General features: G+C 38.1%; 10 protein-coding genes and 1 pseudogene across 14 annotated transcripts in view; 2 read left to right on the top strand and 9 right to left on the bottom strand.

Annotated features, from left to right (window-relative positions):
• Window positions 1–4,362, bottom strand: part of LOC109830119 (dynamin-related protein 3A-like) — an 18,254-nt gene extending 13,892 nt beyond the window's left edge. The window contains exons 1-4 of one of the 2 annotated variants that reach the window (XM_020397276.1): window positions 3,713–4,362; window positions 2,324–2,606; window positions 2,216–2,244; window positions 2,038–2,139 (exon numbers count right to left, since the gene is read on the bottom strand). In XM_020397276.1, coding sequence (XP_020252865.1) covers window positions 2,038–2,139; window positions 2,216–2,244; window positions 2,324–2,438 — 246 coding nt within the window. In that variant the 5' untranslated portion in view covers window positions 2,439–2,606; window positions 3,713–4,362. The other variant, XM_020397277.1, reaches the window with a different exon arrangement.
• Window positions 20,429–21,606, bottom strand: LOC109830120 (probable signal peptidase complex subunit 1). Of its 2 annotated transcripts, none has more exons than XM_020397279.1 (2): window positions 21,470–21,606; window positions 20,429–20,941 (listed from the first exon to the last, which is right to left on the bottom strand). In XM_020397279.1, exon 2 carries the CDS (start codon window positions 20,939–20,941, stop codon window positions 20,657–20,659), a length of 285 nt encoding a protein of 94 aa, XP_020252868.1. In that variant the 5' UTR covers window positions 21,470–21,606; the 3' UTR covers window positions 20,429–20,656. The 2 variants fall into 2 exon arrangements, with proteins under 2 accessions (XP_020252868.1, XP_020252867.1); XM_020397278.1 differs by lacking the exon at window positions 21,470–21,606 and adding an exon at window positions 21,109–21,234.
• Window positions 27,320–28,261, bottom strand: LOC109830774 (transcription factor FER-LIKE IRON DEFICIENCY-INDUCED TRANSCRIPTION FACTOR-like). The gene is made up of 2 exons (XM_020398142.1): window positions 27,899–28,261; window positions 27,320–27,553 (listed from the first exon to the last, which is right to left on the bottom strand). Exons 1-2 carry the CDS (start codon window positions 28,259–28,261, stop codon window positions 27,320–27,322), a joined length of 597 nt encoding a protein of 198 aa, XP_020253731.1.
• On the top strand, window positions 31,785–33,771 carry LOC109829383 (transcription factor FER-LIKE IRON DEFICIENCY-INDUCED TRANSCRIPTION FACTOR-like). Its single transcript, XM_020396509.1, has 3 exons — window positions 31,785–32,174; window positions 32,603–32,995; window positions 33,363–33,771. Exons 1-3 carry the CDS (start codon window positions 31,800–31,802, stop codon window positions 33,468–33,470), a joined length of 876 nt encoding a protein of 291 aa, XP_020252098.1. The 5' UTR covers window positions 31,785–31,799; the 3' UTR covers window positions 33,471–33,771.
• LOC109830122 (60S ribosomal protein L17) lies at window positions 45,280–48,912 on the bottom strand. The gene is made up of 7 exons (XM_020397280.1): window positions 48,829–48,912; window positions 48,676–48,712; window positions 48,553–48,593; window positions 46,323–46,553; window positions 45,953–46,055; window positions 45,805–45,872; window positions 45,280–45,600 (listed from the first exon to the last, which is right to left on the bottom strand). Exons 1-7 carry the CDS (start codon window positions 48,829–48,831, stop codon window positions 45,532–45,534), a joined length of 552 nt encoding a protein of 183 aa, XP_020252869.1. The 5' UTR covers window positions 48,832–48,912; the 3' UTR covers window positions 45,280–45,531.
• On the top strand, window positions 49,805–52,780 carry LOC109830775 (SWI/SNF complex component SNF12 homolog). Its single transcript, XM_020398143.1, is given in 6 exon segments — window positions 49,805–49,978; window positions 50,064–50,339; window positions 50,341–50,376; window positions 50,378–51,250; window positions 51,252–51,322; window positions 52,342–52,780. Coding segments are annotated over 6 exon segments (1,503 nt in total). The 3' UTR covers window positions 52,415–52,780.
• LOC109830123 (caffeoyl-CoA O-methyltransferase-like) lies at window positions 55,295–58,852 on the bottom strand. Its single transcript, XM_020397281.1, has 5 exons — window positions 58,777–58,852; window positions 58,612–58,691; window positions 58,093–58,246; window positions 57,136–57,267; window positions 55,295–55,809 (listed from the first exon to the last, which is right to left on the bottom strand). The coding sequence occupies exons 1-5, from the start codon at window positions 58,840–58,842 to the stop codon at window positions 55,498–55,500; spliced, it is 744 nt and encodes a 247-aa protein (XP_020252870.1). The 5' UTR covers window positions 58,843–58,852; the 3' UTR covers window positions 55,295–55,497.
• Window positions 68,393–70,766, bottom strand: LOC109830124 (caffeoyl-CoA O-methyltransferase-like). Of its 2 annotated transcripts, XM_020397282.1 has the most exons (5): window positions 70,585–70,766; window positions 70,404–70,486; window positions 70,092–70,236; window positions 69,838–69,969; window positions 68,393–68,828 (listed from the first exon to the last, which is right to left on the bottom strand). In XM_020397282.1, exons 1-5 carry the CDS (start codon window positions 70,648–70,650, stop codon window positions 68,535–68,537), a joined length of 720 nt encoding a protein of 239 aa, XP_020252871.1. In that variant the 5' UTR covers window positions 70,651–70,766; the 3' UTR covers window positions 68,393–68,534. The 2 variants fall into 2 exon arrangements, with proteins under 2 accessions (XP_020252871.1, XP_020252873.1); XM_020397284.1 differs by lacking the exons at window positions 70,404–70,486; window positions 70,585–70,766 and adding an exon at window positions 70,339–70,403.
• On the bottom strand, window positions 72,998–75,837 carry LOC109830125 (flavonoid 3',5'-methyltransferase-like). Its single transcript, XM_020397285.1, has 5 exons — window positions 75,708–75,837; window positions 75,528–75,607; window positions 75,268–75,412; window positions 74,750–74,881; window positions 72,998–73,456 (listed from the first exon to the last, which is right to left on the bottom strand). The coding sequence occupies exons 1-5, from the start codon at window positions 75,780–75,782 to the stop codon at window positions 73,157–73,159; spliced, it is 732 nt and encodes a 243-aa protein (XP_020252874.1). The 5' UTR covers window positions 75,783–75,837; the 3' UTR covers window positions 72,998–73,156.
• Window positions 76,951–92,246, bottom strand: LOC109830126 (annotated as a pseudogene).
• Window positions 107,876–111,887, bottom strand: LOC109830127 (flavonoid 3',5'-methyltransferase-like). 2 transcript variants are annotated; one of them, XM_020397286.1, is made up of 5 exons: window positions 111,773–111,887; window positions 111,578–111,660; window positions 111,306–111,450; window positions 110,325–110,456; window positions 107,876–108,361 (listed from the first exon to the last, which is right to left on the bottom strand). In XM_020397286.1, the coding sequence occupies exons 1-5, from the start codon at window positions 111,845–111,847 to the stop codon at window positions 108,062–108,064; spliced, it is 735 nt and encodes a 244-aa protein (XP_020252875.1). In that variant the 5' UTR covers window positions 111,848–111,887; the 3' UTR covers window positions 107,876–108,061. The 2 variants fall into 2 exon arrangements, with proteins under 2 accessions (XP_020252875.1, XP_020252876.1); XM_020397287.1 differs by lacking the exon at window positions 110,325–110,456.

A 124,053-nucleotide genomic window follows, 5' to 3' on the forward strand; every position in this document is an offset into this window, starting at 1 on the left:
AGAGATTTTGAAGAAGATGAGTGTGCTAAATTGGGGTTTGGGAAGCAAAGGGAGTAGCGCATAAAACTAAATTTCTCCCACTATCACCATTGATACGATAGAGAGATGGTCGTTGTTTAGAAGAAGAAAGGAAAGAGCTATTTTGGATTTTTTTTTTTGAGAGATACAATATAAAGTTTGAGGGCATACTATAGATTGGATTTAAAAATAAGTTAGATGAGATACTTTGGGTGTATGTTCGTTTATGGAAGTGTGTGAGTTTTTAAATGAGCGTAAAACACTAAAACTTTGGGTTAAAAGACAAACATATGTATGTATGTGTGTGTGTATACATGTGTGTGTGTGTGTGTATATATACATACATATATATGTATACATACATGTATGTGCATATATGTATGTACATGTGTATATCTATCTATCTATCTATCTATGTACACACACACACACACACACACACACACACATATGTATACATGTATGTATACATATATATATATGTATCTATACATATATACATGTATATATACACATATGTATAGATATGCACACACACACACACACACACACACACACACACACACATGTATATATATATACACACACACACACACACACATATGTAAAGATACATACACACACACACACATGTATATATATATATACACACACACACACACACACATATGTAAAGATACATATGTGTGTGTGTGTGTATATATACACACACACATATGTATATATATATATATATATACACACACACACACACACACACACATATGTAAAGATACATATGTGTGTGTGTGTATATATATATATATATATATATGTATATATATATATATATATACACACACACACACACACACACACATATGTAAAGATACATATGTGTGTGTGTGGACTTTAAATAAAAGCAAAGACCAAAATGACAAAAAGGCTTAATTTGACTCCCTTGGATAGGCATTTTCCAAGGGATATTATTGTATGTGACTATGTGCTCAAGCATTGACAAACGTAATTTCTGTATGTGCTCTGGTATTGTTCTAAGCGGCTTCATATATTATTGTGTTAGGTCAAGTTTTAAACCTTAAATCCAACTCGTTTTACTTAATGTCTCTTCTCTTTTACAATTATCCATCAGTTTATCTCATCTCTTAAAACTTATATTATCTTTACAAATTAAATGCTCTATAAGTTGGTTATTTAATCAAATTTCTTATTTGGCTTTACACAGATTGTGGGGTAGGTAAATTAGCTATTTTTATTATGACCATCAAGGAAAAGTACAGTGTCGAATACAATTTCCTTTTATCTGATTACTCACATTTAACAACTTACGGGTGATTGTCTGGGATGTGCACATGGCAACTGTGATGTTGAAAATCAATTTACAACAGCTTATAAGTCCATTGTCTAATAACAAAAGTAAAATAACCCTACAAAAAAAGGAAATTTCCCCTTTTGCCTAAACTGAAGTCTGGATATCTTCTAGGTCACTTCATAACCATAAAAACCTGTAATTAAAAAAGTAGGACTAGTAGCACAATTTTATGACAAATGCAGCAAGATCAGGGAGAACCAAAAGCAGATTTAGTTTCTGAAGGTAAGGAAGAAAATTCAGGGGCACACATTATCATATGACTTTGGGATATTTAATGTTTTCTCGATATGAATTCTTTGACTTTACATAAGTAATAAGCCGGACTTGTAAACTTGACATTAGTTAGCTTAGGAACTTGTAGCCTATGTATATGACATGTGAATCTCTTAACCAGTATAATTTGAGACCAAGAATGCAAGAATTATGAAAAACAAGTAAGCAAGCACCAAGACCATGTAAAAATCGGGAACTCTAGCTCTCTCTTCAAGAAATATTTAAGTAAATAAACTTAAGAATTCGTCATATGCAATGAAAGATGACTTCTCAGTGGTTTCCATATTATCCATATGAGAAGAATATCAGAAACCATCATTATCAAGAAGCAAAAAAAAGGTGTTCACTTGAAATGTATTGTTTGAGAAAGGAGATACCTCTTGACTACGATTCACAATCCCAACATATCCAAGCCTAAGAGGGATGACATTCCCCAGTAAGAAGTTACGTGCATCTGTACCTTTGTCCATGATATCCAACTGAGACAATAAAAAAGAAACTTAGCATTCACATTTAGTATAGCTAAAACACATCAAGAGTGAAGAAATGACAAACCTTTGTGATGACACCAATTGTACGAGAACCTATAGATAAAATGAAAGACAAAGAACTATTAGACAAAAGCCTCAATTCATAAACTCACAAAGAGCTTTTGATTATTACCATCTGGATCAGCAACCCTTGCCATTTGAAGCGCATCAGAATTTGCTAAATCTGCATTTGCAGGAGAGACTGCTAAAATAATGCAAGTCTCATGTTTAATATATGATAAAATCATTGTTCGGATTCTTGCTTCGATGTCATTTGGTTGGTCTCCAACTGGCACTTTTGTTATTCCAGGCAAATCAACCAAAGTGATATTAAGAACATTAGGAGAAAATATCTTCAGACGAATTTGCTTATCTGAAATGCCCTTGTTCCATCCAGCTTCCTTATCCGTTTCAGCCTACAATAAGGAAAATAATGTTCATGATTTGAATATCAAATCTAGTCGGTATTGCAAATAGACAGAGTGTCATAACAGTATAGCTCATACAATAGAACAAAACAAGATTATACAATACAATATGGAAGAAATAGTAACATTTTAATCTAAAACAGTTTTTTACCAATCCACTTCCCAATACCTAGGTTAAATATTTCAATAGAAATTGAGGAAGCTAAAATAAATAAATAAATAAAAGGGAAAAAAAGAAACCTTAAGAAACTAAAACAAATAAAGTACAAACCTTAATAGAACTAAAAAAAAGTTACATATACTACTGATATAAGAAACAATTTCCAATTCAAAATCTTTTGAACAAACCCACTTCCATTGACCCAAAATACAAATGTATCAATCTTGCAATTCCCTATGTACAGAATAAACAAAACCCTCAGGAACAAAACATACACAGAGTACAAGAACACATTTAACATTTTTAATAGCAAGTGTAAGTGTCAGAAATATTAACAAGTCAACAAATTCATGCAAACAGTAAAATTGAAATCCTAATCGTTAGTCTAAAGTAACTTGAACAAAGGTGTAACAGACACAAATATTAAGCCAAAGGGTTTTTTCACGTATCGATCTCCCAAACTTATGTTGTTTCAAATCAGTCCCACAAAATCATAATATGAGAAAAGTCCCCCAACATTCATTATTATTAAAAAAAATCGTGAAATCACTGAAGTTTAAATCTAATTAACCCCAAAACGACTAAAAATAACTATTTTTTTGTTTGTTTGTTTTTTCCTCATTATATACCCTCTTCTTTCTCCACCCACCTTAACACAAATATTCTTAAACCTCGAAGGATATGACCATTTAATGAAGAAAAGTGAGTTTCTTAAAGATTGTGATTTTTGGGAGAGATACTAGAATATTAACGTTATGGTCTATTGAGGACCAATGCCTCAAATCTCCTAATCTAAAACCTTTCAAACATGACAAATTACAGCCAAGTGCAAGATATTTCAGGCAAGATCGAACCTTTCACCACGAATCAGACAAACACAACTTCAATCAATCTAGCAATTCTCAATAGCAATGCAAACCAAAACCCTAGTCACCTGGATCTCGCGCCTGATCTCATTGAAATCAAAGAACCTCTTCCCGGGCACGTGCAAGAACTCCCCCCACTCATTCCCCTCCGCGGCCTCCGGCCGCTTCGGGCAGTGAACAAGCTGAAGAACCAGCGGCCTCCTCGTGCAGATATCCGAGCCCCTCGGCAAGAAATCTCGGCCCACGAGCGCCTCCAGCACGCTCGATTTCCCGCTGCTCTGGCTCCCGACGACGGCAACTTGAGGGAGATCGATCGTCGATGAGCTCCCGAGCTGAGCGAAGATGTCCTGGAGCTTGTTCACGATAGGGATCACCGAGCTCCCGATCGACCCCGGCGCGACGCGGGGCTGCGGCGACTTGGAATGTCCGCCATCGGCCGAGACGAAACCCTAGGTTAGAGGGAGATTTCGGAGGTTGAGAGGTTTGGAGACGATGATGACGGAAGAAATGCTTTGAGCTCTGGACATGGAAGTTTTGTGGAATCAAGGGCAAAATGGGAATTTAGTTACTTCTGAGCACCTAGAAGTTGGGAATTCGAGGGTAAAAGGGTAATTGGTGGATGACTCGGGAGGAGACGGGTACGGAACGGGGACGTGCTCCGCGAGAATTGGGTTGGCCGGCGGGTAATAATGGCGTCATCGATGGGGGAGAGTCGGCGGGGGTGCTCCGCGAGAATTGGGTTGGCCGGCGGGTAATAATGGCGTCATCGATGGGGGAGAGTCGGCGGGGGTGCCACGTGACGGGCGAGTGTTTAAAGTGGGTCCCATATGTCAGTGGGAGGGTAGTTTTCATCGCCTCTGGGGTCCACGATAGAAAGGGAAGGCATATATCCCGGGAGTGTGGGAACATTTTGATCTCTACCATACGTGTTGGTGGGAAGTATTTTGATGGGTTCTACACTACGGCTGTGATGGATTCCATGGACCATGCGTGAATACCAAAAAAAATAAAAAATAAAGGAAAAATTGCTTCTAGGCCTCAAATTTATATTTTCAATGTGCTCCAGCCTCTCCTATTTTTTTTAATGTTCTTTAGCCCCTCCTTTTTAAAAAAAATGTGTCCAAACCCCTCCATCATGATTCCGGCTCATTTCAGCAGTTGATTAGACATGTCAGCTCATGATTAGACATATCAGCTAACTTAAATCCCGAATTTATCATCCTCTTTCTCATGTCAGTGGATGTTAACTCTTTTCTGTAACATGTTAACTCTTTTCTGTAACATGTTAACTTTTTTTTTGTAACATGTTAATTCTTTTCTGTAAAATGTTAACTTTTTTTCTGTAACATGTTAACTCTTACAGATAACATGTTAATTCTTACAGCTAACATATTAACTCTTACAGCTAACATGTTAACTCTTACAGGTAACATGTTAGCTGTAAGAGTTAACATGTTACATAAAAGAGTTAACATTTTACAGAAAAAAGTTAACATGTTACAAAAAAGAGTTAACATTAATGTGCCCACACGAAGTTCTTCGGGACGACGCCAGCGACGGAGCGGGGAAGGGGGCAAAAGGGAACCGAAGGAGGAGGAGGGAGGTGCAGCGGGGGAGGGAGACGGGGGGAGGGAGGCAGATGAGAAGGTGAGGAGGCGGAGCCTTGTCAGGGGAGGAGGAGGGGGGAGAGGAGGAGGTGTAGGGGAGGGCAGGGGGGGAGGAGGAGGTGATACGGGGCAGAGGGGGAACGGAGCGAGAAGGGGCGGCGTGTAGGGAGGTAACAATAGGGATTGTGATAGGAGTTTGATGAACTTGGGAGAGGGGTTTTTAATAATTTTTTCAATAGAGGCGGCTGCAGCACATATTTGAGCTTGGGGGGGGGGGGTGGGGGGTTAGGGCACTTAAAATATGGATTTGGGGTCTTGAAACAATTTTTCCAATAAAAATAAAAGAAAATAAAGAAAAAGAAAGGGAGAATGATGATGAACCATTATGTTAATATTAGATTGGTACATATCAAATTGGTATTTCTTTAAAAAAATCAAATTTCTAAATAAATTATATTCGAATAATTCCTTTAGGCACAAATTTGAGACCCTTATGCAGACGTGAGTTCGCATATTCCAACCTCGCAATAAAGAAACTAAATATGGGCAGTTTTGATAAATGTAGGGAGCGTTTGGAAAACCCCATCCTAATCTGGTCAAGTTAACCATATTAGAATTGATCCAGATAAAAGGTGGTCCGATCCTAACCTAGTTAAGGGGAGAGATTTGAACTAAAAAATCGGGCCACAATTGGCCTAATTGTTTGCGAAACATAATCTATGTCGCTTATCCAAGTTAGAAGCTACTAATCTAGTTAAGATGAGGTCTTCAATTCAGATTCTCTCTAACTAGTCGGTAATCGAAAAATCTCCAATTTCTCTAATTATTTATCGTACATTTCAAATTGAAGAGACGAGATTACGCAGAGAGAAAAATCCACTATGATCTTGAAAATCACTATTTTTTAAAAAACCACTATAATCTTGAAAGTCACAATTTTTCGAAAACCGCTAATCTTTAAAAACCACTATCACAATAGTGAAATCCTAGGTTGCCTATCTCGACCATTAAATCCGGAATTGGATCACTGATTGGAGGCATATGAAGGCTCATTAATTACCATCTCCCTTCATCTTCCTCATCAAATTTTGCCGTCTCATGTAACGAGAGCCATTAAATTTACGACCAAATTAACAGCACCTTCTTCTATGAAGAACCAATACTAAGACCAATGAAATTCATGTCCATACTGAGCCACGAGGATCAAATTAAAAGTATCACAAGTGCCGTCAAATTTGGTAAAAAATTTTGAGTCGGGGGAGGAGCCATCAATGATATAAACAAGTTCGCAAGCAGCTGACGGTATCAAACTGGAGCTCAAGATGGTGCCCGGTGACGGCAAAAGTGCTTTGGATCCTCTCCTTTTTTTTTATGATAGTAAAGTTTTGTGGAAAGAGATCATAAATTACAGATACTGTTTGAGGAAAATTTTTCTAAAATATAATGGGGTTACATCTTATTTCTAAAGAAATATTAGTTCTCTTCGTGATAGCTTTTTATGTAGTTCTCGATTAACTTTGGGGATGACTAGGTAACTCTTTTTGGCTTGATAAATGGGTTTCCTCCTCTTCTTAGCCTCTGTTTTCCCTGATATATTTGCAATAACAGTCAACCGTTTTTTTTTTTTTTTTACAAAGGAAACCTGGTCAGTCATTCAGCGTCCTCCCTTGGGGTCTGACGGAGACCACGGTTCGAATCTCCCCGATCCCCCCACAGCTGAGGGAGCCATCTCCTTGCTACCAGGGGGCCCAATTCCACGTAGGTGGTCACTCAGCGTGTGGACCATAACAGACTCAAACGGGTCCCTAATCTATCAGGCTGATTAGCTGAACAGTAAAACCCCGAGTCTCCGTCCCCACCCTTAAATCAAGGGAGACCAGTTGAATACGACAGCTGAGATTCGAAGCCCTGGCCAACAGGGCACGTGCCTAGAGAGCGAGTCCTCCCTCATGGAGCTGCTGACCAAGAATCACACCTTTTTGCTTCCGTTAGTAGTATTAGGAAATGGGGTGTCAGGGGGCTTCAATGGGATATAAAGTTTCAAAGACAAACGTATTGGCCATTTAGTTCTTCAATATTTTGATCTCCTTCATATGATTAACTCTATTATTATTATATCTAAGAGGAAAGATAATAGAAAATGGTTATGAGATGCGTCTGGTAATTTTTCTGTTCATTCTTATTATAATTTAGCCCCTCGATAAATTACAATTACAACCTGGTATCTGCACATATAACCCCATGACTTATTTAAATACTAAATTAACCCAACTTAATTGATCACTTTAGTGGGTTATCCTGAAAGATAGCAATACACATTGATTAATCATATGTGCCCACAAATAGATTTATTAGATTAAATCCAACAATCTCCCACTTGGGCACCATATGATTCCTTAAATTGTGTATAACCTTATGAGTTAAAAAAAATGATTAATCAATTAGATTGTTGGATTTAATCTAATAAATCTATTTGTGGGCACATATGATTAATCAATGTGTATTGCTATCTTTCAGGATAACCCACTAAAGTGATCAATTAAGTTGGGTTAATTTGGTATTTAAATAAGTCATGGGGTTATATGTGCAGATACCAGGTTGTAATTGTAATTTATTGAGGGGCTAAATTATAAAAGTACAACATCTATAAATAAAGGGTTATGGTCCCTAACCTAGGGTTACATTCTCTAATTCTCTTCACCCCCATCTAAGAGAGAAATTCGGCTAAGGAGAAAACCCTAAGGTTAGAAGATCCAAAACCCAAAATCAAGATCAATCTATGGATTCAGGTATAAGCTTCCGCTCATTTATGATTCTTGTTAATCTCTTTGAATTAATCATGGCTATATGGTTTTAGATCTCAAGTTTTGATTTAGATCTAACAGACAAAGCTTTCAGTTTAGAGATAAAATTTTAAAAATTGAGTGAGTTTAAAAAGAAATAAAGCAAAAAAAAAAAACAAAAAACAAAAACACACATTTGTAGTTCACTATGTCGCGACATTAATATGGGGAAAAAGCTCAAATATAGTGGTTAAAACATTTGGTTATATAGTACACCGAACCATTTGGGAAAAAAACTATGAATATGAGTGTGCTCAAAAAATGGAGGGGAACTTTGGGCTTAGAGGCAAAAACCAAAAAAATTTATGTATTAAATATTTAGTTAAAAAATACACCGTAGCTGGCCAATTAAAATAAAAATATAATGGCTGACAATGTATTCCAAATCATAGAAATACAAAATAGATTTAAAAATAATGTTGACTAATTTTTGTTTAAGAGTAGCTTTGGAAATTAGTGGGTTTAAAAATACATAGTATGACTTTTGATTTTGAAGGAAAATGTACAAGGTTATAACAAAATATAGAAACTCACATGTGATGAGCTCGTGAAAATATAAAGTGAGTTTAAGATTTGTGCGAATGAGTATTTTGGATTTCAGAGAGTGATCTTGAAGGTGAGTGACTTTAATAATAAATGAATGTAAGATTTTGGACGTATACACAAGAACTCCTATTTGGAAGAGAGTAAGTTTAAAAAGCAGCGGGCTAAAAGTTTGAGTTTACACAGAAAAAATTTCCAATGCCACCTCATTAGCATGGAAAAAATAAACATTGCTAAGTATTTGATTTATGAAACACATGGTATATCAAAACAATAAGATTTCTATGAAAATCACCTATATAAAAGCGGGGTGGTTCACACCATTAATAGAATAACCATAATTCGTAACCATTTAACCATCCATGAGTACTATAGATTACCCTAGTAGATGGAGTGTTCTGATAGAATCCCTACTCTACCTAACCACTTAGAACAAAATTTTACATGTTAAAATAAAATATAACAACTTACATGTATATAAAACTGCCAGAATACTTATGATTAGAAAAAAAAAAATATTCACAAAGTGGGTGAATTTAATAATAAATGAGCATAAAACCTTGAACTTATAAGAAAAAACTCATCTACCATTTGCAACATTGCAACAATGTGAAAACCCCCCCTAAAATAGTGCTTAAGCATTTGGTCTAAAACACTGTACACCTAGGCCTCGTTTGGTAGGCGGGAATGAGGTGGAATGAAATAACATTCTCACTTCCCATTCCAAGTGAGAATATAGGGAATGATCATTCTCATTCAAAGGAGAATCAAATCAGTTAGGTATTTTTCAATTATACCCCTATTAATAATAAGTTAATTTATACCCCTATTCAAGGGAGAAGATAGGTATTTTTCAATTACACCCCTATTTTTCAATTATACCCCTATTATGATATGGGTGATTTTGATACTTTATCAAATGAGTTAATTTATATATCTAGAACTGTGGATATCATTCTTTATATTTTTTTTGGACCTATGAAAAATGCGATAATCTTTTATTTATTTTTCTTTATTTTTTAAGACTAAGAAATAGCGAGTATTGTTTAAAAAATATAAACAGAACATACACTTGAGAGATAACATGCGCATTAGTATAACATGCACCAAAATTAATATAACTTATGCATAAATAAAATTATTTAGTTATTATCATTAATGTTTATTTTTATCTTATTAAAAATATATGTTGTCGTAAGGACATTATTAGAAAATGTGATTCCATTCTTACTTGTGAACTAGTGATACCAAACATGAGAATGAGAATGAGATTTTCATTCTAGCTTCATTTTACATACGTACCCAAACATGAGAATGGGAATGACCATTCCATTCCCACATACAATCCATTACATTCCTTCTTCTATTCCATTCTCATTTCTGTCCATTCCCGCGTATCAAACGAGGCACTAAATTCTTAGAAAAGAAATATACCAAGTCAAAGTAGAATATAACAACTTAAGCCATATGTACAAACCATCACAAATTGATTTTAAAAATAGGTTGATGTAGTTTTTTGAGATTTTTGAGGTGTGTAGTTTAAAAATAAATAGATCTAATACTTTAGATTTATAATAAAAAAATCATTGTGATGCGTAGGTTTTGAAAATAAATAAGAATAATATTTATAGCTAAATATGCAAATTATGATATAAAAAATTTATGAAATATAAATAAATTTAAAAGTAATTCATTAGAGTATTTTAGGTCAAAAACTGATTATGAAGAGAGTGAATTTAAAATAAATTAGGGAATTTCTGGCTTATAGTAAATAAAAAAATTTCTTTATATAGTCCTTCATTATATTATTATATTATATTATTAGAGTTGATGGAGTATTTTAGGTTTATGATTACTTTTTTAAGTGGGTGGGCTTAAAAGTAAATTGGGTTAGCTTAGATAAAAATTTTATTTATTTATCATTACTTTTAACTATATTGAATTGATGTTGTGACGCTGAAAAAAGTTTGAAACCCGCGAAACATTATGTACTTAAGATGGATTTTTGAAGTCGAGGACTTATAAGCAAATTGTGTTGAACATTGTGTTTGTAAACAAAAATTACTTATTGTCTCTTTTAACAATAAGCTATTGGGGTGTACTGTAGGATGAATAGTATCAAGCTACAGTACTAAGCTCAATAGCTTTAATACATAGATAAAAAAAATGGGGAAAAAACTCATGCGTAACAAGTTGTCTCTCTCTTCTTTCTCTTAATGATATGTCCATTTACATGTTTGACAAGTAGTTATATATGAATTCCCACTGTGGTTTTGTTGAGGCTAAGTAAATCTTAGTAGACTGAGTCTATAAGATTAGAATTGTCGAAAAGCGCCTCTTCGTCAACGTAGATGGCTAGAGAGGATTCTGATGTTGAGATCTGCTCAAGATTGCTGGGCCTGTGATACACAAAAAAGTGTAAAATTGACGATGTTGGGCTGTCCGCCGATCCCTCTACCATGACTAAGTCAGACTTTTGCTGAAAGAGATCAAAGGATAGGTATTAGGCTAAGAGTTTTAGAGGAAAATAATCATTAATCAAGGTCGGCGGTAGCAAGCCAAAGTATTGATCCGATCTTGTCTTACTTTATGTAGGAGGGGTATTTATACTAATTGCTTAGGGCAGATCAACATCTATACATGTCACCATCCTGACAAGTGAGGTTGTTACGGTATATATTTGTTTCTTAAGTTATTTACTTAGCCTGCAAAGTATTAACTTGGGCAGCAAGTGTGATCATGTGGCAGTACCTCATTGTCGTAGGATGGTGCAGCTGACATATGTGTAGATTATGTAGTTATGGAAGTTGGCAATTAGAGACTGGATATTCGATTGATATCTCCTAACTTAATATGTTGAGGATATGATACAATTTGAATTAAATATCTCCAATTAGGGCAGTCCAGGTTGGGATAAGACATGATAACTGACCTGTTGAAACTGGTTATCATGAACCTATATCGTTAGGGCTTTTAGGTCAGGTCCATGGGTCGTGACCGAGTTATAGATTAAGTGCGAGTGTCCCATACTGCAATGAGTTAAAGTGCATACCTAGTTGACCAAGTCAACATTCTGCCATGGTCTTGTTAACCCAAATGTCAAATCTGAGTTATATGCACAATAGGTTTGAATAAAATGATCGCAGTGAAACTTAAAATCGTTAAGGGATTTATTTGATAATATTAACGTTATTCATGCGACCTCTTTCAAATTAGGGATCCATGTCTTGAAATCCTGTAGAGAAAAAGGTAGCTCTTTAATATGCAGAGTTTAAGTTCCTGGTGTTGTAGTTTTCCAACTCAGGTTCAACTCATGTATTGTGTATGAGTTTCAAAAAGGAGGAGCCAAAACTTTTTCCACTCCGAATCAAATAAAGCAATGCGGTTGGCAATATTTCAAAATACTTCACCAGAAACTTAAGAACTAAGAGGAACATGCTAAAAATCTGAGTTGGATCATGTCCTTGCTCATTACTGCATCTGTACACATCTTTTTAAAGAAATTTATAGCCTCTTCCTTGGCTTCCAGTGTGTAACCAACTATATTATTTTGTTGCAGCAAAGCCAGATCTTTTTCTGACTCAATGAGACAAGCCATGAACATCACGTAGACCGTGATCGTACTCTTTTCCTTTGAGGTGAAGAAGTGCTGCTCGAAAGCAATCATATTCCTGAAAAAGGAATTACTACAGCTATGGAGCTGCACAGGTGAGATCTCCATTATGTTGTGCTTGAAAGATTCGCTCGACAAGTTATTTCTTCTTTTTTTCACTCCTATTCGAGAAGCCACTAGATCGGTGATGCTCAGAATCACCGTCATCTCTTCAGCATCTGACAGTGCATCCGTGATGTGCGGAGCCATCAATTTGGATATGAAACAGCATTCGCGTCCCACAGCACTACCGATTTCTTTCTTGGGCGCCCTCAAGAGATGCTCGCAGGGAATACACGAGTGGTATAGATGACGGATCTCTTATAGAGTTGTTGATAAGCAGAGTCTCAAATGTCAACCTAGCATTCCACTGCATCGAGTCGTCGACCTATATTTCATATGGCTAGGCACAATGTCGATGTCTTTCAAGCAAAACAAGAATGTAAAAGATGAGGACGATGGTAGAACTCGTGTCAGGTAGCAATAAACATTGCCTTTTGCTCATTTTGATTCTCTTGGGTAGCAACTTCTACAGTCCATTTACAAACTGTAGGTAGTGTGAACGCATGAAATGATAGCGACGTCTCATGAAGAGATATTTTGAGTGGGGCCCACGTTGTGAAAGCCATGTGCTGACTTCCTGCGTGAGGAGATGAAAACTGGCCCACCCATGTGCTGCTGCAAGCAAAACCGCGTGAAGAAATGCGGTTGAGTTCGAAAGGCCTACCCGATAGCTTTTGCTGCAACTATATATATCTCTTGTAATCAGTCATCTAGGGTTGGGTGAAAAGTGCAAGTGTGCGGAGGCTGAAGGGAAATCAAAACCGGCGGCTTGAAGACAGAACTGTGCAAAGGCGGCTTGGGTTTCGTGCAGGAATTGAAGGAGAAAAACAAAGGCTGCAGAGAGCAGGTGCGCAGCACAGGAGAAAGAAGAAAAAGCCAGCGGCTTTTGAGAGAGGAAGAAAGAGATTAGATTGAGGGTTTAATTGTGAGAGTTGTAAACCTATTTGTATTCTTTTTCTTTCTAATAGTAGATCTCCCCCTCCTTGCCCCGTGGACGTAGGCAGTTTGCCGAACCACGTAAAATTGATTGTTTGAGTTTGTGGCCATTGTAATAGTTTTTAGGATCTCTCGACAGGTCAGTCCTAGAACTGATGAGAGGAAGAGCCGATATCTCACTTGGTTGAGATACCCGCTTCAGATTCTTGTTTCCTTGGTGAGACGAGAATTCTTATCGATCTTTCTCTCTAATTGTGCACCAGAAACTCTGCCGAAATTTCCGCTGCGCACAACAAGTGGTATCAGAGCCCAGGTTCCAGATCTAGGGTTTGGTTGGAGGAGTAGATCAATTTGGAGGCTCGTTTAGGGCTTCGTTGGTGATAAAGGTGGGATCTTTTTTGGTAAAGACTCTCTTTCAGTTTTGGATCTATTCTTTGTTCGTTGGTGCGTAAGATGTCGGGGAAAGAAGGTGCTTCGGGTGTCGAGGGTGGTGCTTCTGGCGCGAAGACCATTCAGAGTTTGAATATCCACTCTATGAAGATAGATGTGGAGAAATTTAATGGCACAAACAACTTTGGATTATGGAGATGCGAGGTTTTGGATGCGCTGAACGCGCAAAATTTGGAGGATACATTGGAGTTAGATGGCAAGCCAGATGAGATTGAAGAGAAGGTTTGGAAAAAGATGAATCGAACGGCGTGTGGTGTGATTAGGTCTTGTTTGACTCAAGATCTAAAATATGATGTGATGAATGAGACTTCTGCGAAGAAGATTTGGGAGATTCTCGAAAAGAAGTATTTGACCAAGAGTGTGGAAAATCGCTTGCATTTGAAGAGGAGACTTTATCGTTTCCAGTTGAAGAAGGGAACCTCCATTAGAGATCACATGAACCACTACACAAAGCTTCTTGCGGATTTGGCGAATGTGGATGTCAAGATTGAAGATGAGGACAAGGCGTTGCTGTTGTTGAGTTCCTTGCCCGACGAGGAATATGAGACCTTCGTTCTTACTCTGATTAATGGGAAGGCATCACTTTCGTATAGTGAGGTCACTGCTGCACTTGTGAATTATCAGCTTCAAAAGAAGGATAAGGAGGCTTCAGTTGAGCCGGTAGCAGAGGCGTTGGTCGCAAGAGGGAAGAATCCGAACCGGAAGAATTGGAAGTCACAGTCTAGAGTAGGGCATCCTACAATTGGAAAAGATCAGTGTGCTTGGTGCAAGGAGACTGGTCATTGGAAGAAAGACTGCCCAAAGCTCGACGAATGGATGAAGAATAAGCAGAAGGGAAAAGGGAAGCAACCATCATCAGAAGCAAACATCGTATCGGATGGTAATAATTCTGACTCTTCTATTTATTCGCTTTCTATCAGTCCTACAGATAGCTATTCAGAGGAATCTGAATGGATGTTGGATAGTGGTGCGACCTATCATGTGTGTCCTAGAAGGGAATGGTTCTCCAGTTTTGAGAAGCTGGTGGATAGTGGTGTGGTGTACATGGCTGATAACCGTGCATGCCAGATCCTTAGGATAGGAAGAATTCGCATAAAGGTGTTTGACGGGACTGTTAGAGAGTTAAATGATGTGAGATATGTTCCTTCTTTGAGGAAGAACTTGATCTCGATTGGAGCTTTGGTTGGAGAGGGTCTGAAGGTTCGTGTTGAGGACATGGTTCTCGAGATTGCGAGAGACTCTCGTATTTTGATAAAGGACGTCAGGAGGAATAACCTGTATTACTTGACTGGAGGTATAGTGGCAGGGGGGGGGGTGAGGACTTCTGTTGATTCGACTAGACTGCGGCATTTGGGGCTTGGCCATTCCAGTATTGATTCCTCGCATAGATTGAAAGAGGGTGCAAAGACCTGCAGTTTGAAGTCCAGTGAACATGTTGATGTGAGCAAGAAGACCGAGGTGAAGTGTGGCACCTCTATTCACCGTGCTAAGGGTCGTTCTGGAGGAGTTCACGTGGATGTTTGGGGGCCTTCCAAGGGGGCATCATTGGGAGGTAATAGGCGTTTGGTTTCCTTTGTTGGTGACTGTTCTAGGCGTGTTTGGGTTGCAACCAAATCCCCATTGGAGAAAGTCCTATTAGTCTCTAACAAATTGAAGAAGTGTGATATTGGCAGAAAGGTGAAGGTACTCCATTCTGGTCGGAGGTACAAGATGGACCTGTTTCTGCATTGGAGCCGAGCTCACGGCATTGCGAGACACTTCGTTGGAAAGGAAATCGTGGGGCAACTAGATAGAGTGACAAATTTGGAGAACCGTGCCTTGCTGGAGGAGGATCGGTGTTTGTTGTCAAGTAATGGTCTGCAGAAGAGGTTCTGGACAAAGGCTTCGACATATTTGGGTCATCCTATTAAAGAGTTGTCAACTGTTGCGATTGGAGGTAAAACTCCTTTGGAAGATAGGTCTGGTAGTGTCACTTTGGTTGAGGCTTCGATGAGGAAGCCAATTGACTCTCAGCAGGTGGAGAGTTTTGTACAGACCTTAGAGGTATCGCAGCGGGTGGAGAGTGATGCTGCTCCACATTGGGTAAAGATTACTCCAGATCATACTGCATTATTTGGGATTCCAGCTTATGTGACACGGCTTGGAGATCATTTGGTTTCGGATGCAGATGATGAGTTGGGTTTTGATTCGAGTGCAGTTGATAGATACAGTTTGGATATGACCATTGGCTCACCTCAGGTGGAGGTGTTTGAGGCCATTGGAGGTGCTATCAGCCGCAGAGTTGATGATATTGGAAAAGGGTTGCGAACTCTTCTAGTGAATTGAGGCCTTTAGAGGCCATTTGGGTGAACTACGTTCGGCTTGATTCCTTGGGCAAGAGGATACGTAGGCAGTCTTTATGATGCAGCCGAGTTTGGATTTTGATGGGGGTGAGATCGATTTGGTGAGTTAATACTGACATTTGGAGAGTGTTTGCATTCTCATTTGGGTTCTCGACTTGTTATGGATTGAGTCTATTGTCGTGAATTGTTTCACTTCGTACTGGACACAACAAGTGAGATATTTAGTTTGGTTGGTGTCGGCTCAGTTTTGAGAAAACTTCGCCGAGGTGGAGAATTGTGAACGCATGAAATGAGCAGGAATTGAAGGAGAAAAACAAAGGCTGCAGAGAGCAGGTGCGCAGCACAGGAGAAAGAAGAAAAAGTCAGCGGCTTTTGAGAGAGGAAGAAAGAGATTAGATTGAGGGTTTAATTGTGAGAGTTGTAAACCTATTTGTATTCTTTTTCTTTCTAATAGTAGATCTCCCCCTCCTTGCCCCGTGGACGTAGGCAGTTTGCCGAACCACGTAAAATTGATTGTTTGAGTTTGTGGCCATTATAATAGTTTTTAGGATCCCTCGACAAGTCAGTCCTAGAACTGATGAGAGGAAGAGCCGATATCTCACTTGGTTGAGATATCCGCTTCAGATTCTTGTTTCCTTGGTGAGACGGGAATTCTTATCGATCTTTCTCTCTAATTGTGCACCAGAAACTCTGCCGAAATTTCCGCTGCGCACAACATGTAGTCCTCCAACAAAACCAAGGACTGTGATCAATGGTTCTTTTGAAGTAGAGCCATTCGACCTCATCCCTAGCTTGGAGCTGCGAACTGGGGGTGTCGATACAGGCTAACAGAGATGAATTTAGGCCGGTAAGCTAGCCCTCGGATTAATCCCTCTTATTATTAAAGTTTCGACACTCTAAAAATGCCTGTATCAGGCCCGGATAAGCTGGCATACTCAATAGTCTTCTCTTTCCAAGAACTCATTCATAGCTCGTCTAAATCGTTCGCAAAGTTGTCTAATGAGTTTTCCAAGAACTCACCCTAATCCTTGACGAGCTATGAAATCATCTAGAACGACCTTAAACTGGGATAACACTGCGATCATTAACCTCTTGTACAGGTCTTGGTTAACTGCGTTCCTAATTGGCATGTGGATGATTTTTCAACCAGGCCTTCATCTGTATATTCAACCAAATAACATTCCTCAAAGAAGGAAACAAGAGGCAATGGGGATCCCAAAGGGCACTGAGAAAATTTTGGATGAGCAGCGGGTGAGCTCTTGGAAGGAGAAGCTCGAAAGCTCCTCCGGCCATCTTGGTCACGTTGCCAGCACCATTTTCAAAGTCCCTGAATTCATCAGGGAGACTAATCCAAGTGCCTATGAGCCTAAGTTCATCTCCATCGGTCCTCATCACCATTTTCAAATTCACGAATCAACTCAGACTGTTCTGTTTCAAAAGAATCCCCGACAGCCTGCTCTCGAAGTTGGTGTATGGGGGAGCTCAACATGAGCGATAGGGATTTTGTTGATATGATGTGTATTGATGGATGTTTCATCGTCAAACTCTTGTTGCTTGCAAAATATAATAGTGGAGTTGCAGATCCAATTTTAGGTTGCCTGTCGACTAGAGCACTTGTAGAGTATGATATGCTAATGCTCGAGAACCACATTCCTTTCTTTTACCATTTCTTTCATCTCTTCCATTCCTGTATCATTGGAGAGCATTTCACGGTGGCCAAGAATGGAATTGATAGTGTTACGGGTCAAATGATGTACAAGTTGAAGACTTGATGCAGCTTCGTACCGAAGTTAATGAATACACATATCAACGGTGCATCGCCATAAGCTGGAGAGATGATGATGATTCCAAGCACCTCCAACTTAAGGAAGTGTGAAATGATAACAAAAAAGAAAGGGAACTTGCGGAACGTATATTTTAAGAACATAACGGGTAACATAAAGGGAACTTGTGCAGCTCCATAGCAACAGTAGTTCCTTCTTCTTTGAAAAACATGATTGCTTTTGCTCAACATTTCTTCTTCTCCAAGGTAAAGAGTAAGATCACAGCCTATGTGATGCTCACGTCTTGTCTCATTGAGCCAGAAGGAGATTTAACCTTGCTGCAACAAAGAGTTGGCTACGCACTGGAATCTAAGGAAGAAGCTGTTCGTTTCTTAGAAAGTTTTGCCAAGATGCAATAGTGAATTATAACAAGGAAGAAGCCGCCAACCTCAAGGACATCACCATGGAGATCCGTAAGTTTTATTATAATAGGTGGAACCAATGGAAACTAAATCTTAGAACCCTTTATTTCTCGAATCCGGAAACAGCTATAAATTTAATTTATGGGGTTATTTTAGTCTTCATATTTACTGCGATACAGAGAGTGTTTGATGTGTTAAACTATTACCAGCCCGAGAAATAGCATGTCAAGCTATGGCAAGCACAGCTTCCCACTCTTCCTGCAATCGCATTATGGACTAGAATACTCAGTTTCATTGATGTAATTTTACATGCATTCCATCTTTAATTAAGGTATTGCAGACGAATTTTAGCATGTCTTTATTGTACTTAACTTTAAGTTGATAAGTATTATGTAATTTGTCAGTTGTATTGCTATATTTGGAACTAAGAAGGTATCACTCATCTGTTTGAATCTCATACGCTATATGATCTGCATATGATCAGTTGGAAAACTACAGTACACAGGTCTTAAACTCTGCTATATATTAGATACTTAATCCTTTCTTCTAAGGATTCCATACTCTCATTTTCTTCATGATTAAAGATGGATATCTTCATGGGTTCACAGTTGACAACTACTATGGACATTTCTCATTTCCTGAGCTGAAAAAGGCAATAATTATGGAATTGAAGTGTCAGTTGTATTCAATTTGAATCACCCCAAACTCGAAAGATTGTGATTTATGCAGATTCTTTCCTGAGAGATAAAAGAAAACTTTGCAATTACTCAAAATGTAGCTAAAAGAACTGGATTTGAGACACCCTAGTATCTGCCAAATAAGAGGTAATGGAAAAGTGATTGAAAACATATCCGATATAGACGCACTCAAGGAAAGAATTAAAAAAACTCTCTCTAATAATCTTCCCAGAGAAAGAACAAACATAAAAGGTGAGAAGCAAGATCACAAGATTTTACCTCAAGTTATCATTTGAGTAGATGTAACTTGCTGTCAAACAAACTTGAAAACACAATTATCTTACCCAATATCAACAATGAACAAAAAATAGTAAATCGCACAGAAAAACCATACCCTACTACTTGAACAGGATGTCATTCTACAAATCAAACAGGCAACGCCAAAGTAGTAGCAGTCCAAGATTCTAATATAGAAATCCACAGAAAACTAATATCTAAATTTAATGACTAATGGGCTTCATGCCCAACTTGCCCCCTAACTATCAAATTTGTATTTTCTTACCTCCAGAACTACTTTTAGTCTCTAGACGCCATAGAAATCCACACAAAACTAATATCTAAATTTAATGACTAATGGGCTTCATGCCCAATTGCCTCCTAACTACTAAATTTGTACTTTCTTACCTCCTTTCTCACCTCATGAACTACTTTTAGTCTCTAGATGCCCCCATAAACTAATGGATTTGTTCCCTGCTTACCCCCTAAACTATCAATTCAGCACCTATTTACGACCTCTCATTTTATTACTTTACAGGTCTTTTAAATGGATTTCTGAGAGAAAAAGTGAAAGTTCAAGGGGTAAGGTGGGGCTGAAAATATTTCAGGAGTAAGGAAGGACTTATTTAAAAGTTCGGGGGGGGCAAAGTAAGACCAAAATTAGTTCAGGGGTTAATAAGGGATAAATTTTATAGTGTAGGGGGCAAGTACGGACTAAAGCCTAACTAATAACCAATATTTTATTCAACACTAGCAGGTATACATTGCTCATCAAAGAAGTTGTATTTCTACACTTCCATGATCAAACTTGGTAAGTCTTGTAACTCATAAAACTACATCAAGCATAAATAATAGCCATAATTAGGCTTGTGTAATTTGCATGGAAACTATTGATTGTCCTGCCTTTCTCACCCGACGATACATATAAGAATTATATAACTTGAGAGTTCAATGCAGCATCAATGAGCATAAGGACTATGAAGCCACATGATGAACCATGGGTCAATGTGCTCAACTCTTATACAAAAGTGTGTAGGAGGCTCATAGGCTTATAGTTTTTTATCACATGCAAACAAACACGGAAATCGAAGAGCGAATACATGAATGCAACTGGCCTTGTGAAACAAAACTATGGCATTCGACAGAAGTATGACCATTAGACACAAAAAGTAACTTTGCATAAACACCATATCCTATCAAATGGAAAACATATGATGACCATGCTAAACTAAATTCCTGAGCTTCAAAGCATATTCAACACAAGCAGAAGATAGAAAAACAAATATGTCAAAGCAACATGCAATCTATGTAAAGTTTAGAATTCAATTGGCAACACAGAACAATATCAATCCATAAGAATCCACTAAGAGAAGCATTCAACTGGATCAGTCATTTTCTCATCAACAAATCTTTTCAAGTCTAACCTGCAACATGAACCCTACTTCTGATGGTTCTTGGATCCCTTCTTCTTTGAGGGTGCAACCACCTGCGGTTTCGGGTGGCGCTCCGCCTCACTCGGGTCCAACCAATTCAGAGGGTGGCGATTAAAGAACGGCCAATTGGGAATGGTGATCAATGCAGTCAAGAGAACTCCGCCGGCATAAATAAAAAGCATCATTTGGAATGACCCAATAGTATACCCAACAATGAAGGAGACAACAGAGAATATGACGAGCATTATCTCCATCATCTTCTCTGAGAGCTTCTGGCCTTGCCAATCCATCTATAAATCCAAAAGAAAAGTAAACACTGGTTCAAGATTCCAACTTTTGCACTAAACAACCAATAATAAGGGTAAAATTTTCAGCTTTATACTCTTACTACAAAGAAATGACAATTTTAAACCGGAATTATGCCAAAAACAGTGAATAAATTCCCCTAAAAAAGAACCTTTATTGGCATCACATCCAAGACACTGAAACTCTTGCAAAAAGATAGTAATTCTAACAGGATCCGGTCCAAGATTCAATTTTAGCACAGAACCTCAAAAATCCCAAACCTAGATCGAAAAATAACCGATTAATCCAAAATTCTACAAGATTTCAATCAAATAGAAAAAAAAATCAACCCAACAATAAGACATGATTCTCGATCTACCCGGAACAAAACCCTCATCAGACACAAATCAGCAAATTAAACTGAGATTAAAGCCCTAAACCCTTAGAATCGCCAAAACTAATCGAAGAAATTGGTAAAAATATAGAAATCAAATGACTCTCTAACTCTAACCCTAAACCCAATTGATTCTTACCGGGGCCGAGGAGATCGCGAGTACGGAGAGTGCGGAGGCGGCTTCACGAACAAAATGCTCGAAACTAAACGAGAGCGGACAGTAATTAAGCCATTGAAAGACCGTAAAGTCCCTCCTAAAAAGAGATTTTGCAGATATTGAATGTAATATTACCAAAACAGTAAAGTCCCTCACAAAAAGAGATTTTGCAGATATTGAATGTAATATTACCAGAACAGACCCTTAAAATAACGATATTTATACTTAAATTCTTCTGGTTGGGCTGCAGGTGATGGAAGAAAGCGACAGGCCCTGGCCCAGTCCATGAAGGGTCGATTGAAGCCCGTATAGGGATAGACGGTCTATCCATGTTCTACAGCCTTCTTCCATTCATAATTTATAGGGTTTTTCTCCTCTAGAAAACCCCCTTTAAAATAGGATAATTATATGAAAATTATCATTTAATTTTAATTTTATAATTAAATGTATGCTTTGAAGTAAAAATTTTAGAGTTTAATCTTTTCAGAGCTTATCATGTCAGTTCTTCTCTTCTCAAATTTTTTTTGTCACGTGTACATTTATTTAGCTGTCCATCTTTACTGAATTATTACCTTACCCTTCCATATCAATCTTAACCGTCCATCTTTATTAAAATGTCTAATTTTTTGATAATTAATTGCCTAAATTTTCAGTTACAAAAAAAAATCAAAGGATTTTGGATTTTAAAAAAAAAATAAAGGGAAAGGATATCTCAGGTAAGTTATCACTACTTTGTTATTTGGTGAACATATTTCAATACACTAAATTTCAAATAGATTTGAGTAACTATAAAATATCATATCCCAAATTGGTTATAATTTATAATATCGGTTAACTAATATATACGAGTTTTACGGGTCTATTTACAGAAATCTGTTTGCATGTTTATGCCTTGATATAATGTTAGTTCTTTGTTGAGTTAAGTAATTGTAATATATTTTTACGCTTGAGAAAAATTATTGGTTTTTACAAAGAGTAAAAATTGGTGTTGGTAAGCTTTATCTCAAATATGATTTGTACCAATGTATTCCCTAACTATTTCCGTATTAGATCATAATAACAAATTTTCTGCGCAAACAATGCACAAAGTAAAGATTATGAAATTTAGCCTACAAAATCTAACATTGAATATATTATATTTTTTCAAACCAATAATGGACAAGGATAATAACATGAAATGAGAAAAAATGAATTCAACACCAAACATAAAAATAAAAAAGGACACACAATACCGAAAATGATATGTTTATGAATCTTAGAGACTAAATTATGTAGTCGTATACACGAACAAAGCCCAAAAGTATAATTTGTGAGAATTATGGTGCCTGATTATGGCACGAGTAAATAATACAAGTGAATAATGAATAATAAGAAAAAAATTATATTTTTTGATAATAATTTGCATCAAGTCTTATGCAATTATTAATTTTTAGAATTAGAATAAATTTTAAAGTACAACCTAAAGTTAAGCCAAATATGAAATGGAATTAAAACGTTGAGATTTTATAACAATAATTATTTCTTTGATATTCTTGGATATATTGTGTTTATACATGCTCACAAATATGGGTTTTTGTTGCAATTAATCAATCACCTCTCGCTTAAAGTTTCGCTGAAAAAATTAAAAATATACTTAAAGAAATTCAAGTCCAAAATACGTGCCTCCTCGTATCCTAAAAAGACTTAAAAAAAGAAAAATAGCCACGTGCCTTGAATGTAAGTATTTTAAGGGTAATTTTGATTTTTTACTGAAAATTTGAGTGAGAGGTGGTTGATTGCAATAAAAACCCACTTTAAATATGGTTTTCGTATAAATTAAAATTGAAAGGTGTTTATGTATAATTACCTTATTTTAAAGATGATTTCTAAGGGGGAAAAAATCTCAATGTTTAAGCGCTCGTTTCTATTTGCCCTTTAAGCTGTTAGATTAGATTTGTCCTTTTCATATCTCCTAAGCTTTTTTTAGTGCTACATACTCCCGCGAACTATTGAATTTATCATCTGCCTAACCTTAAACTATATTTGGTCCGACATTACCTCCTAAGATATCACTTCCTTTCACCAAGTTTATTTAAGACACTATCAAAGTAACAAATTAAAGGTAGTAACTAAGCATTAAGTCACTTAACTCTTTGTTACTTGTAAGCTAGCAATATTTTAGGGTTTTTTTTTTCATATTAGTCACTTAACTCTTTCACATTGAGAATTACTTTCTCAAATCATTGAAAGTGCTATTTTTATTTATTAAGTTAGTTTGAAATTAATCCCTCAAATAGGAGGTAGAATTAGCAAATGGAGGGATAAATTTGAAACAACTTATAGGAGTTGACATGCCACATAGTAATCTCCATGATTTGATAGACTAATTTTAAAATAATTTAAAAATTGAGGGATCTAAATGACAATTTCAATGATTTTGATTGAAAGACTAATTTCAAGATGAAAAATCAATGTGAGGTTAGTTATCGCTAATATTTAACTTATTGGATGTGTAGAGGTTGGCCTTTTATTTCGCTTATGTTTAGATAGCCTCTAGCTTAGATCCAACCTCCCCTCGTTGTTTATGTTCTACATACTCAAAAGTCAAAACTTAGTTTTTGAGAAAATTTTAGATTTGTTTACTCAATAACAACAAGTTAATAATTGGTTGGAAGGTTCCACTAAGGTCTTGGTGTAGATTAGACCAAACTACTCTCATGAATTTTCAGTGTTTTGCGGTAAACCCTATGAACTTTCAAAATTATACTAAGGTTTAGTTTGGTAGGGGGAGAGGTGATGTAGAGAAAGGAACAAAAGTAAAAATTCTTACTTGTATGGGAGTTTTAGAAAGGAATGGAATTATGAGGTGGAGTGAAGTGAGAGAAATACAAAAATGAACTAGAGAGCGCAGAGGTAGAAAATCCCTTCGATTTGGACGGACAAAGTGAATAGAGAAAAAATTCTTTCTTGCCCTCCTTATACTTCATTGTTGTTCATCTCCCCAAAGGCTCGACTTCTAAACTTATACATGATTTATTCCCAATTCACTAAACTTTCTTTAGTCATGTTAAATGGAATGTAGGTGATGGTAAAACATGTAGATTTTGGCAAGATAGATGAACAAGTGTGAACTCTCTTAGCAGTCTATTCCTAAGAGCTCATCATTTAGCCTTCTCTCACTTCTGCTCCACCTACTCTCAAGGTATTATGATGCGCAACTCTTGGAATTGACATTCAATTCTCAGAAGAGGGATCACTCTAGAGGATAGAACTGAAAGCTTAGCTCTTCTCTCCCATCTGGAACCTTTCATACTAGCAGGAAGCTCCAACCAGGATAGCCTTTGGTGGCCTCACCACTCAGTCCAATCCTTCTACTCTATCACCAACTCCGGAGGAACCTCATCCTACCTCTTCAATTTTATTTGAAAATCTCCAATCCCTCCGAAGGTTAAAATATTTTTTTGGATCCTCAACGAACAAAAGTTACAAACCAAATATAATATTGTAACTAAAGGTTAGACAAGTGACCCATGTTGCCCTCTATGCAATTAGGGCATAGAGTCTCAGGACCATCTGTTCATCAGATGTTCATTTTCTTCCTCAACATGGTCTACTCTTGTACCTCATATATCCTTCGAGTGTTGGCCCCAGGACATAAGTTCCTTGATCTCTATCAAAAGAAACCCCATGTTCAACCATGACCTTAAAGTTCTATGGAAAATAATGCTGCCATGCATGCTTCTGTTGGTGGATATGGAACAGCCGCAACAATCTTATTTTTAATGATATTCAAGCTAATCCTCAGCAAACAGCCTCTAATGTTGCTAGATACACCTTATTCTGGATAGGAACAATAACAAATAAACTATCAAGCAAACTACTCAAGGCGGCCACTAACCTGAGACTGAAGGAGCTAGCTAAAACAAATGCGGACGATGCAGTTGGTGACAACTTCTCGGCAGATAACTGACTCAGAAGCTCTTCACTCCAGTAATCAGTTATAAACTCAGTTTTATATGGTTATGTTTCTGTTGTTCTCTTCGCTTTGTGTTGGTTTATTTTGTTACTGACAGTTGAGCAGAGACTATATTAGTATTTGGGTTCGGAAGCTTGGTTGCTGCCTTTTGCAATGGGGGTTGGGATAGTCATGATAATCCTCTCTTCTCCATTTGCAGGGTCTGCCACTAAGCTCTCCTAGTATTGTACATTCTCATTATCGTAGTAATATTACATATGAACAGGGTAACTCACCCTGTTTTTCTCTTTCAAAAAAATTGTGATTATTACTTCTTTCTGCCCTGTAAGCTGAGTCTTCCATTGCCCAAGAAAAAATAGCTATTTCTTGCATTTTCAAGAAACTTTACAGTTGTAGAAAGATTCATATAGATCTCTTTTGCTTTATGAAATCGACAACTTCCTCCTCTAAAGTACAACAGAGTACAACAAGCTTCTCATCAAATTCTCAGATTTCCTCTCGTAAAACTCTCTACTCCTCTCAGTTGTTAAGGAAGAAACAAATTAGAGTTGTTCAAGGGCCTACAACATTGCAAGTGCACGCTTGCTCGACGATCACTGAATTCTGGAGGGTAGGCCGCCAATAACCTGTTTCACCGAGAGATAATCTCATAGAGGCTAAATCTACTCTTACGGACATTGCTTCCGCACACCTCTATCACACTAAGAGAAGTTCCCTTCCATCTTCAAAGCTTGTTTTTTTTAGTTTTATAGTAGTATTTTTAGCTAATATACCAACAATAAGAAGATGGAACTAAGTACTAAAGTCAGCTATAATTAATACGTTCTGCCGCATATCAAACCCGAACCCCTCCTTAACGAGAGCACTCATCACCCATGACTTCATCGAAGAAGCACTCAACATCATCTCTCCTACTCCTTTAACCTGTATATTTCAAATACAAACCAATCAGCCAAGAAGAAATTTACGGATACAATTCATGTGCTTTGAGATGTGGCTACTTGTTCCCTTTGATTTTGATGGTTGAGGGGCGTTAATGCTGTCTTTCCTGGTCATGTTATACTTGAGGGTGTTACTTTAGGGGGTTAAAGTGAAAAATTTTAAGGGGTTTTAGTGGAATAAAAAGAAGTCCATGGGGGCTATGTGCAAAAGCGCTTAAAGATCAAAGTGGTCTTGTGGAATTAAAATAGTGAGGGGGCCTTATCTGCAAAACCCCCAAAGTTAGATGTTTCCAAAATCAACCCTCAATTTTATTATCTTGTACATACTTTTACCCCTGTGAGGGTGTATTTTCTTTATCAGTATTTATATTTTGTTAAAATCACGTGTTTGTTCTGAGTTAGACATTTGTCAAGAACATTTTGAGGTGACTCCCATAACCCGGTGTTGTATTTTTTTTAAGAACAATAAGCAGGGTGAGATACCCTACTCCTGGATATGAATATATATAGAAAAAGAGAAACATGTTTCTATTACAGACTGACAATCTAACAAAATTAGGAAGTGTAAAGAGATCAGAGGAAGATAATGAGAATGAGGAGCGGACCTTGTCGTCACCCACTCACCAATAGCTTCCACGATATCTAAAAACTCCCAGATCCACCCAAAAAATCACTAAGCTAGCTAAAAATCCCGGTGCTGTATATGTTCAACCATTAGCTATAGATAAATATATAAATAATCGAAAAATCCCTGTAAAGGGTTGAGAACTCACATGATCAAGGGTCAGTGACAGCACAAATCTATCAGAGTTGAGCGAAAGGTCAGAGCTCTCTATATGAAAGCATTCAAAGGACTCAACGGCACTATAAAGAGCCGATACAACTCCATCCCTCTTATTGCAATCCACCCTCAAACAGAATCTCCCTTGACCAACTTCATGAGCCATCACATTCAGTATATATTTTCCCCCCACATTGCTTCTTCTTGTAGTGATACTGTTCAGTTTGCTTAACCCCCATATTATCAATTGGGACTCTGAGGAATATTTGGTCATCTTTAGATGTTGGTGATGACTCAAGAATTGATATATCGTCCGATAGCTTCTTAGCTTCGTCTTTGAGGCTCTGCACATAAACTATTGCGTCGCCGATGATCGAGGCTTTATCCATCTGCATAATACAATTACAAATGTGAGTATACATGTAGGCATTATCCATTCTCACGCAGACCATTATTTGAAAATGCATGTCATGTACTATAAGGATATTAGCTATTTATCACAAATTTTCTGTTTTATTAGCATATATATATATACTCCCTTATCCTCATGATATTAGGATTTTCCCTTAAAATTTAGCTCACATGGTAATGTTCGTGGAAAATATCTAACTCTGACCATCACATGATTCCCAAAGAAGTTTAAATACCGAGGGATTGAAAAACGTGTATGATAGGAATTTGGGGTGTTCACGCTAATAGATTTTTTTTTGGGGGGTGATGAGAAAGAATATAGCCTTGGTTATGTTAGGAACTAATGATCTCAAAGCATAGAGCTTATCCTTCATTCTACTCCTCCTCCTTTCAGCCACCAAAGTCTTTGAACGATCTCTCTTACACTTCATCCTTTTCCTTGAGGAATTGCCTTCATCATAATTTTGCTTGCAACCCTCCTCCTCTAAGCTCAAGTCAAAGCTTGGGGATTCCCCTATTGTGTCTATTGGCAAGCCAATGCCAAAATCAAACGCATCATCAACAACACTAGCATTAGAAAACATGAAACCATCAAAATCTTGATCGATGCTCCCAATAGTTGAATCGAATTCATCATTGGAGTCGAAGTAAGTTCGAGTTGAGAAGAAAAGTTGTTGGTGGTCCATCTTTTAGCTAGCTAGTAGCTATTCAATCAAGTTATGATTTCATTGCATGGGCACCAGTTAGTTTATATAGGAACATGAGTACAGAATCTGAAAGGAATCAACATTTTGGGACATGGCTTTTTCTCTAGTGTGGAGGGAATCGAGAGGTTGATGAGTTGTTAGTACTAGTGTTAAACAACATTTTTAAGGGTTAATCAGGGTGAATATAAAGATTTAAAAAATTAATAACGTGATGACTATTTCCGTAATAGTTGGAACATGTGCTAGCCCGTTCTTGCACGTGAATGTGGGGGTATGGGCACGTGTAAACCACAACCCTCTAGAGCTACGTTTGATGAGTTTTTACTTTTATGTATTTATATTTGCATCTGTATCTTATCCAAATGTTATTTAGAAGGCACGCGATTCAAGTATAATGTAATTCTTCATCATTATTGGTTTTCTAATTTACGAGTATTTATGGAGGCTGATCCACAATGAAAAGCAACTCATAGAATTCATTTTAGTTTGTATCCTTATTTTTTATCACTGATTTCTTTTTTCTTAAATATGTGTGGTAATAGAGTTCAAAGCACATATATAGCTCTTTTTTTGTTTTCTCAATCTAAGGTTATAATTTTCTGCAAGCCAAACAACTTTGAAATATAACTCGATCTTACCTAAATCAGAAACGAACAAGACAGACCAGAGTTAGCGCTTGGATATATAATATACATAGAAAATTACATAATGAGTAATTTATGCTTTGGAATATGATGATAGCAGCAAAACTCAGACAACGACCTCTGATTAAAAAAAATAAGAAATAAAAAATAAAACATATAAAAATTAGATAATGGGCATCACTTCTAATGTTCATGATTTATAATTCTTTAGTAGTCAACTTATGTGTCGCGTTTTCATATAACCCCCAGGCCAGATATCACCTTCCCGTGTTGCTAACCCAAAAACTTTTTTTATAGCAAAATATATAGTGTTTGGCAATTCTTTAAAACTGAGCTAGAATCAGTTCTGGTCTAGCCTTGATACTTTTTTGTATTTATCTAAAACAGGGTTAGATTTCGCCCATTTCTTTTTAAGTTAAAATTTAGGTTTAAAACAAGTTCTTTTACAAATCACCCCCATATGGATCAAACACAACCCAATTTAGCCGAAAATTAGGCCAGAATTAATCATGGCCCCGTTTTAAGCATATTTCCAAACAAGTATTTTACAAATCAAGCGTAGCTTTAATATTTAACTTACAAAATTATTTCTTTTTCTAGACCATTCTTTTCATTTTGTTTGATAACCCGGCTCGGAATCGAACATAAGACCATGAGAGTCATATTAGAACCTCCTAACTGTTTTGATCAGCCGCAGCAAATGACGATTCTATGCATTATTTTAGATGGAGTTAGTCCTAGGTATCTGGAGATTATACTCTCTAATTAAAATTTTGGAATAAACATTAATTCATTAGTTAGTTAAGAGATTATTTTCAAAATCCTAGATTCCGAACGTTTATAAAAGCATTGTATTCAAAGAGTAGTTATTCAAAGTATTTTTGGTTTTTTTTAATAAAGAATTGAGGTTTGTAGGGCTTGATTCCTTGAACGTGACAATAATCACTTAAAAACTATATGGAGGCAGTGAGGAGAGTAATTAATTAAAAGTATGCTTTATATGGCGATATAATAAGAACTCAAAGTTTATCATATCTTCAATAAATTTGATATTGGATGACATTTTCTCATTTATCTTTTCATCATTTTCTTATATTGTTCTACCATATAAAAATGCACCGTGACGTTCACTTTCACTCTCGCGTCCACCCAAAGAACAATCAATCAAGGGACCAAAATTGACAACATATATAAAAAAAATCACTAATTTATGCTTGAAATGTGGTGATTGGATAAAAAAAACTTTATATTTATTAATTATTGTGAACCAGTCAGCTTATCTACCGTTTTGCTTATAATTCAGATAATTCCTGCCTCAGATCCACCCTCCCCATGTTTGCTTAGTTGCTACGTGTCAAAAACATAGGTTTTTTTAGCAACTTGAAGGTTTATTTACTCAATAACAATGTGTTAGGAGAGCTCCTCTAAAGCGTTGGTGTAGCTAAGGCAGAATATTACTCATTAAATGATTGTTAATTAAGAATTTGGCCTGTAACTGCACTTTTAATTACTGTATGATGGCAAAAATGTAAAATACATGTACTAATAGTATTTAATATTTTTCTTTATGACATATAAGTGCAGATTAATTAGTCATCAACACATGAACACACAAGTGAAAGTAATAAATTCCACGTATAAAAGATAAGGTGCTTGACATGTAGTCATCACCAATGGCTATATATCAAGAACCTAAACTCATAAATCCCAATCTTTGGATCAAAGTTTAAATATAATATCTTTTTGCATATGAATAAGGATATATATCATCTAAAAATTTCAGATTATTTTTTGAAAACCCCCTCAACTATAGAGTTGTCTCAAAAAAACCCCTCAATTATTTTCACTCTAGCAAATCCCTAGGCCTCCTCAACTTTTTTCACTTATCCACCCCACCCCCCCACCCCCCCACCCCAACCCCTGCCAAAAAAAAACCCAAATTAAATCTAACAAAACACTTGACGATCACATAGTTTAAAATGAGCATACCACCCCTAAGAAATTAAGAATTTATAATCTTATTCTCTCTTAATTTTTTTTTTTTGTTAAAGTACCTCCCTTTAGTATTTTCCCCTCTTCTTCTTCCTCTAGAGTCAGTGCTACGTCCAGATCTAAACCAAAATTATTTTTTTCTTCTTTTGAAAATTTAAATTTCTTTTGTTTTGTATCTATTCATGCTTCTAATGTTTGAAAAAAAAATAAAAAAATTGGGGTTTGTTTTCATGATGGTGTTTCCCTCATCAAAACACATTGAATTCAAGACTAATAGTTGTGGGTTCTTCTGTAAAATAAAAATTTGTAGGTTCTTTTAATTTTGTTTTTTTTCCATATCAGTTAATTTCTTTTCAAACAAAGCTCTTTTAGTCATTACAGTTTTTAATTTAATAATGCTAGTGGCTTATTTGAGAAAACTATGAAAATAAAGTGCGAGACACCTCATAGCAGAAGGGGTTCAAGTCATATTTTAAAAGTTAAGGGAAATAGTTAAAATAGTTGCGAAGGGTTTTATGAGATAACCCCCTAGTTGAGGGTTTTTTTTAAAATTGGTGAGGGTTGTGGCTAGCACGCGTCCTTACCCCACATCCACGTGCAGCAACGGACTAGTAAGCGTTCCAACTATCAGGGACACCGTAACTACTTATCTTATTGTTTTAATCTCAAGCTTAACCCTGATTAACTTTTAAAAAGGTTATTTAACACTAACAATACTAAACACTCATCAACCTCTTGATTCCGTTCACACTAGGAGAAGCATACATCCCAATCATCGATTCCTTCCACATTTTGTACCCGTTCCCTATATAAGCTTAACGTGTGTCCACGCAACGAGAACTCATAACCCGATTGTGTAGCTATTATCTATACTTAAGAAAATGGACCACCCACAACTTTTCTTCTCAACTCAAACTTACTTGCACTCAAATGATGGGTTTGATCCAATAATTTGGAATACTAATCAAGGTTTTGGTGGCTTCGAGCTCCCTGAAACTAGTGTTCTTGACAATGTGCTTGATTTTGGCATTGATTTGCCAACAGATGCAATGGGAGAATCTCCTGCTAGCTACAACTTGAGCCTAGAGGAGGAGGAGGAGGATCGCAAGCAAAATTATGATGAAGGCAGTTCTTCAAGGAAAAGGATGAAGTGTAAGAGGGACCGCTCAAAGACTCTGGTGGCCGAGAGGAGTAGGAGGAGTAGGATGAAGGAGAAGCTCTATGCTTTGAGATCATTAGTCCCTAACATAACCAAGGTTATCATCTTTCTCATTTTCATTTTATTTTGTTAATTACAATATGCATCTCTTCTTTAACTACTAAAGAGATATACCTATTTATCGTTCATGTTCGGTATTATTTGCACATATCCACCCGGTTGTGGTTTTCTTGTTATTTTTTAAATTTGCTCTCCAAATCACGTATGTGATGGTCAGAGTTAGACATTTTCCGAGAACATTAATTACCACTAGATTTCAATATGAGTTTAAAAACTAATGGAAAAAATAACATCTTCCAGGAATCTAAGAAATATATATGTTGTAAATAAAATAGAACACAAATGGCAATTAGCTACATTATCATATATATAGTAGATATGGTGCATTTGTAAATAACCTTTTGACCGATATTTTTCTTCTCCTCAACATTCATACATCCTCAAACTTGTAATTGTATTTTCTAGATGGACAAAGCCTCAATCATTGGCGACGCGATAGTTTATGTGCAGAGCCTCAAAGATCAAGCTAAGAAGTTAGCAGATGAGATATCATTTCTTGGATCATCACCAACATCAAGAGAGGACCAAATGTTCTTCAGAGTTCCAATTGATAATTTGAGGGCTAAGCAAACTGAAGAGTGTTACGACAAAAAGAAGAAGCAATTTGGGGGGGAAATGCTGAATGTGATGGCTCATGAAGTTGGTGAAGGAACATTCTATTTAAGGATGGATTGCAATAAGAGAGATGGAGCTGTATCAGCTCTGTACAGTGCCATTGAGTCCTTTGAATGCTTCCATGTACAGAACTCTGACCTCTCGTTCCACTGTGATAGATTCATGCTAACACTAACCTTGGATGTAAGTTCTCATTATTTTCTCATAGATATAGAGAAGTAGTTGCTTATGGTTCATGATCTATTTTATTAGCACGCGCTATTTGATTTTAATTATGAGTGCATTTTATTGTTAGTCTTTTTTTTAACTCAAATGGGAATTATCTGAGAACGGTCTTGATAAATGTCTAGTTTCTCATGTGATTCTCACAAACATTTAAAAACTAATGGAAATGTGTTGATAAAATATAACATGTGAATGATAAATACATAGCTATACTAGCTCCCATGATATGAGTGATGAATCGCAGATAATCCTTGATTTTTTACTCTTCTCAAATTGGCTCTATGGAATTAATGAAATTGGTTGGTTTGTTTTTTGAAATATACAGGTAAAAGGAACAGAAAAGATGATGATGAGTGCTTCTTCACTGAAGTTATGGGTGATTAGTGCTCTTGTTAAGGAGGGATTTGGGTTTGAGATGCATCAGAGTATCTAATTTTTGCGAACTCTCCTCTCATCATTCCATATCAATGCCAATACGGCAAAGGAGAAGACGAAGAAAGAGATCCGGGAAAATTTTGTTAATTGTATTTGATGAGTGTTGACATTAGATGTACATCGACTCAGGATATCATATATAACATATGCATAACATTATAAAATGTTTGTGCTTGAGTGTAGATGTTAGATGTACATCGTCTCAGGATATCATATATAAACATATGCATAACATTATAAAATGTTTGTGCTTGAGTGTAGATATTAGATGTACATCGTCTCAGGATATCATATATAAACATATGCATAACATTATAAAATGTTTGTCCTTCTTTGTGTGGGTAAATAGGAGCTAACATTGTATGCGTAACATTATAAAATGTTTGTCCTCCTTTGTGTGGGTAAATAGGAGCTAAGATTTTGTGTCAAGATTTGAACTTGACTTTGAAATTAAAGATAAAATAAAAAAAAGTAAATAATTACATAATAAGTTTTAATATCAGTGAATAATAAAAATAGTCGTAACTGTGAGTTGTAAACGACCTTGGACAGATTTTTAAAATTGAACCAAACAACCACAACTATAACACTACGCAACAACACCGTTGCAATATTGGGAATGTTCATATATTTAACCTTTTGCCAAACATGGCAGTTACACTTGGAATATTCTTAGGAATCAGGACAAACTCTCGCCAACAAATTAAGTGCATTTACATAACAAGTATTAAAGAAATAAAAATTTATAGATTAATCCATCTTAGCTACATCATACCTTTTATTTAACACTAGAACTACTCGTGATTCCCGTAAACAAATCTAAGTATTGCTCAAAAACTAAGTTTTAGCAGTAGCAACACGGGGAGGTTGTATCTGAGATAGGGGCTATCTAAATGTAAGCACCACTAATGATAGATAAGCTGACTACACTTAAAGTATCATTTTTTTTTTATTTTTTTGATAGTGTCATCATAATTTCGAATATAAATTACTGATTATTTTATACAATGTCGTCTTTGGTCCCTCAGTTTGTCAGTCCTCTAATATAGATTTTTATACGGATGCAAAACATAAGAAAGCGCAAAGGAAAAAAAAAAGGAAAAATTGCTTCAAGGCCCCAAAATCCAAAAAGTCATATGACCCAGCCCCTCATACTTTTGGTTATGTGCTGCAGCCCCAAAAATGAAAATTCTATGTGATTCAGTCCTTATTACAATTTCCAAGAAAATAAATCCCCAAACTACCCCTCTTCTTCTTTTCTAGATCTTCTTCTTCTCCAGATCTTCTCCTTCTTCCTCCTCTTGCTCCGCTCTTCTTCGTCTCGTCCAACTCCACTCCCTCTCTCTCAAACTCCAGCGCCGCCTCATAAGGTGTTATCACCTCCCTCAACGCCGCAGCCGCCGCCGTCGCCGCTCCAGCACCCGTCGTGCCCCTCCTCAACATTTCGGGTCATCCTCCACAGCCTCCTCAACTCCGCCACCACCACCACATCGGCCACCCTCATCTTGTCGGGTTCAGTTCTTCGTCTAATTTCATGTTTTTTTTGGTTTAATTAGTTGAGTTAGAGAAGGAGATCTCGTGTTATGTCCTGTTATCCAACAAAACCCATGACTGCATTGCCTTCAAGGTATTTCTCATTGATTTTCCAGTTAAATTCAATAAATAAATAAATATTAAAAAGAGGGGAAAAGATTGATTGTTTTGGGTTTTTTTGGCTTGTTTTAGGTTATGGCATCCACCTGGAATTGCACAATGTGGCCCAACAGAGAGATCCTCTTGCCACAATCCACATCCTCCCCAGACTTCAGATTAGTTGCATCAAGATGAAAATGAGTATCAGTGTATTGTGAAGTTATGAATTATTACACTAATGTAATTCCATCTGGGCCTTTTCCTTAATCTGGTGCCTCAGTAGGCACAATGTTATTTGGCTTTCATCTTGCCTTAAACGTAGATGTAATAGCTAAATATTTTTGTATGTATGTAGTAACTGTGTATATGAACTGAAATACTTTTGTAGGGATGTGAACTATAATGAAAATGTGATATAAAATTGATGCACAAATTTGTCCTATTAACTATTTAAATACTTATATAAGTCATTAACTATTGAAATACTTTTGTTAGCTTGTTAAGTTACTCTGTTAGATTGTTAAGTTACACAGGTAACATGTTAACTTTTTTTGGTAGCTTGTTAAGTTACACAGATAACATGTTAACTTTCACAGGTAGATTGTTAAGTTACACATGTAACATGTTAATTTTTATTGGTAGCTTGTTAAGTTACACAGATAACATGTTAAAGCTTCAGGCTTCCTTTCAACGGATAAAGCATCACAAAGAGCTTGCTTTGCCATTTAGATGTCAGTTTGAAGTCTCCTCTCCCATTGGCATGAACCTGAATATAGTTAACAAGCACCGTAAAATAGTTAACATGAACCTGAATATAGTTAACAAGCACCTTAAAATAGTTAACATGAACCTTAATATAGTTAACAAGCACCCTCAAATAGTTAACATGAACCTGCATATAGTTAACAAGCACCGTAAAATAGTTAACATTAACCTGAATATAGTTAACAAGCACCTTAAAATAGTTAACATGAACCTGAATATAGTTAACAAGCACCGTAAAATAGTTAACATGAACCTGAATATAGTTAACAAGCACCTTAAATAATTAACATGAACCTGAATATAGTTAACAAGCACCTTAAAATAGTTAACATGAACCTGAATATAGTTAACAAACACCCTCAAATAGTTAACATGAACCTGAATATAGTTAACAAGCACCGTAAAATAGTTAACATGAACCTGAATATAGTTAACAAAGCACCTTAAAATAGTTAACATGAACCTGAATATAGTTAACAATCACCTTAAAATAGTTAACATGAACCTGAATATAGTTAACAAGCACCTTAAAATAGTTAATATGAACCTGAATATAGTTAATAAGCACCCTTAAATAGTTAACATGAACCTGAATATAGTTAACAAGCACCTTAAAATAGTTAATATGAACCTGAATATAGTTAATAAGCACCCTTAAATAGTTAACATGAACCTGAATATAGTTAACAAGAACCCTCAAATAGTTAACATGAACCTGAATATAGTTAACAAGCACTGTAAAATAGTTAACATTTTAAGAGCCTTCTCGCCTTCTTCTTTTCTTGCATATCTAGCAATTAGAGCATTCCATGGGATTTCGTTCTTGGAATCCAACCGATCAAACACAAAACAAGGCTCATCCATCTTCCCAAAACGTGCATACATATCCAACAATGAACCCCCAACAAACACATTCAAGTTGCAAGAATATTTAACACTTAAAGCATGAAATTGTTCCCCTAATTCCAACACTTGCAGCAGAACCAGTGGCCTTCAAAAGGCTCGCAAAAGTAAACTCGTTAGTTTTCAATCCAAGTACGAGCATTTTAGGAAGCAACTCCAATGCCTCTTTAGGATGATCATTCTGTGAGTAACCAGTTATAAGCGCAGCCGTGTTGACCACATCTTTAACAAGCATTTCATCAAACGCTTTGTGGGCATTGATCAAGCACCCACATTTGTAGTACATATTAATGACTAAAATTTGGAAGAAAGGGTTGCCTTGAATCTAGAACTCATGACCTGTAGTTGCTCAGTCTGTGCTCGCCTCCCACGATCCTAAAACTCATGACCTTCTTCTTGTCGTCGAAGATTTCGAGGCGCTTGGTGCTGCTGACGGCGGGAATGCTGGAGATGAGGCGGACCTCGCGGAAGCAGTCGGCGACGAGGGAGGAGGAGTCGCCGTCGAGGAGGCGGAAGGACTTGACGAAGCGCTTGTAGGACTGGGGGGGAGTCGAAGCGGCGGAGGAATAGGACTGGGGGGGAGTCGAAGCGGCGGAGGAAGGAGACAGAGGAGGGAGGAAGGAGATGGGGAAGGAAGAGGAGGAAGAAGTGTGATTTTGGGGGGAAGATGACAGTGATTTTGGGAGGGGTAAAATTGGGTTTTTTAGGAAAACATGAGCTGGAGTCATGATAGAGGGGTTTGGGCAAAAAAAATTCAAAATTTTGGGGCTGCAGCACATAACCAAAAGTATGAGGGGCTGGGTCACATGACTTTTTGGATTTTGGGGCCTTGAAGCAATTTTTCCCCTTAAAATAGTTAGCATGAACCTGAATATAGTTAACAAGCACCGTAAAATAGTTAACATGAACCTGAATATAGTTAACAAGCACCGTAAAATAGTTAACATGAACCTGAATATAGTTAACAAGCACCGTAAAATAGTTAACATGAACCTGAATATAGTTAACAAGCACCGTAAAATAGTTAACATGAACCTGAATATAGTTAACAAGCACCTTAAAATAGTTAACATGAACCTTAATATAGTTAACAAGCACCCTCAAATAGTTAACATGAACCTGAATATAGTTAACAAGCACCTTAAAATAGTTAGCATGAACCTGAATATAGTTAACAAGCACCGTAAAATAGTTAACATGAACCTGAATATAGTTAACAAGCACCTTAAAATAGTTAGCATGAACCTGAATATAGTTAACAAGCACCGTAAAATAGTTAACATGAACCTGAATATAGTTAACAAGCACCGTAAAATAGTTAACATGAACCTGAATATAGTTAACAAGCACCGTAAAATAGTTAACATGAACCTGAATATAGTTAACAAGCACCGTAAAATAGTTAACATGAACCTGAATATAGTTAACAAGCACCTTAAAATAGTTAACATGAACCTGAATATAGTTAACAAGCACCTTAAAATAGTTAACATGAACCTGAATATAGTTAACAAGCACCGTAAAATAGTTAACATGAACCTGAATATAGTTAACAAGCACCGTAAAATAGTTAACATGAACCTGAATATAGTTAACAAGCACCTCAAATAGTTAACATGAACCTGAATATAGTTAACAAGCACCTCAAATAGTTAACATGAACCTGAATATAGTTAACAAGCACCTCAAATAGTTAACATGAACCTGAATATAGTTAACAAGCACCTTAAAATAGTTAACATGAACCTGAATATAGTTAACAAGCACCTTAAAATAGTTAACATGAACCTGAATATAGTTAACAAGCACCTTAAAATAGTTAACATGAACCTGAATATAGTTAACAAAGCACCTTAAAATAGTTAACATGAACCTGAATATAGTTAACAAAGCACCTTAAAATAGTTAACATGAACCTGAATATAGTTAACAAGCACCTTAAAATAGTTAACATGAACCTGAATATAGTTAACAAGCACCTTAAAATAGTTAATATGAACCTGAATATAGTTAATAAGCACCCTCAAATAGTTAACATGAACCTGAATATAGTTAACAAGAACCCTCAAATAGTTAACATGAACCTGAATATAGTTAACAAGCACTGTAAAATAGTTAACATTTTAAGAGCCTTCTCGCCTTCTTCTTTTCTTGCATATCTAGCAATTAGAGCATTCCATGGGATTTCGTTCTTGGAATCCAACCGATCAAACACAAAACAAGGCTCATCCATCTTCCCAAAACGTGCATACATATCCAACAATGAACTCCCAACAAACACATTCAAGTTGCAAGAATATTTAACACTTAAAGCATGAAATTGTTCCCCCAATTCCAACACTTGCAGCAGAACCAGTGGCCTTCAAAAGGCTCGCAAAAGTAAACTCGTTAGGTTTCAATCCAAGTACGAGCATTTTAGGAAGCAACTCCAATGCCTCTTTAGGATGATCATTCTGTGAGTAACCAGTTATAAGCGCAGCCGTGTTGACCACATCTTTAACAAGCATTTCATCAAACGCTTTGTGGGCATTGATCAAGCACCCACATTTGCAGTACATATTGATGACTGAAATTTGGAAGAAAGGGTTGCCTTGAATCTAGAACTCATGACCTGTAGTTGCTCAGTCTGTGCTTGCCTCCCACGATCCTAAAACTCATGACCTTCTTCTTGTCGTCGAAGATTTCGAGGCGCTTGGTGCTGCTGACGGCGGGAATGCTGGAGATGAGGCGGACCTCGCGGAAGCAGTCGGCGACGAGGGAGGAGGAGTCGCCGTCGAGGAGGCGGAAGGACTTGACAAAGCGCTTGTAGGACTGGGGGAGTCGAAGCGGCGGAGGAAGGAGACAGAGGAGGGAGGAAGGAGATGGGGAAGGAAGAGGAGGAAGAAGTGTGATTTTGGGGGGAAGATGACAGTGATTTTGGGAGGGGTAAAATTGGGTTTTTTAGGAAAACATGAGCTGGAGTCATGATAGAGGGGTTTGGGCAAAAAAAATTCAAAATTTTGGGGCTGCAGCACATAACCAAAAGTATGAGGGGCTGGGTCACATGACTTTTTGGATTTTGGGGCCTTGAAGCAATTTTTCCAAAAAAAAATCATGAAAAGTGACTATATTATGATATAATACATACTATTTTTAACAATTTTATTTGAGATATACTTTTCTAACAGAGCTCCCGTCAACTAATATATATAATAATAACAACCCAACACAAACAATAGTCTTAAGGGAAAATTGCTTTGAGGAACCAAAAAAAAGTTGGTGCAATCATCCTCCTCCCCAGCCCAAAAACCATAACCAAAAAGCCCCAAAATTAAAAAAGAAATGCAAACAAGCCCTAAAACCCACTGTCCAAGAAAATATTCCTAAATTACCCTTCTTCTTCCCTATTTAAAAACCCAATCCCTTTCCTCCTCCTAATATGGCCCAAGATCTCCCCTTTAAAAAACCCAATCCCATTTAAAAAAGTTGGTTATATATATATTATTGGTGTCTGATATCAAACAGTCAAATGGAAGGATTGATTAAGTTGACGGAGATTCTTTAACCCTTCGAATGTGGAGTAAACTGTTCTTCCCTGTATAAGTAGCAAATCGTAAGAGGGCGGGGTTGGGTTTCCCGGTTGTTCCTCCGACGATCAAGTCATTGGTTTGCTTGAGTGGAGAGGTGAAATAAACTATAGTAACTCTTAAGCCCAGTGAGTAGTGGTAAAGATCTTACCTTGTTATTAAAAATAGTATTCCTATATACTCTTCTATACTTATAGCAGGATCCGAATAATCATTGTTCATGCTATAGTAAATACTATAGCAAATTACTGTAGCATAAACAGTAAGGCAGATCCGCAGTCGAAGTTACTGTTTATGCTACAATAATTTACTATAGCATAAACAATAAATTAGATCTGAGCCTCTATGCTTGAAACTACTATTCACTCTATAGTAATTTATTATATTATAAATAGTAAAGCAAATTAAATATATTAAAACGTCGATTCTCCTTCAAGTATACATGAGTAGATATGATTTCTAAATCACATGTATTAAAACTTAGATTATTCTTTAAGGCCCCGTTTGGCAAAGGGTTAATGAAGAGGGGTTAAAGAGAATGATTAATGTACTTAGCCCATTGGGTTAATGAAGAGGGGTTAAAGAGAATGATTAATGTACTTAGCCCATTTGATAATCCGAAGGACTAAATTATTAACCCGTTAAATAAGTTTTATTTTAGCCCTTATGATCAGTTTTAGTGTTTGAGAATAACAATGATTTTGACTATTTTCTTTATAATTAGAAGGGTTAACTCTTATTCCATCTAAATAGGAGTATTAGTAAACCCCTCATTTTGAGGGGTTAACTCATTTTAACCTCTCTAGAGCGGTTAACTTAATCCTTCTATATTTTTTATGTTTGGCAAATTATGGAGGGTTAACTCACTTTAACCCTTATATAGATTTGTTGTGTTTGACAGGTTAAGAAGGGTTAAGTCTCCTTAACCCCTCTCTTAACCCTTTGCCAAACGGTACCCAAGTATTTAGGAGTAGATATGATTTCTACTTTTAAGCGTACAATAATTAATCAAATGTGTTAAAACTTAGAGAAAAATAAGTTCAAAATGTGATGCTTAAAAAAAGGGAATCGTGCTTTGCACGAGGTGCACACTAGTTTATAGTGGTGGTAGAATGGTAGAATGGTAATTTCGACTGAATATGGGATGATGGTCACTTCAGTCTTTGCTTTACATGTGTCGGCCGACGAGTGGAGGAGGTATCACTTCAGTATTTAATGCGAAGTGATTGGGGGTGTCTGGTGCCGACGTGGTCCGATGTGTCATAAAGACTATTGAGGGCAGATGAATGATGACACCCATAATGCATTTAATAGCATTTGTTGCGAGGTGATTGGTTGCCAGTGCATGGGAGGGGGATGGAGGCATTTCGTCGCCTTTTTACTCGCCCGGTGGTCGAGAAATATCACCTTTTGCGTCGCCTCTGTAAGATGTCGGCCTACTAGTCGGTCAAGTGGGGCGATTAAACAGTCGACTCAGCTTGGGGCCGACACGTGACGCCTTTTGAGTCATCTTCACAAGATGTCAGTGTGTCGACTCAACCGGATTGGGCCTTTGGTTATCTTAAAGAGCTGGCTCGATTACGCATAATGTGGGACACTTATCCGCCATTGATTGGAAATTATTTTTCATCACTAAAATAACTATATAACACACACATATATATAGATGGTCATCTTTTAAACAAATAGTTCTTAATTGCTTCCAAATAAATTTGTTTAGACATACCTCGACATTGAATATAATATTTTTGCCCTCTCAAATGTTGCCTTTCTTGGTCTTGGTTAAGGTGTTTAAACTATCTCAAATAAATTTTTTCTCAGGAAACAGGAACATACTGCATAAAATAGATTGCATAAGTTTGAAAGATTAGAACTTGCTCACAATTTCTAGGAAACTGTCCTCAACCAAATTTTTGTAATGAACTTGACTTGAGGAGGTTCAAGAGGATAGCGATAAGCAGATAGTGTATATATACGCATATCACAGTTAAACAATTTCAAAAGAATAAGCAAAAATAAACATGACGAATTTAGCTTAAAAATATTAATAAATAAAAAAATTTGTATTATTTACTTTAACATAGATAAGTCATTTACTGCCTACGATATCGTAGACGTATCGTTCTGTACAGAATAGACTATCCTAAAAAGCCAAAAGACAATTCATCTTAACAATATGATAGTTGAAATGTAACAGAACAATATGATGGGTTGAAAATTTACAAAAATAAAGCATTTAGCATAAATTATTAGCTTAACAAAAACCATCAATTGGCTAGAATGAAACACAGTGCGTGTAATTATTCTTGTTAATAGCTAGGCCAAATGGAAATTTCTATAACTTCACATTCTCCCATCAATGATTAACTAGTTTGCGGTCCGTGCAAAGCATGACGATAAATTTTTTCATGCTACAGCAATCATGTTTCTAAGATACTAAGATTTTGAATTGCTACAGTATCTTACATTTAAAAAATGCTACAGTGTTCCCGTGTGCTACAGTAATAACGTTACTGTTCATAAAAGCAATCATAAGCCCAAGTATTGCTATAGAATCTCGCATTTTTTTGAAATTGCTACAGTATCCCAGTGTGTTACAGTAATAATAGTACTGTTCTTACTATATTGATTATTATATTGTTGAATTTACTGTAGCATGAATAGGAATTTTCTGATCCTCCTATTTGTATAAAGGAATATACGTGAACTGTCAAGATCCTTAAGCTACGACATAATAAAGAATGCACATAAACAAAAGAACAATTTTTCACTGTAGACCCAAACAGATTTTTTATTACCAAAATCGACCGAATTTTTTTTTAATTACCAAAATCGACCCGTTTTATGCCACATAAGCGTAATCCCATTTCCTAATTAGTCGGGGTTGCCAACCCCGACTGTTTAGGAGTTGTTAAACCCCAATTAGAAGCCTTAAACCTGATTTAATTAGGGTTTAACAACTCCTAAACAGTCGGGGTTGGCAACCCCGACTAATTAGGAAATGGGATTACGCTTATGTGGCATAAAACGGGTCGATTTTGGTAATTAAAAAAAAAATCGGTCGATTTTGATAATAAAAACTCAGTTTGGGTCTACAGTGAAAAATTGTTCTAAACAAAACTATGTATATAGAAAGCGCCAATGATACTGTGATCAGCTATGTCCATCATCACAAAGATACGTGATTAGTAACTCATTCTGATTGCTAACCATCATAAAATTAACCACCCTACGAAATTAACCATATTGCAACTTCAAAAACTCTCGTCCAAAACTATGCAACTAATACGAGTTATGACTTGAAAAGAATATTCCAAAAAGAAATCCAAGAATTTGGTGCCTTTTGCATGTTATATACAATAAAGAATACTAACGGTTAAAACTTACTATAACTTCAGAATTTGAATACAGGCTCTAAAGGGATTCGGATCCTCTCCACTAAAAAAACAGTGGAGAGACAACTACTCTATCGTAATTATCGATATCTATTTAATGGTTAAGATTATTTCTTTGAGTGCAAATTAAGAATGAGTACAATTCATGAAGTATGATGAGTGCTAGATTTAGAAAAATATCAAATATGCACTAGATGATCAATGGTTATTATAAAAAATAGTGGCTCTCGACAACTTTCTGAAAGTGGAGAGAATCCAAATCCGCCCTAAAGTTCATGTGTTTCATTTTACGAAGCCCAATCATCGTAAATATTCACACATATATTCAAAATTTTGGTACAAGGGAAGAGATCTTAAGACGACAGAACTTACATGGAAGCCTAATATAGAGCTCGAAAACCCCACCCTCGTGCAGAGTGCTAGTGCAGCCCACGATGGTGCCCGTGAGGCGGGAGAGATGATCATCGCCTTCCCCGTGATGCCTCAACCCGACGGCGAGAATGAAAGACTCCAGTTCTCCCTGAATATTCCTCTGAAGCTAAGAGTACAGGGAAGTTGTATATGTAGGCGCTTCTAATTATTATTCATCTTCTAGTTCAAGTTTACTAAAAGAAGGGGAAATGTAGCAAATTAATGCTCTTCTTGGTTTACCTTTTCACGTTATAGGAAATTTTGAGCTTGTAAGCAAGAGGGTAGGTAAGCATACAACTATGAATACAAGGGTGCATGCACTGTAAAGGACAATAACGATTCATGTAAGATCCAAGTAAAATGTGTCACAGTATCAAAAAAGCACTAGCGCACAGAGTTATTCGCAATTGTGTCACAGTATCAATTCCCGGCCAAAATAAATAACTGAGGAAACAGATGTCATGAATTGCATATCTATCTATGCTTCTCACCCAAAGATAAACATATGAATGTTATAATGCAACAATCAACTCCTCTATACAAATGGGAGAACCAAGGTTCACAATTCATGATACAGTAAATACTACAGTAACATTGACCGTGGCATTACGAAGCTGGACAGTGATTCCTTTGGAAAAATATTACTGTAGCACACGGGATACTGTAGCAAACAGGCTACCGTAACAAATTTAAAAAATTTAAGAAAACTACGGCAGTTAAACCGAGATTAGTGTAGCGGAAAAAAAAATGCCGTGCATAGCGTTCACTAGTATATTTAATAGGAATGAAAAATTGTTTCAGCATCATTAATATAAGAAGTTAAATTGCCAGATAGAGCACCTGTAATATAGCTGTTTCGAACTCACCAGCTATATTTTTATTGTTGCAAGTAGACACCATGAGTGAATTTTTTTTCTCCCACAGAAGAAATAGAAATTTGTTTTTCAACAAATAGACCCTTAATAAGAGGATATGAGAGTCATAAAAATCGCTCAGGGAATGTACCTGCAACAATAACACTAGATGGGTAATAAATTAAAAAGAACAATAGCACAGAGGGATCTATACTTGATTCAAAAGGCTTGTTATGGATCTTTAATTTGCTAAAAACGGTCATTTTTGTAGCCTCAGGATCTAGATCAAAATCAGGGTTTTCCTGATGGCACATAATAGGATTTCAACAGTAAATAACCATAACCAAGACATGAATTGCCAGGGGTCTACAGGAGGCACAAATTGCAGTTTGATAAGATAAAAATCCTGCAAATTATAGAATTGATGGGAATATAATCTCAGGAAAAAAAACTAAGAATCCCATAACCGAGTCCAAAATCTCTGTAACAGAAGAAACAAATTTCCTATCTGATAAAGCTCTTGGTGCTGCGACTTAAGAAGAATCACCACTGCGCAATGCCTGACCTTTATTTGGTTTCCTTGTAGCCAATTGAGTTTCAGCCTGCATAATCGATACCCAATAAGAATAGTTGACATATGAGCAACATACAGTTGAAAGTCAAGGCACTAATATTCAATGTTACTGTTATCATATAAAATGGCTTTAGAATTTAAGTCAATATGAAACATTTCCTTAAAATTTTCGCACCTTGGTAACAAACTAGGATAAAGCATTCACATAAAAGTAGGGATACAAACAAATTACCTCTTTCTTAACTGGTTCTTCCTTCTCTGACAAAATCAGCTCAATGTGACAGGGTGACGACATGTAAGCTGTCATGTTATAACTTATCTTTAGCCTTTAATAGATACACCAAAAACCATAAATTCAGGTAAAAGGACGTTAGACATACGATTGATCCTTCCATGAGCTCGGTAAGTTCTGCGCCTCTGTTTCTGGGCTTGGTTCACCTGAATGTGGGAGACAAATAGTGCATCCACATCTAGACCTTTCACCTAAAGCATGAGTACAAGGTAAAAATCCATATTAAATATAGGCTTAGCTGCGGATTGACCACCTGTACTACTGCCAAATCTTTTTGACTCTAACCCTCATGAGTTGTGTTTGTCAAAGAGCAATTATCTCTCTGAGGGTAAAAGAGACAAAAAATCGCACAGGGAGTCTATCTGCAACAATAGAACTACGAGGGGATCTATCTTCACTTGGGTAATAGTAAGGGTATACGCAATGAACACTTAAGGGATAGAAAATAGCTAACATACATCTGCATTGCTCTCAGCATTCTTAAGCAAGTCAAGAATGAACCGAGCAGATTTCATTGGCCAACGCCCTTGACCGTTTGAGTGACGATTCTTAGCTTGGGCGGTACGACCAACACCACCACAATACCTTCGGAAGGGGATAGCTTGCTTGTGAGCAATAACATCCTCGAGATACCTTTTAGCCTTGGTCAAAGGCATCTTCCTTAGTGCAAAAGCAGTTTCCCTAGTGTTCTGCACAAAGGAAAGCAAGTGTAAATGAGCACATGAGAACAAGCAAAAACCGTAGACTTAAGAATCTAGAATATACTTGTAGAGTCCTTATGTTAATCAATGAACTACTGAGAGAAACCACAAACATTTTATAGCAATAGCAAGTTTAAGTTCATTACTTTTCACACTGCAATTACAACTAGCAGACTGCAACACAATGGCTATGTACTATGTGAGATGGTATTTCTGCAAACTCTGAATGCATAATTGACCGTAGTTCTTCATCACTACCTAATATATAATTGACCACAGTTCTTCATGCACTCCTAATTATATAAAGAGAATAATGGTATTCATATGACATATGAGGAGATTCTCTCATAAACAGCGATGTGGCTGAATCTCAGTCAAGTGAATAAAGTGAAGTTTTTTTTCGATTACTTAACCCACGCCAGATCACTTGGTTGAGATTCAACACATATCAATGTATATGAACGCATATGTCATATGTTACTCACTATTCTCCTACACAAGCTATATCTACAATTAATATTTCTAAAGATCACAAAGAGCTTATTGACATGCATAACCCCTTGTTTTCCTTTTCAAGTTATCTAATGTAATTTTGATCTAAGGTTCAGCACAATGCACTGCTGTCATAAGCATATTAGGTTTTCCAAGACGATTTATCAAAAGCATATTTGGTTTTCCAAGATGATTTATTGGAAAAAGCTCCTCACTGATATTATCCCCCAATGAGCATATTGTGTTTAAATATCGCAATCTCTCACTTCCCTTGATCATATTTGTTTGATGCTAAATCAAACTAAAAACATTAAGAGTCACAAGTCACATATAATTTGTTTGGTCCTCTAGAAATAGAGAATAATGGTTAAAGAAAACGCGATAGCTAGGAGAAAAAAATGGAGAATGAATGTGAAAAGATGACAAAATAAAAGTCCAACAGTTAATTTTGACCAGATTGTAGACGAAAAGTAAACAAAAAAATGAAGCACAAACAAAAGTCACCAAATTAATCATGGTTCAGCAAGCTGCTGGCATCAACATGGCACAGAACACTAGTTCCATTCTAATAAAAAGAGAGAGCTCATGTTAAAAAAAAGGAGCTGAGATACAGAGAGAAAGCCGTGTAACGTAACACATAACTCACAAAGCATCATAAACATCTAATGTAACAATAAGCTCAGTACTCCTATAAACTAGAGTATGGTAACTCTACCTGACAATCTACAATGAACTATCCTAGTCATGAATCCACTAAAAATAAGTATTGCGAGCCTCAACCATAATTTCTCAATCACGAATACACATCTGATATATTAAAGGCTAGTAATAAATGTTAGGATGCGTGAAACATGTGTTGCCCACAAATTCAGTAAGACTGGTCTAATCTGGCACCATTCTTCCACTAGAGCATCTTTCTTTAAAATGTAATATAGATTATCAAAGGCAACATCCCTCGTTTTATTTTCTGAGGTAAATAGATGTGAACATGCTTGTAACTAGACACAAGAGAGGCTAACAAATTTTCACATCAAGTGCATACCAAACTAAATGGACAAATTTCCATAAATACCACAATGATAATATCATACACAGCTAGCAGATGCAGCATGCCACCAACGAAAGACACTGAAGCGGGCATACATAGATTTCTAGGACTCTAAATTTCTCCCGAGGAACCAAGTAATCAGCTAAATAAAAGACTCCAAATACCGTGGCTACGAAATTCATTTTACATCTACTCTAGACTTAGCATTTGTCATGGAGAAAGGGCTTCCTACCAAGGAGAATTCAAATTTTAATCTTTAGTACAGTTTATGCTACAAACTCAAATAAAAAAACCCACAAAAAAAAAAGATTTTGCACGTCCTTAACTCCATGTATTAGCAAAATACTTTCTTATTAGATTACAATTCTATGCTTTAATGAAATGAAACTGATGCTAAAAATAATTCCCGACCCTAAATGAACCATAAAATGCTTTTTTTAAATCTACCTTGAAATGGACCCTCAAGTCCCGACCCATTGCCTTGGATGCTGCAAACGAAAAATTAAATCATTAAAAAAAATTAAAATTAAATACGGGGGCAAATTTTAAGGATTTAGCTCAAGATCTTACACTTAGTAGGATTGTTGGGTTCTGTTGAGTACTTCACCTGAAGATGAAAATCAAGCAGAAGAGAGAAAATATATTAGGATCTAATCATAAAGAAATGCAATCAAAGATGAGATTTTTAAAAGAAAAAAAAAAATAAAAACTTAAAACTTTTACCATTGTTGCCGGAGATTTTAGGTACCCAACGAGGAGAGCCGCCCAGTGAAACAAACGAGAGGGATTTATATCTAAAACCCTAGCTCTTAATGGGCCGGAATTTGGGAAGCGTCAGCCCATTAGTTGAATAAGTCAAACCTGGGGGACCCCACGTCAGCCTTTAATATTTTGAAATTAGTCCCTTTGAATCATTAAAATTGTTAGGCCCCCCAATTCTTGCATCTTAACAATTAGTCTCTGACCGAAGGGATTAATTTTGAGACAAAGTATAATAATTGAGGAACCATGTGGCAATTTCAATGATTTGAGGGACTAATTTTTAACTACTTATAAGGGCAGGTTCGAGGTAGTAGTTCTAAAAAGAAGATTGCACTTATACACCCTAATGTTTTACAATTTTACACTTAAATACCTTTAATTATTCTAATATTATAATTTACACGTAGTCACATGATAGTTTTATAACTTTTTAATCCTTGATTTTCGTTAATTTACTGTTAAAAGTATCGTATTATATTTTAAGCCTACCCTAATAGAATAACCAAATAAAACTCTGGTAGTTTTAACATTAAATTTAACAAAAAAAATTTAAGAGGTGAAAAGTTCTAAATTTAGCATGTGATCACTGCATGATAATTTTCAAAAAAAAAAGTTCTCACATTTTCATAACAATTGAGGTTGTATAAGTAACAGAGTAAGGGGAAGATACAGGGTATTTAAGTGCAATTAAGTCTAAAAGCATCCGCCTTCTCACTAATAAAGAGGCTTGCCGTATGGGCTCGGCCCAAAACAGGCCTTCATTCGACCCCCACTCCCCGAATCAGCCTCGTCTCTCTACTCGAAAACCAAAAAAAAAAAAAAAAGTCCCAACTTTTCCACCCCCAAATTAATTACCTCCAAAGCCCTAATGTCCTCCAATTAGACACCTGGCTCCGTCGCTCCCACCGATCTAGGGTTAGGGTTTCAGTCCCCGGCCATGGCGTCCAGCAACAACAACAGCACCAACACCCCCACAAACCCTAACCAGCACCAGCTCCGAACCCTAGCCAACTCCCGCCTCGGGAACCCTAAGCTTCCCTCCCCTCCCTCAGCCCAACTCTCTCACCTCCGCCCCCCCTCAGCCGCGAGTCGCCTCCGCTTTCCAGACCCTGTTCCAGCAAACCCAGGTCCCAGTTCCAGTCCCCGATCGCCCAAACAACCCTTCGTCCTAAACCCTAACAAGCGCTTGCGCCCAGAAGCCCCCCCGGCCCGCCCGCAGCCCTCCCAGTCCACCCGGCCTCCCGGCCGCCGACGCAGCCTCCTCCTCTTCAAGGCCGCAAGAGCTCACCCGCTCCGCCGGCGCCCGCGCAAGAAGGCGGAAGGCTGCCCCGAGAAGGCAGATCCGCCGACCGGGTTCGCCCACGCCTCCTGCCCGAATCCGGCATCTCTACCCAGCTTCTTCGAGTTCGCAGTCCCGGTCGACGGCCGCCTTGGCGAGGAAGAAGATCCGATACTACAGGAGTTCGCTGAAGAACCCCGCCGACGCTGCAGAGACCGCTGAGGGGTTTTTACGGTGTTGCGAAACACGTTCGTGAATCAGGGAGAAGGGCGGTGGCCGGAGGCGGAAGGCAACGCGGAGCCGCCGTCTTGGTCGTTGAAGATCATTGGCCGGATTTTGGAGGACGGGGTTGACAGTGATCCGGCGACTGCAGTGCCTAAACCTAACCCGATGTATCCGAAGTTCTCGTCTTTTTTCAGAAGAGTTACGATCTCGCTGGACCCAGCGCTTTATCCGGAGAACCCGACTATAATTTGGGAGAATTCGAGGTCTCCTGCTCCGTTGGAGGGGTTTGAGATCAAGAGGAAAGGAGATAAAGAGTTTAGTGTGGGCATAAAGTTGGAAATGAACTATAATCCAGAGAAATTTAAGTTGTCTACGGCGTTAATGGAGCTTTTAGGGATTGAAGTTGATACTAGAGCTAGAATCATTGCAGGGATTTGGCATTATGTTAAGGCGAAGAAGCTGCAGAATCCAAGCGACCCAACTTTTTTCGCTTGTGACCCTCCTTTGAAAAAGGTGTTTGGAGATGATAAAATGAAGTTCTCGTTGGTTTCGCAAAAGATTTCGCAGCATTTGACGCCGCCACAGCCGATATTGTTGGAGCATAGGATTAGGCTAACGGGCAATGGGGCAGTTGGAAATGCTTGTTATGATGTACTTGTTGATGTTCCTTTCCCGTTACAGAAAGAGATGGCGATGTTTCTTTCTAATACCGAGAAGCACAAGGATATTGAGGCTTGTGATGAGGTCATATGTGCTTCGATTAAGAAGATTCATGAGCATCGGAGGAGGAGGGCGTTCTTTCTAGGGTTCAGTCAGTCGCCCGTTGAGTTTATAAATGCTTTGATCGCTTCCCAGAGTAAGGATTTGAAAAGCTTGGGGGTTGCTAGGGGAGGCAAGCGGCAATGGCTGAAAAGGAAGGGGGCGCGGTCTGATTTTCTATAACCAACCTTGGTATTTTCTCAATCACAACCTTTGCATGTTTTGTGTTGAGTTTTGGCTTATTTTCTTTACTTTGGGGGCTGTTTGGTTGAGTGGTTTTATAGAAAACTTTATAGAAAATGGCTGATAGTGGTAGTTTTGTAAATAAAACTTTTCTAGAGATTTCTATAAACTTTGTTTGGTTTAAAAAATTACATAACTATGAAGTACAGAAAAGTACTTCATCTTATAGAAATCAATTTTCGCTCAAAATGTGTAGAAACCACCCAGAAATCAGACGCATATATTAAAAATTAAAAAATTAATTAAGTACATCAGTACTCTTCCATGGGTATTGTTAGTAAGCTATTTTCTATAAAGTGACATCCAACCAAACAAAAGAAAAAGAAAACAACATATTTTCTATGAAGTTAGAAATTTTTTCATACTTTGAACCGAACAAAGAAATAGCAAAATATAAGAAATATGGTACTCTTTTGAGCTCTATAAATTTTTCCTACAAATTTTATAGAAATACAAGAAAATCAAATTTTGAGTACTTTTCTTTTTCCTCTTTTTTATAGAAATTGAACCAAACAGCCCCTTGGTCTTCCAAAGTTTACCCATTTTTTTACTTTGATACCAGTGTATTTTTTTAACACTCTGATAACTGAAGTTTCAATTCTATTTTACTTTGATACCCCCAACCAGATTTTGTAAGGTTTTCTATAAAACTTGTATTACAGTTAGGCCATTTATTACTCAGTTGCTAGGGATCCAATCAACCAAATGTCCCCATTAATAGTTGATGGGGGTATCAGGTGCTACGCACATGATATAAATTCAACAGAAAAATCTAAACAAATCTGGTTGGTAACAATTGTGAAATGATATTGAAACTTTTGGGGGGTATAAAGGAGCTTCTTAAATAAAAAATACTTTCAGGTATCAAAGTGAATTATAGGTAAAATTTGGGACTACCGAAGTGAATATAAGCCTTGAGTTTTGCTTGCATTTTAATAATGAAATGTTTTATTAATGGAAATGTACAGGGTTGAGGATGCTGTTATCCGTTACCTAAACCGTAAACCAGCAGGGGCTGCTGATGCACCTGGCAGCACATGAGTAGGATTTCTGTTGATCTTTTAGAAGCAGTAAAGTTTCGATGTTTATTTCCTCGTTGAGTTCCAGAAAAGGTGAATTAATTATCCATTGTTCTTCGTTATATATTTAGAACTTTTTTTTGGGCTTTTAGATGTAGTCAATGTAACTGTCAGCTATCTGCATCTCAAATGCTTGCAAATCTGTTTTCTAGATTTGCATTTGTTGTAACCAGATATGTTTTCATCTTTTTGCTTAACTATTGGGTGAACTGTGAGACAGCCATGTCTCATGATCTTTTCTATGGAAATTGAATGTATGCAAATAGCGAAGGATATGGCATGTAATGAACATAAATTTCATTGTTGTGAAATGTGTTTTACTTTTATACTATTAGAATAAAAACTTTGAGAATAACTCTAAAAGACGTGCAATTTGCATTGAATATTGCAGCACTTCTTGATCCTTAAATGTTTGTATGACAGTTTTTTCTTGGTGTTATAACGGCGTAACGTGGCTAATAATGTTCATATATTTTTTTCGTTTTAATACATCTCAATCACCAGACAATTGCCCCCTCTAATTTCACCTCATTTTTCGGTGCGTATGTCCGTCACAATTCTTAGTGCTTGTTATTCTGTTCTTTTGCCATTCAAGAATTTTATATTTAATTTGATTCCAGCAGTGTTGTTGCACCAATTTGTTTGGCTGTCATTCCGTTTTCTTTTCTTTTTATTATTGCAAAGTATCTCTTATGCAGTTTATTGGCAATAGGAAGCTAATATTGATTCAAAACTAGGGCCTAGCTGCAAAGCTGCCTATGTACCGAAAGTGACTATAGTATCCTGCGCCAGTGGGTGTTGCATTTGAAGGCACCAAAGGAGTAAGCAAAGGAGAAGGAAAGGGAAAAAAGAAAAAAGAAGGGATGAGGTTCTAAAAAAAGGGACTGGTAATGTAATGAAAAGAAAATAATTTTGACCAAGGTCTTAGTGGACAGCAAACAGCTTGTTTCAAGTTCTTGACCTGACCACAATCAACTTCACACTTGTAAGTAAAATAGATTTGGGTTTTTAATTCAAGTTACGCTTTGGTTTGTGGTACGTATAAATACTATCTATATTTCTTTGACTGGTATGTAGGGAATATGCTTGATCAGCATGGTACTTGCATGCTTGGTATCAACATATGCACCTAAGATTGTCCCCTAATTAAGTACACATTATTTGTATGCATGTTGACAAATAATGGACTTAAACATCTGATTAAACTAAACAAGCAAAAGTTCAAATTCCTAAATTTAAGCCTGTAATATTGTCCCAGAAACCAGAAAAGTCTACTGAAAATGTTAACAAGTAGCTACATCAAAAGAGAGCTCATTGAACCAATTTACGGTATTATTACTTTCTTTTAATTCTTGGATCATTTGTGAATCAGAACTGCACCATGAATGCACAAATTGCATTATACTTGTGAGATATGTCTCCTTAATTTTTTTTTTCTATTTATTAACTGGTTATTAGAGGATTATGAATCAGACATAAGCTCCGTGCACGCCCAAGTTGTACCAAAAATATGCTTTTATTTGGGATAGTATATGCTTATTTCGATTTGCAACTTTTTAAACTACCTTTTGATTTGGATGATTACAATTTTGCTTCGAATGATTTTTATAGCCGTTCCTAATGATCAATTTGTGAGATGATTTATACTCTTTGTCTAATGATTATTGAACATGTGGTTATATTCTGCTATCAAGTCCGAAAGTCTTTTGTAGAATTATCATATGAAATAAAATATAAGAGAGGTTATTAGTGTGTCAATTTTGCTACCAAGAGACGCACATAAAGAGTATCCAAATATTGATTTGATGAAGGGAATATGTTTTACTCTTTATATCAGAGGTAGGATGGTTCATGGTTGTCTCTGTGACTATGTTTTTTCTTTATGGTTTTATTGTGAAAGAGGAGGGGATTTGCTCAGTCCCAACTCCTAAGACATGACATGAGCACTCTCGTTGTAGGTATACGCTTTTAAGTTAGCAGTGTTCAACTTTGGGGCACTTATTGGAGGATACTTTTATGGACTTGGGAAACTTATATGACATTTGGAGGATTTATTTGAAAATAGAGTAATGTTTCGGCGGGCATGACTACGAGCATGAGATAGCATTGTACTCGGGTTGTCTAGAAAATGGACATTTTGTTTAAGTTTTTTATTTTTTATTTCCCATTGTTAGGAACTTAGGATCAATTTTTTTTTTCCAATGGCGGTTTCTCAGGTGGGAGGGTATTTTTGGAATTCTAAAATGAAGCCCACGGGATGAAAAGTTTATCTTTCATTAAATTGTGGTATATAGATAGATAGTTTATATTTGAAGTTAATGAGTGCATTCTAGATAGTTTGTGGGACGGTAGTTTGCCTAGTTCTTATTTTTGTAAAATCTTTTGTAATTGTTGATTCATGTGTAGAAGGTCATAGTTTCACTAATTGTTGTCCTTCTTAGTTCTGGTTTCCAAAAGTTTTTAATATAAATCATATTATATCATATCATATCATATCATATCATACTATTTTTAAAAGTACGAGTTTGCAAAAATCTTTTCATGGTCAATATTACGTTTATAACTTTTTTTGAATATTACATTGTTATCCTAATCTATTCTAATTATTCTATCTTCTTTGAATGGGTAATTAAATTATTTATTCTATTCATAATTAAACTTAACATGTTATTGGATAAAGTAGATACGTTTGGTATAATTCAATTTACAAAACTCGAGGCTTCTAAAATGTAAAAGTGCCAAGCATCAAACAAGTCACTTGCAAAGAAACCGAGAGAAGGATAGAGATAAGAATCTCCTATTTCTCTCCTATCACAGAAAAATAATATATTGAGAAGCAAAATATGTAAATTAAGCATGTTTATTCTAAATATATAGAGTCTTGTCAACGACCTTAAGAACAAGCAAACACACTGAGAAACTGCCACAGGCTCATAAGTCCGAACATGACCAACCTAAAAACAAACACAACCGAAGCATAAATTATTTCCATAACCATCTAGTCACTAAACACAAACAGAGCCACACGATCGACCGTTCTCGAGATCAATACAGGCGCCTGCAGATGGTGAGCCCATCGCCTACCGAGACCTGCGACATCTCGATGCGAGGATCACCTGCCAAGAACTTGTTGAGCTCGACCAAGGCCTCCCTGTCGAGCTTCTCCTGCGGAGAAAGGGGATCATCTTCATCCTCGTCCTCCTCCGTTGCTGCCACCGTCCCCATCCAGAGGGTGTTGTCGTACGCGATTGCTCCTCCGACCCTGACGAGCTTCAGCAGTCTCTCGTGGTACTCGCCGTAGTTTGGCTTGTCGGCGTCGACGAATGCAAAGTCATAGAGATCCTCGTCCTTCGGCTCCTGCATTATTGGATTAAGATTGCGAATGAATAAGGGTTAGTCGCGCATAGAGTTTCTGCAGTATCACCGTTTTGATCCTTTCTACCCTTTTAATTAGTTTCATTTTCTTTTTTTTTTGGCAGAAATACACTTCCGGTTTAATTTTTTTTTGACTCTTTTATTCTGGGTGAAGTTTTGATAGATACCCACTAGCTCTTAGAAATTAGCGAGTCCATGTGGGGGTAAAAAAGTAAACAATATTTAACGCAAGGGGTCTATATGCAAAAAAATGAAACCACATAAATTGTAAGCTCAACAAAACTATGCATTATGCAAGCAAATTCCTTTTAAGAATGGGAAAGTAAATAAAAAGTAAAAAGAGAAGAGAGAGTAATCGGTCACGATTTTGAAGAGAAAGTAGTTCGTCACGATTTTCTGTGTGTAAATCAAATGACGGAAAACGAGAAAAAAAGGAAAAGTTGAGATTACGGTTGTTGTGATCGATCAGTTTTCTTTATTTTTACCGTTTGATTGTCAAAAAAGTACTTAAAAAAAAGGAAAGGGTAGAAACAAAAATAAAAGGTAGTTTTATCTGTTATTTCAATTCACTTTTCATCCACTTTCTTCAAAATTTTAAGAATTGTAAAAAGTGATAAGAACCTACCGTGGAAAAAAAAATAGTGAAGCCACTTTTCAATTTCGACAAGGTTGTAAAATACATCAAAATCTCAACAAACTCATTTGGTCGGCTTTTTAATAATTCTAAGTGTGTCAAAAAAAAAAAAAAACCAAATTGTTCTTATATTTGGGTTGAAGAGCCTTACAACTGCAAGAATTGAAACTATATGATGGATGTGTTTTTTTTTGAACTGAAAAACAGGGTGAGATACTCTGTTCATAAGATATATTATATAAAGATATTTAAAAGAAGTCTAATACAAAAACGAAAACCAACAACAAAGCTGAGAGGTAAGAACACAGTAGGGAAGTTGGTAAGAAGCGGACCTAGTCGTCACCTACCGAACTAACACTAACAGTGTTCGCACCCAAGGCCAAAAGAAAAACACACTAGATACTATGTAGCATGATGGATGTGATAGGTCATCAATTGAAGAAAAACATCAAATCTTGTCTGTGTTAAGTCATCAATTGGGAAAAAAACATCAAATTCTGTCTTTTGCCCCGAAGATAGAGGCCCATTAATTTCAGATTTCTTTGACCCTGTAACCTTCATCATGTTATCTATTAGTAAGTTCGTCAAAGGGAAACTTTACGCACCAAGAAATTTAATGATTTTGCACAATTTCAACCACAAAATTTAGAGAGAGAGAGAGCATATCTTATTACCTCTTGAAGCATTTTATCAAGAACAGGCAGAGCTTCTGACTCGATGAAATCGATTTTATGCTCAACACCTGCTTTCTCAATGAACGGCAATCCTATCTCGTAGGTTGACTTATCACAATCAATGGCCGTTATCTACATTAAAAAAAAGGGGTTTTTGCTTTTAGACCCATTTGTTTACTCCCATTTATTTTTAAACCCAAGTACTATTATTTGTATCTTTAAGCCCAATTCACCTTTTGTATTTATCTTTAAACCCAAAACCACTTATTTTTATATTTTGAAGATTGGGTTTAAAAATAAATACAAAATGTGAATTGGGCTTAAAGATACAAATAATAGTACATGGGTTTAAAAATAAATGGGAGTAAACAAATGGGTCTAAAAGCAAAAACCCCTAAAAAAAATGTTACCAATATCAAACAAATTGTTACAGAAGTATCTTATGCATTAGGCTAATTAATCTAATGACAACATGTTCCTTGTATAGTCTATGGATTGAAATTATTAAGTGTGATTATTTGTTTTATAATATTAATCGTTATGTATTTGATTGTGTTCCTAGTTATGAGATTATACAGATTTTTTCAAATATGAAAATTTTCTGTGATAATTGTAAATTAGTTATTAATTATATAGTCACGTGGCTTTCCAAATAGCCTCTAGGTAAGTCATTGATTAAAGAGTAGTGCTAGGGGGACCCTAAATATGGGACATGGGGAGGAGACAGGTGAGGTGTTCCCTCCCCACTGATCGGGACACCTCATCATGCAGTGGAGAGGGGACACCTCACCTGTCCCCTTCCTCTATCTCATATTTAGGGTCCCCTAGCATTTCCCTTGATCAAAGGGATAAAAAATTGGAACCCGACCAATAAAATAAAAATCAATGGACGGAGCACTCAGTCCACTTAAAGTCATAGGACTTCTACTCTTAAAAAAAAAAAGTAAATTCATGCACCTGCCCATCCTTTGGCAAGGCCAAAGCAGTGGCGAGAAGAGAATAGCCAGTGAAAACCCCGATCTCTATTGTTTTCTTCGCATTCATGAGCTTCAGTAGCACAGAGAGGAGCTGGCCTTCTTCAGGGGGCACGCTCATCGCAGGATTCAAAGCCCTGCGAACTCAATATATAAGAGCCAAGAATAATTCTACATCTCTTATAAAATACGAATTTGGATCATCTCCACTATAAAAAAAATAAATAAATAGTGAAGATCGTTGATTACTTAATATGCGGTTATGATACAATCCAAATCTAACACTTTTCATACCCCGTGTATTGCGCTCATTAATTCCTAATTTGCACTAAAAGAAAAAAATTATAACCACCAACTAGATAATCAATGGTTGTGATTATGTAGTGGTCCCTCAATTACTTTTTAGATAGTGGAGAGTATCCGAATCCATAAAATACAGTCAAATTCAACAAGGAAGAAATAACATTAAGCATCTACAAAAACACCAAAAAAAAAATCTTGCCTGGAGTTCTTCATGGTCTCCTCTCTCAACTCCCTGAGTTGCTCGTGCTCTCTTGGGTACACACTTGTCTTCAGTATGTACTACAAAAAATTAGGGGGAAATAACAAATAATTTCATTATATTTGCAAATTGCACTATAAGAATAATTGAATAGAGAGGACTGACCTCATAGAGAGCATCACTTTGGAGGAGGTTCTTAGGGAAATACGCGCAATCTATCGAAGAACCCATTGAATAGAGAATCTCGATTCAATTGGTGAACCTCTGTTCTAGCTACCTTCTCTATTTATACTCTCACTGGATACGATATAATAAACTAGGTATTTTTTTTGCCACGTGGCAAAAATATATAACCAATAACAATAATAATTACTAATTAATAATCGATTTTCCTTTGGCAACACCTCACCTAAAACATTAACCGTTATCTAGTCAACTTTTCCACCGCTTTTCCTCCTCCGCTCTGTCTCCCCCTCCCATGCAAGAAACCGACACTTGCAATTCATTATTATTTATCCGCTCTAGAATTTTTGGTTGGCACTTTTAGCAAGATTTGCGACATTTGACTTCTTAAATCCAGTAGGTTAAATATATGCTTTGCTTGGGAAAAGAGATTTGGGCTTGAAGAGTAGATTTGAAATCAAAGAATTTTATGAATTTTATAAATCATTTGTTTGGGTACTTGCAATTGATCGAGTGGCACTAGGGGCACAATTCCAACCATAACTCCAACCACATCCTCTCTCTTTTGCTACAGTTCACCAGGCCCTACATGAGATTTTAAAAATTTAAAATATCATGTTAAGGGCCCGGTGAACTGTAGCAAAAGAGAGAGAGTGTGTGGTTAGAGTTGTGGTTGGGGGTCTGCCCCTATCATTTTCCCTTGCAATTTATTTCAAATATATGGTTTGGATTGTAGAAAAATAAAAGAATATTTCATGTAATCTATTTTCTCTTTCTCTATCCCGTTCCTCATCTTGTTGATTGCAATGAATTTCCACATTATAAGTTTTCTCAATTATTATTTTAATAATATTTTCAATTTGTAAATAACTGGGGGCAATAGCTAAGTACCCTTTAATGTTTTTTATATTGTTTATTTTTTTTTGTAATTCAAAAAATGATATTTCAAATTCAAGAAAAGTATAAAGGGTAAAAAGTTATGATAGATGGTATATTTTGATAGCATATTTGGATAACTTTTTGGTTTGAGGGAAAAGAGATAGACTATAAAAAGTCATGAAAAAGGTAAAAAAACACGATCATATCATCGATTTGTTAAATATTACTGTGAACTCACAAAACAACCATATTGAACCCATAAATATAGATTTAGAGATGTTGTACCCTAAAAATTGCTAAGTATACTAAACCTCCCTAAGGCTGACATGTGTCATGTTTAGCTGGTCTATCTCACCCTAGTCAGGGAACATGACCCAGACTTGCACACGACTGACCCAATTTTAGAAACAGATCCGAGACGAAAGGCGTTTTTGTTGGGGAATTTCACTCTCCCCGCCTACTACAATATGCGCAACTCTGAAGCCAACCCACAATCAACAAGATATAAAACGAACACAATCAAGAAAAGAAGAACATCGGGATTTACGTGGTTCGATCGACCAACTTTGACATACGTCCACGGGGCAACAATACGAGAAATTCACTATGTATCAGGGAGAACTACAATAGGAACCACTCAACTCTAGTCTCTCAATCTCTCAATCTCACATGCATAATCAACTCTCATATTCTCTCCAAAGTATTCTCCTTACAATCTTTTGCATGGACAAAGACTACGAAACCCTCACCTCTCACACAATATTCTTGAATCAGGCCACACCCTTTGCTAACCCTAGATTATAAGAATATTGACTCTCTCTCTCTCTACTACATCTTCTCTCTACTCTCTTCTTCTTAGTTTTTCCTCCAACATAAGAAGAATATATATGGGAAAACCAAAACTCTATCTCTAGCCTAACTTTCTAATTATAATAGGATTCAAACTCCTAATCATGATGGAACCCAAACTTCTAATCATGATAGATCTCTAACCCTATCTAATTCTCATAAAGTTCTATAAAGAATCAAAGACACAATCCCAACAATCTCCACATTGGATTTGATTCCCAAACTCCCTTGAAGATATATCATCATCGTCTTGAAATTTTACCTTTTCCGCTAGAGTCTTCTATTTCTTTCGCACTTCAAATTGAAGCAACCACACTTCTAATCAGAACACCTGCACTCCAACTGGTTGTCTCGTGTCCCTCACTATCATCTGCTTCACCATGGCGCCTCCACCTCTCTTGTGTGCACCAAGAGATCTTCGCCACCTCTGACAATAAAATCAAATCAATCATGCTTGTCCTCCTAACTTGAGCCTGGCAATAGTCTCCCCTTACTTGTTGTCCTTGTGCTCCACCTGCATCACTCGTCTCGAATCATATCAGTGAACCTCTCCTACTCCACACTACGAGCCGGATGCCTCTATCTCCTCTATCACTTGGCTTAGACCGAATATGAGCGCTCATCATCTTCAATTCCAATACCACCATCTCCATTACCCTGTGTGTCACTCAGTCATGCCAGCTTGAAAGCTCCATTTAATTTGGAACTGTCCTCCTCGAGTCTACACACCAACCAACTATTGCTCCCGCGATGACTTTGAATAATTATATGCTGACAACTCTACTGCTAGAATTACATTTGATTCTCTACGCTATTCTCATTTGTCACATACTCATTTGCCCTATCTGCCATCAGATCTGTCTTGCCATTGAATAGCGGAATATCGAACTTCGGACCCGAAGAAGTTATCATTCTCTAACAACGATCAAAATTAAAATCAGTCACTGTATAGATTGAATTTGATAAAACCAACACCAAAAATGAACTCAACATGTCGAAAAACCCTAGGAACGACTCCTGAATCACCAAAATCCGCCTTCAAATCCTTGATCAAAAGACAAATCAATCTCGACCGTTGGATCTGTGTGAACAATACCCACCGTGCCGCTACAGTATTCCTACTACAGTATCCAGCTACAGCTCTTGCCTGCTATAGTATGCCACTACTACAATAATTTTTTCCTTTTTCTTTTTCTTTTCATCTTGATTATTATAACATTGATCTTCAATCTTTACTTTTGTATGACGTCTATCTTGCAAACTCGCTCCCGGATCCATCATCATGGCTCTGATACCACTTGTTGGGGAATTTTACTCTCCCCGCCTACTATAATATGCGTAACTCCGAAGCCAATCCACAATCAACAAGATATAAAACGACCACAATCAAGAAAAAAGAATATCGGGATTTATGTGGTTCGGTCGACCAATTTTGACCTACGTCCACGGGGCAACAATACGAGAAATTCACTATGTATCAGAGAGAACTACAATAGGAACCACTCAACTCTCGTCTCTCAATCTCTCAATCTCACATACATAATCAACTCTCATATTCTCTCCAAAGCTTTCTCCTTACAGTTTTTTGCACGGACAAAGACTGTGAAACCCTCTCCCAATGATATAATCTTTTGCACGGACAAAGACCACAAAACTCTCGCCTCTCACACAATATTCTTGAATCAGGCTACGCCCTATGCTAACCCTAGATTACAAGAATATTGGTTCTCTCTCTTCTACATCTTTTCTCTACTCTCTTCTTCTTAGTTTTTCCTCCAACAATAGAAGACTATATATGGGGAAACCAAAACACTACCTTTAGCCTAACTTCCTAATTATAATAGGATTCGAACTCCTAATCATGATGGAACCAAAACTTCTAATCATGATAGATTTCTAACCCTATCTAATTCTCATGAAGTTCTACAAATAATCAAAGACACAATCCCAACAGTTTTCAGGTCGGTCTTCCAACTCGGTCCCAAGAAGAATAACGCTTCCAGGCTTGGATCAGCGGAATGTGTCCGAAAATTCTGAGATGAATGATGTTCCTCCCTCGGCTTCATTATGGAATGTATCGAAGGACGAGCTGACATGTCAGCTTCGTCAAGCCTAGCTACATAATCCTATCACCATCGCATTTAATATATGGCCAGAATCATTATTATCCCCCGCCGAAGTCATAATGACTCCTCGGACGACGCCAACACTTCAACTTTCCTATCATTGTCGCATTAAACGCAAGGGTGACTTGCCTGCTTTGTGACCGACACATGTAAAGAGCCACCTGATCAAACAACCCGTACCGACCCTGTCAAATTGCGAAATAGCTGCTCACATATTCTTATAAATAGGGCCGGGTCGATTCTTCTACATGAAGGTATGAACAATTTGAACTGGAGAATCTACTCAATGTATATATCTAACTTGAGCGTCGGAGGACCTATCTGAGAATCCAACTCTGATCCTTTAATGGTGTTACTATGTGTAGGAATCTTTGTTCACAGTTATAACCGGCCATCAAAAGGAATAAAGAGGCAGTAAACTCCCTCCTAGTCATAATTTATCTCCTAATTAGTTGACCGGCATCAGCAAGAGAGAACATATGTTGATAAATTCATACTTTAGGAAGGAAGTTAAGAGTTTACTAATACTTTTAGAGTGAAAGCAAACTATGTGTACTTCATAAATTTGTTGTATATGTTGTTTTTGATATATATGTCGCACCTTGGTGTATTCAAGTTTGAAGAAACTTAGAAAATGAACTTAATCATATATAATCAGGATTAATATGTTTACAATTATTAGTATTTCAATGAAATTAACACACTTGATATGTTGACGTTAGTACAACTTCAAAATTTTGATTCTGCAGCTTCTACTTAGATTATGCATCACATCCCTAGGATTCTGAGTTACAAACCATGAGGAAAATTCGAAATGAAATGAGGCTAAGCGACATCAAAAGTCTTGTATAAAAGCTTATTTATGCAAAAATGAGGAGATTGATCCAAAGCATTAAAACGAAGATAAATTTCACAAAGCGCTCAACACATGGGGGCATTAATTCCAAAAACTGAAAAGTAACTATACACTATCCAATTCTTTTTCTCCCTGCTTGGCGATTGACGAGCGAATGTAAATTAATTGAAATAAAAGGTATCATACTATCATATATGCATTAGTCATTAATTTTCACTTTCTCAAAAAAATTAAGAAATTGACGGAAAAAAGAGAGACAGCAGAATAGACAAATTAGACTTTTTTTTTAATCTTTCACGTATTAGTTTAGTTTTAACTGTCCATTTTATTACTTTTTATATATAAAATCCAATAAGATTTTGCTAACATATAAAGTGATAAAAAAATACTTTGCTGTGAAAGTACCTGTTTTTAAAACTTTCTATTTACTTTTATTCTTATCTGTAAGAGTAAAATTTTCTTCGATAGGATGTGGACTATCATGTATATTGGATTTCAATCATCATCTTCTTCTTCCATGTTATTGGAGTCACAATTCCATGATATTGCTAACATGACGACCTCATGGGAGGAGGGGAAAAAGAAATCATTTAATGGTTGCTTAAAATAGTTCAGTAAAATTTTTAGTAATATCTCTTAACAGGTATGATAACTTTGGTATATATATATATTTTTGTTTATTAGAATTTAGTTATATCTGCGGGATACTTTTTAGCAATCAGTTCTTTTAATATTGTTTAAAATTGATTAGTTATCCTAATGGGTGGTAAGGATGCATGTGCTCAAATTTTTGATGTGTTCTTATTTAATTTGGAAATTTGTCTAAATAGTTGCTCTCAACATGTTTGATATTTTGCTTCTTTACACAGGTTTAAGATTCATTTTTGTTAAAAAAAAAATCAGGAGTTAAATATTTGGATTTGTAAATTTTTATGTTTAATAAAGATAGCAATTGCTTTGTTTTATTTTTTTTTATTTTTTGGGGGCAAGGTATCTGACGTTTTTTTGCTTTATTAATGTTAATATAATTCCGGATATTTGGGAATGGGTACTACAAAACCTTGAGAAATTTCCAAAATCTTTTTTTTTAAATATTCGTCTGATTTTAATATTTAAGTTACCAAGGGAAAATTTCATATGAACAATTTCTGAATTAGTCGTAGTTTCATCTGCTATAAAATTTAATTTTATGGCACTTTTAATTTTAGAATTATTATGAGATGAGGGAGGCCTTTGGCCTCCCCCTCATTATCTCTCCATTCACACCCCATTATGGTGGTGTAACACCCCACTAAGTGGGGGTGACTCTTGGGTACTCAACCTATTCACATTGACTAGTATAAATATATATCATAGGCCTTTGGCCTATGGACGGGTTTCAAACACGTTATCGGCACGAAGTGTTTTTGAATCCCTGAGCCATAAAAAAAACTCTATAATAAGATACCTTGAACCCCAGACGGGTGACGCATTTAAGGCACGTCTTGATGATTGTGAATTTGTTGAGGATTCATTTCCTAAACTTGGCACACAGTCCAGGAAGCCTGACGCTTCTAAGACCATTTCTTGGAACACCAAGACTTTGTCTCATTATGATCCGCGTACTAGTCAATGTGAAGATGAGATCCTGAAGATTCTTCATCTTCAGAATACAGTACATTTACTTCCGGATAAATTCACTGATAACCAGAAGATTGTCAGATCACACGTCCTTGCTGTCAACACGCCAGCTAGGATTGACATCCCCAAAGATGGATGCAATCCGCCGGCAGTAGAAACGGCTGTACCTCAATTGAAAATAGGACGCCCACCAGGTTCGAAGGACAAAGTCCCTCGTAAAAGAAAAAATCCTGGAGAAATAAAGATGAACCCAACACAGGATACTGAGCTCAGACCAGCTTCCTCTCCCCTCCTAGATTCCCCTGAAGAGGAACAAATAGGAGAAACATCATTAAATTTTGTACGTACTGAGGAGGTACTGGACAGAAAAAACACAGTCATCGACGACGACTTTGCGTTCGATATTGCCGTTCACATCACTGAATACGACGATGACATCAAACCACAGTCTCTAGCGGAATGTAAACGCAGAGACGATTGGCCAAAGTGGAACGAGGCAATAGGAGTAGAGCTGGACTCACTCTTGAAACGCGAAGTCTTTGGACCAGTAGTCCAAACACCTGAAGGTGTAAAACCTGTGGGATATAAGTGGGTCTTCATCAGAAAAAGAAATGAACACAACGAGGTTGTGCGCTACAAAGCACGGCTTGTAGCACAAGGTTTTTCCCAAAGACCGGGAATAGACTATGAAAAAACATATTCTCCGGTTATGGATGCGAATACCTTCCGATTCCTAATAAGCCTCTCATCTCTGGAAGGCCTAGAAATGCAGCTCATGGACGTTGTGACTGCATATCTATATGGAAATATAGATAAAGATATCTATATGAAACTCCCTGAAGGATATAAAATTCCACCAGAGATAGCAGATAGACCTCAGGACGTCTATTTTGTTAGGCTTCAAAGATCATTATATGGTCTTAAGCAATCGAGGAAAATGTGGTATAACAGACTAAGTGAGTTCCTTGCTACGCAAGGATTCACAAATGATAAAGTCTGCCCGTGTATCTTTATAAAAAGATCGGGAACATGATTCATTATAGTCGCCGTCTATGTCGACGACTTAAATCTCATTGGATCTCCTGCAGAGATAGCTGGGATATCTGAAAGCCTTAAGAATACTTTTGAAATGAAAGACCTAGGCAAAACAAAGTATTGTCTTGGCTTACAGATCGAACACCTTAAGGGTGGTATCCTGTTACACCAATCCACATATACACGGAAATTACTTAAAAATTTCTGAATGGATAAATGTCATCCTCTTAGTACACCAATGGTTGTTCGATCATTGGATGTAAATAACGACCCCTTCCGTCCGCTGGAAGAGGGGGAGGAAATGCTAGGTCCTGAAGTACCTTACCTCAGTGCCATTGGAGCACTATTATATCTGGCTAACTGTACGCGTCCCAATATAGCGTTTTCAGTTAACCTACTAGCCAGATACAGTGCAGCGCCCACAAAGCACCACTGGAATGGAGTTAAGCATCTTCTGCGCTACCTCCAAGGATCTATAGACCTGGGATTATATTTCCCGAAGGGTGGGTCTCCCACCTTAATTGGTTATTCAGATGCAGGTTACAGGTCTGATCCCCACACCGAAAAATCACAAACCAGATTTGTGTTTATATTCGGTGGTACGGCCATCTCCTGGAGGTCTGTCAAGCAAACCACTGTAGCAATCTCATCCAACCATTCTGAACTCCTCGCGACCCATGAAACCAGCAAAGAATGTGTTTGGCTTCGTTCTGTCATTCAACACATCTTAGTGTCTACTGGCCTGAAGACTGGTGACCTTGAGCCAACTACTATATTTGAAGACAATGCAGCCTGCGTTGCTCAACTTCAGTCTGGCTTCATCAAGGGTGACAAGACGAAGCACATATCTCCTAAGTTTTTTTGGACGCACGATCTTCAAGAGGAGGAGCAAGTTAAAGTACAGCAGATCCAATCATGTAATAATTTATCTGACTTGTTCACTAAGGCTCTGCCTAGATGTACTTTTGTAAAACTTGTAAAAGGAATATGGATGAGACATCTGAAAGACCTACAAGCCTGAAGCTTGTATGGTTCAGGGGGAGTAACCTATGGGTTGTACTCTTTTTCCTTAGGTTGATGGTTTTTTTCCCACTGGGTTTTCCACAGCTAATGTTTTAACGAGGCAAACAAGTTTACTCTGGATCCAGAAGTATCCACCCCATTAGCTTTACGAACCCTGAAGTGTTCATAAGCTAAACCCAAGGTAATGGATGGATAAGGGGGAGTATTATGAGATGAGGGAGGCCTTTGGCCTCCCCCTCATTATCCCTCCATTCACACCCCATTATGGTGGTGTAACACCCCACTAAGTGGGGGTGACTCTTGGGTACTCAACCTATTCACATTGACTAGTATAAATATATATCATAGGCCTTTGGCCTATGGATGAGTTTCAAACAAGAATTCATATTAATGTGAATATATTTTTTCAATTATTGAAGGAATTGTTTATCATTTGTAAAATTAAGGTGTATGACGTCAAAAGCATCGGGGAGTGCCACAGCTATATTGATAAGTACAAAACGTAACACGCTTAGCACGGGTAAAATATTAGTATTGACTAATAAGAAAATACTTTGCTGTGAAAGTTCCTTCACTATTTTTAAATACTTTCTATTTACTTTAAACTTTCCAAACAATTTAGAAGAACAAAATTTTCTTGATCTATAAGGGTAAAATGTTTGGGTTTTTTTAAATATCAGTCCATTAATCTTAAAATGTTTGGGGAAAATGTAGTCTCTCAAGTCTTTGAATTACTCGTATATTTCTCTAATCTCTTGCAAATTAGTCTCTCAAATATCAAAATATCAATAAAAAAGCAAGGAGGGGGGAAAAACCAACCCTCTGCGTTCACATGAACAGGCTGTGGGATATATTTGCAAATGACCACAATGCAAACCTTCACAATTTGAGTGCATTAGCAATCCCGAACTTTTGTGGAACTAATATGTAATTATGCAATATTTGAGGGACTAATATCTAAAAAACTTTTAAGTAATGAGAATAGGGTTTTTCTAATGGTACCGATGGGCACTCGTTAGGAGATGAGAGAGACACAAAGAAATGAATAGCAAATAGGCTCCCTGACCTGCATAAATTTCTCTCCTTAATTACCTCTTCTCTCGCTCTCTCGTCTCTTAATGAGTGCCCAAGGGCACCCGTTAGACAAACCCATAAGAATAGAAGGTTAAACACAGACAAAATTCAAAATTCAAATTGATAGATCTCAAAGTTTAAAGAGAAATAATGGCAATTTTCACATTCAATTCACAAACTAGCGTAAGCTGACATCAAGCAAGAAATCACTCCAAACAAATTTGAAGTACATACGTACATACATATAACTCTTAGTGAACAAAGGACAACAGCACGGATCAACAAACGCGCCTGCAGACGGTGAGCCCGTCGGCTATCGGCACCTGCGATATCTCGATGCGGTGGTCAGCTGCCAAGAACTGGTTCAGCGCGATTGTTGCGTCCCTGCCGAGCCTTAAACGCAGAGGAAGGGACTCGTCCCCCGGTATTGCCACGGTCCCCATCCAGAGCGTGTTGTCGTAGGCGATCGCCCCTCCGACCCTGACGAGCTTCAGTAGTCGCTCGTGGTACTCGGCGTAGTTTGGCTTGTCGGCGTCGACAAATGCAAAGTCGTAGAGTTCTTCTTCTTTCATCTGCGGCGTAAATTTCAGCATCTAAAGCATTGTTCGGTTCACTGCTAACGTAATACAAAGTCGTAGGGATCTTCTCTCTTTAAGGACATTATTTTCGAATCAGTACCCCAAATCTTAGTATTGTGGAATTAATCTTTCGCCTCGTTTAGCAAATGGTTAAATGAAGGGCCAATGAGAGTTAACCCCTCCTCAGCTTGCCCAACACAAGATTTTGGCTATAAATTGAGTGAACCCCTCATAATTTGCCAAACACAAAAAATGGCAGAAATGTTTACAAATCCATCTAGAGGGATTAAGAGATAACTCATCTCTTTATAAAGAAAGCGGTAGCTATCTCTTTTATTCCCAAACAAAAAAAAATGACCACAAGAGTTAAAATAAACTAACTCAACGAATTAAAAAACTTGACCTTTCAGCTTAACTAATAAGCTAACTATGTTAACACATCTCCTTAATCCCTTATCTTCAACCCTTTGCCAAACGGGGCGACACTTTGAATTAATTCTCCAAATCTTCATACATGTTTTGAGATTAGTCCCGCACCCAGATCTGTCCAACATTTTGAAATTAGTTTCCCTAATATATTTACCTGATGCTAACTAAACGGACTAATTTGAAAAGACTTAAAAAGATTTGAAGGGCTAGTTCAAAATGTTTGAATTTCAAAATAGTTAAAGGATTTGCGGGACTACATGCAAAATATGTATATTTGGGGGACTGATTCAAAATATAAAAGATTAGGGGACTAATGTTGAAAACCCAATATTTTTACATAAACTAGCACCAACAATAGTCTTGTTGATGATGATAAGCACCGAGGTGACCCAACTCTATCTTTCATCATGGAAGGGCTTGAAATAAGTCAAGAGTTAGATTCATTGATTTGTTTCAAATAATTAGATTTTCTCCATTTCTACATTAAATATTATTGTGAAGGAAAAAATAAGCACCAACTAATTTCATTATAAAACAATTTCAACCAATAGAAATTTATCAAGAACATGCTTACCTCCTGAGTCATTTCGTCAAGAACGGGAAGAGCTTCAGACTCAATGAAATTGATCTTGTGCTCAACTCCTGCTCTCTGAATAAAGGGTAATCCTATCTCATAAGCCGACCTATCAGGATCAATCGCCGTTATCTAAAATGAAACAAAATGAGTCAATAAAAACATTACTAGCTACTACAAACTTACAAACCAATTATTTCTGTGAAAAATACCCTTCTAATATTGAAGGAATTCAATAAAATTTTTTTTTGCACCTTTCCATCCTCTGGCAAAGCCAAAGCAGTAGCGAGAAGAGAATAGCCAGTGAAAACCCCGATCTCTATTGTTTTCTTCGCACTCATAAGCTTCAGTAGCATAGAAATGAGAAGCCCCTCTTCAGGGGGCACGCTCATCCCAGCCCTGCGATTCGAAATTACAGAGCTAAGAATAACATTTTTTAATTATATGATTAATCTTACATGAGTGATATTAAGAATCCATCAGTTTCCTAATTCATGGTACTTCGAAGAAACATGGGTGGGTTCATCAAAGAAGAACATCTGAAGCAAAAACATCAAGATTCTTGCCTCTCGTGTACTTTGATAGTCTCCTCTCTCAATCCCTTGAGTTGTTCATGCTCTCTTGGGTATACACTCGTCTTCAATATGTACTGCAATACGCACAAAATCATGATCATCATCAGTAATAGTATTATTATTATTATTATTATTATTATTATTAAGAAGAAGAAGAATATTGAAGAATAACCTCGTGAAGAGCATCACTTTGGAGGAGATTCTTTTGAAGAGATGAACGATCCTTTGAGGTCTCCATTGAGGAGAAGCTTTCGGTGTGTATCAATGAAGATGACGAACCTACCTTATTTATTATGTGACAAAAAAATAAGGGCTTCTTCCTTGACTCATATTTATTTGTTTCTAACCTCGAGATGATCGAACCATTAGGATAAGGACGACCAGGTGATGGTTTATACCCAATTGAGGGTGGACTCCGCTTAGGGGTGCGCGTGTGTCAGACTAGTGTCGGATCTGGCCCAGGCCCGATCGGATCATAGTGGGCTAGTCCTGTTTCCCTGATCTTAGGCCAGGGGCTGGACCCAGCCTGACCCATGACCCATCTAAGATTGGGCCGGGCCTGAACCAGCTGAGGGCCCGTGGGTCATGGGTAGCTGGGCTAAAAACAAGGATATGTCGAGTCGGGCTAGGCTTACTTGGGTTGAGCTTTACACGGGTCGGGCCTAACCCGGGCTCGGTCAAACCGCTTGGTACCGAGTTTAGGCCTTGACCCACCCCAGCACATGGCTCCAGTGAATATCGGGCGAGGTTGGGCTTGGCCTTGTTCGGGCCTGTTCATGGTAGAATACATGTTGGACCTCGTTGCCCCACGGTTCAGCCCAGCCCTTGCCCCACTAACAATCCATCGTGCTCTCACTCTTAAGGTTTGGTTTGGTAGGAGGGAAGTTAGAGTAAGGTGAGAAACAAAGTTAAAAAAACTTCTTTGGTAGAGACTTCTTAGATGGTAAGGTGAAGTAGAGTAAAATAAGGGAGATGATGCAAAATAAATTAGAAAGTAAAGAAAGATAAAATCCCTCCAATTTGAGAGGGCACAATAAGGAGAGAAAAGATGCAAAATGAACTAAAAAGCCATGTACCTCCCCTTACCTCATCTGCAACCAAATAAGAACTACGAAACATATGTCCCCCTTTGCACCTCATTGAACTTTAACTCACATTACATTCCCTCTTTATGCATCCTACCAAACCAAGACAGGGTTATGGGTGGGCGTGGACCAAATAGGCCCGCGGGTCGACTCGACACAACTTGTGATGGGCAACAAACTCTTCCCAGCCCATAATGGCCCGACCCGAGTTATAGCCAGGCCCTGGGTCAGGCTTGATCTAGGCCTCAACCCAGGACCAGAGGACTTGGTCGGGCCCATATATGATCCAACATGGCCTGGCCCTAGGCAGGGCCAGGCCCTAACGTAACATTTTTTGGTCTTTTATGATGTATCAGTGTAATTAGTTTACTAATATGAATGATGTTGCTGCCAAAAATAAATGGTCAATCGAAACGGGTTTACATGGTGTTTGTGAGAATTCCTCAAAGAAACAGAGTTCATATTTGTTTCTGTGGTGTGGTTCACAATGATGTCAGTAAACTATTTTTAGAGTGCCTCAATGAAACAGAGGTCAAGTACCTGTAACAAATCTTGTAATTGTAGTTCATGTTGGAGGTAACGTGTTTGTGTAAATGCCTCAACCACACAGAGAGACATTGTATTGTGGGTTGGAAATTGCAATGTTAAAATCTTGGGTCGACTCTCAACCTGTACCTGTGCCGGCCAAGTTAGACCCGGCCCGGACTAACCCAAGTCGTGGCTAGGCTGGGCACAGAGCCATACCTAATTAATACGTAATTACCAAGTCTAATGATCCAACGGCTATGCACATTTAATGCTACGAATAGCCAAATCAGATCCCTTGAATACTTTCTCCTGCTTAATTAAATGAAATTATTTGATGATCTATGGGCATGGATCACTAGGGAATTTCGGAACTCTTGGCTTATTAGATAGAAAACTTTTCAATAGATTGGATCCGTTGAATACATGATAGATTAAAAGGACACTTATGGGCAGTGGCGTAGCCAGAGCTTGCTTGCCCTAGGCAACCACCCAGGGCAAGAAACTCCGCCTCTCCCACGACCTCTCCCTCCTCCCCTCGCTTCCCCTCCTCTCCCGCCACTTCACCTCCCTCTCCCGCAGATCCAACCTCCTTTCCCTCCTCTCTCCCGCAGATCCAACCTCCTCTCCCTCCTCTTCCAGGACCTACATCTCAACAATCCCCAGCCCTCCTCCCTCTCCCGTGCCTCCATCCTCTCCCTCACGACATACTCGTAGATCACCTTTGTTTTTTGCCCAGGGAAAAAAATAATCCTGGCTACGCCACTGCTTCTGGGTCAGCACACTTATCATGAAAATCACACGTTTTGCACCAATCTGATAGTTCTCATTTGAAACAATTAGAAGATATCATGTCATTTGATGTCTTTAATATAAAATATAAATTCGATGCATTTAGTATAGTCAAGTGTCAATATTTCCCTTCTTATTAGCGGTTTTTTTATATATATTCTGCAATGTATATAAGTATGTGGGGATTCAAATCCTTTTCCAATAGTCGGTAAGTGGAGAGGATAAAATGTTTAATTCAATACATAGATAAAACTGTAGATGTTTTGAGAGAATTAACAAGCACGAATCCAAACTTCAAGCCACATGTAGCTCTGATTGCACAAACAACAACAGTAACAGAGATCAGTACAGGCGCCTGCAGATGGTGAGGCCGTCACCGACTGGGACCTGCGAAATCTCGATGCGAGGATCGGCAGCCAAGGATTTGTTCAGCTCGACCAACGGAACCCTGTACAGCTTTAACGCCGGATGGAGGGACTCGCTCTCCTCCTCTGACGCTGCTACGGTCCCCAACCAGAGAGTGTTGTCGTACGCTATCACTCCTCCGACCTTGACAAGCTTCAGCAGTCGCTCGTGGTACTCGCTGTAATTGTGCTTGTCGGCGTCGACAAATGCAAAGTCGTAGAGTTCTTCTTCTTTCATCTGTTGTATTGACAGATATAGAGCTCAAAATATGGGAAAAGACGTACCAATTTAGAGCTCTCTATGGAAAATTAGGAAACTGCACATGTATGATCACTGTCAAGTATCGACCCAATTATAATTGTATTGATGCAATGGATTTTCAAATGTTACTGAATTTCAATTTGGAAATACATTTCCTATAATAATAAGTACCATATCGAAGCGGCAAGTGTGAGGTGGCTTTCTTGTAACAGATGATGCATGAAATATTCGTTGCATTTATAATTGTAGGACACTAAAAATAACCCCTGAAGCGTTATGCAGGGAGAGGAGATAAGTGTTCTCGGAGTACAATGTAGGTTTTTTTTTATAGTCGAGATCGAACCAAACAGAGACACAACGCTCTCACTTAGGGCCCGTTTGGTTGGTTTATTTTGAAGGGGAAAGCTGCTACAGATGTCCCATCTGTGGCAGCTTTCAGCAACTTTCCCCCTCAAAAACAGGCAACCAAACGGGCCTTTACATTCAAACATTTTAAGATTTAAGATGATCTGACACTTTTAACACCCTCTGCTCTAGTATCAGTTGTACTTTGGTTCTCATGTGTTTCCATTCATATTAAATTCCAACACAATTGTTTTCTCATACGTTCTTGCAAACTCAAAAAACTTGATTGACAAACAAAATATGAAAGTAGGGGTGATATCTTCGCACTCGTAATAAGGCTTGGATTCTTGTGCACTCTCAAAGAGCAGGGCAGAGATCACAACTCCAATCATAATTATGCACTGATATTCAGTAAACTTTCTTAACTGTTAGCATCATGATCACCCAACTAAACAAAACTATATGGAGTTGATTTGACATGTCAATGCCGAGGCCTAATGAGTCAAAATAATCTTTTTTTCCGCTGGCCAACTTTTTTGAGATATAAGCCCAATTATATATAACGTAGTCCAGTTTAGTGAATATGTCCTTAGGACCCCTCGGCGAATACTACCCCCAGCCCCCCCGCCCCCGGCCGCCCCCCAAAAAAAAAGGACATCTCTGATTAGATATATTTGATCATGACAAGCACCAAACTGTGTGCCGTTCGCTAATTCTACAACTTTCATGGCTAAAGTCATCCTTGAAAGAAGTCACAGAATTTGTATCGAATTTAACGAATATCTGTCTTTTCAGTGAATGAAACTTGATGGGTGACATTAGCAGGTGCATGGAAACTGCAGGCAAAATTAATTAAGAACCTATTAGTTTAATTATTAAATGATTTAAAATATAGAAATTTAGAGACATTATGCGCTAAATTACCTCGTGAAGCATTTTATCAAGAACATGAAAAGCTTCTGATTCAATGTATTCGATCTTATGTTCCACCCCTGCTTTTTGAATAAAAGGTAATCCCATCTCGTAGGCTTTTCTATCAGGATCAATAGCAGTTATCTACAAAAAATTGTTAAATGCATATTAAACAAAGTATCAAAAGCACAAAATATTTCTCCCTCTAAAACTACATGTAATCTAATTACTTTCGGGTTAATTGCAAACTATTAAATGAGATGTAGCCACTTCTACTCCATAAACTATTTTATAAGCAGTTACACCCTCTAAACGCATGATGCTATTTCTCCATTCAATTGAGATATCACGTAAGAATCATGTAACAACAACTAAATTTTATCCTCAATTTAGGGAAAGTTAGATATTTCAGCTTAAATAGAGAACAAAGAATAATTTCTTAAAAAATGGCTACAATCTCCAGGTTTAACCATCTATTTTTCTTCTTAAAAAGATAAATTAGAAAAAGGTAAAATAAGAAAACTTTGCACCTTTCCATCCTCTGGCAAAGCCAAAGCAGTAGTGAGGAGGGAATACCCAGTGTAAACCCCAATCTCTATTGTTTTCTTTGCATTCATAAGCTTCAGTAGCATAGAAATGAGAAGCCCCTCTTCAGGGGGTACGCTCATGAAAGACCTGCAAACTCGATATGAATCAAGAACATTTTTTAATTTTATATAATTAATATATAGTCCAACTAAGCGAGGAAAAATGTTCTCTCCAAAAAAAAAAGGAACCGAAAAGTCCTTGCCATGGGTGTTTCTTGTTCTCCTCTCTCAATCCCTTGAGTAGTTTGTGCTCTCTTGGGTACACACTTGTCTTCAGTATGTACTGTAAAATAAAAAAAAAGGAGAAAGAGGGGGGGAAAAACAAATAATGCATTATCATTACCAGAAAATTAAAGAAGAAAAATGAATGAATGAAGACTAACCTCATGAAGGGCATCACTTTGGAGGAGGTTCTTTTGTACGGAAGAAAGTTCGCTTGGGAGTTGAGGTTGCTCCATTGATGAGAGAATATCAATTGGATTGATGATCCTCTGGCCTCTAATATTTGGATATATAAGTTAGGCAAGAAGATCTTTAAAAAGTTCATAAAACAAAGGATTTTTTAACTATATACCCTCCAATTATATATTATTTACAGACTTACTTTACAATTCTGAATATTTGTTGATTAGTGGCAATGATTTAAAATACCTCTCCAGTATGTTTCTTTGCACCGAAGTAATTACTGGCAATGATTTAAACCTATAAGAACTTTGAAATTTTAGAAAACCCCCAAAATATTTTTATTTTTTGCAATTAGACCCCCCAACCCCTAATGACCTCAACACGTATTTTGAGCTCCTAAGCAGAGAATATCACATAAAGTAGTCATTGGAGGTTAAGTGAAAATAATCAAAACACATGGGAGGATTTCTGAAATTCCCAAAATTATTGTGGTTTGGTAAGTTTTTCAAAGTTTTTGTCTGGTTAAGTGCCCGACGCCATAACTTATTGGGGGGGATTTAGCGAAATTTAACCTCAAATTTAACTTCAAATTTCATCTTCAATTGTTTCTTAGCTCTCCTATTGTCCTTCTCTCTTCTTCCTCGATCATTCTCTTTATGTGTATCCTGCATCTATTTCCATGTTAATTTTATTGTAATTGAAAACATAGGTAACTCTTTTTTAACCTTCTTTTAATAAGTCAATCTCCATGCATTCTATATATAGGATTGATGATTGTAAATTTTTAAAGATTTACAGGACTAATATGGAATTATTGTAGATTCGAGGGACAAATATCTAGAAATCCAACTTCATGAAGTAAGGGCAATAATGTCATTTCACTCCTAAGTAAGAGACGACGGATGAAAACGAAAGCTGCTCTAAACACTCTTTTTTATAATATAACTAGTAAGGAAGGCATGCCCGATGCACGTGCCTGCTCCTAGTTGTTGTTGCGTCAACCATCACAAATGATATCCAATGTACAATATTAGCTGATTCCGAAGGAGAAATCAAAATAGGATCAATAATATGTAGACTACAAGCCACATATAAGACACGAACTATATCCAATTAATAGAACTCAGTTGTCAAACAAAACTTGATATTTTCGAAGGACTTCAACTGTCATTTTTTTAATGTAAAAATTAAATTGTTCACAGAGTAAATGCAAAATGTAAAGATTGAAAACAAGAAGGTGATGATCACCATACTTCTGCATCATAATGTGCTTTGTTAAGTGTGTTATTCAAATACAAGAGCAGATCAGCGACGAACACTATTCAAAGTACTCATACATGCATAATTAATATGGATTGCGAACTTATTCTTAATAGTGACCTGTGGATGTCCTTCGTTACAAAACGACCTTAAACATTTAAAGCAAGCAATATACTAATTCGCAAAACCAATCTCCTGAGATCAATGCAGACGCCTGCAGATGGTGAACCCGTCGCCGATCGGTACCTGCGATATCTCGATGCGAGGATCGACAGCCAAGGACTTGTTCAGCTCGATCAAGGCGACCCTGTCGACCATCTCCTGCGGGGGCAGCCCACAATCCTCCTCCGGCCTTGCCACCGACCCTCCCCACAGAGTATTGTCGTAGGCAATCGCTCCTCCGACCCTGACGAGCTTCAGTAGTCTCTCGTGGTACTCGGCGTAGTTCGGCTTGTCGGCGTCAACAAACGCAAAGTCGTATAGATCCTCTTCCTTCGTCTTCAACAATTTTGGATTAAGACAGATAACAGATTGTAAGTGAGTGAGGTGAATGACGAACACCAAAGACAATTATGCAAGAATAATGATGAAAAGTGAAAAGATTGTGCTTTCTCCTGGCTTTCTATGTGTACATAATGTTGGTTTTGGAAGTGTGAGGTGAATGACGAACACCAAAGACAATTATGCAAGAATAATGATGAAAAGTGAAAAGATTGTGCTTTCTCCTGGCTTTCTATGTGTACATAATGTTGGTTTTGGAAGTGTGAAGACCGAAACCTAAAACCAAACTACGAGTCTGGAAATTCTCGGGCCGGTCGACCGATATTGTGACTCCGGTCGACCACAACGACTGTAGGAAAACAACCCATGAACTCACTCTGGCCGGTCGACCGAATCAAGATGGCGGTCAACCGAGAGTGGTCATCCGGTCGACCGAAGGTGATGGTCCGGTCGACCAAAAACGTTCACGAGAAGCTGATTACAAGAATGTGTTCTGGTCGGTCGACCGACACCCATGGTCCAGTCGACCGAAAGTCATTTTTCCAGTTTCCTAAACTGTTTGGGAAACTGTTTTGGGCTGGGATCTTATATATACCTAAACGATTTTAGGGTTATTAGAACACGAGAAAAAGAGGGATTTGAGAGGATTCTGTTGGATAGCAGGTTCCTAATATGTTTCTTAATCTGTTTTGGTAACAGATTATTAGGATTCCTAATCTGTTTTGTTTTTTATTTTAGAATTCCTAGTATGTTTATGATTTTAGGATTTCTATATATATGGAACAATTGGAAGAGAGAATTGAGAAGAAAATTAGGAATATTTGGAGCATAGAAAAGAGATATTTTATGAGCTATTGGTTAGGATTTTATTTGGAGAGAATTAGAGATTTGTTGGTGAGATTAATTGGTGAGTTTGAGTGATTTGTAATATCAGTTTGTATTCTTCTTCTCTATTAGTGAAAAACTCTATCCCCTTCTTGCCCCGTGGATGCAGGCAACTTGCCCAACCACGTTAAAATTGGTTGTTTGTGTTTGTGGCATTGATTTGGTTCGTTTGGCCTTCTCTCGACGTTCGTTTGATTTGATTTTTCGTAGCACGTTGGTTTGGTTGTTTGGCTTCCGCAACGCTCAACAGATTCTTTCAGAGAGATCTCAGAGAGATAAAAACCTATTTGTGGGTATTATAATCTTTTTCAATTAATCAAAAAATTGTGTGGTGTGGCTCCCGAGGACTTAGGCACGTTGCCGAACCTCGTTAAATCTGGTGTGTTCTTTCTTGTTTATCTTTTCTGTAATTTTTTTTATTTACAGTGATTTTCCTACTTGCTAAACTCTTAGCACAAGATCCGGAAGGGCACATGTTCGATTGATTGTTTCAAATCCTCAACAACTGGTATCAGAGCTTCGTTTAGAAGATTTGTGCAAGAACCATGGTAGAGGAAAGCAAATCAAAGATTGAAAACTTTGACGGATCAGACTTCGCCTACTAGAAGTCACAGATGGAAAATTATTTGTACCAGAAGGATCTTTACCGTCCGTTGATGGACAATGCTATATAAGGGAAAGAAGAAGGAGGAATCAGATGAGGAGTGGAAAATATTGGATAAGAAGGCTCTAGGGCAAATCCGGTTGTCGCTCGCCAAATCGGTCACCCATAATCTATTGAAGGAGAAGACGACAGTGGGGCTTATAAAAGCACTCACGAAGATGTACGAGCAACCGTCAGTCACAAATAATATGCATCTCGTCAAAACGCTCTTCAATCTCAAGATGGAAGAATGATGCTCCTTCACAATGTACCTCAGCGAGTTCAACACGATTGTTGATCAACTTATCTTAGTGGACATCATGTTTGATGACGAAGTGCATGCCCTGTTGATTTTATCGTAGTTACCTAATAGTTAGGCAGGTTGCGTGACCTCAGTCAGCAACTCAGCGGGGAAGGAGAAGTTGAAGCTGAGCGAGGTTGTTAGCATGATTCTATCCGAGGAGGTTAGAAGGAAATTGTTCGAATCATAAGTTTCAGATTCAGCCCTAAATCTCGAGCAGAGAGGCTGAAGCCAGAAGAAGGAAAACCAGAACAGGAATCGATCAAAGTCGAAGAAGAAGAGTTCGAACATGAATGTTAGGCCTATCAAATGGAAGTGTTTGAATTGCGACCAGAAGGGTCATATGTCTTCAGTCTGCAAAGCGCCAAAGAATGATGCGAATGAGCAGGAGGCTCATCTAATATATCTTGATCCTTGCTACGGACAACAATTCTGATTTATGGGTAATTGATTCAAGAGTCTCTTTCCATGCCACTGCTAATAGAAAGCTTCTTCATAACTATGTAGCAGGGTACTTTGGGAAAGTATACTTGGAGGATAACGAGCCTTGTAGTATTGTTGGAAGAGGCAACATACAGATTCAGATGAAGGGCTCTATGTGGAATCTAAAGAATGTCAGATACGTACCGAAGCTGAAGAGGAATATTGTTTCGGTTGGCCAGCTTAGAGCAAAAGGCTATGTTTTAATATTCACCGGAGATTCATGGAAAATCTCCAATGGTACTATAGTGGTTGCCCGTGGTAACAAAATAAGAACACTCTACCTTACTTCACATGCTAGTGACACCCTTGCAGTTACAACTAGCAAGGAGAGTGCAGATTTGTAGCACAATAGGCTGGGACACATGAGTGAGAAGGGTATAAAGATTCTACACTCACAGGAAAAGCTAACCGACATCGATTCTGTGGAAGTTGATGTTTGCAAGGACTGCATCTACGGGAAGAAGAAGAGGGTCAGCTTTCAGAAGGGTGGAAGGCCACCTAAAGCCCATAAGCTAGAGCTTGTTCATATAAATTTATGGGGTCCAGCTAACGTGTCTTCTCTTAGCAGTTCGGCGTACTATGTCACCTTTATCGACGATCACTCAAGGAAGGTGTGGGTATACTTCATGAAGCACAAGTCAGAGGTGTTCGATATCTTCAAGAAGTGGAAAATCATGATGGAGAACGAGATAGATTTGAATGTGAAGTGTCTAAGATCGGATAATGGTAGAGAATACGAGCTAGAGGAGTTCAAGAAGTTTTGTTCTCTGAATGAGATTCATTTGGAGATGACTACTCCAGGGACGCCGCAACAGAACGACGTTATAGAAAGGATAAACAGGACATTGATGGAGCGTGCGAGGAGTATACGTTTACATACAGGTCTACCTAAGATGTTTTGGGTGGACACAGTTAATACAATAGCTTATCTGATTAATTATGAGTCATCTGTTCTATTGGATTTTGGGATTCTAGAAGAGGTTTGGAGTGGCAAGAAGGTTAATCTTTCACACTTGCGAGTATTTGGCTGCATAGCATATGTTCATATCACTGACCAAGTTAGGGACAAGCTAGAAGCTAAGTCACAGAAGTGTACATTCATTGGATACGACATTGATGAGTTCGGGTATCGTTTGTGGCATGAGAAGAACATGAAGATCATTAGGAGCAAAGACATCATATTCAATGAGGAGGTGATGTACAATAACATAAATAATACCAAAGATAACCAAAGCAGTTAGAGCAGCATTACAGATGTAGGTAGATCCGAGAACATGGATTTAGAGGAACTTTCAGATAGGGGAGACCATGTCAGTTTTGACCAAAGAACGGAGGAGACTCCAGGTGCAGAGACTACTACCCAGGGCGTGGAGCTTAGGAGGTCATCCAGGGTACACAAACCAAATTCCAGATATCTCTCATCACTAGATAATTTGCTTTTGACAGATAGAGATGAATCTTAGTGCTATGAGGAGGCTATACAAGTTAGTGAATCTCAGTTGGTCGAACTCGTATTCAACCACCTCTTCAACCCGGATCTTAATTATCGGTTGCGACACGCCGGCCTCGGCAGTGAGACCGTTGGCTCCCACTGTGGTCGCCAGCTTGTTTGCGTCAAAAATCGTTATATTCATTGTATAACTCATTACAACTTCGATCGTTACAATAAGTTCAAAAAGATCGGTCTTTTTATAAGACCTTTACACAATGAAAATAAAAGATACAATTCTCGTTCAAACAAAACGCAGAGGACGTTTATCACCCGTTGCTTTGCATGGGATCTTTGCCTGTGCTGGGGTTTATCCATGGACGACCGTCGATCAGATCCGATTATTGAAAATTCAGCAGAGCTCCGCCTTCGCCGAGAAAGTATTTGATTTAAAGCACTGAGATCGACCAAGCGAAATCAGTAGCTCTTCTCGAGATCAAAACCAAGCCTGATCTCAAGGAAATAGGGGAAACGGGCATCGGATCTCTCGAACTCTCCTTCTTTATGCCGAAGAACTCGCCAAGATCTATCAACCCTCGCTGAAATTCGTGCTCCTTTGACTCCTTAATCCGGCAGCACCTCCTTCTCTTGATAATTAACCCCCCCTGTGAAATGAGCCCCCGAGCTCGTATTTATAGGCTTTGGTTGGGGGGGGGTTTCGGATAAGAACGGATGATTCCTCCTTATCTTTAGTTAATAACTGATTAACTATATTTGGGGATGATATCAAATCAGTTAGGATGCTCAGGAACCAACAAATCCCGAGAAAAACCGATTGAAAACAGCGAAAACTCATCCGGAGGTCGAAACTGCGCGCAGATCAGATCCGACCCGCGCCGGCACGGGTCAGTTGAGTCCGACCTGCGCCGGCGCGGGTCGGTTTGGTCCGTCCCGCGCGGCGCGCTGGGATTTTTGGTTTCGCTGATTTCTTGTGTTTTCCGGCTCTTCCGGGACTTGTGTTTTCCACCGTTTTACGTATTTGATCATCTTGTTGATTCGTATGCTCCGCGCGAGTTTGACCGACGCGCGTGATTTGACCGACGCGCACGAGTTGATTGTTGGGCGCGCGTTTGATTGATGCACGCGAGCTGATTGACGCATGCGAGCGGATTGATTTGACGCACGTGAACTGATTGATGCACGCGAGCTGAATGATGCGCGCGTGCTAACTGGCTGTTGGGCGCGTTTAGACGCTTTGAGTTGATTGACACGTGCGGGCCACTTGCCGTTTGCCGTTGTGGTGGTTCGTTGTCGTGTCATCAACGGTTCGCCGATTCGCTTCATGCACTTGTCGGCGTCGGATAATCCTCTTCGACTCGAATAATGACGTTCATCGCCTTCTCTTTGTCTTGAGCTGTATTCGGGGACTTATAGGTAATTTTTGACACCTACTGTAGGCTGTCTAAAAATCACAATAAATAGCTGATCCCCATCAAACACCGATGATGGAAGTTACAATCTGACGACTTCCAGAATGTTACAATTTGAAGACTTTCATGTAGATCGCTAAAGGTTATAATCTGACGACCTTCACGACAACTGATGGAAGCTCTAATCAAACAGCCTTCATAATCAACATCGAGAGTTACAATCTGACGACTCTCACATATCAGAGAACTAAAGCAAAGATTACAAAATGACAATCTTTGCAACGCTTCGACAGAAAGAGACTACAAATCGACGGTCTCTTCAAATCAAGCTGCGGAAGTCCTCCCCGCACACCAGCATCAAGACGCATCGCGTTCATAGCCACTAACGCAGCTCAACGCAGCTCATACCGCAGCTCAACGCAGCTCTAATCGCTGCTCAACGCAGCTCCAACCGCTGCTCAACGCAGCTCCAACCGCTGCCCAATGCAGCTCTATACCGCTGCTCAACGCAGCTCCAAGCGCTGCCCAACGCATCTCTATACCGCTGCCCAACGCATCTCTATACCGCTGCCCAACGCAGCTCCAACCGCTGCTCAACGCAGCTCCAACCGCTGCCCAACGCAGCTCCAAGCGCTGCCCAACGCAGCTCCAAGCACTGCCAGACGCAACTCTATACCGCTACCAAACGCAGCTTCACTCGCTGCCAAACGCAACTCTAACCGCCGTCAGACGCAGCTCGCAAACACTGCGTTCAAACGCAGATTTCATTCCAGAATACATGATTTGCGTTTGACTTGTTCAAACACGAGCTGAACGGTTCCAAAACCGTTTCCCACGATCTGAGGGGATCACAACTCCACTCAGGAGTGATTTAAGGAGCGGTTACATCCTATTAGCCCCACTTAGGAGCGAATTAAGGAGGTCTCCACTCAGGAGTGATTTAAGGAGCGGTTACATCCTATTAGCCCCACTTAGGAGCGAATTAAGGAGGTAGTTATACCCCTTAATCCCCTATAAATAACTGAAAATCAATTCAGTTCAGGTTCGGTCTGTTGGAACTTCTTGGCAGCGAAAAGAGGATTCTTCATCCTTCGGTTGGAGCTTTGGAGATCGGCAACAAGATCTTTTTTTATCCTTGGCTTATAACCGACTTTCGGTTAAATCAACTCTTTCATAGAGTTTTAAACTCGTTCAGAGTTCTCCACAACATCAAATCGTGAGGAGAAGACCACGTTCCAGTGAAACAAGACATCGGATCGTCAACGAGAAGCAAACTCGACGCGAGCATTCGAGGGAGGCATCTCATCGCCACCGTGAAGAACCCAAAATTAAACAAAGGAGAGAATCCAGATCATTCTCTTCTCTTTTGTAATCAGGAAATCCAATTGTAACTGAGATTAAATGAATACAAATCAATTTTCCTTCGTTTCTTTTACTGCAAATTTTCCACAAACACCTACACTATGAGGAGGCTATACAAGTTAGTGAATCTCAGTAGTAGGAGCAGGCAATGTAAGAAGAGATATATTCTCTCCATTCGGAAGAGACATGAGAGTTAGTAAAGGGATACCAACAGCGGGTCAAGCAAGAGGCGATGGAAGCAAAAGAAAGCAGAAGAGTGATGGAAGCAAGAGGTACAAATCCATATTAGTCGTGAAGGGATTCCAAGCGGAAAAGAGTGGATTATACAGAGATATTTTCCTCCGTTGTGAAGCTTACAACCATTAGAGTGGTATTGAGCTTAGTAGCTGCAGAAGATCTCTACCTTGAGCAGTTAAATGTGAAGACTGTTTTTTTTCATGGTGACTTGGATAAAGAAATCTACATGAAGTAACATGTTGGCTTCATTAAAAAAGGAAAGGAAGAGATGATGTGTAAACTCAAGAAGAGCTTGTACGGATTAAAATAGGCTCCGAGACAGTGGTACAAGAAGTTCAACAACTTCATGCAGAACAATGGCTATGGAAGATATAATTCAGATCATTGTTGCTACTTCAAGAGGGTCGAGTCCAGCTATATCATATTATTATTGTATGTTAATGACATGTTAGTTATAGGATCGTGTTTAGAAGAGATAAACAAATTAAAGAAGCAATTGGCGAATGAATTTGCTATGAAGGATCTGAGTGTAGCAAAGCAAATTCTTGGGATGTGAATCAGTAGAGATGAAGCTGAAGGGATGTTGAAGTTGAGTCAAGCTGAATACATCGAGAAGGTACTTCAGAGATTCAACATGGAGAATGCTAAGCCCGTCGACACACCCCTTGGAAGTCAATTTAAGTTATCTGAGGAGCAATCGTCCAAGACATATGCGGAGAAGGAGCACATGAGCAGAGTGCCGTATTCATCAGCCATTTGTAGTCTTATGTATGCGATAGTTTGCACGAGGCCGGATATCGCCCATGTAGTTGGAGTTATGAGCAGGTTTGCAAGCAATCCAGGGAAGCAATATTGGGAGGTTGTGAAGTAGATATTACGTTACTTGAGAGGGACTACGGATATGCCATTGTGTTTCAAGAGGAAGGAATTGGTACTGCGTGGATACGTGGATGCAGATTTCACCGATGATCATGATACGAGGCGAAGTATCACGGGATATGTTTATATCTTGGCGTCGATAGCAGTGAGCTGGATCTCACGTCTGCAGAAGATTGTAACATTGTCCACGACTGAGTCAGAGTATGTCGCAGTGACTGAAGCCAGCAAGGAGATGATTTGGTTGACCGGGTGCCTGGAAGAGTTGGGTTTGAAGCAGGGGAACAACATTCTTTATTGTGATAGCTAGAGTGCTATACATCTTGCCAAGAATCCAGTATATCATACCAGAAGGAAGCACATCGACGTACGTTACCACTTCATACGTTCGCTGATAGAGGATGACAAGTTACAGTTGGAGAAGATTTTGGGGAGCCAAAATCCTAGCGGATATGTTGACGAAAGCAGTGACTATCGACAAACTGGAGTTGTGCGCAACTTCAGTTGGCTTCATTCGTAGGAGTCGAAGGCGGAGCCACACTAGGAGGCTATGAAGCACGGATACTCCCCCCATGACCACGAATCCGTGTCTGACACGAATCGGACACGGATTCGTGCACGACACGTGCAAGACACGTGTCGGACACGGTCAAACCGTGTCCGACACGGGTCAACGGGTCAAAAGGGGGGGATACGGTCAACTGGGATAGGGGACACGGCTGAGATACGAAATTTATAAAAAAAAAATAACAAAACCCGTAACCGAAACCCAAACCCGTAACCAAAACCCCAAACCCGTAACCAAAAGCCCTAATTTTCACTTCTCACCTCACTCGAGACGCCGCCTCTCCAGCGATCGCAAGTCTCTCGTCGTCGATCTCCTCCACCCGAAGGTCCTCGTCGTTGATCTCCTCCACCCGAAGCCTCTCCTCGTCGATCTCCTCCACCCGACGCTCGTCTCCGTCGAACTCCTCCACCCGAAGCTCGTCGTCATCTATCTCCTCCACCCGAAGCTTCTCCTCGTCGATCTCCTCCACCCAAAGCTCGCCGTCGTCGATTAAGTCCACCCGAAGCTCGTCGTCGTCGCTGCTAGGTTCGTCCCGAAGCTCGCCGTCGTCGCTGCTAGGTTCGTCGTCGATCTCTGTCTTATCTTCGTCCCCCTCTCTCGCTGTCTCTCTCTGTCCAGCTTCCGTCCCTCTCTCTCTCTCTCTGTCTTATCTCCGTCCCCCCCTCTCTCTGTCTCTCTCTCTCTTTTAACTTTTTTTAAGACTTTTTTTTTTATTGCAGCTTTGTTCGACTGTTTGTGCTACTGTTGATTGGAGAGCAATTGAGCAAGTCACTGACCACTTTATTTGGTATTTTGTTTTTTTCAATTTCAATTTTAATTTTAATTTCAGTTTCAATTATAGTTTTAATTTCTTAACATATGAATATATTTTCCAATTTGTTAGTTAATAATTTGTTAGTCAATAATTATTTGTTAGTCAATAATTTGTTAGTCAATAATTATGTTAGTCAATAAATTATGTTAGTCAATAATTATTTGTGAACTATTTGTGCTACTGTTGATTGGTGAATAATTTGTTAGTCAATAATTTGTTAGTCAATAATTATGTTAGTCAATTAATTATGTTAGTCAATAATTATTTGTGAACTATTTGTGCTACTGTTGAGTGTTGATTGGTGAACTATTTGTTAGTCAATAACTATTTGTTAGTCAATAATTATGTTAGTCAATAAATTATTACACAAATGAATTATTTGTTAGGCAATGAATTATTACACAAATGAATTATTACACAAATGAATATACATATTTAATGAATAAATTATGAATATACATATCTAATGAATAAATTATGAATATACATATCTAATTATACATATTTGATTGATCCTTCATCCTTGCTCATTGTTGCTTAACTCTTAAGTATAATCTGTAAAAAGAAAAACAAAGTTAGTGAGCAACAACTTATCTTTTAGTATAATTAGAAAAGAGTTTAAAATAGAAATTATCATGCTAACTAATAAATTATGAATATGTAAATTTTTAATTGTTAGTCACTTAATTCTTGTTACTTGTTATTTGTTGTTTAATTAGTACTTGTTACTTGTTATTTGTTAGTCCTCTCCGATGTTTAATATTTAATTAATATTTGTTACTTGTTGTTTATAGCAATGGAAGCAGGAGGTAGTTCTTCTGGTGGTGTACAGTCTGCGATTGATGATCACACTCCTTTGTGGAAGTATGTCACAAAGTTGGAGAAGATGGGTAAAGGAGGGGGGAATTGGCAGTGGATGTGTAGTTATTGCAATGAAGTATTTACATCCTCCTACTCAAGGGTCAAAGCCCATCTAATGCGGATTAGTGGGCAAGGAATTAAAATGTGCAAATGTGTTAAGCCGCACAATTTGAGAGACATGCAAACTGATGCGGATCAAGCAGAAGCAAGGGTGAGGGCTTCTATGCCTAGGACAGTGACGCTGCCAGGTTCTTCAGCGTCAAGTGCAGTAGCAGGAAGTCAAAGCATGCCTTCTCGTCTAAGTGAGCCAAAGAGGAGGAGGGGAGTCACCACCGTTGAGTGTTGACATATGCCGCAAGCAATTCAATTGCCGGTTACAAGCCTCCGGGTTATAATTCTTTGAGGACCACTCTTTTGCAACGTGAGAAGGCTCACGTAGAGAGGTTGTTGGAACCCATCAGGTGCACATGGAAACAGAAGGGGGTCTCTATTTGTAGTGATGGCTGGGCAGATGCACAGAGGAGGCCACTGATAAATTTCATTGCGGTCTCAGACAACGGGCCAATGTTCTTGCACTGTGTGAATGCTGAGGGAGAGCAGAAGAATAAATATTTCATTGCAGAGAAGCTTGAAGCTTGCATTAGAGAGGTGGGGCCTCAAAATGTGATCCAAATCATTACTGATAATGCTTCGGCATGCAAGGCCGCAGGGGCAGTTGTGGAGGGCAAATTTCCACATATCTTCTGGACTCCATGTGTTGTTCACACCCTCAATCTTGCCCTTAAGAATATTTGTGCTGCGAAGAATACAGAGGCTAATGCAATTGCTTATGCAGAGTGCAGCTGGATTACAGAGGTATATGATGATGCTTTGATGATTAAGAACTTCATCATGAATCACTCAATGAGGCTGGCTATGTTCAATGAGCATTCGAAGATGAAGCTTCTTTCAATTGCTGATACTCGATTTGCTTCATGGATCATCATGCTAAAGAGGTTCACTGTGATCAAGAGAAGCCTCCAAGATATGGTTCTTAGCGACCGTTGGAGCTCGTACAGAGATGATGATGTGGGAAAAGCACAGTTTGTTAAGGAGAAAGTGCTTGATGATTTGTGGTGGGATAGGGTGGATTATATTATTGCTTTCACTGCTCCTATATATGATATGATTCGGCTCACCGATACCGACAAGCCCAGCCTTCATTTGGTATATGATATGTGAGATACAATGATTGAGAAGGTGAATGTTGTTATTTATAGACATGAGAGCAAAAGAGAAATGATCCCTCCTTATTTTATGATGTCGTATACAAGATCTTGAAGGATAGATGGAATAAGAGCAACACGCCACTTGAGTGCTTGGCGCACTCTTTGAATCCAAGGTAATAATTTAGATTATGTTATCAATTCATTATTTTTGATGTGATTATTTCTATTAATAATGTCTAATTCAATGTTAAATTTTAATAGATATTATCACGAGACATGGCTCAATGAGAATATCCATCGACAAGCACCCCATCAGGATCTTCAGAAAGGTCCAAGTTTTGAGTGATCCTTCATCCTTGCTCATTGTTGCTTAACTTCAAGTATAATCTGTAAAAAGAATTATTACACAAATGAATTATTACACAAATGAATATGCATATTTTGGCAGTTGTGTTGGAAAATTTTGAGTGATCCTTCATCCTTGCTCATTGTTGCTTAACTCTAAGTATAATTGGAGGCTGTATTGTTTGCTGATGATGAAGGCAATGAAGAAGTCACTGGACTAGCTTCCACTTCATCTTGATGTATTTTTTGTTTACAAACTTGTTATTTTGTGAAACTTGTTATGTTGTGATTTGATGGAATGAGTATGTACTCAAATTCCTTTTTGTTTACAAACTTGTTATTTTGTGATGGAATGAGTATGTACTCAAATTCCTTTTTGTTTACAAACTTGTTATTTTGTGATAGATTCATCATTTAGATTGTTAGTTGAATTTTATAAATTTTTCTATATATAATAATAATTAAAAAAAATCATCGCCGTATCCCCGTATCCTATTTTTTGGGATTTTGCCGTATCCCGTATCCGTGTCCGTGTCGTATCCGTGTCCCGTATCCGTATCCGTGCATCATAGATCATAAGTCATTAAATTGTGATTGATCCTAAGTGAAATTGATGAGCTAAGCTATTTCTTGGCCATTAATGCGAAATGCAACCTTTCTCTCTCATAATTCTCTTAAAGTTATACCCTACATATTCCTGTCGTCATCCTACTGATGCTGTAAGCTTTAAATTAAAGCTTTTGTCCCCCTTTTTTTTATTTTGTGATAGATTCATATTTTAGATTGTTAGTTGAATTTTATAAATTTTTCTATATATAATAATAATTAAAAAAAATCATCGCCGTATCCCCGTATCCTATTTTTTGGGATTTTGCCGTATCCCGTATCCGTGTCCGTGTCGTATCCGTGTCCCGTATCCGTATCCGTGCATCATAGCTAGGAGGATCGGTGGGATCGCCGAGTTGATGATGATTTAAGAATAGATTTATCCGAGGAGGAGAATATGCTTGCGAATATGGCAAGAGTTCGGGAGAGCTCGTTGATGGCGGTTTCCTCTCAAAGTGGGAGATTGTTTGTTTTGGAAGTGTGAAGACCAAAACTTGAAACAAAACTGCGAGTCTAGAAATTCTCGGATCGTTCGACCAACATGGTGACTCCGGTCGACCGCAACAACTATAGGAAAATAGCCCAGGAACTCACTCTGGCCGGTCGACCGAATCAAGATGGCGGTCGACCGAGAGTGTTCATCCAGTCGACCGAAAGTGATGATCCGGTAGATCAAAAACTTCCACGAGAAGCTGATTACAGGAAGGTGTTCTAGCCGGTCGACCGACACCCATGGTCCAGTCGCCCGAAAGTCATTTTTCCAGTTTCCTAAACTGTTTGGGAAACTGTTTTGAGCTGGGATCCTATATATACCTAAACGATTTTAGGGTTATTAAAACACGAGAAAAAGAAGATTTTGAGAGGATTCTTTCAGATAGATATCAGAGAGATAAAAACCTATTTGTGAGCATTGCAATCTTCTTCAATTAATCAAATAATTATGTGGTGTGGCTCCCGAGGACGTAGGCACGTTGCTGAACCTCGTTAAATTTGGTGTGTTCTTTCTTGTTTATCTTTCCTACAATTTATCTTTTATTTGCGATGATTTTCCTACTTGCTAAACTCTTAGCACAAGATCCGGAAGGGCACGGGTTCGATTGATTATTTCGAATCCCCAACACATAATTGCTACAAGGACTTGAGAGAAAATTGCTTTCTGTCCATTACTCTTGAACCCGTGCTATCTTTACTTTATATTTTGTTATTATTGCTTGTATTTTTGCTAATTTTATTTATATTTTTGTCACGTTGGTACCTAAACAAGCTATATGGTAAAGGTGTTCATAGATTTTAAGCCTAAACAAAACCTAAATATAATAATTTTTGAACTAAAAGTAACAAGAAATAAATTTTTTGAAAAAAAAAGTAACAAGTTTAAAACAATTTTGAATCGAACAGTGACAAGTTTACAGCAATTGATAACATGTTTAGCCCTTTTGAGTTTCGGTTCACTTTCTATTTATTTATTTATTTATTTTTCGTCTTCTTTTTTGTCAAACTAGAAGGCATGTTCACACAGAATTTGAATCCTCTCCGCTACCAAAAAGAAGTGTCCAATAAACAAAATGAAAATTATTGTCTACTCAAATTGTGGAGCATACCAATAGGCAATGGCAAAAATTTGAAATCATATATATGATGGATGTGTTAGGTCAGTACTTAAATAGTCTTCACCTTGAAAAGCATCGAGTTAATTTTGTCTTTGACCCTCAACACTGAAGCCCATTAATTGCTTTCAGCTTTTCTTCGACCCAATAACCCTCATCAATATTATTAGTAGCAAATTTAAGCACCAAGTAATTTATTAAGGATTTAAATGATTTCCATCAATAGAAATTTAGCGTGAATATTAATGCTTACCTCCCGAATCATTTCGTCAAGAACGGGAAGAGCTTCAGACTCAACGAAATTGATCTTGTGCTCAACTCCTGCTCTCTAAATAAAGGGTAATCCTATCTCATAAGCTGACTTATCAGGATCAATCGCCGTTACCTACAAAATAAAAACAAAAATAAAAATTGTTACGAGACTACAAACCAATTTTTCCTCTGAAAAAAATACCCTTATAATCAAAATTTGAAATAAAGTAAAAAAAAAAATTGCACCTTTCCATCATCTGGCAAAGCCAGAGCAGTAGCGAGAAGAGAATACCCCGTGAAAACCCCGATCTCTATTGTTTTCTTCGCGCTCATGAGCTTCAGCATCATGGACATGAGAAGCCCTTCTTCAGGGGGTACACTCATCCCAGCCCTGCAGCTCAAAATTAATAACGAGTCGAGAATAGTCCTATACTTTTATAATTCCTATAGGATGTATAGTCTGGTTTCATGCATGATATATAAAAAAAAAAAAGTAAAAAAAAGTCAAAAACATCAAATCAAGTTTCTTGCCTTGCGTCTTTCATGGTCTCCTCTCTCAGACCCTTGAGTTGTTCATGCTCTCTCGGACACACGCTTGTCTTCCATATGTACTACATAAAAAAAAAGGGAAAAATATATATATATATATAACAAACTAGCTATGGTTACCAGAAAAATAAGAAGAAAATAAAGAAGAGTAACCTCATAAAGAGCATCACTTTGGAGGAGGTTCTTCGAGAGAGATATCATAGGTAAACAAGTAGAAGTTTATAAAACTGGGATTATTAATTAGACATACCCATCATGTATCTTATAACTAATTGACAGAAGGGAAAAATCCAAGGATATCTTGGGGCGATTGCCACGAAACCCCCACATGCTCTGTTTTCCCATTAAACACCAAAAGCCTTGGTCACATAACCGCCAAAGTGATGAAAATGACCCTTACCAAGAAAAAGAATTTTTTTCTTCTCTTTTTGACCTGTTTTTTCTTTCTTTCTTTTCTTTTTGTTTTTTTTTTTTTTGCAAAGCAAGCCCTCACAATCTTTTAATATTTTCTTGTTTTTTGAAAAACCTATGAAAAAGGATTTTATTTTAGGCGTTAGGACATCTTCATCACTTCGGGATGGGCTAAATACCCATATTGGTATTTTAATTCAACCCCATTTGCCAAGAAGGTATTTTAAATAAAAAAATCGGCGTTAAGGCATTTTAATTGATTAAAATTACCAATTAGGTCCTTTTTCTCGTCGGCGACCACTTTTCCGGCGAGAACTCGTCACGTGCATTTTAATTCAACCGGTTTTCTGACGTGGCAGTGGCAGAAAGAATAAGAGTCGATGCATTTTAAAATCCCCAATTTCTAAAATTGGTAAAAAAAATTAGCGAAAAATTAGTGGAGAAATTACCGTATAAATAGAACATCTTTCTCTTGCATCGATCCATGGCCGCGCCGGCGGCAATCTAGTCTGCAGTGATCTTCGTCTTCTCACTCTCTTCTCTCCGAATTCCCATGGCGTTTTCTTCTAGAAGTTCCTGGAATCTGGGGTTTTGGCTGCTTCTGTTAGCGGTAAAGGTAAGATAATTGAGTTGGATCTGAGATCTGGAGTGAATGCGTGGAAGTTTGATCTTTATTTTGAAATTTTTAGGGTTCAGGTTGGTTCGTTTTGGACTTAAATTGTGATTAAGCCACATCAGCAGCTAAAACCGAGTCACATCAGCAAACCGAGCCACATCATCAGCTAAAACACAGATTAAGTCATCACGTGTCACGCACGTGACGAGTTCTCGCCGGAAAAGTGGTCGCCGACGAGAAAAAAGACCTAATTGGTAATTTTAATCAATTAAAATGCCTTAACGCCGATTTTTTTATTTAAAATACCTTCTTGGTAAATGGGGTTGAATTAAAATACCAATATGGGTATTTAGCCCTTCGGGATGTTAATGGATCATATGATTTTGTCTCGAGCAGAAAATCAGGGTGAGAGGGATCGTTGGGATTGTCTAAACATTATAGACTATTGTTATTATTAGTATTGAGAATGTTATAGTCTTGTTGTTATATCTACATACATAACATATCATAAGTAAGAATCGAACATGAAATGTAAGAGTAAATAAATAGAGAAGAGAAGAGATAGGGAAAAAGTGATCATCTCATTTTATTTATATTCATTTATCCATACACTTTGTAGTCCATGACATACATTATATAGATGGATAATAAGAAGACTAAAGGACATGGGCTAATGAAGAGTCACCTAATTAATTGTCCATATTCAAGTAATGTTCACATTCATCTTATCTTCTAGATTTCAACACTTCCCCTTGGACATTACTTCGTGATGTCAATGACTCGTTAAAAACCTCGCTAGAAAAAACCCAGTGGGAAAAAAAACTAGTCGAGGAAAAGAGTACATGACATACATATATTATTTCTGTTATATCAGTTGTCTCATTAAAAACCTTTCGCTAAGAAAAATCATGTAGGACAAAAACTTAGCAAAGGAAAAAAGAGAACAACTATAGATCTTCGAGATCCAAACTTGTGTTGCATTAGCTGTCTCGTTAAAAACCTTTGGCTAAGAAAACCCAGTGGGACAAAAACTTAGCTAAGGAAAAAAGAGTACAGCCACCGCCTTCGGGGTTTGATCTTCAGGATTATTCTGAAAAATAATTCGCTCCCCCTCAAGACAACAAACATTCAAGTCTATGCATACTGTGGTGGCCAAGCACGATACCATAAAATTAAAAGTTGATGTATTAAGGGATTTGGTGATCAAATCGTCTATATTGTCACTACTTAGAGCGAACTTATCTATGTTAATTTCATTATTAATTTCGAGCGCAAGTGGATAAAATTTTTCCACATTCATTTATGCAACACAAGTTACATTGTCCTTAGAAAAGACAGCGGGGGTAATATCCTCGTTTAATATGCCACACGATCATCGAATGTGTTTTATCAATGATTTAAACATTACACGTTCGCATGGGGCACATATAGAGGAACAATCTTTGAGCAACTAGCAAACGTTGTCTGCTTAATAGACCTCCAAAAAATAACAGTACCATTGCAGAAAAAACATAACCAGTCAGAGATTTGGCAATATAGGTATCAATCATATAACCAACATCAGAATAGCCCACCAATATCATATTTCAATTTCTTTTATAGAATAAACAAAGATCTCTTGAAGATACCAGAGGATATATTTAACATTATTTCAATATCTCCTTTCAGGAGATGCACTAATTCTTGCTAACAAGTGTAACACAAATGCAATATCAGGCATGGTATAATTTGTAAGATAAATAAGTGCTTCAATAGCACGCTCAAATACGGGACTTCGGGTCCTAAAATATCCTCGTTATCTTCTTTAGGTTTGTATGGGTCTTTATCCACTTCAAGAGATTTAACAACCATTGGTGTGCTAAGTTCATGAGATTTATTCATTTAAAATCTCTCCATGACCTTCTTCAGGTAGGTTGATTGGTATACCAATATTTCTTTAGGAACATGCTCGATCTGTAGGTCGAGACAATACTTGGTTTTTCCCAAATTTTTTCGTTTCAAACTCCGTCTTTAGGCATGAGCTAGCTTCTGTAAACTCCTTGTGCGTTCCAATAACATTTATATCATTAATATAGACTGAGATAATACAGAAGCCATTTTCGAATTTCTTTATAAACACACAAGGGCAGACATCTTTATTTGCATATCTCCTCTTCAGGAGGAACTCACTCAGTCGGTTATACCATATTCTACTCGACTGTTTCAAGTCGTATAACGACCTTTGTAATTTAATGCTATATATATTGCGATTCTCGTTTTCTCTCAATTCAGGAATTTTAAGTCCATCAGGGACTTTCATATAAAAATATTAGCGTCTAATGACACATATAAAAATATGGTCATGACGTACAAATACTGCATATATAAATTCATAGTTTTTGCCATAGGTATTAACTTGCAGAATATAATACAATCACTAATAGGAGAATATTTTACATCTAAATCGATGCCGGGTCTCTGCGTGAACCCATTGAGCTATGAATCTCGCTTTATATTGTAGGCATCGAAAATTGCCTATAGTTCTCCACAACCGGTTCAGTGTTAACGAGCGACGATGAACGTCACCATCCAATCCACATGAGCCTAATCGACGTCGACGAACGACTAAAGTGAATCGACGAGTTACATGAGCAGATAGGACTTCGGAATCACGAAGACCCGGACCAATCGGGAAGCCCGGCACTGTTCACAAAAAGGACAACGCCCTTCATGCCTCGACCACTCTACAGATAATCCAATCACCAGAGCGGGTCAAACTCTTCGTCGCACATCCAACGCACCCGGAATCACTCAAATCCGAATCCGGACGAAGAATATACAGGGGAAACAACTAATACACCTAAACGGAGTCCCGACGTGGCGAAACACCCCGGGGGTGTCTAGGAAAAGCCTAGACACCCCAGGGGTGTCTCGGCCAAGCCGTGTCTTGGCAACACCAAGACACCCCAGGGGTGTCTCGGCCAGGCCGAGACACCCATGGCCGAGACACCCCAAGGGTGTCTCGGCCATGGCCGAGACACCAGGGGGTGTCCACGCCCCCTAGTGGTCCCTAGACCCCCCTAGACCCCTCTAAACACTATAAATAGCCCCCTTGGGCCTTTGGAAAAGGGGGGATTTTTGGAGAGCTTGGCGAAGCCCTGCTGCAGCGAAGAGTGCCCGTGCGCTTCAACAAGGAGAGGAGAGTTCTTCATCAGAGCCTTCATCGCCCGTCATATCCTTAGTATTAGCCTTTAGCGTTAATACTAAGAAGAGCTAATACCTCGCTTTAGCCGAGGTATACGCTTATAGCTTCTAGATCTCACGCGGATCGACGAAGCTCTGCTTCTATATCCCCCCGCGGATAGACGAAGCTCTGTCCGATTTATCCGGATCAGAAAGTTTCTAGATCTCACGCGGATCAACGAAACTCTGTCCAATTTATCCGGACCAGATCTGAGTGCCCCGGTGGTCCACGGATATCAACATCCCCGTCACAGGCAAAAGACCCACGCAAGCAAGAGATGACAAACAGATCTTGCGTTTGTTTGAAAAGAGTTGTATCTATTTTGTTTTCATTGTGTACCGGTCTTATAAAAAGGCTATCTTTTTATTTCATTGTAACGATTGAAGTTGTAATGAATGCAGCAATGAATACAGCAACTTTTTCCGCAAACAGACTGGCGACCACAGTGGGAGCCAACGGCATCGCAACCGACGCCGTCGTGACGCAACCAGCACTCAAGATCGGGGTGAATGAAGAACACGAGCTCGATCAACAACGGTTCAAAGAAGGCCTCTCTTCCTCCTCCTCCAGATCCGCCTCTCCAAACGGGTACAGAAAGGTAACCTCTTTCATAAATGATTGCAGGTCCTTCGGTTCAAAAATCCAAGACCCCGTTGCCGCCTCTGCACTTGCACCACGCGACGTCCCCACGTCGTCCAACCTGGTCGAGATCGCAGATCCGGATTCCTCTTCCGCCGAGGAGATGACTTCTGAAGACGCTCCGGCATTATCAAAGAGAGCACGACAAAGACAGCGTCAACGTCTTGCTCGACAGCTGGCCGAGGCATTGGAGCCAATGGATGGGATCCGCTATAACATGGATCTAAAATCCAGGCAACGCCAGGAGCAACCACGGCAAACAACCAGCCCCTCCTCCGAAGAAGAAACGAACAAATGGGTTCAAGTCAAAAGAACCCGTTCTACTCTCGAGGAGCGAATCCAGAAGCGTCGCGCCTTGCGTGCGCATGCCCGAGCCCTAGTCCAAAAAGCACGAGAAATGCTAAAGGGAGAGGCAGTTAAGAGATCGCCGAAATCCGAACGAGTTTGGATGCCGAAGGCCAAATCGACGCCTAAGGTAAAAGCAGGTAATATTGCTCTCCAACCTTCGTCCATTTCAGGTCCCGAACCTTCGGTAAAGCCCCACCGCAGCGTGGATTTCCCCAAGTCTAGGAATCCTCTGAACAACCGTATCGATGCTCTACCCGAGAATCGAGGAAAAACGCTTGTCAAGGGAAGCTGGGGATCGCTGAAGGAGCTTCAAGCCAACATCCAGACTACCGTCGCACCCAGAACGCTGCAGTCAACAGCGAGCCGGAGGTGGTCGAAATCGTCATGGCCAACGCACCACCCAAGAATACTGGGGGTGGCCCCACTAAAATTAACAGCGCTGGGGGTGGACCCACCAGTGATGATAGCGCTGGGGGTGGACCCACCAGTAGTGACAACACTGGGGGTGGCCGTATGATTCCTCTCGAAACTTATCCAAAACAGGATATGGGTGAGGCCGAAAAGATAAAGGAGCTCGAAAGAAAAATCGAAGCCCTGATGTCTGTTCGGGAGGTGAAGAGGACCGGCATTCCGTGTCCTTACCCGAGAAAGTGGGATTCGATCCCGTATCCGGCGAAGTTCAACCTGATCAACTTCACGCCGTTCAACGGAAAGGGCTCGCCCACTCAACATCTGATCTACTTCAAGTCTCACTTGGGAGTAATCTCGGGCAACGAGCCTTTGATGGTTCGGTCATTCGTTGGCACCCTTCGCGGGCCTGCCTTCGATTGGTACCGCCGTCTCAAGCCCGGAAGCATCAACAGCTGGGAGGACTTGGAAGGCATGTTTCTCGCCCATTTCTTCGATGATGACACCGAGGTGTCGATCAGGACACTCTTCGACGAGAAACAAAAAGGCGGAGAGTCGGTGGATACCTTCATCAAACGCTTCCGCAATCAGGCAATGAACTGCAGGGATCCCGTCACGGAGGAATTCCTCTTGCAGACTTGTCAGAACAACTTGTCCATTGACATCTTGGACGTGATGGGAATAGAGCCGCTCAATACCTGGAAAGAGTTGAAGGCTCGAGGAGAACAAGCTGAACGCTTCATCAGAAGGCGGAAGGTCGAAAGAAACCAACCAATGGTTGACCCTCTGGATTCGGATCTCGTACCTCATGATGAAGAGGACGTACCTGCAGCAGTTATTGACGATGATCAAACGTCACAACAGCAGTCCTGGGAACAACAGGAGAATTCAGACGAGGAGCTCCAAAACGAGTACTCGTTCAAAGACGAAGACGTTCCAGCTATTTTCGAGACCCTTCTCGAAAACAACAAAATCAAACTCCCGCCCATCACGCATCAAGAGGAAGATGGCGATTCTGCGGATCCAACGTACTGCGAGTACCACAGAAGGATCCTCCACCCCACCAAGGAATGCTTTGCTCTCAAGAATAGCATCCAGACCTTGGTTGAAGCCGGCGTTATAACGCTAGGGTAAGCCGATTGAAAACCTCAATACTCCAAAGAGTACAAGAGTATAAACTGTTCCTCAATACTCCAAAGAGTACAAGAGTATAAACTGTTCCTCAATACTCCAAAGAGTACAAGAGTATAAACTGTTCCTCAATACTCCAAAGAGTACAAGAGTATAAACTGTTCCTCAATACTCCAAAGAGTACAAGAGTATAAACTGTTCCTCAATACTCCAAAGAGTACAAGAGTATAAACTGTTCCTCAATACTCCGACAGAGTATATGAGTATAAACTGCTTCTCGAACTCCGACAGAGTATATGAGTATAAACTGCTTCTCATTGCTTCTTACGACTCCAAAGAGTATACGAGTATAAACTGTTTCTCATTCCTCCTACCGGTATAAGAGGTTAAACTGCTCCCTGATACTCCAATAGGTATATGAGTCTAAACTATTTCCTACCATTAACGGGAAGTTCCTGGAGGATATTACACTAATATTCTTAAGGATAACCCGGCCAGATAACAAAATCAAACCCAGTTCCAAGAGAGAAACTGGGGGTGGATAATCCAATGCATCGGGAAGTTCCTAAAAGAATACCACATGGGTATTCTTAGGGATAACCCAATCATTATGGAATTGGTGAGCAAGAAATTCACATTCGAACTCTAAAGGTCGGAATGTCTCTTCTCATTCCCTAACTCTTATGAGTTATTTTTGTGAGAGGAGATCCAATCTTCTGATAGGTTAATCTTTCCTCACCAAACCACCCGCTGATCAACATTTCCATTTTGCCCGTCGTTGGCATTTCTCAGACTTAACGTGCTAGGTCCTAGCATTAAAGCCTCCTCTTGAGTGATAATACGAGTTGGCATTTTCTTTGCTACCCGTATTCCACTTTCTGCGCTTTTTGGTCAAACCTATAAAAGTTAGGGCCAAAGCCAAAATCCCCTCTCGATTCCTCCAATGAACGAGAGGTCCACCTTCAAATCGAGCGATCAAACTTTCCGACAGTTAGGTCGTCTCAAACTCCTGCTTGGTCAAACATTCATACAGTTAGGGCCACAGCCAAAATCTCCTCTCGATTCCCCCAATGAACGAGAGGTCCACTTCCAAATCGGGTAATCAAACTTTCCGACAGTTAGGGTTATCCGAATTATTACGATTCTCAGAGTGGAGATCCCACTTTTAGTTTCATCCTTCCGGATTCTGGGGGTGGAGATCCCACCTCGAGTTTCCTTTCCAGCTGTAGATAGAATATAAAATTCTTCCTCTTCAGCACCGGGAGATAGAATATAAAATTCTTCCTCTCCCGATCCTCAATCTGTCTTTGCTTTTAGAAAAGACACGATTGTCAAATCCGGGCACTCGATGCACGGGGAATTTTATCCCGAAGCCTGAGTAGGGATAAGTCAACGCCTAACACGCGTTGCCGGGTAGTCTATTCCCGTGAGAAAGACGAAGTCTATGTATTCAAAATCATAGCATTAAGTCTAAGGGAAGTAATTCTCTTAGCACAACGTTACATGTGAAACGGGTTTTAATAATTCACATGCTAGCCCGATTCAAACGGTAATCGGTAAAGGCACATCAAACCCGTTGATGGCTGGGGGTTTGCCAAAAATCCCAAAGCCTATGTCTAACACACATGGCCGGTTAGTCTTTGACCGTAAAAAGGACAAAAGACCACATATTCAACATTGTGGCAGGTTGTTATTAATAACACCATAATCCGTGCCTCACACGCACGGGGAATTTTATCCTGAATCCTAAGTAAGGATAAGTCAGCGCCTAACACGCGTTGCCGGGTAGTCTATTCCCGTGAGAAAGACGAAGTCTACGTATTCAATATCGTAGCACTAAAAGGGTTAACTCTTTTAGCTTAAACGTCACATAGGAGCGGACTTAAACAATCCGCATGCTAGCCCGACTCAAACGGTAGTCGGTAAAGGCTAATCAAATCCGTTGAAGGCTGGGGATTAGCCAAAAATCCTAAAGTCAACGCCTAACACGCGTCGCCGGGTAGTCTATTCCCGTGAGAAAGACGAAGTCTACGTATTCAATATCGTAGCACTAAGAGCGTTAACTCTCTTAGCACAACGTCACATGCGGAACGGACTTAAACAATCCGCATGCTAGCCCGACTCAAACGGTAGTCGGTAAAGGCTAATCAAATCCGTTGATGGCTGAGGATTTGCCAAAAATTCTATAACTGCGAGTCATTGACGCATCAACTCCCCTAGTTGGTCTCGTGACTCGAGCACCCAACAAATTCGGGACAAAATCCACACATGCAGATGAATCAACTTTAACAGTTGGTCCTGCAACCCCAACATTCGGGACCGCGATGCTCCAATACCTTAAGAGCTTAAACTGTGTATACTCCAGCAAACGTACGAGTATAAACTGTGTTAATGGCGATTTGTAAACCCTAGGGACAACGCCGGTCAACGCGTAACCCTAGGTCAACGCCAAGCAACGCGTTGCAACAAAAGTCAACGTTCGACGATTCAAACCCTAGGGGTGGACGCCGGTCAACGCGTAACCTTAGGTCAACGCCAGTCAACGCGTTGCAAGCGAAAGTCAACGTTCGACGATTCAAAACCCTAGGGTCAACGCCGGTCAACGCGTAACCCTAGGTCAACGCCGGTCAACGCGTTGCGATAAAAAGCCAACACACGGGGATCCGAAACCCTAAGCCAGCACAATGTGGCGGAGGTAGTTCAAAGTCAACTCAATGACACGAGCCAAACTCAATTCATCAGCTGCAGACTCGAGACTCCGACGACGGCCAGACGATAAACGCAGCGCCGGAAGAACCTCGGCTATTCGTCAAAGCATCGGATAGATCGAAAATCGAAAGAGTCAAGAGTTGAAGCTAACTACGCCGACTGAAGGCCAGATCAATCACATCCAAAGTATTCCAGCCTCTTCTATAAAAGAAACGAGTCAGGAACACTTTGGAGGGGGTATCTGTAGGCATCAAAAATTGCCTATAGTTCTCCACAACCGGTTCAGTGTTAACGAACGACGATGAACGTCACCATCCGATCCACATGAGCCTAATCGACGTCGACGAACGACTGAAGTGAATCGACGAGTTACATGAGCGGATAGGACTTCGGAATCACGAAGACCCGGACCAATCGGGAAGCCCGGCACTGTTCACAAAAAAGGACAACACCCGCCGTGTCCCGATCACCCCACTGATAATCCAACCGTCGGGGCCTACAGAGCTCGTCGTCAAGATTCCAACGCATCCGAAATCACTCAAATCCGAGTTGGGACGGCGAATCAACGGCAAACACACCCGGAAGGCCTCGGACCAGACTGAGACACCCGGGGGCATCCCGGCCAGGACGAAACACCCGAAGGGTGTCTTGGCGAAGCCAAGACACCCCAGGTGTCTCGGCCAGGCCGAGACACCCAGACACCCCAAGGGGTGTCTCGGCCTTGGCCGAGACACCCCCAAGGGGGTGTCTCGGCCTTGGCCGAGACACCCCATGGGGGGTGTCTCGGCCATGGCCGAGACACCCCAAGGGGTGTCTCGGTTTTGGAGCCGAGACACCCCCCTAGGGGGTGTCCTCAACCAGCCCCTACCCCCCCTTTGTTTTCCTATAAATAGGCCCCTAGGGCCTCCATTCTCTTGGCCTTGGTTTTGGGAGAGAAATTTCAGATCTAGAGCTTTAGCCTTTGAGATCTGAAATTCCAGAGAGGAGCGGCGAAGCCCTGCCGGAGGAAGGAGTCGGGGTTTTCTAAGAGAGCGGCGAAGCCCTGCCGGATCGAGGAGTGAGCGAGCCTTCTGCAGCAAAGGAGTCTTCTTCTTCATTCCCCACCTTCTTTTCCCTTAGTGTTGCCCTTAGCGGTGATACAAAGGAGAGCTAGTGCCTCGTTTTAGCCGAGACATAAGCTTTACACCTCTGAGATCCCACGCGGATCGACGGGGTTCAGAGTTTCTAAAATCCCCCCGCGGATAGACGAAACTCTGCCCGATTTATCCGGACCAGATCTGAGTGCCCCGGTGGTCCACGGATATCAACATCCCCGTCACAGGCAAAAGACCCACGCAAGCAAGAGATGACAAACAGATCTTGCGTTTGTTTGAAAAGAGTTGTATCTATTTTGTTTTCATTGTGTACCGGTCTTATAAAAAGGCTATCTTTTTATTTCATTGTAACGATCGAAGTTGTAATGAATGCAGCAATGAATACAGCGACTTTTTCCGCAAACATATATCTCACCACCTTATAATTCTCATTTATTTTTCTTACGAAGACCCATTTATATCCTGCAGGGATATATGGACTACAGGTTCAAAATACTTTAGCGAGTTCAGCTCAGCCTCAATTGCCACTTTCCATCTCACCTAGTCCGAGTACTTCAAGCACTCTGCTACCGACTTAGATTATGGATCCAAATTATTTTCGGAGATAGTAAGAGTAACTGTAGAGGCAACTTTGTTGTCGATAACTTTTATATTTCTATTATATATTTTTCCTTTTTCACAAATTCGTGGCCACTTTAATTCCTATTTTATGTCAACAAAATCCTCGTTATTTCCCTTAACAATTGGATTTGGTCGTTCCGTATCTCCAATATTATGATTATCAAGTGCACGTGCAATTTACTGGAGATTTCGTCTTTAGGACAAGCCTCTTCCGGAGGTTATGGGAGTGACTGTCTTTCTATATTAGATTTGGTGTGCCGCAGACTTTTATCTTTTTCACTAACAAGTTTCCTATGCTTCTAGTGCAGTACGCTTCTGGCGTACCAAATCATCAATGATTTACTCAACATGAATATGGGGCTTAGTCACTCTTTTCTTAGCAAATTGTCATGTGAACTTCTGGTTCGGTTTGACTAGTACGTGGATATAAATATTGAAGATCTTTTTCATCAATGGAATTTCTTGACATTATTTTGTATTTTGGGTACTAATCTCCTCCTAATGTCGAGAATTGATCTTCAATAAAAATACAGTCAGCGTACCAAATTATAAATTAATCCCCTAACATGGACCATAGCTACTAAATTATGACAGAGTTTCATAAATAATGTATGTACCTAACCTTCACCGAGGCCCCATAGAGGTACGCTATGGTGGTGATATAGAAACATGCATAGACTGCAAATAAAGAATACGCAGATGGGAAATGTTTCGTTTCTTCACCACGTATTAGATAAAGGGGGAAAATTGTGATATGCAGTTGGTCGGATTTGGTTTGATGCCCCCATTTAATTTAAGGAAATCCAATAAATCATATTTTGTCCAAGATGACCCAATAGCTCATGCCAGAATTTAAAAGAATTTGGTTCTCTAAATCTCAAAAATCATCGCAACATGGTGTATTTTAGGTCAGACAAATTCTAAAGTATACACATATGAATAAAAACCACATAGGTTCATAAGAGTTTAAAGCAAACTCAAGATAAATTAAAATTGTCTGACAAATGCATATAATCCAAATATAGAAAAAACAAATAGTTTACCTTGACCACCTCGATAAGATCTACTACCTCCCCCTCGTCCAAGCTTATGAATATTAGTTTGAATTATGACATGTGCTTCAGGCACTATGACTGAACCAATTAAACTTGCATCATGGTTTCTCACAACAGCTGGTTGTGTTTTTAACAACTACTAATGCAAGGATTAATTCATAATGCTTAATATAATTTTTAGTTGTACTATTGTAAGAGTACAAGGTTACTTGTTGAATTGTATTCAGTCGAGGGTTTAAAATCAAAAAATGGCTACATGATAAGATCTCCTACTATGTTCATAGCCTCCCCCTTGTCAACACGTATAAGTAATTTTCTAAATTGTAGCATGCGCTCCAAACATAACTCGTAAGCCAACTAGTCTAACATTATGATTTCTCATCAACAATTTGTTGTGATTCTCTACAACTCTAAATGTAGATATCAAAGAATGCTTGGCATAATTTTTGGCCACGTACTGCTACTGGAGTACAATACTACTTGCATGGAATGGGAAAAAAATCTTTTCGATCAATTCTGCGAGCTTCACCTATTAGACAATATGGTACATAGTTGAATCATATTTAGTCATGTATTTGAAATCCAAAAAGTTCTGATTCAGTCTGCCAGTTGCGTTTGAGGGGAGATTATTGGCTTCAATAGATCAAAGCGATCCTTCAGGAATTGCCCAGAAAAGTGAATACTTTTTCAGTGAGTCATTAATTTTTCAAGTCTTATATGATAGAGAGAAAATTTAAAGTGTTTGTCTTCTGGGCAAAGATACTTAAAGAATCAAGAGATATAATCGTGTAAAAATCACAAGGGTGTCCAGTAAAAATGAACGTTTGAGGCCAAAGACAAGTAATAATTACTATCATATATCACAATGCACTAATCATGGGGACGAAAGATTAGTGCATGGGAAATTAGAAATATTCACATTTTAATAAGATCACCTATAATCACCAAAATCATCAAGCTCCTTTTTCTAAAGATCTTCATAAATGTTATCTTTCAAATGTTTGCTTCTGGCAAACTAGTTTGATATTAAAATTCATACAAAATTTTTAATGCTCGGACGATCAATGACCATCACAAACTCAAGCAAGTAGAAAATAAACAAAGGCATAACCAGTTTGTGCTATCATTTCTTCTAAACTCAAGGTTGCCACAGATTCAAAACACCACCAATGCAATTTTGGATAGAAAACTAATATTGTATAATTTTAGTGGAGAAGAAGAATCAGTGCAATTAGCAATATAAAAAATGGATCACTTATGGACGCTAACATGAGCTTTAAAAACCCACAACTTAATTTCAAGTTTTCATGAGGCTTAGATTTTACTTCAAGTAAGAAAATAGAATATTTAAATCAAAAGCATCAAATTGATATATTATGACAATTTTTCATGATTGATGCTCTGTCTATTCATACTCTATACTAGATAGCTGGTATGTTTTAATTTTCCATTTTTTAATTAAATATTTCAAGGGGAACCCTGCGTACCAACAAAAACATGCACATTTCCTGAACTTTACAGTTTACTTTTGTGACTACCTTGGGTAGCAACACTTTCTAGCGTTATATATTAAAAAAATGCCGAGTGTTCTTGAAGATAAAACATGGTACCCTCTCAGGAGAGGCTCAACACACACTCCCTCTCTTTCTAAGAAAAAGTATCTATTTTAAAATATGCAAAGCAAACATTGAGTCTATAGCCATCAATAAACCCTTCCTTATGTTTTCTGACCACCACTGTCCCAACATCTAAGAGTACCTCAAGCATTTACTTGCATTGACCAATGGGTTTGCTTAATTACACTCTAGTCTGGGTATCACAAACATTAGCTGAGGTGAGTTAAACAATGATAACGATCCTAACACTAGGGGAAAACTTTACATGCACTCATAAACAATTCCAACTACTATCAAAATCAGAATAAAATGCATAACAACTTTGATTATGATGAAATTGACATTTAAAACTAAAAAGACTAATAGGAGTCAAATTGTCAACAGTCTTGAAGTCTTTTGCACCAAGGTCAAAAGGATCTAGTCGGAGAAAAACATGCACTTGATGTAGGATTGTATCATGAATGGCAAGGTGGTCAAAACTCTTTTGGCATGTTACATTCACACGCATATAAATATCCAATTTTATTTGAAACCAACACACATGTATATCGGCATGTCCTTGTAGCTACTCACAAATAACACATATGTGATAAACAACAGCACTTAATAAAACAAGCAAGAATACTAGGCAAGTACGAAAAAATTCCAGTTTGAACAGCCTTTTGATATAGGTGTGAACAAAAATCACAAATGGAAATTTCATCAAAATACATACCACTGCAGAGCTGGCAGTTGACAGCCTCCCTGACTAGTACGAACCGGTTAGCTAGAGCTTTCGTGCTGATAACGCGTTGTAATCTTGTTGTTATATCTATATACATAACATATCATAAGTAAGAATCGAACATGAAATGTAAGAGTAAATAAATAGAGAAGAGAAGAGATATGGAGAAAGTGATCATCTCATTTTATTTATATTCATTTCTCCATACATTTTATAGTCCATGACGTACATTATATAGATGGATAATAAGAAGACTAAAGGACATGGGCTAATGAAGAGTCACCTAATTAATTGTCCATATTCAAGTAATGTCCACATTCATCTTATCTTATAGATTTCAACAGAGAATGATTTTTCGCCGTGGAGATGGAGTTATTTTAGATCATTTTAATTCTTAGTATTTGTTAGATTTACCATTAAACCTATCAAAATCCCGTTTTCAATTAGAATTGAGTTAGGCTTAAAATAGAATTACATTGGGTTTAACAATGTATTCAGGAAAAAGCAAGGGTTAAAAAAAGTTCTAAAATTATCACATGAGAATTTTGAGGGGTGGATTCTCACATTTTCATAGCTCAAGATAGTCAAATGTTAAAAATTCCAGGGTACCTAAGTGCTGATAAAAGTTAGTTTAAATCAGGGAAAACTATAGGGTATTTAAGTGAAATAAAGCCAAAAAAAAAAGCTAAGAACGGAGAATTATGTTCTTAAAGTAAACGCAAACATCATCAAGGTGTCTAAACTAGGTTGGACATTTCTTAGAATCTAGCATAGCATCAAGCGCTTGTTGTTACATTAAAGTAGAAAACAGAGTCCAGAGCACCAATCACTCTGCACATTATTTGTATGAATATATATTTTTTATGAGTTTGCAAAGTTTAGGTAACCGAGTGTTGTTTGTGGGTATCGTCGTCGTTTTTTTTCCTTCAAATTTTTAAAATATTTTCCTCTAATTTTTCTCTTTGTCGATATGAGGTTGTTGTTCTGCTGTTGTTCTTTTTAATATATATCCTCTGTCATTAGTTATTAGAGAGGCTCCAAATGCTCAAATCATGACTATCTGTTCCGATTAAAAGGAATAGGATGAAGCCACAAAGATTTTCACTGCTCACAAAAATGGTTTTCATAATAGTAGTGTTCGAGACAACAATAATTTCCTAGATAATTGTCGAAATCTACGTGGCGACATCCTAGTTACCGAAATTGAAACAGACAGATTACGATTACGATAATTGGACTCTCTCTGATTACCACTTATTAGAGCTGTTGTCTTGGCTAGCATCAAACCCACTGATTTGGTTGTTTAGTTATGATTCTTGTTAGGCTATGACATATTGACAACTTCTTCGGCTGCCCGCAGTCGACGCATTTTTCCTTAACCTCATACCAAACGAGTCCTTAGACCGATGAACAGTTCAGTGTTTATTCAATTTTTCTTTAGAGGATTAACAAGTACAATCCCAAGCATGAAGCTGTATATATATAGCTCCTAATTGTTGGACGAAGACCAGCATCAGGGATCAATACAGGCGCCTGCAGATGGTGACCCCATCGCCGATCGGGACCTGCGAAATCTCGATGCGAGGATCTGCAGCCAAGGATTTGTTCAGCTCGACCAGTGGGCCCCTGTAGAGCTTCAGCATCGGGTGGAGGGACTCGCTCTCCTCCTCCGACGCCGCCACGGTCCCCATCCAGAGCGTGTTGTCGTAGGCGATCGCCCCTCCGACCCTGACGAGCTTCAGTAGTCGCTCGTGGTACTCGGCGTAGTTTGGCTTGTCGGCGTCGACAAATGCAAAGTCGTAGAGTTCTTCTTCTTTCACCTGTCGTATTGATTGGAGAATCGACAATGCGAAAAGTTACTGATTTTTTGCAAGCGTGAAAGTACGGCAACATTAGATTGCCGGTGAATACCAAGTTTTTGTATGTAAAAACAAGTTATTGCTGAAAGGAGAGAAATAAAGATGATGTGGTAATTGATGAAGTAAGTTTATTTGTTTATTTAAAATCTTGCAAAGATGACTTACAACATTAAGTAAATATAATATTTAAACAGAGGCAGGAGCGCACTTTCGATTTTCATTATGACTTGATATTCTATTCGATCATGGCAAGAACCAACTGGAGAGTGTTTGGCAACTCCACCACTAACCAAGTTGGTGGATCTAACTTGGATTAGGGTACAAGTTATTGTTTGGTTAAAATAGGGCTAACTCCAAACCTAGTTAAGATCTTAACCAGCTTAGTGGAGAATTGCCAAACACAGCCGTGTCTCCTTGGATTTGGATCCTCTCCACTATCTAAAAAGTAGTGGATGGATCACTACATAATCACAACCATTGATTATCTAGTTGGTAATTGTGAATTTTTCTTTGAGTGCAAATTAGGAATGAGTGAAATACACTGGGTATGGTGAGTGTTAGATTTAGATTGTATCATAACCGCCTACTAAATAATCAACGATTGAGATTAAAAATAGTGGTCACTCCACTAATTTCTTATAGTGGAGAGGATCCAAATTCGTCTCCTCAGCTAGCTAGGTCAACTTTGATAGCTAAAGTCATCATTGGAATAAGTCATAGAATTTGGGGATTTTTTTTAAAAATATATTTTTTCCTAAATAATTAGCAAAATCGACCATTTTGCTAATTATTTAGCAAAATAGACATATTTTTGGCCAACAGGCAAAAAAGAGGTCGATTTTTAAAAACAGTCTCTTCAAAACATACGGGACTAGTAGTCTCGTATGTTTTAAAAATACAAACAAAACATACGGAACTAGTAGTCCCGTATGTTTAGCCCTGTATGTTTTGTTTCTCCTCTCCCTGCTCTCAATCCGTTGAAAAAAAAGAAAAAGAGAAAATGGGCGTCATGTTTCTCGTCTCAATCCTGCTCTCCTCCCTCCTCCTCATCCTCCTCCAACAACACTCTTACCTCCGCAAAAAGGGCCCACTCCCCGGCCCTAACTTCATCGTCCCCTTCATTAATGGCTCCGTCATCCCTAAGATCCTAAACTCGACCAAGTTCTGGCTTTATCAAGTCGACTCCGCCGAGCCCGCCGGCCTCTCCGCCAACTTCCTCGTCGGCAAATTCATCCTCTTCATCCGCTCCACCAACCTCTCCCACAAAATCTTCGCCACCGCTGCCCCGACGCCTTCCACCTCATCGGCCACCCCTTCGGCGAGCACAATCTAATCTATATGTTCGACCAGGCCCATAAAAACCTCCATCGAAGAATCGCGCCTAATTTCACGCCCAAGGCGCTCTCCACTTACCTCCGCGTCGGCGAGGAGCCAGTTTAACCTTGGCGAGGAACCAATTTAACCTGAGTTCGTAGGGCTCGGGTTTGGAATTTTGGGAAGAAGATGTGCCATGCTATTAGCAGCTAGAACTTTTAATGGATTGAGAATAGGGAGAGGAGAAATAAAACATACGAGACTAAACATACGGGACTACTAGTCCCGTATGTTTTGATTGTGTTTTTAAAACATACGAGACTACTAGTCCCGTATATTTCGAGCATGCTGTTTTTGAAAATCGACTTCTTTTGGCCTGTTGGCCAAAAAGAAGTCAATTTTTCTAAATAATTAGTAAAATGGTCGATTTTGCTAATTATTTAGAAAAAATGTCTATTTTAAAAAAAAACCCTAGAATTTGCTTTCATCTAAATTTAACCTTGATGGTGGTTGTAGGAAAGACAAGGAAACTGAGGGGGAACTAAGCATCTATTAACTAAATTATGATTAATAAATAATTCTAAACGTGGACGTTTAGTTTGTTATTTACCTCATCAAGCATTTTATCAAGAACAGGAAGAGCTTTTGATTCTATGTATTCGATCTTGTGTTCAACTCCTGCTTTTTGAATAAATGGTAAACCCATCTCGTAGGCTTTTCTATCAGGATCAATAGCAGTTATCTACAAAAAAAAATGTTAATATTAAACACAGTATTACAAAGGTACAAACTATTTCTCCCTCTAAAATTACATGCAATCTAATTACTTCTGAGTTAGTTGCAGATAGTACTATTAAATGGGATGTAGTAGGCAATTCTGCTCCATAAACTATTTTATAAGCAGTTACACTCTCCGAATACATGATGTTATTTCTCCATTCGATTGAGATATAACGTAAGAATCATATAACGACAATAAAATTTTATCCTCAATTTCGGGAAAGTTTAGTTATTTTAGTTAAAATGAGAACAAAGAACAATTTCTTGTCACATGACTTTCACATAATATTCGAAGACAAAATAACATTGCTTGTATTAATAAATTTATTTATGGGCAACTTATAAATTTAGTATTGCTACTAGCCAGTTTAGTATTGCTAGAATTTATAATAAGTTGCTTATAAAAGTGACTTCTATAGGCAACTTATATAAGCTACTGAAAAATAGCAGCTTGATAATTAAATATAAAAAATGTTAAAAAAGCAGTTAATGTGGTTGGTAGAACTGTGCTTAACGATCATTGTTAAAAGATAAAGGTATATATGGTATATAAACTAAAAAAAAGGAAAAGTTGCTTTTAAAAGAATCATCAAATTGCTTCTAAAAACACCCCCTTAAAAACAGAAACAATTTTAATAAGCATACTAAAAAAAACTTTTTACTAAACACCGTTATTGGATACTTTTTGAAAAAATAAACAGAAACACCCTAAAAAAAGCAATACCAAACTAGCTCTATATCTCTAACTAACCCTCTTTTTTTTTTTTGAAAAAGATAAAATAAAAAATGGTAAAATAAGAAAACTTTGCACCTTTCCATCCTTTGGCAAAGCCAAAGCAGTAGTGAGGAGGGAATACCCTGTGAAAACCCCAATCTCTATTGTTTTCTTTGCATTCATGAACTTTAGTAGCATAGAAAGAAGTAGACCTTCTTCAGGGGGTGCACCCATCAAACTCCTGCAAGCTCAACAAGAGGTAGTCTTTTTAAAATTTTATAGAACTAACGTATAGTCCAACGCAGCAAAGAAGAAATGAAATTGAGCATTTATAAAATAAATAAAAAAAAGAAACCAAAAGTTCTTGCCATGGGTGTTTTTTATTAGTCTCCTCTCTCAATCCCTTGAGTAATTCGTGCTCTCGTGGGTACACACTCGTCTTCAGTATGTACTATTTGAAAAAAGAAGAAGAAGAAGAAGAAGAAGAAAAATTAAGAACAAATAATGCATTATCATTACCAGAAAATAAAAGAAGAAAAATGAATGAATGAAGACTAATTAACCTCATGAAGGGCATCACTTTGGAGGAGGTTCTTTTGTACGGATGAAAGTTCGCTTGGGGGTTGAGGTTGATCCATTAATTGAAGGTGGAATCAGTACGCTGAATTGATGATCGTCTATACTAGCTCCCTTCTTTATTTATAGCCTCAATGGGTCTGATACAAGTTGGGTAGGCAAGCATTAGACGCTTATAAAATAAAGGGTTTTACCAACGCATACCCTCCACATTTTAATATTTACTAATTAGCCCAACAAAGAGTTAAAATATAGGTTCCCATAAGAGTGGTTTCGAATGCGATAGTCATTTTCAAGATAATAATAAAAATTATGTGCGTCTTCATCTACACCCTTCAAATGGAAATAGAGAGAACGGATTAGGATAATTGGACGCTCTCTAATTACCGCCTAATTAGAGAGGATCCGAACCAAAAAGAGATGGAATTAATGATTAAGTCAGTCAAGTATAAAAACGCATAAATTACCACGTGGGCTATTAGCTAGCATAGACATTTTCTACAATCTAGCATAGAATAGTTGGTCGTCGCAAACTATTCAACATTGGTATCTTTAGAAACAAGCACTTGCCAAATCAATTCTAAGTGTAAGTCTCTGGATCTCCAAACTAATCTCCAAAGTTTAGGTGACCAGCCAAGCCCATTTGGAACTTTTCTGTCAAAGCTAAGACCTCAGGTAGTTATGGGAATTGGAGTTCTCCTTGAGGGGTTGTTAATCTTTGATTGCCTTTGAACTTGTTTAGGAAAGAATAATATTATTCTTGACTTTGCGTTGGGCTAAACTATTAGATTGTTATCATGAGATGATCGCATTTTCCAATATGATATTCAGTGGGATCCTGTGTCAGTTAGGCATTATGACTTGACTTTTGAGCGTTTAGGCCCTTTTTTTTTTGGGTCAATGAAAGCTTTTATTGATTAAACCGTATAGAAGTTTATGTACATCAAGAACTCAAGAAACTGAGTGATCTATGAAAAAAAATACAAACAATGCCATTTAGCGTATCCGAGATATTCAGCAGCTGCAATCAGTGAAACCGAACCCTGTAGAGATTATAAGGAGAGTATCCAATCTTTGCAATCTGTAGGCAAGGTGCAGTTAAGAATCACTGACATCAAATCTATTTTGATAGTCTTGATAAGATGCTCAACTTCACAGAACTTTCCCTGAAAAATCCTCCTGTTGCGTTCCATCCAAATATTGTAACTGTAGAGGAGAGAGCCATTCTTTTAGCTCTGGCCTTGAAACCCTTCCCCCGCAAGTTGGAACTAAACCAGATCATTAGTCGGTTCCAATCACAACTTATCCATTTGAATTGCATCCAAGCCATGATCTTGTTCCAAATATCTTGAGAAAATTTATAATAAAAAAACAGATGGTTTCTATTCTCAGCTTCTGGTCCTGTGCATAGGACACAGTGGTTTGACTGAATAATCTCCCTTTTCAGCAGTTTATCTTGTGTTAACAGCCTATCTTGGACTGCTAGCCACGAGATAAAAGAGTGTTTAGGGTAGTTAAGACTCTCCCAAATTGTAGTGCTCCATGGTACCTTATTTGTAGCTGGGGATAGTGCATGATAGAGCTCCGACATTTTAATTTTTGAGTTCCTGGAACATGATTTGATCAAGTTCTCTAAATTACCAACTCCACCACAGTAATTCACAGCTCTATTTCTAACTTTCAAAAGTTGTTTCCACATCCAAGAATCTCCTCTCTTCATTTTCACTTGCCAAATATTTATGTGTTTTAGATACGTACTCCATTTGATCCAAAGGAGTTCCTTCTTCGTATGTATATCCCATAGAGTCTTCACAGCTGCTGCAAAGTTCTAGATAATAGAAGAGAAAATTCCTAAACCTCCATACTTTTTCCCAATGCAAACTTTGTCCCATGAAACCAGAGGTACTTTAAAAGTTAAATCATTTTTTCCCCAAAGAAAGTTTCTGCAGAGTTCATCAACTTTCTGGAGCACTTTGACAGGAAGAACATAACTTGATGTCTAATAGATTTGAATGCCAAGAATGATACTTTTAATTATTTGCACTCTTCCAGCATATGACAGGTTTTTAAGCTTCATACAACTATTAAACTGATTTGTGATTTTGTTGAACAGAAAACTGCAGTCTTGTAAAGTTAATCTCTTGCACACTAAAGGAACCCCTAGGTATTTGATAGGAAAATTCCCCTCAGTGAACCCCAAGTAATCATGGATTGTATTTTTTATAGTTTCCTCAACACCACCATAAAAGATTGTACACTTACTGGGATTGGCATCAAGTCCTGAAACAGCACTAAAGTTTGCAAAACACTGATAAAGCCTTTGAACAGAGCCAATGTCACCTTTGCAGAACATCAATAAATCATCCGCAAAGATCAAATGAGTTATTTTAATCTTTCCACACTTTGGGTGAAAATTAAAGCTCCTGTCATTCTTCAAAGAGTCAAGACTTCTTGAAAGATACTCCATACCTAAAATAAACAAATATGGGGAAAGAGGGTCACCTTGCCTTAATCCTCTTTCACCCTTGAAGTATCCATGGAGTGAACCATTAAGTGAGATGGAGTATTTAGGGGTAGAGATGCAAGTCATGATTCTGTTGATCAACATTTCTGGGAAACCCAAGCCTTTAAGCATCTCCTCTATGAATTTCCAATTGATAGTATCAAAAGCCTTTCTAATATCAATGTTTATCATGACTCTAGGAGAGATGTGTTTCCTTCCATAGTTTTTAACCAACTCATGAGCTAACAGAATATTGTTTGCAATGTGTCTTCCTTTTACAAAGGCACTTTGGGCTTCACTAATGAGATGCCCCATAACAGATTGAATCCTGTTAGCAAGGATTTTGGATAATTTTGTAAAGACTATTGCAACAGGAAATTGGCCTGTAGTCTGATGGAGAATTTGGACAATGCACCTTAGGGATAAGAGTGATAGAGGTTGAGTTGATTGCTCCCAACATTTTTCCTGTAATGAAGAAATCCTCAACAACCTGTGTAATCTCATCTCCAATTATTGGCCATGCAGACTTAAAGAAAGATGCACCATAACCATCTGGCCCTGGGGCCTTATTATCTGGCATGGAGAACACAGCACTTCTGATTTCCTCTTTGGAGATTGGAGTAGATAAGTTCCCAATTTGATTTTCATTTAAACATGGACCATTTTGAATAATCCTGTGACTAGGAGCTGATGCTATACTAGCCTTTCCCATTAGGTTCTTGTAATAGGAGAGAAGCTCATTGACAATTTCCTTTCCTTCAGTAATTCTTACCCCCAAGCTGTTGCAAAGAACCACAACTTTGTTTTGGTGCCTATTTGCTTTGATGGCTGAATGGAAATAACTGGTACATCTATCTCCTTTAATGCTAGTTCAGGAGATAGTTGTATATAGATAAGCATTCTTTTTCATGACTGATCAAGAGAGGATTGAAAGGATCATCTTGTAGTTTTTTTTGAGTGTCCTCTAAAGCAAACTTAGCCCTTTGAACTTGTTCAGAAATGTTGATTTAGGCCCTTTTTACTTGTCGGCAAGGGGCATTCTTAGGATTGAAAGGATCATCTTGTAGTTTTTTTTGAGTGTCCTCTAAAGCAAACTTAGCCCTTTGAACTTGTTCAGAAATGTTGATTTAGGCCCTTTTTACTTGTCGGCAAGGGGCATTCTTATACAGAAATAATAGTTTGTAGGTAATTGCTATGGTTTGTCCACATTTTAAAAAATTTAAAAGACTTTTTCCCTTGTATTTCCTCATCATAGATAGATACCACAGCAGGTGAATGATCTGAAAAATTTAGGGCCAAGAACTCCACATGACTAGAGTTGTATTTGTTGATCCATGAGTCATTCACTAAAGTCCTGTCTAATCTGCACCAGATTCTTGTTTCATGATCATGTCTATTGTTCCAGGTGAAGAAACTGCCCAGGGTTTTAAGATGCAAAAGGCTACAATCCTCAATGAAAGAATTAAAGTCCTTTGTGTCTGTATCAGAAAGCATTGATCCTCCAAGTTTTTCATCATTATTTAACATGGAGTTAAAATCTCCACAGAGAATCCATGGCATATTTCCAATAGTTTGATGAATCTAAAGAAGTTCAGTCCATAGAGCTTTCCTAGATTCCTAGTGATTAAAACCATATATAGAAGAAATGATGCAATCAATTCTTCCATCCACAGATTTAACAAAACAAGTTATTTGCTGTGGAGAGATGTTTGTTATTTGAACATTCAGAATATCAGGATCCCATAAAATTAGTATTCTGGCCTTTTCAGAATTAGACACATTTGAAGACGAATTCCAATTGATAGCAATCTTCTTAGCAATAGCAGGGATTTTAGTATCCTTGATTTTTGCTTCTAAGCGAAGATTTGATTTTTACCCAAAAGAAATAGACCTCTCTCTTGTAAAATCCCTCCAAGCTTTCTCTTTTTCTCTCCTCAAGATCTCGGATCTAGATATCTTTTAGCCACCACCAAAACCCTCTTTTTTCCTCTCTAAAACCCTAGAAGAAGATGTTAGACCCTAGAGGGGGGGATTATGATCTTATGCTAAGATTCACTGTATTGAATCGAGATTCACTGGAGTGAATCGCGATTCATTGGATGTATCTCTATTCACTAAAGTGAATAGCTACTTAGTGGAGTCAATTTGTATTCACTCAAACATAGAGAATCTCGATTCACTAATTATATGGTTTATGTATACTAACAGTGAAATTAAACTGTAACGATGATCAGTTTTTCCTTGTTGTGTTGAGTGACGAGACACTGAAAGAATGTATGGTATGTCATGGAGTTGGTTTCATATCATAGAATCTGGATTCAATTTGCTGAAGCTCGATACAATTTGTTGAATTTGGATTCACTTTGATAAATCTCAATACATTTGGTTGAATCTTGATTCACTGTAGTTAATGTAGATTCACTTAAGTGAATCTAGATTCACTTAAAGTGTATCTCGATTCACTACAGTGAAACACTATTGACTGCAACGATTCAATGGAGTGAATTGATATTCACTCACGTGAATCGCGATTTAGTGCAGTTAAACGATATTCATTTCAGCGAATCGCTATTCACTGAAGTGAATTGCGATATGGATTATAATATCTATATTCAATAATGTGATTAAACCTTCATGCTTGCCATGCATTATGCAAAGTCTGTTAATGTGATTCAACCTTCATGCTTGCCATGCATTATTCAAAGTCTGGTCTCATTAAAAAATGAATTGTCATCGGTTTAACAGGTCTACGATCTAGCTCAAGGAACAAGCAAACAACATGTGTTGGGATTGTTGAGGTATTTACACCTATACCTCAACAGAAGACAACACGGGTTGTGACCATGCAAAGCAGTGACGATGACTTCATCAACCCCCCAAATAATCCTGACAGTGAGGAAACATTAAAGCGTACAAGGGATGAAGACAATGAACAGACCCCAATAAGAATGAAGAAGAAAAAGGTTGGTGTACTAAAATTTTTTTATTTTTTTTGTGTATTCAATGATGGATAATTTGATCTAATTATATTATTTTCCTCACTGGAGAAGCTTGTGAAAAAAAGATATGTGAGGTCCAACACTGACGATGACCTCGTGAACCCCCCAAATAATCCTGCAGCTGACGAAACATCAAAGCGTAGTAGGGATGAAGACAATGAACAGATGACAAGAGGAAGGAAAAAGATGAAAAAGGTTAATGTACTAAACATCTTTTTACATTTGTGAACGATTAACTCTGGTTGTCTGGATTCTGCAATATGCACTCTACTTTAAACTCCTCGATTCACTTGAGTGAAACGAGATTCACTGCAGTGAATCGAGATTCACTGCAGTGAATCGAGATTCACTGCAATGAATCGAGATTCACTAGAGTGAATCGCGATTCATTGGATGTATCTCTATTCACTCAAGTGAATAGCTACTTAGTGGAGTCAATTTGTATTCACTCAAACATAGAGAATCTCGATTCACTAATGTGAATCCTGATATTCACAAGAACATTTTTTGTTATTAACTGATGGATAATTTGTACTAATTTTCTTTTTTTGTCACTGCAGAAGTTTTTGAAAAAAAAATGAGAGTTCTGAACCTAAGGAGTTGACTAGGATACGGGTCTCTCCAAAGATATTCTCTGATATGGTTTTGTCACTCTCTGACTCCCAAAAAGAATGGGTGAGACTAGCTGGACTTGGAGGTCTTTTACAATTTGGATTAAAGGAACTGCCACATATGTTGGGGTACCAGATTCTGCAGTCCTTTGACAGTGAATCCGTTGCGCTTAATCTTCCCAGAGGATCAATCAGTATCACAGAGGAAGATGTACATCAAGTGATGGGATTACCTCTAGGCAGGAAGTGTATACCAGCTTCCAGTACTGGCAAGTCAGCATTGGTGGATGAATGGAGGGGTCAATTCACAGACAGATTTGGTTGGAAAATTACTCCAGGGGCTGTGTCTGAGAAACTGAAGCACAGTTCTGATGTTAACCTGTTTTTTAAACTGAATTTCTTGGTTCTCTTACACAACAGCATGATCCAATCGCTTAGCAATCCGTATGTCAACCAACGGATTCTAGTACTTGGTGATAATGTTGATCAGTGCTCTCAATACAATTGGTGTTCTTTATTACTTGACTCAATGATAGATAGCCAACACAAGTGGAAGGTTGACCCGACAAAACAATTCTACACGGGTCCTCTTGCATTCTTGACTGTAAGCCACTTGTATAATATTGATTTATTTTTACATTACTGTAGTTAAAGTAGTTTTACTTGATGATTACTAATTGATGTGCTTTATTTCTTATCTCCGTCTTTCTAGCTGTTCTATGCCGATCGGGTTCTGTTCAAAGGTAGGAGGTTGGTTGAGAGAACAACCCCTACATTTTTAGGATGGACTGACTTCGCCTTGAAGGAAAGACAGTCAGAGGAAATAAGAACAAATTCATTTGGCAAAGGTGCATTTACAGAGAGGGTTGAACTTCCAGATTCATCTCGAATGCAGAGTGCTACTGGAAACTCTCCTAAAAGTGTTGATACAATTAGAAAGGTTAGCAAATTAAGTTGCAATACTTTGTTTATTCAATTTAATCTCGAATAAGTAGGAGTGAATCTCGATTCATTTAAACTGAATGTCGATTAAGATACATTGAATGTAATCTGGATTCACTACTACTGAATCTTGATTCAAATACATTGAATGTAATCTCAAACTATCGAATCTTGTCTATCGCCATGTTAATGATGTAATGGTGACCAATGTCTGTGATATTCAAAATGCAGGATTGTATTGAGAGGGTTCAACGGAGAGCTGCAGAGCTGGAATCTGCAAAAAATAGATTTGATGCTGAGTGTGAGACAATGAGAAAGCTGTTCCCCAATGACAATGAGCTCTTTCAGATTCAACAGAGAGTTTCAAATGTACTTGTGTAGGGGTGGGGACATCGTGTAAGTACATGTGACGATGAAACAGCTGTGGAAAACATTGTTGATGATACCCCTAATGTGAACACCAAGGTGAGTAGAGATATGCATGGTTCCCCTGTTGTTGATCCAATATCAGGTGAGATACCACAAACACAAGTCTCCCCAAATTTTATTCAAGAAGTTGATAAGATTATAGAGTCTGTTAGCATGAAAAAGGATGACAGACCAGTGAGACGGAAGATCAGCGAATGTAGTACCCCACAGACTGAAGAACCTAGTTTTTCTCTTGGGCTGACACAAGATACTCAGACTGAATCAGTGGAAATGGTTGATGTTGTTCAGATTGCTAAAGCTTGTGAATCTGAAATCATTGATGAATCTGTACGAAGAACTGATAAACAACCTGAAGATGCTGCTGCAGTAAATGAATGTGAAGGTAAGAAAGTTCAGGTGGCCGAAAATAAGGGACATGCGGGAAGGGGGAAAGAAAAGAGGATGGTAAAGCCTGCAACGTCTCTTCGGTCACCATGGGTGCAGAGGGTATCTCAGATTACTGCTAGGCAAAGTCAGCTGGAAAGCATCATATGGGATTGGGTCCATAGAGAAATAAGGCATTCAGGTGATGATTCCGCTGAAGAAGAGAATTTGTAAGTTCTGAACACTTATTTGATATTTTATTATTAGTTGTGAGACTCGCTATTGTTGATGTTTTTTCATTAATGAATTGGTATTTTGTCCCTTTATTAAATTGAATATTGTTACTGTTTTTTCAGTGAAATGGTTTTTAAGTGGAGACAAATTGAATGTTTCTTACCTGCTTTCAAGACTTTCCTTCCTACTGATTACATTGAGGCAAATGTAATCAGCATTTGGTCCTATATTTTGAACAGCAGAGAACAAATGAAGTCTGAAAATTCTCCACTTAGATTCTTCTGCAATGTTGAGACAACCGTACGTATCTTCCTTTATTTTATTTAAAATAACACTTGAGTAACATATTATTTAACCAGTTTTATGTTGTACAGTTTTGCAACATTCATCACACAGATGAGGTCAATGATAAATTGAGATACAATCGGTTTGCTACCCAGATGGATGAGCAACTTTCTCTGTATCCACATATGAAGTTTAATGAGATTGATATGGTAAAGATTCGAAGACAATGTTTTTATTCTTTAGCCCAATTTTAACTATATCTGTAAAATCTCTTATTAAATTTCACAACAAATAGGTCTTCTTCCCCATAAATGCGTTTGAGCATTTCTACATTGTATGCTATGGGCTAAAGAATCCAAGTATGGAGCTGATTGACAATAGCAAAAACTGCCCAGACTACAAGGAAAAATACCAAGGTCGTCCTGAAGGTTTGGTATGTTTTTTCCACCTTACGTATGTTCTTTAAACATTAACTGGCAAAATACAGTAATAAGTGAATCCAGATTCAATATAGTAAATCTGGATTCATCCAGATTCACTTCCAGATTCACTATAGTTCATCCAGATTCACTATAGTGAATCCAGATTCACTATAGTGAATCTGGAATTCACTATAGTGAATCTGGAATTCACTAGAGTCAGATAATTCCAGATTAGTTAACTCCAGTGAATCTCGATCACTATAATTAGTGAATCTTGAAACTTTGATCTGTGTTCACATCACGTAATCACGATCCATATTAGCTAACTCTAGAGTCAGATAATTCCAGATTAGCGCTAGTAAATATGTGTTCACATCACGTAATCACGATCCACTAGCTATAACTAGTGATCTCAAACTTTGATCACTAGAGTTAGTGAATCTGGATTCACATCTTACTATGAATCTCGATTCAATATAGCTAGTTAATCTGTGTTCACATCACATAATCACGATCCACTACCTATAGTTAATTCTAATGAATCCAGATTCACTAATATGAATCTAGATTCATTAGAGTAAGTCCAGGTGAACTAACTCTATTAAATTCTAGAGAGCTAGATCCAATGAATCGTGATTCAATGTCATTAATACTATTTCCATATAAACAACCAAAACAAATTGTATATTACATTAAACATTACTGTATAATAATTTGGATTTATTATGTGACACTGATTAATTTTGATTAAACAGCACCAGAATTTTGTGAGATATTTGGCAGACAAAAAACATCACAAGGCGAGTGAAATAAATACATTAACGCCTGACAGACTTGAGATGGAGTGGAGAACGGCCGAAAACAAATTTGATTGTGGTATTTTTGTCATGAGACATATGGAGACCTACATGGGCGGTGGTACAGCAAATTGGAACTCTGGTTTTCATAGAGAGGGTGTAAGTGTTTAAACTAATAATGTGTTGATAATTTACATTTAGTCTTTTTGAATTAATAAAATTTAGAATATAAAGCACATCAATTAGCTACTGAATCTTGAACTGAACTTTTATTCATATGGACAGGAGCGATTAAAAAATCAGCTACATAGACTGATGTCTATATACTGTTGCCAAATTCTTACTGAACCAACAAATGAATTGGCCAAAGAAGTCATCAGGAAAGCCCAACTGCACCATGCTGAAACTGCCAAATTTAAAAAAGAGACGAGGAAGATCACAAGATCTCAAAGAAAATGATATTCTAAAATCAGCATAATTTTCAATGTTGAAGTTTACAGTTATTGAGTACATTGTCAATTAATGTTATGGAATACTCTGGTTTGTGTTGAACTGCTTTTCTATGTAAATATACTTTATAACAATAGCTTTGTCATAGTTTTAGTTCGGATTATATGAAAATACTTTGAAGGTAGTGAATGCTAATGGAATAATTTCGATTACAGCATAGAATGTGAGTTATAATTCAAGCTTTTATGTAACATACAATAAATTGATCATACTTATTGTGGATTGTATGTATTTAATCTTGGATCACTGTTTCAATATTATCTTAAGTTATTATCTTAAGTTTCACTAATTTGTTGAATCTGGATTCACTTTGCTAAATCTCAATACATTTGGTTCAATCTTGGTTCACTGTAGTGAATCTAGATTCACTTTAGTGAATCTCGATTCACTAAAGTGAATCTAGATTCACTTAAAGTGAATCTCGATTCACTTAAAGTGAATCTCGATTCACTACAGTGAAACACTATTGATTGCAACTATAGTGAATCCAGATTCAATAAAGTGAATCTCGATTCACTACACTAAAAAATTCAGTAAGTCAATATTATCTTAGTCACTACACTATAGTGAATCCATATGCAGATCATTGAATCCAGATTCACTACAATGAATCTATATTCATTATAGTTAGTCCAGATTAACTTAAACCGAAACAATCAAGTAATTTGATTGTTTGATTGATTATAAAGAATTTCTATAGTGATATCGAAATTCAATATCAGATAATCTAGATTCACTGCGATCAATCTAGATTCAATATAGTTAGTCCAGAATCGCTTAACGCGAATTAAATTCAAACTGATGACTGCATACAACGACTTTATCATACCTGCTTAAATAATACAACTAATAATAATGGAATTCACATGCTATATGAGTAGATCTCAATTCAATATACTAACATGACACAATGTAACCATGTAATTAATAATCTAGTAAATATATATAGTTAAGAATTACACAATTCAGCAATTTTAATAAGAAATGTATTCCTAAAAATGATTCTGTAACGAATTATGACAACTAAATTAAACATCACTCTGCTGTATTGTTTTCTTTAATGGGCATGTCCGTGCGTCATGGAAATCGATTTTTTTGCACATATTACACAGCCTTGGCACCTTTTTCTTTCGTTGAGTAATTGATTTCTCATAATCACCAACAATTCTCCGTCCACACCCCTTGTTTCTACCTTCAATGGGAGGTTTAACGATCACTTCCGCTGGTATTTTTGAGCCAACAAAAAACTCCATTACATCATTTTTGTTCTGTGTGTCAAATTTCCAACTAGATTCACGCAAACTGTACTTCAACTCCTTCAACTTCCCTTCCAGGTAGTCAAGTCTCTCACCATCTAAACCTACCAAACTCACACAGGATTGGAAATCATACCATATGTCATTCAACTTGCGATTTGTAACTTCAATTGCATTGCACTGTTCTGATATTTCCTTGAACTGCAATGAATGCCTCATCTCAGCACCTTTTGTCCATCGGTTCACAACAAGATGCCTTGGAATTTTTGTTACATCAGCTTGGTTCAGTGCAAAAAAACCATGCCTACATACTATACCCATTTTCTCAAACAGCCTACACGTACATTGCACGTCATTGTTCAAGTAAGCGTGTTTCACCTAAAATTCAAAAAACAATGTATATTAGCACCGAGTAAAAAAAGAAAAAGACAAGTACATGAAATGGTCACTGAATCGCGATTTAGTGTTGTGAATCGAGATTCACTATACTGAATCGCGATTCATTGCATTGAAAATATATTCAATTTTTATTGTTTCAATATCCATTATTAAGTTTTACCTCAAATATTTTTCCATGTCTCTTTTTGTCCTTTATGGAATAAATCTTCACGCCCTCTTCTTCAGATATACTGTTGATACTCATATCATAACAGGATGATATTATCTCACTCTGTACCTCATAAAACGTTGTTCGAGTGTACAACTCTGCTGCATCCCTCTCCAATAACAATGGCGTGTCCATTCTTGGCATCGTTTTCGTTCCTTCATAGTTTAATCTTGCGTTTGTATGCCTTTGCTTCTCCATAGCACTCTTGTATCGGAGATAAAATTCCGTTAATGTGTCAGACCTACGGTTGAATTTGTCAAAGAAACTGTTCTCACTCTCTGATATTGATGTAGTCCGCAATAAACCGGCC

This window comes from Asparagus officinalis, chromosome 2 (genome assembly GCF_001876935.1).
Source record: "Asparagus officinalis chromosome 2, Aspof.V1, whole genome shotgun sequence".
NCBI lineage: Eukaryota > Viridiplantae > Streptophyta > Magnoliopsida > Asparagales > Asparagaceae > Asparagus > Asparagus officinalis.

Bases quoted from the DNA above. Each gene is read 5' to 3' on its own strand.
- LOC109830774 (XM_020398142.1), bottom strand. From the start codon at position 28,261: ATGGACCACCAACAACTTTTCTTCTCAACTCGAACTTACTTCGACTCC. The intron at 27,554-27,898 runs GCTATATTCTTT...TGTATTATGCAG, and splicing joins TAGTTCCTAACATAACCAAG to ATGGATAAAGCCTCGATCAT.
- LOC109829383 (XM_020396509.1), top strand. From the start codon at position 31,800: ATGGACCACCCACAACTTTTCTTCTCAACTCAAACTTACTTGCACTCA. The intron at 32,175-32,602 runs GTTATCATCTTT...TGTATTTTCTAG, and splicing joins TAGTCCCTAACATAACCAAG to ATGGACAAAGCCTCAATCAT. The intron at 32,996-33,362 runs GTAAGTTCTCAT...TGAAATATACAG, and splicing joins TGCTAACACTAACCTTGGAT to GTAAAAGGAACAGAAAAGAT.
- LOC109830122 (XM_020397280.1), bottom strand. The intron at 48,594-48,675 runs GTAAGATCTTGA...TTTCGTTTGCAG, and splicing joins ACCCAACAATCCTACTAAGT to CATCCAAGGCAATGGGTCGG. The intron at 45,873-45,952 runs GTATGTCTAACG...ATAACATGACAG, and splicing joins AGCTCATGGAAGGATCAATC to CTTACATGTCGTCACCCTGT.
- LOC109830123 (XM_020397281.1), bottom strand. From the start codon at position 58,842: ATGGGTTCTTCGATAGATTGCGCGTATTTCCCTAAGAACCTCCTCCAA. The intron at 58,692-58,776 runs GTCAGTCCTCTC...AATTTTTTGTAG, and splicing joins AAAGTGATGCTCTCTATGAG to TACATACTGAAGACAAGTGT. The intron at 55,810-57,135 runs GTAATAAGATAT...CCAATAATGCAG, and splicing joins TTGATAAAATGCTTCAAGAG to GAGCCGAAGGACGAGGATCT.
- LOC109830124 (XM_020397282.1), bottom strand. From the start codon at position 70,650: ATGGAGACCTCAAAGGATCGTTCATCTCTTCAAAAGAATCTCCTCCAA. The intron at 70,237-70,403 runs GCAAGAATCTTG...TTCGAATCGCAG, and splicing joins ACTATCAAAGTACACGAGAG to GGCTGGGATGAGCGTGCCCC. The intron at 68,829-69,837 runs GTAAGCATGTTC...TTTACGCCGCAG, and splicing joins TTGACGAAATGACTCAGGAG to ATGAAAGAAGAAGAACTCTA.
- LOC109830125 (XM_020397285.1), bottom strand. From the start codon at position 75,782: ATGGAGCAACCTCAACTCCCAAGCGAACTTTCTTCCGTACAAAAGAAC. The intron at 75,608-75,707 runs GTTAGTCTTCAT...TTTATTTTACAG, and splicing joins AAAGTGATGCCCTTCATGAG to TACATACTGAAGACAAGTGT. The intron at 73,457-74,749 runs GTAATTTAGCGC...TCAATACAACAG, and splicing joins TTGATAAAATGCTTCACGAG to ATGAAAGAAGAAGAACTCTA.
- LOC109830127 (XM_020397286.1), bottom strand. From the start codon at position 111,847: ATGGATCAACCTCAACCCCCAAGCGAACTTTCATCCGTACAAAAGAAC. The intron at 111,661-111,772 runs GTTAATTAGTCT...TTTTTCAAATAG, and splicing joins AAAGTGATGCCCTTCATGAG to TACATACTGAAGACGAGTGT. The intron at 111,451-111,577 runs GCAAGAACTTTT...TTGAGCTTGCAG, and splicing joins ACTAATAAAAAACACCCATG to GAGTTTGATGGGTGCACCCC.